The sequence below is a fragment of the Hemicordylus capensis genome, chromosome 1 (genome assembly GCF_027244095.1).
Source record: "Hemicordylus capensis ecotype Gifberg chromosome 1, rHemCap1.1.pri, whole genome shotgun sequence".
Taxonomy (NCBI): Eukaryota; Metazoa; Chordata; class Lepidosauria; order Squamata; family Cordylidae; genus Hemicordylus; species Hemicordylus capensis.
The window spans coordinates 376,718,446-376,862,624 of record NC_069657.1 but is presented as its reverse complement, the minus strand read 5'-3'; the positions used below and the strand labels follow the sequence as shown (position 1 = coordinate 376,862,624).

Here is a 144,179-nt window from a genome sequence, read left to right as displayed (position 1 = left end):
TACATATTCATCCCGCCTAGCGGAGCAGCTTTGCCGCCGATTCCAGTGAAAACTATTTGCCCTGTGCCAAGTGGAACAGCTCCTCTGCTGCCTCCAAACCCCCATTTTAAGCATGAATGTCGGCCCATACTGAGCCACAGAATGAGGATGTGGACCCCCCACCCCACCCCTACCCTGAAGCATATAGAAGCTGAATGGGTTGAACGTATGCCACGTTATGAGATTAACTCAATATGAGGCAGGCAAGCCCTAGACCTGCTATCCTAAACACTGAATATCAAATATGGGGCCATGCATAAATGCAGGGCCATTTATTATTATGCCTTTGACTACCAAGCAGCTATTTGTACTCTGCTCTCCTCTGTGGTGGACAATTCCTGCAAATCATGCTTTGTATCCACCTTCTATAATATGAAAATTTTCTCCATCAAAATATATGCAGTTGCATCTTTGTGTGCTGAAATTTGCATATGGAACAGATAAATATATGTGTATATGCATGACTGGCAAAGCAGGGATACGCATAAAATAAGGGTAGTTGTATTTTTTAAAAAGCTCTTGGCTTCATTGTTAACTTAGTACCCTTGAGAGCTAATATAGTGTACAGGGATGTGCACAAACAGTGCATTCTCTGGGGCAGCATAGGGGTGACTTTAAGCGAGTAGGTAAGGTGCTCCTTAACTGTTCGCCCCCTCCCCCCCACTTCCCTCCTGCCAGAACTCGAATTTGAAAGAGACATGAAGGGTTGCAGCATTGCTTCCTGCAGCCCCGATCAGTACCGGTACTCTTAATGAAACTGCCCCGGGGTGATTGGTGAACACCCCTAAATCTATGTTTGGGTTTGCGTGGGGAAATTAGCTCAGAAAGGACAGTTTCACGTCAGATTTAATTTGTGCAAAGTTATGGACTCATGAAATGATTGGACTGAGACAAGGATTTAAGTTTCAAAATCAAAAGAGAGTATTTATTGGAGAGAGGGGTACAGCGGAAAGAAATGTGTGGTTAAAGCAATAATACTATAAAAATATATTTTAAATGAGGCATTTTAGCTTGAAGTCCTAATTGTATAAGTTCCCAGGCAGGTGAGAGAAAGAGGCGGCTTAGAGAGGGAGGCGGTTGGATTTAAGAAAGGGGAATAGAGATAGAATTGGGTCCAGCGAGGGGCAAATGTTCATATAACCTGATCTGGATGAAGGGATCTCAAAGTTCCTAGAACCACTGAGGGAGCTCATTCCTCTAGGACAGCTTGGGCAAAGGTGGGTGCAAGAAGGTTGGAGGGGTTAGTTGAGAGAGATGAATCCATAAGCATACTTCCTCCACAGAACCAGCTCCCTATGTTAGCAAGGAAGACTGGGCAGATCAGGCTGGGCAAGAAAGCCAATCTAGAGGGATGGCATGAAGTACTGAACACAGCCTGGCGAGAACTTGCATTTTGGGCGGTATAAAAATGTGATAAATAAATAATAAACAAATAAAATGACAATAAATTGCCCAAGCAGCAGCTGGTAACTCCAAGATGGTACACAAAGAGCATGAAGAGAGCACACTGGATCATGTAATTGGGATTCAGGGCACTAGATAAAACATATCCTTGGGGCACATTCCAAGTGACATTTTTTGTTGGATGTGTGTGTTGGGTGGAACTGGCAAGGATTCATTTGTTGCTGATCTCTCTTCCTGCGTGCAACAATGTGGGAACTGCCAAGGTATGCCAAGGCTTTTGCCATGAAAACAGAGTGCATAGACATGAGAAGAAGAAATCTGCATAGATGGAAGGTCCAGTAATCTAATTGGTACTTTTAATGGATGCATCTCTTAGGTTTTTATCACTGACTCAACCTCTTTTGTGAGGGGGGAGATTTACCTCCACACGCCTTATCTGTTTTCTTCCTGTTGAGCTAATTGGTGCATTAGCTGGCCATTATCCTTTGTGAAAGGAGAGGATGGTGAGGAGGTTCACTCTGAAGGCAGAGTGGCCTTGGCCGAGAACTAATCTGCTTTGAGTTAACTTCTGGGGTGTACTTAGAGTATCCCAGGATAGGGAGGGCATGCATCTGCTCCCCTTTCCAACTTGCCTGTTTGGAGCCAAATCTAGGGGTGACTGGCCCACTGTCACTAAGTGACCTGTCTCCATGTGCCATAAATCGAGAGCTCATGATATTGTGAGGCTCCTGAGCATATCCAGAGTGAGATCTACACAAACGTGAGGGCTCCTGGGAGCTAACAAAAAAGCATTGCTAGTGACAGCATGCACATGGCTGGGGCACACATGCTGGCCATTTGCATGGTCAACATACACACAAATGGCCAGTGGGCATGCACCCCAGCCATGTGCATACCAGCACCAATTGGGGCTGCAGGAAGGAACTTTAGCCCCACGTGTCTTTTTCAAACTCGAATACTGGCAGGGGAAAAGAGGTGGAAAGGGGGCAAACAGGTAAGGAGCACCTTACCTGTTTTTTAAAGGCAGCTCCACACTGCCCATCAAGTTGGCTCGAACACCAGCATTTAAACAGGTCCATCACTCCAGAAAGGGAGCACAGTTCTTGCACATCCCTAATAGCGTAGTGGGCAGGGGCGGCCCTTTCACGAGGCAAGGTGAGGCATTCACCTCAGGCAGCAGATTATCAGGGTGCCAAGATGCCCACTGCCATTGCCACTGGAGGAACTCTTCAGGACCGCCCTCTGACCCTGCAAGTTTTGCAAGGGGTGCTTCTCTTCACACTTCTTGAAAAGCTTGCAAACAGCATGAGAAGAAAGAGTTGCCAACAACTTTGCTTCCTCCCTGGCCCCTGTACCACTTTCAAAGCTTTCAAACATCAGTTTTAAAGCGGGCTGGACCCCAACAGGGAAAATTTATGTGAAATGCTTTGACTATTATAAATTACTGTACAAATGTTAAACATGATCATTTTTTTTTACTATATCCTCCAAAGGATCTAGAACCTCACTTGAATGCAGTAATTTGCTTATTTTAGATAAGTAAATAATTAAAAATAATTTACTTATTTTAGATAAATAGAGTAGTCAACTGTCTGAAGTTAATCAGACTCTGGCTGCATTCGCATGTAATGCAGAACCACAGGTCCAATGGACCCACGTTTCCGCTCCCCTCTCTCTCCGCTCTCCTACCGTCATGGAGTCAGCAAGATTGCAGAAAGGAGGAGGAATGTGCTGCGTGGGCTTCTTTCTTGACTGAAGGACAGCCCTGGCAGCCAATCACAGTCAGAGTGAGGGAGGAGCTTCCTCCTTCAACTCCAGTTGCCAAAGAGTGAGACTGCAGTGCTGCATTTGGACATAACATTGGCAGCACTGCAAAACCAGGCAGGGAAGCTTACTTCAAACCAGGGAGGGAAACCTCAAGTCCATTTTTCATCTATAGTGCAATTGCATGCATTTAGACAATCAGAAATTTCAACTGGAGGCCCCTTCAACTCCAGTTTCATGTGACGTGCAAATGTGGCCTCTGTCTTTGGGGTAGTCAGTTGTCTGAAAAATTTACAGTTGATGAATAATCTGGCTTTCTACATTAATTCAACAGCTATAGTTAGATAAATATGCCTATTAATAAAAAGTAAGATTGTTTATGGAGATATTGGCTAATATGATATGCAGCCTGCTGGTTTTGGGAGGAGGGTGTGAGTCCTCAAGGGCCTTCAGCATCTTTGAGCAGCAAACTGGGCACTGTTTTTCATATTTATACAACCGTAAAAGCCTTTTGGAGGGAGGAGAGGGATGTGAAAATGCCTCCCACTACTTGCCCAGTTCTCTGCACAAAGAAGCCTTCAGCACAGGAACTCTGAAGACTCCTTCAGCCTGTCACTAAAGGGCTGCAGATCATGTCAGCCACTGAAGAAATGTTAAAGTAACTTTAAAATGCAGTAAACAAAACCTACCCCTTATTGTTAGATGTTTTCTCAGAAGTAAAACCCACTGAGTTCAATTGGGCTTATTCCCAAATAAATATGCATAGGAATGCAGCCTACATTTAATGGCTGACATACTGCACCATGTTACATGTGCCTTGCAATGTAATGCTTGTGCAGTTGCACTATATGCAATCAGAGGTGCACTTACCCCTTGATTTCAGGCCCGAAGTCCAGGGCCTTGACATACCCTGGGGGCCCCCAAATCCTCTTTAGTCTGTGCTGGGTGGTGTGGTTTGTTCCATCAAGAACCTATGTGTTTAAAATGATGCTTAACTTGCTGTGGGGGGGCGGGCTCCAAAGGCCTTTAGGTCCAGGCACCAAAATCACATAGGTGCACCTCTGTATGCAATAGTTGCACAAATGCAGCTGCGCAATTGATAGCTGTGATTTCTGATGGCCGCCGATTGTGCAGCCACATGGCACAATTCCTGGATTCAGTGTAACAGAGCACTTGCGCAACTGTGTGAACTTTATGTTGCAAGCTGCATGTAATGTAGGCCAATATTTTCTTTTTCATTTCCAATTAGAATAGCATTCCGGGGTGTGGGGGGAGGTCCAGAAACTAAGCAAATATGCTTTGGGCTCTTACTCCTACTAATTAAAATGTGTCCTCACAAATTAAAATTGACCACCTCTTGTTGAGTTTTATTGTATACTACTAGCCCTGCTGGATGGGGTTGCACATCCCCATTTGCACCATTAGCCACATTTTAGAAATGCAGTGGGGATCAGATGAGCATCACACTGCGCATTTGCATCAGCTGCACATGCAGATCTCCCTTGCTGGACCAGGATCTTTATATTTTGTATATACCCATGCACTCTAGACACAATGGAATATATTTATCCTTGGGCGGTGGGGGGTGGGGGGAATCACTACAAAGATTAATTGCCAAAAAAAAACCCCACCTCCAACACATGAAAGGTTCCCTCTGGTATTGTGGCCCTGCACTGCATTCTGGCAAAATAATAAGCATGAACATTCAGAAACAATGCATGCTTTGGAGAAAAGTGTGGTGGCAGCAAAAGGGAGGTTGGTAAATATTGCAGACCAATTATTCAAATACCCCATTCACAGTTCGTTATTAAAGCCAGACTAAATTAGCAGGTCACCTCCCCACTCAAGTCATGTCTGTTTACTCTCAGTAATGACAAACCATAGGCAACTGTCTGCTAGGACTCTGGCAACGCTGGCACACGCATCCCAGACAAGCAGAATGTTGTGGGAAACAGAGATGGAAGCATCTTGATATATGAGAAACAATTGTCATGGGAATTGTTGTTTCTCAATGCAACAGCTATAATAAATAGTTGCCATATGCTAAGCACAGATGCCTCTTTGAAAAACCTCTCGGTGACAGCACAGCCCATGTTCTTTGGAGTCTGGGGCCTTTTATCAAGCGATTGGCTCATTGCAATCTGAGCTAGCGCCCCCCAAGGAAAGGTATCACACACTCTTGAAAAGGCTTCCGCTACAGAGGAGTCAGTAGCACCTTTGTCTTGTAATATTCTGTGGGTTTTGTGGGGGAATCTGAAACCTAAGCCCTTCAACAAGGTAAGGGACGTTGTATTACCTTGTCAAGAAAATGACCTCGGCTCTCTGACTGTTTCTTAAACTATTCTGAGAGAATGATAGTAGGAGAAACCCGCTCTGGACTGCCTACTCTTTTGAATGCTGCATGTTGCCCACAAATTTGTGGGGTGGGGGGCTTTGTGTGCACTTTCAGAACAAAGTAACAAACCTGCATTCTGTTTCAAAACGTGGAGGATGGACTAGCGAAGGAAAGGGAGAGGCAGAAAAAAGACCACGGGGCTATTCTGATGATCAGCAAAAATCGGGCTAGCAGAGGCTAGCCCGATTTTTGCTGATCGTCAGAACCACCAGGCTCTCAGCCGAGCCCAGTGGCTCTGGAGTGGCTAACCCAGTCTGGAACCCCTGGTAAAAAGCAGGTTTGTGGAGCGAGCGCTTTGCAAACCTGCTTTTTACAATCGTGAGTAGCCACGCTGCACCTTCGCGCTGCGCCTACTCACTAGTAGACTCCTGGCTCGGGGGTCTCCCCAGTATGCCCTGCGTGCTCGCATAGGGCATAATGGGGCTTGTGGGGGCCGATGTGGGCGGCCAATCGTGTGGGCAGCCGATCCGGCTGCCCAGGGCTCCCTCTCCACTCGTGAGCAGGGAGAGCGGGCTTAGCCCACTCACCCCACTCACCCGAAGAAACCAGGTCTCACAGATCACGAGACCTGGCTCCATGTGTATTTGGGTTCTGTGAATGGTCTGGAAGCACTCAGCATTGTAGCAGTGTTGAAGCTAAGGAAATACTGAACTCAGGAATAGAGCACATAATTTGCATGTGGGGTTATGAATGACTACGGCCTGAGGCTTTGGTAAACCGCTTCCATCAGAGCATGAAACACTGAATGGACCAATAGTCAAGCTCAGGAGAAGGCAGCTTCATACGCTGACATGATCATTGCATGGATGGAAATCCTAGTGAGCCCCATGTAAGCTGCCTTGAGCTTTGAAAAAGGAAGAGTGGGATGTAAGACTATCAAATAATTAAAAATAATACTTGCAGCTTAATCTCAAGTCCCTCTGTCCAACAGGAGTTAGTAAGTCTATTTAGGCTGGGTTCTCACAATCGTTTTTCAACCCTGGTCAAGCTGCCCCAATTAACCAATATTTAACCAGGATAAATAATGTTTATCTATCCTGGATAAATGCTGGTTAACTGAAGCGGTTTGACCAAGGTTGCCCCGAAATTCTGGGTTCTCACAATCAGCTCCACAGGGCTCACTAATTCTGATTAACCTTTTAACCATGATTGCTGTGACTGTAAGAACCTGGCCTTAGAAATCCAACTTTTGTTTGCTGGAGATAATGAAATCACTGCTTCAGGGGCAAATTGCTGCTTCATGAGGGACAATTTTTGGCAGGAAAATAGGCCATGGGGAGTGAACCTTCCCCTGCCTGTGTGTCCCAACTCCAATGAAGTTTGATCCCTCCCCTGTGTGGCTGTTTTTGACCACCCCCACCCCCCGCAAAGGAGACACTTATAGCTGGAAGCAGACTTCTGCAGCGCATGTTTGTGTGCACATGTAGTTTGGTCCTCAAACAATGGCCACGCAAGCTTCATGACAAACTGCATTTGAAACTGAGGAGAGCTTTAAAGGAGTTTGTGATATACAGGTGAAACTCAGAAAATTAGAATATCGTGCAAAAGTCCATTAATTTCAGTAATGCAAATTAAAAGGTGAAACTGATATATGAGACAGACGCATTACATGCAAAGCGAGATAAGTCAAGCCTTAATTTCTTATAATTGTGATGATCATGGCGTACAGCTCATGAAAACCCCAAACCCACAATCCCAGAAAATTAGAATATTACATGGAACCAAGAAGACAAGGATTGTAGAACAGAACAATATCGGACCTCTGAAAAGTATACAGTGTACTGTGCTTGATTGGCCAGCAAACTCGCCTGACCTGACCCCATAGAGAATCTATGGGGCATTGCCAAGAGAAGGATGAGAGACATGAGACCAAACAATGCAGAATTTCTGAAGGCCGCTAATGAAGCATCCTGGTCTTCCATAACACCTCATCAGTGCTACAGGCTGATAGCATCCATGCCACGCCGCATTGAGGCAGTAATTGCTGCAAAAGGGGCCCAAACCAAGTACTGAATACATATGCATGCTTATACTTTTCAGAGGTCTGATATTGTTCTATTCTACAATCCTTGTCTTCTTGGTTCCATGTAATATTCTAATTTTCTGGGATTGTGGATTTGGGGTTTTCATGAGCTGTACGCCATGATCATCACAATTATAACAAATTAAGGCTTGACTTATCTCGCTTTGCATGTAATGCGTCTGTCTCATATATCAGTTTCACCTTTTAATTTGCATTACTGAAATTAATGGACTTTTGCACGATATTCTATTTTTCCAAGTTTTACCTGTAGAATCATGCAATGTCAGAGTTGGAAGGAACCTTAGAGGTCTTCTTCTAGTCCAACCCCCTGCTCAATGCGGGAATCTTCTACGTGGCATAGTGGTTTCATGTGTTCCAAAAAGAAGAAGAAATGGAAGTTCCCAATGTGTAGATGTTTAAGTGCACCTGAAGTACCTTTTTGAATCTCATTCAGTATGTTTTGGTCTCCACGTAAGTTCCTGCTATTGTGCACAGGTCTGCAATGGCAGTTGGTTAGGGGAAAAACACCTGTGCTGCCATGATCCTAGGAACTGCTACCAGATAAATCTGTAATTGTCCACTTCATGCACCATGTCAGTCTGTGCTTGTGGGAAGCCAGGGCTGCTCGTAGGGAGACAAAAAACTGTAATGTGAACTGACCCTAAACAGACAGGGGCCATTGGAAGCAATCCCATTTAGACATTCTCCACTTAAATTTATGGAAACCATGTGGAATTTCTGTAACGTTCTTGTGTCATTCCCATTCGTGTTAATAGAGCCTGCACAGGAAACTGTCATGGATTGTTCACTTTGGCTGTCATGATGCGCAGTGTCATGGAGGTGTAACGCTGCTCTGTGGGGCTGTTGTGAACTTCAAAGGAAGCTTTGGGGATGCTCAGAAGGGCCAGTTGCACAACCAGTATTTCCATCAGTTTCCCCGTTCAGGGCAATGGGAGGCCTATTCAAACATTATATTAAAGGATGTTCTACTTCATGGAGTGTCTGAAAGCACATTGGAAGTCTCGCCCCAATACTCACCTTCCCCCTCATGCCACTCATGGTTCTAGCAGTTTTCATCTGAAGAGGGGCATCCCAGCCTTTCAATCACAGAAATGCCTGCCATCCTGGTCACAGCATTTACTTCTTCAGATGACCGCTGCTGGAACCATGAGTGGCAGGAGGAGGTGAGTGACGGGGTGGGCCAGGAATTCCACTGCGCTTCTACACAAGGTGACTGGTCAGCTCCTGGGGCTGTGTGTGTGTGTGTGCTAGGTGTGGTGTTTTTGGTTAATCCATTCCTTGATCCAGGCCAGCTTTTGAGTGGCGCTTTAGTTACTTGTATTCCATTCCTGGAATAGAGGCGGGTTCATAACTCTGTACATAATATCCATTTCAATAAACTATTAATATTCCCGATTCTGTGCCACTGCCTTGTCCTTGCATAGCACAATTGTTTCCTCTGGATTCTCCACTAGGCAGGGCAGGTAATGATGGGTGAAACTATGGCAGGGGCAGAGCCACCACTGAGCAAACAGGTTCAAAGAACCTGGGCTGCCGCCAATCAGGAGCTTTGCCTGGTGCGCCAGCCACACCCCCAGCGTCTGCTGTCAGACCCGGGGGGGTGGGGTGAGCAGCTTCCTTGCAAACATGGCCGTGTTCCTCGTTTGAGAGCAAATACTGGCCAGCACTATGTTTGCAGCATGGCCGAGAGGTGCTCTCCCTGCCTTTAAAGGGTGAACGCAGTGCTGGCTGGAATATGCTCCCAAGCGGGGGGCATGGCCCCATTTGCGAGGGAAGCTGCTCTCCCCTGGGTCCATCTGATGCGGGGGTGGGTGGGTGGGGTTTCACAAGCAAATGGGGCCGCATGCCCCGTTTTGGAGCAAATGCGAGCCAGCGCCACGTTCACAGCATGGCCAGGAATGTTCTCCCTGCCTTTAAAGGCAGGGAGATCTGCTCCTGGCCACTGTGTGAATGCAGCACTGGCCAGTATTTGCTCTGACCCCATTTGTGAGTGAAGCCATGCCCCCTGCATCTGCATCTGAATGCAGGGGGCACCGGCTAATGAAACACGGGCCGCCCGGCTGGCTTCCTCCACCACAGAGCCACGGGTATGAGGCAAAGATCATTGTGAGCACAGCTGAAGGTGGAGCTGATTGTAGACAGACTTAGAGGCAGAGCCAATTGTGGGTGGAGCTGGAGTGGGTGTGCTAATTGTGGGTGGGCCCACTAATTGCGGGTGGGGCTAGGACTAGGTGGGTCCACTAGCAATATCTGCTGAAGCCAACTTGTTTTTGTTTTCTCCCCATCTTCCTCCTGAACAAAAACATTAAGCACTGCAGTACAATTACTTCTGTGACTAAAATGAATTGTGTTGTGTACAGCTGTTCAGAAGGCTTGTGTGCTGTCGCTCATGGTTCTGTGGTGGTAGAAAAGGTGTGGCCTCCACCACCTCTAATGACCACCCCAATCCTCCAGTGACTCCTCTTCTCATTGTATGGAAAGAAAAGTAAAGACAGTTCAGCAATGCAGTATAATTACTTCTGTAAAGCATAATTATTCTTTTATCCAGTAAAGAGTTATCCTTTTACGTAACGTTTCAACAGGACTCCCATTACCTGGAGTGGGGAAACTTGCAGACAGACTTGCAGCTTGTACAACTGCCTTCCTGAGTGGCCCCAGCGCTCCCTTTGAAGTTTGCAAGAGTCCTCCAGTGCAGCGTTATACAGCAGGGGCATAACTACAATAGGGCAAGGGGAGACAGTTGTCTGAGGGCCCACTGCCTTGGGTGGGCCCCCCCACTGAGGCAAGTCATACGACTGACTCCCCCAGCTGTGCACCTGCCGGGCTTCCTTCAGTTGTATTCATCCTCCAAAACTGATGTGAGTGTTAAGACCTGGAGCTACAGGAACAGCATGTCTTTCTCTAGTACCATTAAATGACTTGCATCGTCCACAATTTACAATATCTTTTTAAAAATAATTTAGGATGATGTTCTGTTGTGGCACATAGGCTATCTATCTATCTATCTATCTATCTATCTATCTATCTATCTATCTATTTTACTATGCTTTTTGTTACCACTATTCTATCTATCTATCTAGATCTATCGATCTATAAATTTTACAATGCTTTTTGTTACCACTATTCAGCCTCATTTCAGATTTCTTTACGTCATGAGCTGAGCTTCAGTGGGCTGGGGGGGGGGGGATTTTAAAATCTTGACTCTGGGCCCACTCCAACCTTGCTGCGCCCCTGTTATACAGTCACCTAATGGCACAGCATCTACAGCAGCGTCTACAGCAGTGATATAGGGAGATGCTGAAAGGCATCATCTCATACTGCATGGGAGTTGGCAATGGTAAACTCCTCCTGCTCTAATCTACCAAAGACAACCACAGGGCTCTCTGGTCGTCAGGAGCCGACACTGACTCGACGGCACAACATCTTGTCAGCCATTGTCGGTTAACTTGAATTCAAGAACTGCCTCAATACATGACAAGTTTGGCAACTTTAAGATTTCAGTAGCAATGCTGCTTCTACTTTGAGCAGTACATGTACATGATACCCCATTTAGGGAGCCTCAAAATCAGAGTGCAGAAATTTGACATGCACAGGAATTTCATTCCCGAGCGCAACTGCATGGGAATGAAAACATATAGTAGCTCAAGTTAGGAATTATGCCAAAAAAACTAGAGCTAAGAGTTCTACTGCTGTGAAAGGAGCCCTAAAGGTCTCCAACAACAATTGCCCAAGAACTTTCCTTCACACTTCTCTTTTCAAGGAAGCAATAGAGGCACAGCTCGGCTAAAAAATAACAAAGATCTTGAAGCTAAAATGCAGTCAGGACCACTAAGGGAGAAATTAATTAGATTTCTGCCTCAAGTCTTTCTTTTTCAGTGTAGAAATGACTGCACATTTTTAGTGCATATGTATGTATGTGTAATATCAAGCACATGGCCCATATAGATTTGCAGGAGAGAGCTCTCTGTCATGCAGCTAAACAATTTGTGTGCATTGTTCCAGGTAAGTCTGGAATAATTTAGTGCTGATGGAGCTCACATCAGGATAATGGCAAAGCATCTGTGCAGGAGATGAGTTATGAATAGAGTTCTCCCCCTCCCCACTGCTTCTCTTTGGAATTGACCAGATGGCACTGAATGGCCAATCGTTTTTTGAAAGAAAGAAAAAATTCCCTCGGATAGGCTCCATCTAGTTCCATTCTCACCCTAATCATGTTTGAGTGTGTGTGTGTGTGTGTGTGTGTGTGTGTGCTTTTAAAAAATCTAAATCTAAGGCTAACCCCTTTCAATGTTTTATCAGGAGCTATTTTGCCCAGTTTATTAGTTGTTGAGCAGACCTCTGAAATTAAAATGGCTCTAATCTGACTGACAAATACTTCCACTAACATCTTTGGAATGTTCATGACTTCAGGATCAAAGCCACAATGCATTCTGATTAGAAGTTTTAATAAGAATAACTCTTTTAATAGGCATTATTATTATATCACACTCATGCACAATCCAGTGGCAAAATGGGTCTTCAAATCTTAGGAGGTTCTCAGCTTGGGTAAACCAGCAGAGTCCCACACATGTCCATACACATGTAAGAGTTTCTCCCAGGGATGAAGATGATGATAATGATGCTGATGTGATCTTAGGACACTGACCACACAAATGTTTACCCAAAGGTAAACAAAATGGCTGTGATCCAGACCTCCTATTGGTAGCCAGAACAGACAGTGGTCCACACAAATAACCCCTGCTAATTGGACAAAGGAACATCTTCTAGAGCAGGGATTCTCAACATTGGGTCCCCAGAGGTTATTGTACTTCAGCTCCCATAAACCTCAACCAAAGGCCACTGGGGCTCGGGATTATGGGAGTTGAAGTCTAATCACCTCTGGGGCCCCAACATTAAGAATCCCTGTTCTAGAGTATAGGAGGCACCTCTTACATTTTGCAGGGAGAGAACAACTGTCCTAGTATAGCCTCCCTTCCAGTGACTGCTGCTTGCATTTCTTTCTAGATTGTGAGGCCTTTTGGGACAGGCAACCATCTATTCATTAATTTTGTTATGAAAACTACTTTGAATATTTTTAAATGAAAAGTGGTATAAGATATTCTAAATGACAGAAACTATAATGCATATGGGCTGCCTTGCCCTACTGTTCCCCAGCAATGGAAGAACTCTGTGTGTCATAGGCACCAATGGGCGGTCTGGCTCACAGCCATCTTGTTTACCTTTCGGCTCATAGCAGAATCCTGAAAGCAACATGCAAATAATGTTAATTACAGACACCAGATGACACAATTTAAATGTGGCTCTCTAGATCATTATGTATTTCTGATGTAGTCCTTGGTGCTGAACAATTGTCTGTTGCTCCTGCATCAGGAAGTAGTGAGCAAATCTCTGTCCCCCTGTAATGAATGGTAATATTCTTACAGACTTCATAAAAGCCCACATTTGTTCTCAAACATATAATCACTAATAAGCATGCATTGATTGTGGGGAAAATCCCAAATAGCCCAATTATTGCATTTAAACAGATTTGCTAGAAACAGGCAGCAAATTGAAATACAAACCAATAATCTTCTTGCAGATTCATCATTAATTGTACAGAAACCCTCCAGTGCACATTTAGTTTATGTTCATATAAAACGACCTCTCTGATAAGTAAATCAGGTGACGGGTCTTTGACCTTCTATCTAAGCCAAACAGAAAATGGCCTATCAAGTTGGAAATAGAAACAAATCAAAGAGGTAGCAATACAGGCTAATTTGCAGACCGTACAAAATAACAATTATGGCCCACAATGGCCATTTTCTAAGTAGTGGCATGGTTTTTGAGCTTATTTGAAGGCCACAATGTGAGAAGGGCTTTCACTGGTCCAGGGAAGGAGCCACTATAGAACAAAAGGGGACAGATGTACCTGGGCCACAGAGACCTGGGGGACACCGGGGCACCCCCTTCACCCCATATCTCAACACCCAACCAGTGAACAAAGCTCTCGCTGGATGTGAGAGGGAGACAGGTGGTGCTTCCGGGCCTATTGTTGGCCATGCCCTCTGCATCAATGTCAGAAGCATGTCGACACAGGGAGTGTGGCCGGCATTGAGCCCAGAAGCAAGGAGAAGGCTTTGTTTGCTGGTTGGGTGCCCTTTCCTCTCCCTCTCTGAAGTGAGGGAGAGAGAAGAGCACCCAACCAGTAACAAAGCACTTAATTCGCCCGCTGAGAAAGCTGCAGGAAGCATAGGTAAGCAGATGGAGTGGGATACTAGTGATCTTACAGGGAAATGTGTTGATCTATTATCAGCCCAAAGCTGAATTTTACTTTTGGCCCTGTTTACACATTCATGCTCACTACAGTGCCTAGGTGTTTCTTTATTAAAGAGAAACCACTTGCTCTGTAATCATGCACAGACATCTCTTAGTGCTCTGTTCATTCCCCTCAATTCTGTGGTATGACTACTGTAACCCAATATAACTGATCATTTGTTAAAAGCTTGGCTACGTGATCACTGACCCTTGCATTCTCATTTGTAGCCTTTGGACATCAACCCCTTACTACTGCAAGGGTTAGCCGTTTATATACTGTTTCAGCTGTCCTGCCATAGGTGTCAATTCTAGCTGGGCATCCCACAGTGCCCACACAGAGTGTGGTGGGGAGTTCTAGCACTAGCAGCAAATGGTTTCTCCTTAATGGAGGTGGGGGAAGAGTAGGAATAAAATTGAGCTCCTAATGTGTGAACATTGGATGAGAAGCCAGCAAAGCCATTCAGGAAGAATGTGGAGGGTGGGGGAGAAGAAGCCAGGAGGAGAGAGCTCAGTATAGAGTGGTGGCAGGAAAGATCACCAGAGCAGATGAGGTCACACAAAGGGCCTCAGAAGGGAAAGGGGAAAGGATTGTGAACAGAGCTGTGAGGAGAACTAGCAGAATGTAAATGGGAAGTATCTTCTAGCTGGGTCTGGGCAATCACCTGGGTCAATAGGCAAGGCCCATTCATCAAGAGATGCCTCTCTTTCCCCCTTGTTGCCTGATTGAAGCAACTGAGAAGTACCATACAATCCATATTTGCTTTTAAGAACCATTTTTGGTGTCACCGGGAGTGATAGACATAGGGAAAGTGACTCTTCTTGTTCTCACAACTCTCAGGTGCAGACAGAAAATTGCCATGAGGCACTAGCAAGTAACCTAGTAAGCTTTTCTTGCTGTTTGTTTAGATTGTAAACCACCCTGAGATTTAATACTGGGTGGTATATACATACATACGATAAACAAACAAATAACCAAGAATGATAAAACTAGATTAAAAGGGTGAGATGGCAAACATCTCAACTGAATCAAGCATCCCAAAGACATTGTTATCATAATGCATTATTTAGAAAGTGTTGGAAGTAATTACTTAATCTAGAATATCGAGAACGATGCAATAAACAGCTTCTCAGAGCAGAATGACATGTGATGGTGATGGGTCCAGGTCTTCACATTGGAGTTGCTCCAAAATGGAGCTGGCAATTCTGACTGAAGCTGTTCCTGGCAATTTTTGTTGTCCCTTCGCACTGCAATATCAAGCCATTCAAATCTGCAGAATTGTTTCCAGTTTTCACCTGGTGACTGATATCAGTTTCTGGACAATTCTGAAGGAGTGACCACTCTTTTGAAAAACCAAGGCCACAGAAAGGTCAGGACAAAACAATCTTGGGGCCTTCCTCCTGCTGCACCCCGTCCACATGCTGTCACTAAGAATCAGTAGACTGGGGGCTCTCAGTCTTGTGGGTTCCAGGGACAGTTCGCCTCCTTTGCCCCCATTCTTTGCATCCCTGTGCAAATCCCCTATAAATTGGAAGATATGGGGTGGGGATTCTAAGCAGCTGGTGAGATGAGATTGTTGAGCTTTTTTCTTTCCTGCTGCTTCCCTTCCCATTCTCCCAGCCACATTTCTTCAAGCTGGGGTCCAAGGTCAGAAATGGGTCTAACTGGAGGGGGGGAAATGATTCAGGCAAGAAGAAGCAGCCTGCAGAGGGAAAGTGGTGGACAGGAAAAAAATTAGCACTCCTGTCCTGCCTGCCACATGAATTCATTCCCACATCCCCTGCTTTACAGGTGTCTTGCAGTTTGAGGAGACAGATGTGCCACTATCACATATTCTACCATCACATGCTTGTTTAAAAGACCCAATTCAAACCTGGGAAGATTAATGTTAAATCAAGATTAAAAGTTGTAAAACTGATTTTAGAGAAGCGTTCTATCTGGCATAAAGGTTTGGGGTAATTTGCACAGTGTCCTAAGTGAACAGAGATAATTCAAGAATAAATTTGATTTTAATTTCCTAATTGTTCCTACAGCTTTTGGAATTTCTTGTGGATATTCTTTATGTAAATTAAAAGGATTTCTAGAACAAATTAACTGCACATAAATGAGCTTTCAGAGTAATTGGTATGGTTTACTTCATTTGGCCATAGATTCACTTGATGACCTTGGACAAGCTATGACTGCTATGTCATTTTTGTTTAAGTTATGCTGGTTTGCGTAGGTTTTCCATGAGAAAAAAAAATGAGATAAGGTCATCATGTACTTTGTACACTAGAAAGTGTGTTATTAATAAGGCATAAAAAATCAAACCCAGTTACATCCTCCAGTGAATCAAGTCAATCCAATAAATACATTTGCAATTCAGGGTTGTTTTCCCTCAGTTGAGCCTTGTACTAAAAAACTGACCCAGCTCTGAATAAAAAAGAGAAGTCCAGAACCTGTGAGCAGCAATGACTACATGCAGGCTGCTACCTGATGGATGGATGGTGGGCTGTAGGCAGTGGTGTCCCAGGATGACCTTGTGCTGAGGCAGTGCATCAAATGATGCCCCTCCCTTTTGCCAAATGCTGCTCCCGCTCCCTTTTTTCAAGTGGCAGCAATACTAATAGCAATAGCAATAGCTGCCACTTGATTTTGTGTGGATGTCTGTGTGTTTCTGCACACCCTCACCTCTGCTGCAGTCTCTTTCTCTTCTGTGGCAGCAATAGTTGCCAGCACTGCATAACACTCAGCATGCCCTCCTCCATGTCTATAGAATATCCACAGTACTCTAATGCCATGTCCTCATTTTCTCTTCTTCTTCCTCCCCCTACCCATTCTCGAAGGAAGAGGCAGTGGCAACAAAAGCAAAGAGGAGAAGGAGGAGGGGAGGAGCAGCTCTCCTCCAAGTGCTGGCCATGCCCAGTTGCGTGGGAGGCAGCAGAGGGAGGCAGGGGAGGTGTTGCCCACTGAGGCCTCAAAAATGTGTTGCTTGAGGTAACTGCCTCACCTTGCCTCACAGAAGTAAGACTATTCACATTGTATACACATTGTACACAGCTTTTATTGTACACATTTACAGTTTATCTATGCATATATTCATTTTAAAAGCCAACTGGTAACTAGACAGCTTGAAAATGTAGAGTACCTATCATGCATACTTTGTACTCTCGTTGAACAGCTATTACATATGTTAATGTACAAATCAGCACTCATGTACACAGTACATAGATTGTATGCATCTGAAAGTAATATGTGAAAAGAGTTCCCATTGGCTCTGATCCATTTAGGGAAAAGAAACAGGTGCCATCTGTTTTGTAATGTACTGGGGATGGAGGAGAAGCCCCAAGAAAATGAATGTTGGACTTTCCCCTTGCCTTTTGTATGAGTGCACTGAAATCCAGAAGGGTCATCTCTGTGTGGAAACCTATTTCCATGGACGAAATGCCTTTGCTTAATCAGGACAAAAGAATATTTTCCAATACAACGGATGCACTAAATCCCAGGTGCCAATAGCAATGTCCTGCGACTACTAGGAAACACCTTGCCCCTTATTTTAAGAAACCGCAATTTGCAGTAGGCCTTCCAAACATGTAACTTCAATTCTTACCCTAATCACAATTTTCATCTGGGATCTGGAAGTGGTGGTGTAACATACACCACTCCTTCCCTTTGCTGCCATTCCTAAGCAGGGGATAAAAGTGAAACCCGAGCAGAAAATGTTTGTGGTGCCACTAGCAATCAAGGGTTCCGTTGCCACAGTAACTGGAACACTTCATCAGCTCAGCTAACAGATGGCCAGTGAGCAACAGGCAGCATATGTTCCAATAAGCACTGACATCAGCACAGATGGAGGGTGGGCAGGAGGCTGGCCCTGAAACATAACCTGACATTTCCTTCTCACTTGGTGCTGCATTGTTATAGCTCACACAGGAAGATTAGCAGGGAAAAGTGAATAGCATTAGGGAATCTGCTCAAGAACCAATTACTAACACTTCAGTGCAGTTTTAGATTTTTACTTAACCAGAGTGCAACATTGTTAACAACATTCAGCTGCACAAAAGGAAATGCAGTGGGTTTTAACGACAAGGGCTTTATTTTCATCACAGGCAGGTTTTCCCAAGAACACTAATTAACAGGGATTGCCAAGTCCTAGGTGTCCTGATCTCTCCAGCTTTATTGATTACTCTTTTAAAACATTTTATTTGAATAAATATTGCAATTTCCTGGCGCTATATATATATACTTAAAAAAAAAAAACAGCTACACTTACGGAAATCAGAGATTGGGAGTACTGTAGTTTTTTTCTTTCTTTCTTGATAGTAATATAATTTTGATTGTGACAGGTTGGGGTAACTTGGGTTCCAGTTTCTAAACAGCATACACAAAAAGTTCTCATCATGAATCCATCATCACTGTTGTTGTCATCGTTTTAAGAGAAGGGGATCCAGAAACCTGCTCAGGATTTTTAAGAGAAGCCCCAAATATTCTGCAAAGATATAAATCATAATTCTGGATTTCAAAATGTTAGATTTGCATGCAGGGCAGAAGACATGAGCTATTCATCTTCTAGCATAAATAAAATTATATAAACCTGAAACTCAAACCTTAACCTACAGCATAACACTCACACTCATACTCCAGCAGTACATGTACCATGATACTGATGTTCAGGGAGACACCAATTCAAATGGGAGAGAAATTCTGGCAGCTCTTAACACTTTAGATTTTCATATGCTGTCTTCTATAATTCAAAATCACCACTGAATTACAGAGCAGGTTGCTAACCAGACTGGCACACTTCCCCTCCCAACACAGTCGTAGATAGCCAAGCAAAATTTGTACGAAGAAGAATGAAAATATTCACACATGGCTGATGTGCTATAATAGGTATGTGGTGCCTTTCTCCCAATGATGCGTGGGAGATTTTCACAGGCGCTTCTGTCTAATGCTAATGAGATTTGTATCTCCATCCATCTTCTGTATGTCAGAGGAGAACAGACCTAAGGCGCTTTCACACAGCCTAGTAATGGGCCAATGTGAGGCCACCTTGGGGTGAATGCATTAATCCCATGGCTTAGATAGCAGCTCGGCCATTAGATATGGAGGAGCACTCTGGAGTCACTGCTCATACCTGCCAACCGCACAATTCACATCTGAATCCACAGTTACTAAATAAAACACCAAACAGACCTGGCAGTGTTTGGCTGATGATGCTGACAATCTAAAATGGCTAGCCAAACTGTGATGGTTTAAATGGGGAATGAAAATCTGGTCTTGCAAAAGTGTGTCTTTTTAGAAAGAGACTCATGAAGTGTTTCAGCAGAAGCACCTGCCTTACATATTCATAAAGGCAACACACTCAAAGGAGAAGAATATTAGAAGGCCGGGGAAGCTCCTCCTGGTCAGAGTGGGTTCTGTTGCATTCACGAGAAAAGCCAACCAGGGGCAAGGAAAACATCTTACACCTCGTCTCCTCCTATTATTAGGGATGTGCATGGACCGCGGAGGTGTGGTCTGATGCCGGGGTGTGTGTGTGTGTTTCACTCTAATGGTGGTGGTGGGGTTGTACTTACCCCTCCCGCCCCTTTTCCGCCTCCAGCATTCCATTTTTTAGTGAAATTTTCGGGGCGGCAGCGTTCCTCCCTGCTGCCCCTGCCCCCTTGCTGACTGGTAAAAGCGGAAGTAACTTCCATGCATGCGCCTGCCGCTGATGCGCGCCATGCAGCGCACACACGCAATGTATGACGTGTGTGGTGCACGCGCGCGTCAGTGGCGGGTGCATGTGCAGAAGTTACTTCCACTTTTACCAGTCAACAAGGGGGCAGGGGCGACAGGGAGGAACGCTGCTGCCCCGAAAATTTCACCCCAAAAAATGGAACACCGAAGGGGGGAAAGCGATGGGAGCAGAAAGTACAACCCCTCTCACCCTTAAAGCGAGATACACACACCCCAGCGTCGAACCGCCGGACCAGGACACTTGTGAACCGGTTCGCAGGCCTCTAACATGGTCTGCGGACCAGTTCGTGCACACCCCTACCTATTATAGAAGACATTCCATTTGTTAGCTTGGGGAGAACAACTGTGAAAACCAAAGTGATATCCCCCCCTCGCCCCCCCCCCTCTGAAATTTTCAATTTTGTAAAGAACTCAGGTTTTCTGAGGTTTTGCAAAAATTACCAGTGGTTTGGAAGCAGGCTTCCCTCTAAGGTGCTCCCCGCGCAGCCATTTCTGACAGGCGCACAGTCTCTGCTGCGCCTGTCACCACCGCCCAACTGCCTGGCGGGAAGAAGGATGGGTGGTGGCTCCCTCCCTCCCCCCCACCCGCCGCCCCGGCAGCCAAGAGACACTGGAGGTGGGGTTAAAAAAGGTTTAAAATGACATCATGGGCTTGGGACATTGTATTCTAACTATGCAGGCACACCCCTGGAGTTCTCAGAGGCCACTGAGCTGGGCAGTCAGGCTCAGTGACTGCTCCCACTCTGGCCACTGCCACCATGGGGGGGGGTGCCTGCTCACCTCACCCCCTACCTCCAGCTGCACACATGGCAGCTAGAATATCAGTGGTTTGGCCTCATGGTGGCGGAGAGGGCTCATGGTGGTGGTGGCCTCGTGGGGGAATGGGGGGCCTCGCAGCAAGGCAGTCCAGGCACCCAGGTTGCCCAGGTGCACCACTGCTGCTGCTTTGTCAACAACTAGTGTTATCACAGATGCAATGGCTTTCTGGGACCAATGGAACTTGTATGAATTTAGTAGGGGTGGCTAATTGGGTAATATCTGGTCAGAGGATATATCTGGTCTATTCCTTGGTATCAGCCCAACTTTGTTGTAATGTGATCCATGAAGTGGAACATTACTTTCCAATATTTACTTGGGAAACAATGGATGCCAGATGATGCCAGGCTGAAGTGAGACACCAATATTTGGAGTGGTCCTGAGAGGGGGCGATTGGGGAGGGGGGCGTATAGTAAACACTGCGTATGATTCCTTTTACAGATATTTGACTAGAGCACATGTGTTAGTGGATTCTCCTCCGTCTACTATAATTCTGCTAAGAGATAAATCTCACCAGGTTATAGAAGCTTCACAGAGATGTATTTATCATGTTACTATCAACAGATCAGCATTGAATATAACACAATTTGAACCCCACTGTGCCCAATGGGCACTGCCAATGTATGAGGCATGGCAAAGAACCTGAAGTGCTCAATTCCTTACAGAAACCCTCTTAAGATGCGTAGGGACATGGACTGGAGTATTAAATGCCATAGATGTGGAAGCTATGGATAAGAAGATTGCATCATTAAGACATCATGTAGGGACCATGACTCGCATAACAGGAAAGCAGATCCTCCAAGAAGCTGCTGTGCTTCATCAAGATGAAGGAGCCCTTCATCAAGGAGCCCCTGGTGGCGCAGTGGTAAAACTGCTGCCCTGTAACCAGAAGGTTACAAGTTCGATTCTGACCAGGGGCTCAAGGTTGACTCAGCCTTCCATCCTTCCGAGGTCGGTAAAATGAGTACCCAGAATGTTGGGGGCAATATGCTAAATCATTGTAAACCGCTTAGAGAGCTTCAGCTATAAAGTGGTATATAAATGTAAGTGCTATTGCTATAAGTGCTAAGATATACAGATGGTAGTAGAATACTTCAATCTGACCACATACCTAGCTAAATTCACTCAGCAAGTGTTGAATAATAACTACTATGACTCGATGTACTGTTATGCAACTAGAAAATTTAATGAAGTTTGAGCAAGACCTACATGATTGGCAAAAAGGGGGAGATGCGCAAATGGAAGCATCTTGCAAGACCCAGCTATCAACTGGAAATGGCTAAAAGTTACTAGGTTTATAAGAAGTTATCCCTTGAAACTGATTTCTGTTGCAGTGGTAATTAAGGGAGAGGAGCAGACCGCTTACACATATATCCTGCTTCCTAAAATAGTCAATAAATAATTATGGATACCCCACTTTAATTCCCGACTGACCACTGAACAGTCATTTATTATGACTACACAATGTGATCAATGGGACTTTGACAAATGGCTATGCCCCACGCACACTACTCCTTTTGAACCTTGTGCTTACAATTTCAGTAGTGCTACATGTGTATGGGCACAGCTGAATACAGATGCCCCTAGAATAGTTGATAATGGACCAGGATGCATATGTGTGTTCTCACTAGATGAGGTATCTTGGGAAGATGGCAATATCTTTCAACCTCCGGTGAGATGTCATTGTAATGTTTCCCAAATTTGTACCAGTACTGGATATTATATGGCAAACTTCTTTGAAACCAGAACTCTTGGTTGGGAAGCAGAGGAATGGAATTTCACACTTCCCCTAGGTCTTAATGTCACTTCAGTTGCTCAAACTTTGTGGTAAAGTGATGCAGTACAGGCCAATTGAAAAGATTAGCTATGCATGAAAAAGGGGCAATGCTGAAAATCCTAGAAACTGTTGGCCAATACAACCAGTCCCCTCATTTTTTTAGAAGCTTCGTCTTCTGAAGTTCAATGCATCTGTGTTGGACTTCCTTGGCAACGCTCCACTCGCATATAAGCTGAATTGGATCACTCTATGGTCACTGTTCCCCAGTGGTTCTACAACACTGACGTCTTGCACCAGGTCTTGGGCACCACTCAGGATGAAGTCCATGGTCACCTTCTCCCTGGTTGGTTCTGCAACCATTTGTCCTAAAGCACAGTCATTTAGCATATCTAGAAATTTGGCCTCTCTGTCAATACCCACATATAAATTTGCCCTATGTGGAGGTAAGGGGCCCCCTCGCTGCGAATGCTGCAGAGGGGCTATTGTGATGAAAGAGAAGGAGGCTGGATTGGGGGCTGGACATGGCAGCTGGCCAGGGTTCAGCCCCACTTATCCTTAGGTCTGTGAGCTGCCTCTTGCATGGAGATGCGAGAGGCGGTATGCTCCACTCCACAACGTTGTTGTTATTATTATTATTATTATTATTTCGATTTCTACACCACCCTTCCAAAAATAGCTCAGGGTGGTTTACAAAGAGAAACAATAAATAAATAAGATGGCTCCCTGTCCTCTTCAGGCAGCCCTTTCAGAATTCTGCTCCCGCCTGGCAAAGATTGATGGGGTACAAAAGCTGGTGGACACTGAGGTGAGTATCGGGGAAAGCGCCAGCCAGGAGGCTGTTGAGGAGGGAGGGGGTGAACACAGGAAGAAACACACTGGGGCAGCCCCTGGGCGAGGGAGCAGGGACAGAACTGGGGAGGAGGCCCATGACCAGCCTACTGGCGAAGGGAGGCATGATCAGCTCCTCATGCAGGCCCTTAGGGAGTTGAATGGGCACCTCAGTGCCATACGGGGAAGGAGCGGCAGGGAGCAACAGAGGCTTCGACCTAGTCAAGCAGGGTGGGGGCCCAGGGCCTGCAGGGTGGGGGCGGGTGACAAGACCCTTTCTCAGTAGCCCTGTCCTATTGGGGAGCTGGGGGCTTTCAACTCAAATCAGGTTTGGGGGGCATGGTGTACACTATGGGGGGCATGCCTGCCCCCCAATATGCCATGGGGGCCCAAAACACTGGGGTGGGGGGAGAGATCTGGGGCAGCTTCCTTTCCAAGGGAGGCTGCAATGTCTTTGCAGGTGCCTTGTGGCCAGGGCCCTTGGAGTGGATGTCTGGCTTGGCCTTGGCCTTCGGCCACCACCTGAGCGGAGGTCCCGCCGGGGACAGTGATGGCAGTAGCAGCATTGGGCCCCGCTGCACAAGTGGCAGGGCCTCTCCAGGCCAATGCAGGATCGTCGCAGGGCTTTCTGCCCGTCACAGCTTCCACCAGCGCCCCTGCTGCCCCGCAGGTGGAAGAAGGGGGTGGTCAGGCCAACACCCATGGGGTATCGCAGCCAGGCAGTGCAGGGGCGGCACCAGAAGGTGGGACACGCTCAAGGGCTGTGGATGCAAGATACGCCTGGAGCGGGAACTTTGGGGGTTCGGGGGATAGAGACAGGGAGGCTCAGTGGGGGTTAAGTGGGGGTCCTGGCAGTACCCCTTGGATGGGATAACTGGTCCTCAGTTTGCAATCCGTACATGGGATCATCTGCCCCTCTGGGCTGCCACTAGCAGCAGACCACTAAGGAGAAGATATGGCAGGGGGAGTATGTGGATGTGTTTTCACTGCTGTTTTGGGAACCAGAGCTGAAGCTGCTTGTGAAAGATGGGGTGCTCATCACAGTACCCAAGGAGTTGGAGCAGTTCAAGCACCCAAAATGTAGCACACCTGGGACAATTGGCTGTCAGGTTACATTATTTACATGGGGGTGGTTCTGCAGGCGCAGCCTTGGCGGGCGCCTTCACTCACCAAATACCTGGACATTATTCACAGGGTGTACAATTCATTTATGGGCCCCTCTGGGCTAATTTACGACCAACAATTTCATATGCATTGCAATATTAATGGGAACCTCCCCTGGGACAGGAAGGACCATGAACTCTGGTAGGACATCATGTCCCAAGACAGAGCCGCACCAGGGAAAAGAGCAGATAGTGGCCACATGCTGTCTGTAGGGCATGGCCGGCTGGGCAAGGGGTGAGGATCCCTGCCCAAGGAAGGAGTGGGGCAGGAATCCCCTAGGTTTGTTTGCTGGGACTTCAATGTCATCAAGTGTTTTTGTGACCCCTGCAGGTTTCCGCATGACTGTTCACGTTGTGAGGGAGGCCACCCAGGGGCAGCCTGCCCCAGGGTGGCTGGGGGTAGATTGTGGGGGTTGGGCAGTCTCAAGGGAAAGGAGTTTTGGGGAGTAGGCAGCCTGCTTCAAAGGGCCCCCATGCCAGTGTGGGTGGAGGCCCTCAATGAATATCTCAAGCATTACCTGGACCAAGAGAAGGCACAGTACATTCGGGAGGGTTTCCCCCTCGGCTTTTGCATTCCATTCGAAGGGGTCAGGGACGGGAGATTGGCTAGGAACTTACAGTCAATTACAGGGCTAGAAGAGGTGATGGAGGCCAAATTTGCCAAGGAGATTGAGTTAGGGAGGGTGTCTGGCCCATATGACAGCCCCCCCTTTCCCAACCTCCGGGTTTAGCCTTTGGGGGTAGTCCCAAAAAAGGCCCTGGGGGAGAATGACCCCAGAGACAATTCGGTTAATGATGCCATAGACCCTAGCCTGTGCTCAGTGAAGTACGCCTCTCTCGATGCAGCAGTGCATATGGTGAGGGGGTTGGGGCATGGTTCCCTCCGAGTAAAGTGTGACATCCAGTCTGCTTTCCGGCTGCTTCCAGTGCACCCTCTGGATTTTGATTTGTTGGGCTTTAAGTTCAGGGAGAAGTTTTACTTTGACAAGGTGTTACCCATGGGCTGTTCTGTTTCATGCGCAGCCTTCAAAGCCATCAGCACCTTCTTGCAATGGTACTTCACAAGGGAAATGGGGCACCAGCAGCTGTTGCATTTTCTGGATGACTTTTTTCTGGCCGGGAGCCCCACAGCGCTTCCATGCTGGCAGCCTCTTCAGAATTAATGGCAGCCCTCAGTATGCCGCTGGCACCCGAAAAGACAGAGGGGGCAGCGACCCACCTTCAATTCCTGGGTATTGAACTGGATACAGAAGCTAGCACCTCAAGGCTGTCAGGGACCAAGCTAGCTGAGCTTAAGGAAGCCATTAAGTGTGCCAAGGCAGCCAAAAAAGTCACACTGAGACAACTCCAATCGCTGGCAGGGCTCCTTAACTTTGCCTGCTGTGTGGTGGGGCCTGGGTGGGCCTTCTGCCGCAGAATTTAAGCATTGATAAAAGGGGTGTCACTCCCTCACCACCACATTCGGGTAACCACGGAGGTGAGAGGGGACCCGGGGGTGGGGGAGGCGTTCTTAGACAAGTACAATGGCAGGTCCTTCTGGAGGGGGGAAGTTGACTGGGAGGTTAGCATGCAGGTGCACTCTGATGTCTCGGGGGCACTGGGCTTTGGGCTATACAATTCATTTATGGGCCCCTCTGGGCTAATTTACGACCAACAATTTCATATGCATTGCAATATTAATGGGAACCTCCCCTGGGACAGGAAGGACCATGAACTCTGGTGTGACCCATCTTGGTGGCGGTGAAGTTATGGGGGCAGCAATTTGCTAACATTCACTAATTTGTCTCCTTTTGGTGTGACAATGAGGCAGTGGTACGCATTGTGAACTCACAGACTTCTAAATCCCCGAGAGTCATGGGGCTGGTGTGGCCTTTTGTGTTGGCATGCCTGGAGCTCAATGTGCTGTCCAGGGTCAAGCACATAAAGGGGTTCAGGAACGAGGTGGCGGATGCGCTTTTCCATTTCCAGTTTCACAGGTTCCGGGAATTGGCCCCAGGGGTGGATTTGGAGACCACCCCCCTGCCAGCAGGCATCTAGAGCCTTGGGAGGCTGAGGTGAATGATACGATAATGGCCTCCTTGGCCCTGTCCACATGAGCGCATGTTGCAGTTCCAGTGCTTCACAGGCGCAGAAGGTGGGAACCTTCTTTTGAGGTCAGTCTGGTGTTGCACTTCCTTGTCCATCTGAAGGAAAAAGGGCTTGCCAGCAGAACGCTCGGCCAGTGGGCGGCGGCTATAACTTTCTTTGCTAAGGCGGTGGGCCTGACTGACCCTTGTAAGGACTTCAGGATACAACAGGTGCTGAAGGGGTGGGCTAGGGTGACTGGGCACAGGCTGGACTGGAGGCTCCCCCTGGATCTGACATCACTTGGTGGCAGTGGGGGCAATGTGCACTGGGACTTATGAGGGAACCATGGTGGTTGTTGTTTTTTGCTTTAAATTTTTTTATTGATTTTAACAATATCTTGAACATCTCATTACATCCAATTAAACAAAAATTGACTTCCAACTCACCAATAAGCGCGAATCACTAACTATACAATTAACCCTTGCTATAATAATTCAAAACATATATCCTATATCTTACCAAACTCGATTTTAGTCTACTCAACCTGCTAATATTACTAAATTTCAAACCCTGTTGAAAAATCAATATTAGGAAAATAGTTCTTTAGGTACAGTAAGAATGATTTCCAATCTCCTGCCTGATTATGCAGGACACTGAAGGCATCAGGGCTCCCCTCCAGGGACTCTAGTGCCCATTCCTTCCGCATCGGGGCAGCCTCTGTGGCGGTGGCTGGCCCAGAGCAGGTCCAGAAGATCAGCCACTGGCGTTCATTGGCCTATAAGGTGTACTTAAGGGAAGGGCTGTTCCCAGGCGGGAGCAGTCAGGATGGCAGGGTTTGACCCCCCTCCCACTTTCTTCTTGCAGAAGCAGCTCCTGAGGTGTGGGCACCTCTGTGAGAATCGTGGGACACAGCATTCTGTACTGAGTGTCCAAGAACTTGGTGGATCGAAGCTTGGGCCTGGGGCACAAAGTAAAAATACATTGGGAAGGCAGGCAAGGCCTCCAGTGGGATGGGCTCATGCCCCTCCTGGGGGCACTGGGGGGTGGGGGCATATGCCCTGATCTCCTGGTGGTGCATGTGGGGGAGAATGACCTTGTCCATGCACCTGGCCTGGGTGTTTTGTCTTACTTGTCGTGGGACTTGGCGAAGTGGGCAAGGCTTTTCCCGGGCATCTCCATAGGTGTCAACAAAATGCTCCCGAGGCTTCACTGGGCAGGCACCAGGGAAAAAGCTAACAGGGAGATGCAGAGGATCCTGGTGTGTCATGGTGGTGGTTTCTTTATCCCGCAGAAAGGTTTTACCGTGGGGCAACCAGATTTCTTTAGGGGGAATGCCATGCACCTGACATCCGTTGGAGGCAGGCTTTATGTTGCTAACCTGCAGGCGGGCATCTGGGAGACGCTGGCAGCCCGGCTTCATGGTGGGATGGTGGGGGAGGGCCAGAGCTCACGGGTGCTCTCCCCACCCCACCCTGTCTGTGGCAGAGTAGCTGGATGGCAGGGGTAAACAGGGGGTAGTTCATAAGGGTAGAAGGCAAGAGGGACCAGGCTGCAATTGTGGATGCAGAAGAAGCTGGCCAATGGGCTTCGGTCAACCCCCAGCTGGGTGGCTGAAGGGGGGGAATTGACTGTGGCCCATACACCTGTCAGTCTGCTTCACCCGGTCCCAAGAAGGGGTGAGGCCTGCCTGACCCTGCTTAGTAACTGGCGGGTCAGTCCAGGGAAGTTAAAGCTGCCCTGACCCTGCCATCCAGCTACCTGCATGGAGTCTGTTTCAGATGCTGCTAATTTTAATAAAGTTGTGGCCGGGCGCTTGCCTTGCACCCAATTCCCAAAACTTCTGTGTGTTGCCTTTTCCTTCATTTCAACACAATTGAAGTCATCTATTATTACAGCTCTGTCTGACACATCTCTAATTTGCTTGTCCAATCACTCTCAGTGTTTTGATCCGGAGGGCAAAAGCTAACACATTTCCTTTGGGGCCTCGTATTGTCACCCATAATGTTTCTGAGGAGGACTTCAGTCATCCTAGGTTTTCTGGCTCATTGGATTCTATCTCTTCTTTAATATACAGTGCTACTCCACCCGCAATCCACCTCTCCCTATTCTTTCTGTAGAATTTGTATCCAGGGATAACAGTGTCCCACTGGTTCTAAATGTTCCACCAGGTTTCTATTATGCCCACTATATCTATGTTTCCATTAGTAACCAAGCACTCCAGCTTCCCCATCTTGTCTCAGAGGCTTCTGGAATTGGTATATAAACATCTGTACAGCAAGTCTGTTACCTGGCATTGGTGTGTGCTATCTCCCTTACTATCATTTGACCTTCTTGACCTTCATGTGTTTCTGTCTGCTCTATTCCTGGTTCTACCCTGTCCCCTTCTGGTTTATCTGAAAGGTTTATCTGAAAGGTCGCACCTTAGGGGATTTTGTTTGCCAAACGAGATACCACCCAGTTCCTGCTGGCAATCCCCCAGGTGTCATTTTAAAAGCTGCTCTGTGACTTTTTTGATGTTAAGCACCATCAGTCTGCTTCCATCTTGGTTCAAGTGGAGCCCATCCTTTTTGTACCAGCTTCACTTGCCCCAAAATGTATCCCAGTGCCTAACAAATCTAAATCCCTCCTCCCAGCACCACCATCTCATCCACGCATTGAACTTCACCTATCTTGCTGGCTCTGCACATAGAATAGGTAGCACTTCAGAGAACGCTACCCTGGGAGTCCTGGACTTCGATCTGCTACCTAGCAGCCTAAATTTGGCTTCCAGGACCTCCTTTCCTCATCACTGTCAGTAAAAACATGCACCATGACAACTGACTCCTCCCCAGCATTTTGCACCAGAGAAGCAACTCACTGTGCAGTCTACATGCAGGTCACAAACCCATTTCTCTATACCCCTAATGACTGAATCACCAACAACTAGGAGGCCTCCAACCCCTGGAGGAGCATCGTCTTTGAGAGGATATAGGCACATCACCCAAGGAAGGAGTCCATTCTAACATTCCTCTCTTCCTCAGACTGATGTCCTCCTTCCCTGAAACCTCCATTCTCCATGACAGCAGAGGAACTGTCAGCCTGGGAATGGGATGCCTCTATCACATCCTTGAGGGTCTCATCCACAAACATGCCTCTCTGAGCTTGTCCAGGTCAGCCAACTTTGTTTACTTGAAAGCTAGGTCTTAGCTGCAGTTTCCAGTTAATTAAAGATTTTAAGCTGTGCCTTCCAAGAAAAATAAAAAATAAAGATTTTAAGCACTGCCTAACAAAAGTGGGGTAGTACTCACTTTCTTGTGCTGGATGTCTTCATGATAAAGGGGGACCATTTGAGCATCTATCGCACGCTTCCCCACTAAATTCTACACAAAACTCTGATATCTGGTAACAAACTCCTGTTTTCAAAGCTCCGAGTAGCAAAGTTCCCCTGGTCTGATCCTTGTCTTCTCAAAAGCAGCTTCCAAACTGAGCCTCATCAGGAATGTGGCCCCTCTCACAAGCTGTGTGACTCACCTGCAGCTAATCTCCACCCACCATCTCTCTATGCACAACTGAAACTGAAACTACCCTCTCAAAAACAAATCCTTAGCCAGCCAGAAACCAAACCCTAGTAAAGTCTAGCCCAAACAAACTCACTTTGTCCTTTCCTCCTTGTTTTCTTGTTGATTTATTTATTTTCTTGTTTGCTTGCTTCTTTAGGAAAGAAAACAAAAGTTTGCTGTCTTTCCTATTCTGAGCCTTGTCATCTCAAAAACTGCTTCCAAACTCTCAACCATAGTGCCACCTATGGGGTGGCCAAGAAGACAGGAGCTGCTGCATTGCCACAGGCAGCTTATTCGTTGCCCATACAATGCATTGTGGGATACTGGATGATTTCCTCCTCCAGATCCCTTCAGCAGAGATCTTGACCACGCTGATGGTGTGGGCACACAGCACAGTGGAATGCTCGAGACCCTTTGCTCATGTGGGGAAGGTAGGTATACTCCTGCCTTCCCCCCCACCCCCACCCTTCCCTAGCCCCAGGGATTTTGGTTATGTGAATGACCTTTATGTATTATTCAAATTGGCCCTGTGTGCCTGTGGAATATTATGTGAACTGGCCCAGCTTTAAGGGTATAGTTTTGCCTTTGTGATTTAGTCCTACTTCATTTACCTGTTATATTTGCTGGCACTGTTGTTATGGGTTCCCCCCTCCCTTTTTATTGTTGGTTGGAATGCCATATATATATATGGCATGTGTGTGTGTGTGTGTGTGTGTGTGTGTGTGTGTGTGTGTATCTTTTTAGCCTATTTGCCCCTAATCAGAGGACACGGCCAAACATTGAAAACTGGTTGTCTTCCAATTAGAGAGGCTCAGACAGTTATTTGCATGGTGTGGAGAGGCCTGCCATGATATACCATGGGAGAACTCCTGGTAAAAAACACACTGCTGAAGATCTGGCACTGTAAAGAACTGTTCTGAGCTGCTGCAAACATAACAGAACTAACTCTGCCCATGCAGTGCAAAGAGCACATTTTGCTTTGCCTTGAAGTCTTTTACAAGCATTGCAGGTGCCTGAAAACAGCAGGGGCAACAGCTCCCCCCATCCCCACTGTAGTTGTAGGGCTAAGAGACTGAATGCTTTGTAATGAAGGTATATTGTAACATTTCTCACCAGGTGGCACTTTGTTAGCAACAATTAGATCCTGATTGATCTTTGAAGGGCTAATTCTTACATGTTTTGCAAGGGTCCTAGAAGGAGCAAGTGTTGAGTGGGAGCACTTTAAGAGTATTAGTGTGTGTGTGTGTGGAGGGGGGGAGAATAGAGCCTCAAGATATTTGCAATACAATGACCCTGTCTCCTTTGCACCCCCTTAGCAAGCATTAGTTAGCACAGTAATTTGCTCTTACTCCTGTTATTATCCCCTCGGGCACTAATGGTCACTTTATTAATTAGTTGAAAATTGTATTCTAGGTCAAATGGCAGCTTTGTTCCTCCATTGTTGCAAATTGCTACTGGTAGGCCCCATAAGTGGGTGCCTTACTGCAAAATGGGAATGATCCTTTGCTTTTCAAGATAAAGGCCGTGGACCAGCTGCGCTTTCCAGGATCACAGAAGGGATTTCAGAATTTCTAAGCACAGCCTTCCCTAAGACTGGTTTTCAAGCAGTCACAGTCATTTTGTTGGTACGATTCCTAACCACGGTCTGATCATATTATTGTACATGCTGATTTTTCACAAAGCAAGCTTTTCTCAGATGTATGGCTTTCCCCTACTCCTTTATAACTGGGGCTGGGTTTGAAAAATGACACAAAATTGCATGCCTCTTCAAGGCACTGATGTAAGTTCACGAATGGCATTGGCGCTGTATGTGTTCCTTCACATCAGTTTCCACATGCATGCAGACACAAATTGCTGTAGCACGTCTTATTTGCTCTCCAAGCTTGGTCTTTTAACAAAACCACTCCTACCACACAGTTTGAGCTCACCATATTAACATACCTCTTTGTGGCTTTGTTTGAAAGCATCCACATAGCAACTGCACAGACTTTATTATTCCACTTTCAAATGGAGGTACAATATCCATTCAGATATTCAGGCTTGCGGTCATGCCCTGTGCATGGTGGGGGCTCAGGTTAGGTGTCCATAGTGCATGCACCGAAGACCAGATAAATGGTCCCATATGTACAAATGTGTGCTGTTTTTCCCCTGTTAATCAACAAGACTTCTGGTTTCAAATAACAAGTCTTTTACAGATAGTTTTGCTCAACATGGAAGGCCATAGAAAAAGAATTCTTTTCAGACAGTAAGTGATATATAGGGCAGGGTAGGACATAATGCAGCAACTACGTATGGAAGAACTGCTGGTTGCTGCTGGGTGCATGATCCCACTTTCTGCTGCTGTTCTTGTGACGTTTGAAGTGGACAATGTTGGGCAGAGTACGTCAGGTTGCTTACCAGTAACTAGGGTTCTTCTTAGTGGTCATCTGTGCTCTTACATGAATGGGTTTGGCACCTGAGCAGAGACCTCTTCGGAGTTTCTCCAAGCTCAAAACCCCTCCAGTTTAGTTAGGTGGCAGCAACTCCCCCTCTGTGATATGGCATGTCCCTTTGGTCCCCTGCTCAGTCTCTGAGGCCAGCAGAGAAGAAATGAAGAGGGGAGGATGGGTGTGTGTGTAAGAGCACAGATGACCACTAGAAGAACCCAAGTTGCAGGTAAGCAACCTGATGTTCTTCGACGTGGTCTCTGTGCTTTACATGAATGAGAGCATAGCAAGCTGCACCCAGTGCATTTCTTACCTGGTGGTGGGAATCTCAGGTGAAGAGGGACTGCAAGACAACCGTGCAGAAGGCAGCATCCTTACGAGAGCACACATCCAAAACATAATGGTGCATGAAAGAGTTTGGAGTCGCCCAAGTAGCTGCCTGGCAGGTAACAATCAGGTGAACAACATGATCAAAGGCAGTGGAGGCGGCAACTGCTCTGGTTGAATGGGCTTTAGGAGTGACAGGTAAGTCCTTCTTGGCAATTTGGTAACAGAGTTCAATGGTGCTGACTATCCATTTGGAGAGAGATTGAGTGGAAACCTGTTTCCCCTTGTTAGGACCAGAATGTGCAACGAACAGAGATTGCGAAGGACGCCAAGGGGTGGTACGGTGTACATAGAAGGCCAAGGCTCTTTGGACATCTAGGGAATTATGACAAGGTTGTACAGAGTCCTTAGAATTTGGAAAAAAGACCGGCAAGGTAAGTGGCTGGGACTGGTGAAAGGAAGAAACAAGCTTAGGTAAAAAGGAAATATCTGATCTTAGGACTACTTTCTCCTTCTGAAAAATGAGGTAAGGGTCATCTAAAGGCCCTAAGTTCACTTACTCACCTCGCAGAAGTGATGGCGACTAGGAAGGCCACTTTAGATGACAAATTGTCCAGTGATGCCAAAGCCATCAGTTCAAAGGGGGATCCCATGAGGCAGGGAAATACAAAGGGAGAGATCCCAGGCAGGTGCCATGAAAGGTGTATCAAGGTGAAGGTGAGCTAGTCCTTTCAAGAAGCGTTTAAGGACTGGGTGATGGAACCAGGTGGGAGAGTTTGGCGGTGAGTGCGCTACAATGGCTGCCAGGTGTACCCACTAGGAAGACAACTTTAATCCCTGTCCCTTAAAGGCAAGAAGGTAAGAGCAAATATATGTGAGGGAGAAATTAGATGGGGAGACTTTCTTTTCTTCAAGGAAGTGTTTGAAGCGAGTCCATTTAGCAGAATAAGATTTTACAGTAGAGGGTTTTCTGGCTGCAGAGAGAACTCTTAGGAGGGGTGGGGGAAGGAGGGTGAAGCAGCCATGCTGTAAGGCATAGGTGACAGACATCTGGGTGTTGCAGCCTGCCAGAGTGCTGTGTGAGGAGACGTGGGGAGGCAGGAAGAGGGAGATGGATACTCTTGGACAGAAGTAGTAGATGGGGAAAACCAGGGGTGCCTGGGCCACTAAGGTGCAAGATGGTTGATCTCGTTGGATCTTCATTAGTATCAGTGGGAGCAAGGGTATTGGTGGAAACAGGTAGGCCCTGAGTCTGGTCCAAGAAAGGGCAAACGTATTGCTGAGAGAGTGTCAGCCATCACCTGATTGGGAGCAATACCTGGTGTAGTGGGCATTTTCCTGAGAGGTGAAAAGGTCTATTTCTGGAAGACACCATCATTGGAAGAGGGAGCCACTCTGGGAAGAGCAGAAGGTTCCAAGTTCCCTCCCTGGCATTTCCAAGATAGAGCTGAGAGAGATTGCTGCCTGCAACTTTGGAGAAGCCGTTGCCAGTCTGTGAAGACAATACTGAGCTAGATAGACCAATGATCTGACTCAGTATATGGCAGCTTCCTATGTTCCTGTGTTCCAGATGTACTCCCCTCCCAGCTTCTGAGGTGTCTGTGGTGAGAGTATGGCGTGGTGCTGGCAGGTGGAAGGGTGTTGTGACAGTCAGGTTGGGGAGACAAGCCCGCCAGAGGACAAAATGCCTGATGGAGTCCAGAAGGTAAAGCCAACAGGCCTGTGAGTCCAGATGCGGGTGGAAGTTGCATAGGAACCAGTGATGAAGGACTCGGGAGTGTAGACAGGCATGTGGTAGGACATGAGTTGTAGATGCCATGTAACCCAATGGTTGTTGGACAGTTCTGGTGCAGTGGCGGGAGGCGGAAGTGACCGTATAGGCGAGATGAAGGATAGCCTGAATTCTGCAGTCTGGAAGGAACACCTGGGCCCGGATGGAGTGAAACAGGACACGCAGGAACTCTATGCAGTGAGTTGGTTGAAGTTTGGATTTTTTGTAATGTATTTGGAGGCCCAAAGTACTGAGGAGCGGGATGGTTGTGCCCAGTTGTTCCAAGGCCTATTTTGGCATCCACGCAATCAGCAGCCAGTCATCAAGGTATGAAAAGGAATCTCCTGTTGTTGAAGGTACACCACGATCGGGGCCATACATTTTGTGAAGACCCTTGGGGCAGAGGCAAGCCTGAAGGGTAGAGCCTTGAACTGGTACGTGTTGTACGTCTATGGAGAAGTGGAGAAATAGGCGATGTTGAGGCCAGATAGTGATATGGTAATAGGCATCTCTGAGAACTAGAGACATGAACCATGTGTTTCTCTGCAGGAAGGATAAAATAGTGGGAATGGTGACCATATGGGACCATTTGTAGGTGATAGAGCAGTTGAGGTTGTGAAGATCCAGGATGGGACAGAGGCTTCCATCTGGTTTGGGAACTGTGAAGTATTGGGAGTGGAACCCCTGTAAGGTGGGGTTGCAGACTAGTTCTATGGCCTGTTTGTTGAGTAATGAGGCTACCTCTGCTAGAAGGGTGGGTGTAGCCCTGATAGCAACAGAAAGGTTGTAAGGGGGAATAGTAGAAAATTCTAGAAAATAGTAGAAAATTCCAATTCTTATAATTGTGAGGACCCACAAATCTGACATAATGTCTTCCCAGGCCTGGAGAAAGAGTGACAATCGGGTTTCCTACCCGTGGCAGAGAGAAGAGTCATTGCTTCTTGGAGAAGGAGGCAGAAAGTTTTGGTCTGGTGGGTTGAGAACATTGAGGAAACTGACTGCATTTGTTGTAGGATGGGTAACAGTTGGAGCAAAATGGTTGGTTACTTTGAGAAGGTTGTGGTACATGTGGGTTGGTTACAGTTTCATCTGACCGGCCTATATTGTCTTGGCATAGGGCCCTGATAGCTCATGGAACAGGTCGTATTGCGCAGCTTTTGGACGTTTTGTACAGTTTTTTTCAGTCTTTTCTCCTAAAAGTAGTGTACCATCAAATGGTAGGTCCTCTGTATGGGCACCAGCATCATAGGCCAGGCCTGAAGAACACAGCCACGCATGGCGTCTAATGGCCACCGATGTCGCCATGACCTTAGAAGCACACTCAGCAGAATTCCTAGAATATAACTCCTGTTTGACTAACTGTGCAGCTTCCCGAAGAATGACTTTAGCAGGTTCTTTTTTATCTTGTGGGAGATGATCGAAAAAGGGGGCAATGCGTTCCCAGAGGAAATGGTTGTATTAGGCATTATAAGCCTGATAGTTGGCCACCTTAAGGTAAAGTGCTGACATGGAGTAGAGGCGTCTGCCAAAGGAGTCCAATTTCTTCCCTTCTTTGTCAGGAGGGGTAGAGGATGAGCGGGGTCTGGATTTGGAGAGTGAGGACTTGACTACCACCGAGTTCGGGGTAGGGTGATGTTGTAGAAATTCTCCTTGTTCCGGATCTTCGGTGTGAACTCTATAAAAGGTTTCCAGTCACCTAGTAGGCTGGGGGAAAGAAGTAGGTTTCTTCCAGCTCAACTTGGCAATTTCTAAAAGGGCACTGTTCAGTGATTTCTTGTTCCAAAGGTATGGATTTTGAAGAAGGAGGTTTGGAAGGAACCTGAGACGGTTATGTGGGCTGAGGTGGAAAGGTAGGCCTGGAAGTAGGAGGTCTGGTGGGATGAGTTGGCGGTCTGGTAGGAGAGCGGTCTCTATAGGATCTTGTAGGGTACCACTGATCCAGCTGGGGGTGGAAGCAATGCCTAGGGTACTGATCTGCACAGAGTAAGGTGTAACACCCAAGACTCTGTTGCTGTCTATAGGATGGGCGGCTTTCCCATTCCTCATAGTACAGCTGTATGTATTTAGGTTGTTGAGGGAAAGGGTGGCTAGATAAAAGTCTAGGGTGGTCCATAACTGGATTATATTGAGGGCGTAGTCCTTCCAGTTCAGACTGGAACTCCTCAAATTCAGTAGGTGTAACCTTCTCATAAGGTTGATCAAATTGGTATTCCTCAAGGTTGAGAGTATCTTCTGAATCATAAGGAATTTCTTCCTTCTCAGCTTCTGAGGGGTAATATTGACCTTCGGATTCATAGCCTGCTTCTTCCCTGAATTTGAGGGGAGTATCTTCCTTGACTTCAACAGAGTGCTCGGATTCAAGCTCAGGCTGCTCTCCTGTTGGATTTGAGGGAAGAAGCGCAGAGGTACTGGATTCAAGGTGCTCGGATTCAAGGGAAGGATTCGAGCATTCGTTGTTTTTTCTTTGGAACAGAAACAGAAATAGCCACAGCTGTTTTTGTGCTTGTTCAGTCTGTGTGATAGTCTTAGACAGTTGAGAATCACCCATAGGGCATGAATTGATTTCTTCTTCTTCTTTTGTAGAGTAAGAAGAGTGCCTGTGGAACTCTAGGGCTGCAAATAAGTACTGAGCCTACAGTAGTGCGAAGGCTACAGTAGGTACTGAGCCATTCAATCCCAGAAGTGGGATATTTTGAGCTGTAGGCTCTGTAAGAAAAACTGCCTTGGGCTCAGGGGCGTAGCAACGTTGGAGTGGGCCCGGCAACAAGATTCTAAAATGGGCTCCCCTGCTCACCGAAGCTCAGCTCATGAAGTAAATAAATCTTAAATGAGGCTGAATAGTGGTAACAAAAAGCACAGTTCTTTGTGTGTGTGTATAAAAACCTATGTGCCACAAGAACATCATACTAAATTATTTTTTTAAAGGTTTTGTAAATTGTGGATGATGCAAGTCATTTAATGGTACTCAAGAAAGACATGCTGTTCTGGTAGCTCCAGGTCTTAACACATCCATTTCGGAGGATGAATACAACTGAAGGAAGCCTGAGTGGGTGCGCAGCTGGAGGAGTCAGTCATGTGACTTGCCTCTGGGGGCCCCCGCAAGGCAGTGGGCCCCCAGACAACTGTCTCCCCTTGCCCTGTTATAGTTATGCCCCTGCTTGGGCTGTGAGCCCGAAGTAATCTCTGTCTCCTTAGAGGCAGATTGCATTGTTGTAGGCAAGGGCACAGAATGGGATGATTTGAGGGCTTGATCCCACAGCCAAGCTCTAAGGTGCAAAGTTCTGTTCTTGCAGGCATGTTTAGAAAAAGCTGCGCAAAAGGAGAAAGCCTGAATGTTTTGTATCTTGCTGAGGCAGTAAAGGCAACGACTGTGCCCATTGGTGGAGGGGATTTTTGCCCTACAACAGACACAAAGTTTAATAAACTTTGCTGGCAATAATCAGAAAATGAATTCCAAACAAACAATTCCCTGCCCGAAGGCAAGGAGGGGAAGGTGGGGGAAAGGGCCAGGTGCAAAGCCCCTTCATGTAAAGCACAGAGAGAGACCACGTTGAAGAATGTTGGTTACCAACCTCAGCCCAACATATGAAACCAGCATTTGAAGTTGGCTTGATGAAGTCAAGCTGAGGTTGGTAATTGACATTCTCCACCCAACACCTTCAGCTTCAGATGTCATGAAGAAGGCAGCATTAGCAGGAGCACATACCCAGTTGTAACCAGCAGTTCTTAGCGGTATTTAGTTTCGTTCATTAAATCTTAACCCTCTTGAGACTTAATAGTCTCAGAAATATCATAGTTTTATTTTATTTTATTACATTTGTATCCTGTTCTTTCTCCAAGGAGCCCAGAGCAGTATACATTGACAACCCTATGAGGTAGGTTAGGCTGAGATACAAATGACTGCCCAGAGTCACCCAATGAGTTTCATGGCTGAATGGGGATTTGAATTCAGGTCTCCCTTGTCCTAGTCCAACACACAACTCTCTAATCACTATACCATGCTGGCTCAATAGTTTGTTAAAGTGGTTCATGAAAAATGGACTACTAAGCACTTAAAGGACTGGGGGGTGGGATCTCAGGGGCCTTGTTGCTATTGACTGTATAGCTTTACTGAAACTTAAATAAAACATTTATCCCCCTCCCCCCCCCCCCAAGAGAACAACTTGGCTCTGATGCTACTTCGGTGTATATATAGACAGTTATTGTCCTTGTGAACTCTTCTCAGTTTCATGAGCTCAGGGGGAAATCTTTTCCTTCTTGGACTCAATACAACTTAACTTATTAATGATGATAAAATGTTTTTTCATTCGTTGTTTTATTTGATGTTAGAAAAAGACATTTAAATTATTATTCTTATAATCCAAATTATAATCAAATTGGATCTTATCAGAATAATATTGCAAAGTATATGTATATGGCCAAACACATTTTTAAAAAGTCTTTAAAGACACATCTGTTCACCCAGGCTTTTAATTGATACTGTTTTGATTGTTTTTAATGTTGTTTTAGAATATTGTTCTAAAAATATTAAATTGTTGTCATGTTTTAAACTTTTTGGTTTTGTTTTTAATTAATGTTTTACTGTTGTTTTTATCTTGTTGTAAACCACCCAGAGACTTGAGTTTTGGTCGGTATAAAAATATGTTAAATAAAATAAATAAATCATTTCCTGCCAGGTTTATTCTCTTATCCAACTAAAGAATTAAAACCATAATATCACAGGAGGAAAGTTTTGGTTGGAATGGTTATTCTAGCAGTGAGTAAATTAATTCCAACTCTCATCATATTTTTTTATCTTCTCCATGTCTTTTCTCCCTTCATGGAACCTAACCAGATGGGTAAATGTAATCATGTACAAGTTATTCCACATTCTGTCCAGCTGTTCTCTTACCTCAAGCTTTAAGCCATTTTCCATGTTTGCACTCTCTCTATTTTTCCTGTAATTAATAGATTTGTGACAATTTAATGATCTTTCCCTTTCACCAAATCCTCCATATAGTCTAGTGAAAGGTGTATTTGTGCAATAGTTAATAATGAGGAGATTATGTACGTAATAGTTTTAGTAATGTCTTTTCAATATATCTGCACTTTCTCACAGCTCTATCACATGTGCATATAATTTGTGTGGGTTTGATGACAATGCCAATGTATATCTGATACTCTATTATTACACTTACTAAATTACTAAAGTTTAAAATGGCTCTCTCTTAAACTAGTTGAAACTGAATATCTTTTAAAATACAAAACTACTTTCCCACTTATCTTCTGTCTCCATTCCATTGTCCCTTTTCTTCTACCCTTTAACCTTTGGATTTCCCTTTCCCCATCCAGATCTGCCTGAATCCAAATATAATGCCCACATACTGAGAAAGAGTTGCATCTCCCTTCTGCACCCATGTGGAGGGAAGGAGTGATTTTCAATTATTCCCTTTCCCTCTGCAGCTGCCTGTGTCTTCCAAAAACATGTCCTTGAGGGTTGAGTGACCCACAAGGACATTTTTTGAGAAGCGTTGGCAGCTGCAGATGAAAGGGTAGGATCACAAAGGGGAGGATCCAATCCCTTCTATGCACACACAGATGCATTCCCCATGCAGAGCTCTTACTCAGTATTGCAGGAAATAAATCTTGGAGAATGAAGATTAGCCAATAATTTCAAAATAAGTAAAATTTCTGTTTACAGCATAAGAAGCGCCTTGGAAATACTGAAAAAAAATGAGATCTGTTACCTCCTATTGATTGACAGATTTATATTGTATAATTTTACCATTCTTAAACATAACGTTGAACTTATAATAACTAGATCTCCTCCATCACTGTATATTACCAATGTAAATTTAAATGCTCATTAAAATAGACTTGATTTAATGGGAACATTTTTGAAGAGAGAACTCATTTCATTTTATTCCAATTAAATATCCATGCCCTAAGTAATGTATGTCTTTCAATACAAGACAGCCACCTTTTCCTTTTGTATCAGAGTAAGTCTTCAAAACATATCCCTGGGCTGTGTTGCTCTTGCATCTCCAATCTGGAATTTAATAACAAATCATTCTGCAATTGCAACAACTTGTGAAACCAAGTAACAGGTCATCCCACTATCCCATATTCATGGATGTAATAATCCACATGGGACCTTTGATCTTTTTGGTTATTAATACTTTCTAATCTTGTGTATCAAGAACATAGACTGAGAACACAGAAAAAGGAAATCTCGGTAACAGCCTCATTTTGGGTAGCTGACATCCTCACTAAATTACTCAATGGAAGTCCCACTGAAATTATTAGGAATTCTCCTAATAATTTCAATTGGATTTCTGTTGAGTAATTTAATCAGGATGTCGGCCACTGATCTTATCCTACTACTTGGTGATAATGCAAGTTTTGCCCATGTTTATTTATCATATACTGTATATATATTTAAAAATCACTGGAGTACCATTCAGAGAATGTAAATTCAATACAATATTATTTGACAATTTTATACCTCAATATGTTGTTGATTTCCTCTGTCAGACACGACAAAAAGTAGATATTTAATTACAGGTTTGAACTTGATAGCTCAGATTTAGCTTCACTTAATTTATAACCAGAGACTGATTCGTTTTTCTTAATGACATTCTAAAACTTGTTTGGGATTAAGAGGATTTAATAGGAATTAACAGAATAACCCAATGTAGGTGTTATGTTCTTTGCATATTAATTTGCTTTGATGATCTCCTATTGATATCTGGTTATTGTTTAATGTTGCAGTGGCGAAGATTTCAATGGAAGTCTAATATTTCAGTGAATTGTATAAGAGACTGGGGACAGCCATATCTTGACCTTGTCTTCAAAATTGTTCTCCCTTCTGATAATTGATTTGTATTTTTTATTATGGTCTCTTATAAAGAGACACCCAATGCAGAGGTGTGGCCAATAGAGACATTGGCCAACATCCAGAATAGCTTTGCCCTTCTGCAATTCTGTTCCACTAGCACACAGGGACATTGCACAATTATATTGCTCAAAGAAAGGAAGTTTGTGCCAGACTAATGCTTGTGCTAGCAAATGCTGACACGCTGCGTAGCATGTTGACAACAAGTTGCAGTATACCTTGCACTACTTTGTACGTATTAGGTTAAACACCTTGCTGACATCCTGATATATTGACGAAGGCCCGTGTCTATTTTTTATTTTAAAAATATTATTTTATTTAACACAAAAATACAATCCAGTTATAACTAAGAAAACAAGGGTAAGGGAATACATCTTCATTAAATTTTGAGTTTGAAAGAGTAATGATTAAAAGCCATTGCTGTACAAATTTGTTTTCCTCTTCATTCATTTCTGATCTAACATAAGCTAATTTTGCAAGTAGTGTGATATTTCAAAACAAAAACTGAAGATGGGCTCTTCCCCACTACCTCTCCGCTACCTTCTTTGGAGAAACAGTAGGAGAGAGCAAAGCAAACTGTTGCCCAGCTGTTGGGCCCCCTCATCCTCAAGGGGCTGGGGACATTTGTTTCCCTGCACCTTGTTCAATTATAGCTACATCCCTGAGTCTATTAACAAGGAGGGATGTGGAGATTTCCATAACACGAAATAGACTTGCCACTCATAACAAACAAACAAAACCTTCCCTATTGCACTGGTTCTTTATCAAAGAACTAAACTAGGGTCTTGAAGGGATCCTTCATTCCCTGCAAGATCAAGGACTTTGGAGACCAAGCAATGGAACAAACAGTATTGCACAGATGGATCTTCCTAAGAAAGGAACCAGACTAAGATATCTATTGGATGAGATGGATGTCAGAAAGCTTGGTTGAGATCAGGTCTGTGAAGGCAGTTCAAGTAATTTACTTGAGAGGTGAGGCAGAAAAGAGTGATTTACAAGGAGGTGGTGGCATGTTGCAGGGAGACACCTAGAAATAGTCTAGATGATGTGGAAAGTATTTCCATTGAAATCATTTTTGCAACTTTACAGTAAAGATGACCTTTCATCTGTAACATATTCATCTGTAACATTAAGCATACTTGCAACTGTGCAAAAAAAGTTTGTGTGTGCTAGATGATGTTATCTGATATAATCACACACATTTGTGCAGTATCTGAATATGGTGGTTGCTTGTTTTAGATAGTGGTGGAAACCTGGGAGTAATTTCCAAACCTGTTACTATATTTGCTCACGCATGTGTACACAACCCACACAAGGATCTATGCTTCTAGGACAAATTGGGGAAATTAGCTCAAAAAACCAAATTTGCCAAGTGTGTATAACAAACGGACCACACTCTAGATATAGGCAAATACCAGCATTAGGATACCCCAGATGAGCAAAAAAGAGGCGGTTTTTGAAACAAAGAAATAGAGCGTAATAAAGCAAGAGAATTCAGGAGCTGCCAGTGGACTTGTAGCCAGGAAGTACTAATGCAGAGGTGTTGTTTGTCAGCCCTCCACATGGATAAACAACTGGAATATGCATGGAGTGCGCAGTCCCTGTTAGGGAAGTCACATTGTTGAACAGAAAAGCCTGTGCCCCTGAGCCTTCTATCCTCATAGTGCAGAGGAGGGAGAAAAGAGGCTAATGGAGAATGCGGTGGAGCAGGGGCCTGGAGGAGGAAGTGTGAGACTCCTGGGAGTATCAGTCTACCAATCAGAGAAGGCCAGAGCAGAGGGGGAGACAATGAGATGGAGAATAAAGAGGTAGACCCTTTCTCATTATCTCTAGTTCTAATGCCCCTAGTGTTTACTGGGACAGAAGGTGCAAACAGACAATGCAACTGGAGCTGTGTCTCCAACACAGTATATACTGCCATAGTCTGCATGATCTTGGTATCCTTAGCATAGACTGGTCTGATGCAGTTGCCACCCACTCTAGTGGTTTCATGTACAGTCCCCACATGCAGGCTCCAGGATCCATAGGAATACTGCCTAACTTCAAGCCAGCCTGTGTGTGCTCCCAAGGTTGTCAAAGGAGTGGGGGATTAGTATAAACCAGCTCACTGTGGTGACGTCTACACATTCAGTGAGAAGATCCATAACATTACAGCCATGTACGAAATGCCAGAAATCATTCTTTTAAAAGGAAAATAAAATGCTGCTACATATTGTGATAAACTAATTTGTGGACAAGTGTGGTAAAGAATATGCAATAATACTGTTTGGTGACTTGAGAATTAGCACTTAAAGGAGGGATCATTGGTAGGGATGTGCACAGAACGGAACACAAAATCCCTGGAAAATTCTGTTGGAACAACCCCTTTCGACTTGGAACATTCAGAGTGCCATTTTGGACTCTAAAACGACACACTTCTGTCCTCTGTGCACCCGCAGCAGTGATTTGTGTGGTCAGCAGCACCGCCACACAAATGGCTGCTACGCGTGCACAGAGGCCAGAAGAGTGCCATTTTGGAGTCTAAAATGGTGCTCAGAATGTTTTGAGTGTTCTGAGTAAGAATGGGATTGTTCCATTCCAAGCTTGGAACTGGCCCTTCATTTGAATGGTGTTATGTTCTGAAGGGTGTTCTGTTCAGAACAGTTGAAACGGCTGGTTTGTGATTGGAACATTCTGACCACAAACTGTTCTGCACATCCCTAGTCATTGGCCTCCTGATGTAACTTGGGAAGAAGCTGCTGCTTAGGGTTTTGTAAGATATTTGTTGTAGTGATTGCCGTCAGTGGCCACAGTTGTTGTCATACTCAAAAACAGACAGCTTGGGTTTCTTTGCAAGAGACCATTCTCTGTCCTTTCAGAAACTAGAGAGCTATCTAAAAGACAGATTTGTGTATAGTCTGGAGTTCTAGGCTGGATATGATAGAAACCAGTGCTAGCTCCAGGCTGTGGTGAGCTCCGAGCAAGCTCTTCCATTGGCTTTCACCACAATGGTACCCCACCTCTGACAGTGGCTGCCCCCCTTGTGCATGGTTACTGGACAGCAGATAGCAGGGACAAAGAAGAAAGCAACAAAGAAATAACATATTGATCCTGAGCATTGCAAGGATTGTTTAAAAGCCAGGAAGCTATGAACAAATGTAATTGATGCACACAATAAACAACATAACTACACTTTTTCATGGAAAATGTATGCCACAGGAAAATAGGAGTAATATGGGACAATCTGAAATATTTAATAAACCACAGAAAAAAGAAAAAGGAAAGGAGATAAGAAAATGAATCAGTGGGTGATAGAGCCATCAAGAGAGTCAAAACTGCATTTAAACACAAATGAATATTAAATGTACTTAGAATATAAATGCAACCAGCTGAGTCTCTGGTCACAAAGTCCTTGAGCAAAAAGAATTTTAATCAGATAAAATTAAGTACCCCTTAGTTAGCCTGAGTTCAATCTACTATGTTCAATACGGTTTTTAATTACTAGTCGGAGGGCTGTGGGCCACCAGCCTCAAAGGCAGGATGCCTCTGAGTACCTGTTGCAGGGGAGTAACAGCAGGAGAGAGGGCATGCCCTCAACTCCTGCCCGTGGCTTCCAGCGGCATCTGGTGGGCCACTGTGAGAAACAGGATGCTGGACTAGATGGGCCTTGGGCCTGATCCAGCAGGGCTGTTCTTATGTTCTTAATTGTTTTTAAAGGTCTACTCTTACATAAATATGAACTTATTTAAGGGCCACACGTTAAGTTTACATTTTGGTGTTGGGGTACAATTATCCAGGAAATGTTTCCTGCACAAGCTCCACTAAAATGGAATTGAGCGAGAGCACACTCACAGTATGCCAGAAGAAAGGTAACTGTGGGCAACAATATATTGGAGCTCTTTTGATTATTGAGCATCGCTAAGTGGCATGCATCCAAGATGCTCGTGTGTGTGTGTGTGTGTTGTTACAAAAGCCATGGCTATTTCTTGTGAGATTTGGCAGAAATAATGACAGGTTACAGGTTGCTTACTTGTAACTTTGGTTCTTCTAGTGGTCATGTCTTTTAACACAAATGGACACACACGGAGGTTGGGGAATTGTCAGTTACCCTCGTCTCAAAAGCTACTAATATCGTACTGAAGGAGTCTCACATGCCTATGGCTCCAGAAGGACCTGTTGAGCCTGATCATTCAGCTTCAAGACAAGAAGAGGAATCTGAGGAAGAGGAAGCGTACTCTCCACATTCAAACCTGACTTCATTGGGGTCTTCTCCAAAGTATCCCCTTGCTGACTCAAAACCAATTTTGCCATATAAGGATCGAAAACTATATTCAGACACTCCAGAATGGCCTCAGCACTAGTTGTTAATCTGGACCAGCAGAAGAAGGTTGAGCTAGACCCTTTCTTTGGGCTCATTGATGCCTGAGTCCAGCATCTTTACCTTTGAACATGGCCCTTCTGGACATCATGAAGAGCTACTGGAAGAAATCCTCATCACTGCTCAAGCCTACTAGACATCTGGACAAATTCTATAGGGTTCAGATAAAGGAGGACTCTTCTGCCTTTTTGCAAAGACACCCTATTCATAATTCTATTGTTGTCAAAGCCACACTAACGAAAACCAGAAGAAGGTCTATGGTTAATCTGGGCAACAAAGGCAAGGAATTGGATATATTTGGTAGGTGCCTATATTTGGCAGCTGCAATACATTTGAAAATTGCAAACTATCAGGCATACAATGACCATTACAATAATTTCCTCCAGGAGAGGGTTACAGCATTTATTGAACAGCTGCCTTCTGATAAGAAAGATCCAGCGAGAGGCTTGTACATCCAAATTTTATTTATTTAAAGGAGAAAACCAGTAACAGGATAAGCATGGAACAAGAATAAGTAAAAGGTCACAGGATGAATAGGTCAAGGTAAAAGATATAAAGGAAAGGCTTTTAGAGAATAGAAAAAGGCTGTCTCTGGAGCTGACACAGGGCTAAAAAAAATGGAGTGGGGTTCTTCCCAGGCTCTTAAAGCATTCTTAGCTAATTTGCATTGACCTGCCTCTGGAGCACGTGGGAAGGATAACCCACACAAGATATCCTCATCCAGCAGCAGGGAAACTAGACTGTTGTGCTGCTGAGCAACTTCCAAGTTGTTAAGAGGTTTCCAGTCTCCCCTAACTTCACAGATGATTTCTAAAGTTGCAAATGTATGTGCACTTACTTGGGAGAGCACCCCTTTGAACTGGCCAGCATGACAAGGCAGTTCTCGTGTAGGGACCCACAAGGGCTCCTGTGCAATGTAAAAGGCAGCCCCACTGGCATAAAGGCTGGGCTGCTGCAGAGTGACTTTAAACCATTCTGGGCAGCAGTGTAGCACTCCTGGAAGCAATGGAAGGAGTGCTGTGCCTGGAAGCGGTTTAGAGTAATTCCACAGCAGCCCTGTTGTTGCTACACTGTCGGGGCTGTCTTTTAAGTTCCGCAGCAGCCCCAGCGGGTTCCCGCCATTGACAGAGGGGGGACCGCCATGTTGGCCAGCAAGACTTACTTCTGAGTAAGTAAGTAATAAGTTTATTGTTGTGACTTCAGGTCATTACACAGCATAACATAAAGGAAGAAATACAACATATGATCTATCTAATATGTCGCCTGACTCCGAAGGCTCTAGGCAGTTCACAACCATGGGTACAATAAAAACACAATAAAACAAACTATTAAAACAATGAGTTAAAATCATTTAAAACATTCAAAAATTACTATAAGCCAGGCTAAAAAAATGTGTCGTAAGGGCTCTTTTAGAGGATGACAAAGATGTTAAGCCACGGATATCAATAGGGAGAGCATGCAACAGCCCAAAAGCAACTACAGAGAAGCCCTGCTCCCGAGTTGCCACCAGATGAGCTGGCAGCATCTGGAGATGGAACACTCTTGATGACCTTAATGTGCGGCGGGGATCATACAGAAGAAGGGTCTGTCTCAGGTAACCTGGTCCTAAACTGTTTAGGGCTTTAAAGGTAACTAGCTGGGCTGGGCGCTGAGCATCTGTGCCTCTAGTTCCCCCCGCCGCTGCCGTTTTCTTCCCCGCCTACCTGCCACCATTTTCTTCTCCCACTCTCTGCCACTTTCTTCCCTCCCCTGCTGCCGTTTTGTTTCCCGCCTCACCTCCGCTTTCCTCTCCCCCTACCAGCAGCTTGCTCGCGAACTCCCACGAGAGCTGCCACGCATGGGATTAGTGAAGGGTATAACTTAGAGAAATATATACATATATAGAGAGAGATTATTAACAGTTTGTATTTTGCCCAGAAACCTATTGGCAACCAATGCAATTGTTTTAAAACAGCCATAATGTGGTCTGGAGATCAGTCAAGAAACCCTGGAAATCAATCTAGCAGCCCTACGCAGAGCAAATTGCAATAGTCAAGCCTCCAGATCTCAACCCCATACAACATCTGAGCTATCATCTTGCCCAGGAATATTTTAAGTGCAGGGACTATGAACTGCCCTCCTTTGGAGTAGAAAAACTTCAGAATAGCCCCCACTGTACATTGGGCAGTTGCTAAAACAGTGGCTAGGTGTGTCTTCCATGCAAAGGATTTATGATGTCCAGATATTTGAAGGAGGAGCACTGCTCTATTTGTTGGGTGTTAATTGACCACCTATGTTTGGTGTTGCTACTACCAAAGACTGCTACTTTGGTTTTATCATGATTTATCCTGTTTTTATCTTTCACAATAATCTGCCAGTCTGGCCATCATTCTTCTAAAGCCAATCTTGGCGCAAGAGATTAGTGCCATGTCATCAGCATACATTAAAATTGAGATTTTACGCCCACTGAGTGAAGAGGAGGAGGAAAAATTGCGATTCCATGGCCAATACAATATCATTAACATAAAAATAAAAAGGGGACAACTAAGCAGCCCTGTTTAACACCTCTCTCCAATGAAATAGGACCTGAGAAAGACCCTTGTTGGTCCACTCTCACCCTAGCCTTGATATCAGAGTGCAATTCAATTATTAGCCTAAGAAGACACCTATCAATGTCCAGTCTCTCAAGTTTCTCCCATAATCAGGACCTGTCAATCAAAACAAAGGCAGAGGTAAGATCAACAAATGTGAAATAGAGTATTTTTGAGTAAGCCTGCATAGTATCTGGCTGCAAGTGTTGCCCCAGAGGTTTTTTAGGAGGAAGTTCTCAGGCCATTTCATTCTTAAACCTCTGACACACAATGGCAACAAGCATCCAAGAAATTCCTCCGTCAGAGTGAGCCTAGTAGTGTCCTGAGGGACAGCACCATAACTTATTGGCCAGAAACAATAGCTTTGTTGCAGTTTATCTCATCACTGGGAGTCTCTCTCTCTCCTCCCCTCCCCACTAATTTATATACATGTTTATCTCTGGCTTGCTTTTTTATTGTGTGGAATACACACCAAAATTTGCATAGGCATCTAGAGATTTTCCAAAGGGCAATTTACTCCTGCTTCACTACACATAGAGTAGGGAGGAGAGGAATGTACAGCAACTTCAATACAGCCAAGTATCATTCATACAGCCAATGGCTTTTTTCATGAGGTTTCATGATGATTGGCCCTTAATACATAAAGCAAGCATGTTTTAAAAGTTGCACTTTAGGACAGTGTTGAAAATGGCCATGCAGAGGCCATGACTCTGGCATTTTTTGCTATGCCATATGGAGAGCGGATAAAGCAAGAGGTGGAGGTGTGGCTACCTGCCTGAGAGTGACTTTGGGGAATGTCAGCTCCACCTGCCACGCCTCTTAATTCCTAGCTGGGCAGACTTGTTTCCTGTGCCCTGCAGTCAACTTCCAGTCAATATAACTTTAAAAAATATTTCCTCAGTGCTCTCACACACTGCCAGTAGTGTACTAGAATAATGGACAGGCACACTGCACAGGCAACAAAATCCATAGCAGCTTTCACGCTCTGTACTGTACTCAGAAGCCTGTATAGCATTGGCTATAATCTGGAAAAATAGTTAAAACTTTTAGAACACCGGAAGATAAAACGGCAGTGGAAATACAAAAGGCCATTCACAGCCTCTTTCTACAGTTCTAGCAATCCACCCCCAATCACAGCCACAACTGTTCTCTGAGTGTCCCCCACTCCCGCTCTTCTTCTTTTTGGGTTGGCGAGGTAGTCCTGCACTCCCTCACTATTGCAAAAGGAAAAAAACAAGTCAGAAGTCTTTTTGAAGTAGCACAAGAGCACCTTCTCAAACCAAGCAATACAGCCATCTATGGCGAAAAGAGATGGGGGGAAATTCAGAGTGAGGTAATGGCTGGGCAGAGAGCTCTAAAATTTGGCATGTAGGTAGTGGAGAATGGCAGGACTCTGTGTCACTTCAAGTACATCAGGCAATCTCATTGACGTTTAAAGATTTTTTTAAAAAATAAGCTGAAATTGCACTAAGATCTGAGAACTGTGGCAAAAAAGAGCTTCACATCTGAGAATCACTGATTTTTTAAAAAAATTATTAAAACTCAAAAGCTGGATCAGCTTTTGATTTTGAATTATTTTTAATATACACACAGTCCTCCACTACCTGTGCACCAATTTTCTGAGCTCTCTGCCCAGCCATTGCTGCATTCTGGATTTTTTCCTCTTAGACAGTTGTATTTTTTGTTTGAGAAAGTGTTCTTGCACAATTGTGATACTTCAAAAGGATTTTTGATTTATTTTGTTCCTTTTGCAATAGTGGGGGCGCACAAGCGCACACACACAAAGAGCGGGAACTACCAGAGAAATATGCATGGAATCTGGTGCCGCCCCTTCCCAGTGAGAGCCCCTAAGCTGAAGCAGTGCTTAATGACAGCATTTGGAATATGGAACATCCAGTTGTGCTCTAATACAGATGTACATGTGCAAGAGCATTGGGAGGAAAAAAATATGAAATTTGTTTTTAAAAATAACTGAAAAACATGCTTGCGCACAAACTTATTTCTTGCCTACCTGGGCCAGGTGAATGCACCAATAGGAAACAGGAGGTGGGGCACACCCGCCTCCTCAGCAACTGTATTGGCCAGAAATGGGTAGGATGGACGGAGAAAAGGTTTTTATTGTAAACCACATAAGTTTTGGGCGGTATAAAAATGTTTTAATAAATAAATAAATAAATAAAATAAAAGCCTGCTGTACAAACAAGCTAAGGTTTGAAAAACTAACAAACTGCAATCAACTGCAACATTGAAAGCAGCAATGTGAATGGCTCAGATTTACTCCAATTTATACTTGTTTACACTTATACATGCTTATTTCTCTCTCACACTTAAAGACACGATTCTATTAAGATGCAGGATCAACCAATGTGTATTTGCATTACTCACTAGCACAGCCTTTCTCTAATAATAATAATAATTATTATTTATTTAACATATTTTTATACCGCCCAAAACTTAGGTCTCTGGGCGGTTTACAACAAAATAAAAACAGAAAGTAAAACATTAGTTAAAACAAAAACAAAAAGTTTGAAATATTATAACAATTTAAAATTTTTAAAACAATATTTTGAAATAGCATTAAAACAATATTAATGAAAAGCCTGGGTGAACAGATGCTTTTTCAAAAATACTTAAAAATTTACTTAAATTTTACTTTAAAAATATTTTTAAAAAGCTGTCAGAGACGAGGAGGCTCTTATTTAACTAGGGAGCGCATTCCAAAGCCTCGGGGCAGCAGCAGAGAAGGCCTGTCCCTGAGTGGCCACCAGACGAGCTGGTGGCAAATGCAGATGGACCTCTCCAGATGATCTCAGTGGATGGTGGGGTTCATGATGAAGATGTTCCCTTAAATACTCAGGGCTCAAGCTGTTTAGGGCTTTATAACCAAGACCTTGTATTTTGCCCGGAAACATTTTGGCAGCCAGTGTAGCTCCTTCAATACAGGAGTTATATGGTTTCTCCAAGATGACCCAGAGACCAACCTGGCTGCTGTATTCTGGACCAACTGTAGTTTCCAGACTACATACAAGGGCAGCCCCACATAGAGCGCATTGCAGTAATCCAGTCTGGAGGTTACCAGCAGATGTACCACTGTTTTGAGGTCATTCATCTCAAGAAACGGACACAGCTGGCGTATCAGCTGAAGCTGATAGAAGGCACTTCTGGCCACCACCTCAACCTGGGAGACCAGGGAGAGGTTGAGATCCAGAAGCACCCCTAGACTGTGTACTTGTTCCTTCTGGGGAAGTGTGACCCCATCCAGAACAGGCACATCAAAATCGTCTCTCGAGTTCCGACCCCGCACAACGAGTACCTCTGTCTTATCTGGATTCAATCTCAGTTTTTTATCCCTCATCCAGCCCATCACCGACTCCAGGCAGGCATTTAGGGAGGTTATGCCCTCTCCCAATGATGCTGACATGGAGAAATAGATTTGGGTGTCATCAGCATACTGAGAGCACCCTGCACCAAATCTCCTGATGATCTCTCCTAGTGGTTTCATGTAGATGTTAAACAACATCGGAGACAATATGGAGCCCTGAGGCACACCATACAAAAGTTCAGATTTTGAAGAACAGCAGTCTCCAAGGGACACCATCTGGAACCTGCCCGAGAGGTAAGAGTGGAACCACTACAAAGCAGTGCCTCCCACCCCCACCCCCCTGAGAAGCTCCAGGAGGATACTATGGTCGATAGTATCGAAAGCCGCTGGGAGGTCCAAAAGGACCAACAGAGTCACACTTCCTCTGTCCATTCCCAATTGGAGACCATTCATCAGGCCGACCAAGGCAGTCTCCACCCCATAGCCAGCCCAAAAGCCAATTTGAAATGGGTCAAGATATGATTTATTTATTTATTAAAATAAACCTCCCACTCCAAAGACTCTGAGCGGTGTACAAAAACATGTATCTCTAAGACTGTCTGAAGCTGGGAGGCCACCACCCTCTCAATTAACTTGCCCAGACATGGAAGGTTGGAGACAGGCCTGTAGTTGCTCAACTCTGAGAGATCCAAGGTAGGCTTCTTCAGAAGCAGTCTATTAATTGCCTCCTTAAGACAAGGAGGCATCCTACCTTCCCTCAGAGATGCATTTATAATCTCTACCAGGCCTTCTACAACCCCCCTCCCCCGCCGCCAGATAATATAAGCCATGTTGGGCAAGGGTCAAGAGAACAGGTGGTGGGCCGCACTGTTCCAATCAGCTTGTCCACATCTTCAGGAGTCACAAACTGGAACTGAACCAACCGAATCACACAAGAGGAGTTGCTGGACACTTCCACATCAGACACTGAAGTAATTGTGGAGATGGAGTCTAAGTTGGCCCGAATACGAGAGATTTCCCCCACAAAGAATTCATTAAACACATCAGAGGGTAATCGATGGTTCCAGATTCTGATTCAAGGGAGGAGGGCCACATACTAGCCCTCTCACAACCCTGAACAACTCTGCTGGACGTGAACTTGTGGATACAATACGGGCAGAATAGAATTGCTTCTTTGCCACACGTATCACCTGAGCATAGGTCTTCAAATGAGCTCTATGTTGCGATCTGTTGGATTCAAGCCGAGTCTTTCTCCACTTGCGCTCCAGTCATCTACCTCGCATCCATTTGACACTCACTAAAATATAGGAAACCTGGAATGCTTATCTCCTCTCTTATATAAAAGCTTTTAGACCAGAAATAAATTTCCCACAGAATCAGATTTCATGTATGGTTATGTTAGACTTTAATAATTTGATTCTTTCTATTTTTACTCATTCACTGCTAATAAAATAGATTTCTTATCACAAAAGCACAACGGTAGAATAAGACTGGAAATGATAAAGATCGTTTTCTTCCAGTTTATATTTGCCAAGACATTACCTTGCAGTATAATGAGTTCATATTTGCATCTGTTGGATTTTGTTGCTTTCTGACCAAGGTCATTTTCAAATTGAATGTTGTGCTCTTGCAGTCCATCCTTTTGTGTCATCCAGAAAAGTGCTGAGCATACTCTCTGCTACTTCTCTAGTGAAAATAGTGAATGATCCCTGAACACCAGTCATCTCTTCCTTGGACTAACTAATTAGTCAAATTGGTTGCTGATTTCCAATCAAATTTGTACTTGCCTTAAAGAAGCATCTTCTAATCCATAATTCTGCAATGTAATAGCATTGCATCTCTCATTTCCAAGCGTTTTATTGAGCCTCATCATGCTTTCCACAATATAAAACAGAAAACTAATTTTGATGATTAATCCGTCACATATTTTCAGAATATCTTTGCTCAAACTCTTTCTATTCAGTTCCACTCAGGAGAAGCATCATCTGTGTGCCATCTAAAAATGCAAATAAACCATGATGAGTGAGCAATCCATCAACATATATACACAGAAGAAAAACTTTGAAATAACAGTGTGGTTATCTTCATATATAATTATCTTAGATATACCCGTTGCTAATTCCATGTTTGGCAGCTCTCATGAGAGTTTGCGAGCGAGGGGAAGGGAGAAGAAAGCGACGGCGGTGGGAAACATAAGGTCAACGGACAGGCCAGTGAACGGGAAAGCAGGTGGGCAAGGAGAGAAGGCGGCGGTGGGGGGAAAGAAATTGAAAGTGGCGGTGGGGGGAAGAGAAAGCAGCAGTGATGGTGGGGAGAGGCAGCGGCGGCGGCTGGGGGGGAGGCAGCAGCGGTGGCCGGTGGGGGGAGAAAGCAGCAGCTGGGGGTGGGTGGGGAGAAAGCAGCAGTGGCGGGGGGGGGAGAAAGCAGCAGTGGCGGGGGGGAGAAAGCAGCAGTGGCGGGGGGGGAGAAAGCAGCAGTGGCGGCAGGGGGAGAAAGCAGCGGCAAGGGGGGGAAGCAGCAGCGGCCAGCCAGAGAGAAAAAAACATTGAAGCGGGGGGGGAAGGCTGAGAACAAGGAAGAATCAGAGGTGCAGATGCTCTGTACTCAGGCTAGCAAGTACAAATAAAATACGCTATCTGGATTCATTTCAATCTGCTTTATGCCTAGAAACTGCCTTGACCACCCAGATGGATGACTTATGCCGGGAGAAAGCCACTGCAGCCAGTGAGTGCCACTCACTGGTGAGCACCACTCGGGGGTGGGGCAGTGAGGGCAGGAAAATATCACTTTAAATGGCAGCAAAATTACCCTCCTCTGGTACCCATAATGCTCTGCGGGGTGGAGGCACCCAATCCAGCATTCCATGCGGAAGCTGTCCCACCCGTTGTTCAGTTAGCCTCCGCACATGCCAAGTCAAGTGCCTCTGCCCCACACAGCATTCCAGGTACCAGCGGTGGGTAAGTTTGCCACCGATTAAAGTGGTATTTCCTTACCCTCACTGCCCCTACCTCAAGCAGTGCTCACCAGCTGCTACTGGGAGAAGGACAAGGGGAGTATAATCCTGTTTATTTGTAAACTGCCTTGGGAATTCATATTTGGAAGGTGGTAGGGGAATCTCCTAAATACGGAGACGTCTCAGTGGCTTCTGATATCGTTGACCATGATATCCTTCTGGACAGGTTCTCTGAGCTGGGGTTTGAAGACATACAGTTTTGGTGCTTTTGCTCTCACTTGGAGTGCCAGTTCTAGAAGGTGGTGCTGGGGATTACAACTTAGCCTGTGACCAATATGAAGACACCCAGTTCTATTTCTCTTCTTAATCTGGTGAGGCAACAGAAGAGCTGGTGCAGTGTCTGGAGTTCGCAATGGGCAATAGGCTGAGGCTCAATCACAACATGACAGAGTCCTGTGGGAAGGTGGTTCAACTGATGGTGTTCAGCCTGTTTTGGATGGGGTTCTACTTCTCCTAAGGGATCTGATTTACAGTTTAGGGGCATTCCTAAAACTAGGTTTGCTATCAGAGACCCAAGTAACCTCTGTGGCATGGAGTGTCCTTAATCAACCGAGGCTGCTGACTCTCCTGGACTGTATTTACATATTACTGTACAAATACAGCTAAAATCCAAAAATATTTTGGATTTGTGAGCTTTTAATTAAACAATTAACTTATACTGCAATATTATGCATGTTTACTCAGAAGTAAGTCCCACTAAGTTCAATGGAACTTACTAGTAAGTGGCCCACATTCTCTATAGCTTTAAGAGGGTGGGGCAAGACACCAGCTGCCTTGCAGTGTTGCTTTGGAGCGCAGTGTGCAGGAAGGGGAATCAGGAAGAAATTTTCATTTCGATCCTCTCCCTGTAAAATCCCTATTAGATGCAAGGAATATGTCCCTCAGAGCTGCATGTACCTCAGGGACATATTCCAGGCAGTGAACAGTGCTTTTGCAGGGAGGAGAGAGAAGTGAAAATCGCTTCCCAATTCTCCTTCTAATGTGCTCGATGGAGTAAAACTGCCACACGGCTAGTGTCTTGGCTCCCTGTGAGGGCGGAGTGCAAAGCTGTGGAAAACAGCTGTAGGCCAGTGTGTTTAAGACTCAGCCTCAACTTCTACCACTCCCAAGTAGTTTCTAAATTTGTTATTTACCGAGGAGCACGTTGGAATCTCTGTCCCCTGTGAGGGTGGTATCCTGATCTGTATCCTGGACCTGAGGAAAACAGATTATTATTTTTTAATGTCCAGAGACCCAGAAAAACCAATCTCCTACTAATATTTTAGAAATTATCCATTTCTTTTTAAAAAAATAATGGCTGACATTCTGACTAACGATGTGTGCGAGTTTCTACCGATGGTATGCAGCACTAGCCTCTGCACTTTCAAAGCATGGGCACTCTTGCACAAGAGTGTGACTTTTTTTGGCACTCTCCTCATGCCCCGGAAGCAGTCTGTTCGGTGGACACATGACCCTGATGTGTTTCCGCTGTAACATAACACTTCTGGAGTGCAGGAAGAGCACCAAAATTACCACACTCCTACACAAGAGTGCCTGTGCTTTGGAAGCACTGGGACTAATGTTGCTTGAACACTATAGAAGCACACATGCCGCATTAGTCAAGATGTCAGTCAGTGTTTCCATTTCAGAAAAAAACTACGAATCCTTGCCATTCCTGTTTCACATGTATCCCCATATGGTTTGTCACAAGTCATATCATCACGAAACAGGGCTAGAACGGCAATAGTAAAATGGGGCATAGAAAGGAAGTGTATGGACTTTATTGTTAACATCAGAAATAGAGGGCCATCTGATTCATGGCCTGATGAAAAAATGTTTACATTTAGGTACCCACAGAGAGAGAGAGAAACATGGCACAACACCATACAGTAAAGCTAATGCCTTAAACAAATAATCTATTCCAATGCCCCTTGTGGAGCAACATTCTCTACATTTTAGTGTTTGGTGGGAAATGTTTTATCTGGTACCTCCTTCCTTCCATTCTTCAACTATGCATATTTTATACAGAAGGACCTTGATATTCGCGGCAGTTCCATTCCTGGCTGCAACCGCAGATATGGAAACCACGAATATCGAGAGGCATTGGGGGCTATGGGACCATGGGGGTTAGCCTAAAATTGCTGGAAATCGACCAAATTTGGGGGGGGAACATGGAGGGAAGCTCCTCACCATGCTTTGCTACTCCCCCAAGTCATGCTGTGCCCTCCAATCAGCCAAAAATTGCTGGGTTTTTTTGTTTTTAAACAGAGCTATTTTTAGGCTTGGAGAAACAAAATGGTGGCTGGAAATGACCTCTACAGTCATTTCCTGCCACCCCCGACCTGTGGATACACGAGGTCAATTTGTCTCCCCCCCCCACACACACACCACTTATGCCAAGGTCATATATCTTTTCCCTGACCATGGATACATAAATCTGTGGATTATCCAATGAATCCACAGATAATGAGGTTTCCCTGTATTATAAATGACTGTGAAAAATTTTGTTGATTAATTATCAGTCTTTAGAAGGATTTAACTACAGCAATGGTAGTTAGGAAGTTTCATTTATTATTGGTCACATTTGTATTCTACCATTTCTTCAACATGTTCAGGCATATTTGGCATATATGGAGTTGCCTCCATTTTACTTCCACAACGCTGTGGGCTGTGAGATCGTCTGGAAGATAAGCTGAGACTTGCCATGGCATCCTAGTGAGCTTCATACAAGCATCATAACAAAACATTTAGTTTTCAGCAACATGTTTTGTGGGTTTCTATTTATGCCAGTGCAGTTTAATAGGTACACATATCTCTCACACATCTTAAACACTTTTGCCCCTTGTAACCAAAAGTAATATAATCAACTACAAAAGGCTTAAGAACAGCTCCAGTTCCAGCTAAGATTTTCATTGGTGGGGAAATGGCTTGACTAGCAAGCCAGAGGTTGCCGGTTTGAATCCCCGCTGGTATGTTTCCCAAACTATCGGAAACACCTATATCGGGCAGCAGCGATATAGGAAGATGCTGAAAGGCATAATCTCATACTGCAATAGAGGAGGCAACGGTAAATCTCTTCTATATTCTACCAAATGACAACCACAGGGCTCTATGGTCACCAGGAGTAGACACCGACTCGGCGGCACACTTTACCTCTACCTTTACCTTACCTTGTAAGGTAAGTATTGAAATGTGCACTTCCAATAAGCTGTGAAGTCCAACACCACAACTGAGTGAAAAATAGGGAGCAGTCAATTCACACCTTTGCTGTAATCATTTGTCTGAAGACATGCATTCTGAACTGCTGCCTCAAAATGATGTGATGGGAATGTGTGAAAAGAGAAGAATGGAGAAACTACTAGATATTGTTTTAATAAAAACAGATAATTCCAATGAATTGGGAGAAGAGGCAGAATGAAAGGGATAAAGAAACTATAATCACAGTGTTTTGGATTTTTATTTAGTCACAAATGGAGGCATGAATTATCTACCATATATGGGCTGGGTGTTGTTGTTTTTTTGCATGTCCTCCTGGAAGCACCACTGCTGTGAGAGAGTTGGTAGTGCCTGCTGTCAAGCTACAGGAAACCCACCCAGCAGATTGCCTGCCTCACACTCACACCTTTTCTCCTTCTTCAAGCTGGATCACTGGGCTGCTGAGCCCCTGAGCTGACTAGAATGCAGAGTCCAACACTGAAGTCACTATCTTCAAGTGCTCCTAACATGGGAGCACCCAACCTTGCTCTGCAGTGCCTTGGATATTCCTGGATTCCTGGGTCTTTGGGCCACTTTCTGTGTGGGACAGGATTTGTCCTGTGCTTGATTGCCTGAAAGCCCCCTAGACTTCTGAAGAGGAAACCCCAGAGAGATTCCTGAAAGGAAACCCTAGATAGAAACCTTTGAAGCTGGGTTATTACTAGGCTTGAGCCCAAAACATTTCAGAGGCTATTATAGAGGCTTCCGAAACGTTTCGGTTACCGGGGCCATTTCGGTGTTCTGGAGGCGGTGGGGGTGTTCCCTTAAGGGAGGGGGAGGGTGCACTCACCCCTCCCGCCGCATTTCCCCTGCTGGCGCTGGCGGAACAGTTCCGGGCTCATCTCTAGTTATTCCATACATGGGCTTGCTGTGGCCTGACATTCGGGATGTGATTGAACCAGCATTTGGATGGTTCGGTGGTGGGGGAGGGTTACCTTGAAGGAGCAGGGAGGGTGCCCATTGCCCGCCGCATTTTCCCCCGCCGGCACTGTCACCAAAACCGCTGGTGTGGGGCTGCTGCGTACCTCCTTGCAGCCCTAGTCAGCGTTGCCCTGGAAGTGGTTGGTGCACATACACCAGTGGTTTTGGCAACAGTGCCGGCGGGGGAAATGTGGTGGTGGGAACGGGCACACTCCCTGCTCCTTCAAGGCAACCCCCCACCACCAAACCGTCCAAACGCCAGAGCTCCAAACCAGTTCGTGCACATCCCTACCTGACATGCATTGCCACAGACTTTGGTGTCAAGCAGATACCCCTCTGTCTAAACCTTCTCCAGGGTTGGGAAGTCTTTCAGTGTTGCCTTTCTTTGTCCTCCATTGGCAAAACTTTTGCGAGGAGCCCCAATTTTTTCCTGGGAACAGGAAGACTTAATTTGGTGTTGCGCTCAAAGCAGCAGTTACATATAGGTAGGAAACCACTTCTTCTTCTCTCTCTCTCTCTCTCTCACTCCCCATCCCCATTCCAAATGCCTGCTAGCCACTAGGCTATTAGAGCCTTCACTCCACCACCACTCCTTGAGGGGATTCTCAGGACTGGGCAAAAGCGAGCTAAGAGAGCCTAGCCCGCTTTTGCCCAATCGTTTGCTGCCACAGGAGCTGCGTGGCTCCCGGCAGCAAACCCTCCTAATTCCCCCTCTCCTTAGACGAGGTTAGCATTTCGATTGTGTGTTGCCGCGGCGTGGCTCCGCACCACGGCAACACATGAGGAGACCCCTGCCGGGAGTCTGAAACAAGCCTCCCAGCCCTGAGGGTCTCTCCGGGATGCCCCACGCACTCACGCAAGGCATCCTGGAACTTCCGGGGGGCCCTGATCCCCACAGCACCTGCCAGTTCTGTGACAGAGCCGGCAGTTGTGTGGGCGGCTGATCCAGCCACCCAGGGCTGCTTTCCTGCTTGTTTGCGGGGAGAGCGGGCTAAGCCCGCTCTCCCCACAAACCCCTTCCTGGCGAGTCTCACTAATCGTGTGAGACCTGCCTCCTTATCAAGGCCCTAGGAGATGCCTTCACTTGTGCTAGTCAAGGTTTCCAACTACTGTACCATCATTTGCATTCTGCTTTTGTTGTATCAAAATGTTTTGGGGTTTTTTATTTCAAAAGCTTTGTCTCTGAGTCTGGGGTATCCTAGCATTGACATTTGCCTATGTCCAGACTGTGATCCTTTTGTTATGCACACTTGTAGGTTTGGTGTTTGAGCTGATTCCCCTCAGTCTAAAAGCATAGAGACACATGTGGGTAGTGTAGCCGTGTGCAAGCAAATGTGGTAGCAGCACTATTGATTTCCTTCCTGTAGAGTGGGCACCTCTGAATTCCTAGCTAGCTGTCTGACTCCATCACTCCTTCCATACAGAGGAGGTGAACAAAGTGCCCTAACACAGGGCTCCCAGGAAGGTAGGAAGCAGCAGCTCAGCTTTCTCTCTCTTCCAAGAAGAGTTTGGCCTGGTTCTGTACTCTGTTCTGTCAAACATTTTCTAAATTATCCAAGAACTGGCTGCATACAGAGATAAAGTAACTGGTTAGAGAGGTGGTTTGAAATGGCAAAGCCAACTTTTCTTGTTTCAGCTGATAAATTATCAGATGCTCAAAGCTTGATGTTTACAAGAAGGCTAATATAGGGCTGCCAGACTGTGGCTGAGATGGAGGAAAATTACAGGCGATTAAGTGTGATGTTTTAATTGTCTCATTGAAACACTGAATAAAACTCATGCTTGAAAGAGGAAAGCCTTTATTGCAATTGTAAGCTCACTTTCAAGTATGGCCAAGAACCATTAAATAAAGATCCTGCACAAAAGCTCAATCATGCTTTAATGAATTGGGGAACAAATTAGAATCTGAAACCACAAGTCATCAAAAGACACACTAGTGAAATTCCTTAACAATTGGAGACCAAGCCAGTGTAGAAGGCTTCTGCTTAAACAGGAAAACCTGATATGTGTCTGTGATAGAGATTTAGAATAGATGGTCATATTGTACTGTGAAGTGATTATCTATTTCTGCTATTATTTTGACTGGCATTTGTGCATATTTATGATAAACCAACTTCTCATTTACCCTTGCATTTCACTGTATAAAGCCAAAGTCAAAATCAAGTCCTTAATACATAATTTTCCTTTAAAAACAAGCACGGTGAAATAATGTTGTAAGTGGGGGGCGGCTCGTAGATGAGGCAACGGCCTCAAGTGGCACCTCCATGATGGGCAATGAGTGTGGACATCTCCCTCCTCCCACCACTGCCAAGTTATCACCTCACCTGCCTGCTGCTCCTGACTGCTCTGCTGCCCTTCCCCATCACCATGCAGATGGGTTTTAAACTTCAAGTTCGGCAGCAAGGGTGGAAAGAAGGGAGATCCATCCTCCCTTGCAAGCAAACTTGAAGTAAAAAAACCCATTCTTGTGGTGATGTGGGGGGTGGGCAGCAAGGGGTCACAAGGGAGCCAGCACTGCCCCCCTGACACTGCTGCAGGGTCAGAGTGGTCGGTGAGCCTCACCTTCGGTGGTTCTGGAACGACCACTGGTTGTAAGGAAGTCATTTCAGAAATGCAAGCAATTACTTATCTACAAAATATGTTCTTTTTACCTGGAGGCTGAGCTCTAGAAGTATGAGTAGGTGACTGAGGGCGTCTCCTGAAACCTCCCCTATTCTGAGGATGATATGCACGCGACTGATTTCTGCTTGTGTTCTGAAAGTGAGAACCTCCTCTTCTTTCTTGTCTCTCTGAAAAAGAATGTATTCCACTGGTACTGATAACATACTATCAAAAAAGTAAACCAAAGTTTTTATTTCCCTGTTGGTCCACAGTAACTGGAGATACATACAGACATTATTTTGAATTTTCTGCCAGTAAAAGTGTAGCTATTCTGTTTTGAGCAATGAAAAAACACTGAGGCATCTAACCACCACAATAGAGGTGTTTGGGTTTTTTTAAGTGCAGAAGCAATGAACATCGTGGCCCTTGTGGATATGCTTACAGCAGGTTCACATCTAGTGAGTCTTCCATACAGATATCAGTTATTTGTAGGAAATAATATATAATATGTATGAACTGAGTGAAGAACATGGTGCGTCTACTTTTACACTGGAACTGCTAATCAAGGATTCCCATGTCCATGCAGGGTACTTGCAATTTATGACATGGATTTTTCTTTAAAAAATCACTGAGAACATGGTCCTAGTTCAATTTTGTTTCTTGTGGCAACATGCAATTTACACAACAACTATATTACATCAGCTTCCCCACAAATCTTAATTGTGAAAATTTCTATGAAGGACAAGCTTTTGTTCTGTATTTTTTAAACCAGTCATTTCTGTCTGCAGTTGCTGCTTTGGCAAAGTACTCGGAGAACATTTTACTCCCATGAAAGGTGACAGATATTGTCAATGCAACGGATTTACTGAAAGAACTAACATGATGCCTACCTGTCATAAAGCAAATCTCTCGTCGTCTGCTCTGTATTGTTCTATCTTTTGCTGAGCATGCTTTGCAAATAAGGGACATCAGATTCTGAAACTTTGCAAGCCAAGATTCCTGCAGATGAAAAATAATTATAACAGTGGCAAGTTTTCTTTTTAAAACAAGCATGGAAATGCCTAGGTTAGACTCAATTCACACTTCACATCAAACCATGGTGTGACTTAAACCATAGTTTAGAATCTAAGCTATGGTTTAAACTGCTCATGTGCAGACAAACCATGGTTTATAGCTGCTTTCATTTACCATCTGCTTAATATTCCTGTTTCTACAAAATGGGGGCCTCAGAAGGTAGAGCAATTGCTATAACTATTGATTGTCAATCCAGACATCATGTCAAAGCAATTAGCCTAAACAATGCTTAGCAATGCCACTTCAAACCATGCTTTCTGATTCTTGTTTGCAGGCTGATTGCAAAGCACTGTTTGTCAATTCAACCATCACCTCAAGCCATAATTAAGCTTCTTAATGGCTGAACTGAACCTTAGTCTGAATGAAAAGAAAAGAGTCTTGTGACATCTTAAAAGTCATCTAATTAATTAGCATCAGTGTATGTAAAGACCAAGTAACAGAAGAAAGCAAAATGGATGACAAAACAGACGGTGGAAATTGCCAAGAAGAGGAGAGAAGCCAAAGTCAAGAAAGATAAAGACCTCAGGAAGGAACTTAATAGGGAATTTCAGAAAGCTGTTAGAAGAGACAAGGAGCAGTACTACAATGACATCTGTGAAGACCTTGAGGATGGAAATAGACACGGAAAAACAAGAAAGGTTTTCCAAAAGATCTCTGAACTCAGAGGGAGGTTCCAACTTCAAATTGGTATGTCAAGGGATGCTAAAGGACATATAGTAACTGATTCAGAGAAGATCAAACAGATGGAAGGAATATATTGAAAATCTGTACAGCAGGGACATCAGCATCCAACACCATACTCTAGAAGATATTCCCTACTTGCAAGAACATCTAGTGCGGGAAGATGAAATCAGATCAGCACTCCAGTAATTACCAAGTTGGAAGGCTACAGGAATTGATGGAATAGTTACAGAAATCTGGCAGGCAACGGAAGAAGAATCAGTCAAGTCTCTAACCAAACTATGCCAGCAAATTTGGAGAATGACACAGTGGCCAACAGATTGGAAGAGGTCAGCCTACATACCCATACCAAAGAAAGGAGACCTAATAGACTGAACAAACCATAGCACAATATCCTTAATTTCACATGCTAGCAAAATAATGCTCAGGATCATCCAACGCAGATTGGAAAGGGAAAGGGAAATGCTGGAAGTTCAAGCTGGTTTCAGAAAAAGCCAAGGAACAAGAGACATCATTGCTGATGCACACTGGATAATTGAGAAAGCCAAAGAATACCAGAAAGAAGTCAATATGTGCTTTATTGACTACAGAAAAGCCTTCTATTGCATCAACCATGTCAAGTTGTGGAATATCCTTAGGAAAATGTGCATCTCAGAAGATCTCATTGTTCTCATGAGAAACCTATACACAGGACAGGAAGCCACAGTCCAGGTGGAACATGGTGAAACAGACTGGTTCCCAATCGGCAAAGGAGTAAGACAAGCCTGTATATTTTCTCCTCCTTTATTCCATTTATATACTGAACATATACTGAGAGAAGCTGGATTGGAAGAAGATGAGCATGGTTTTAAAGTTATTATTATTATTATTTATTTAATTTCTATAATGCCCTTCCAAAAATGGCTCAGGGCAGTATACACAGAGAAATAATAAATAAATAAGATGGATCCCTATTCTCAAAGGGCTCACAAACTAAAAAGAAACATGAGATAGACACCAGCAACAGTCACTGGAGGTACTGTGCTGGGGGTGGACAGGGCCAGTTACTCTCCCCCTGCTAAATAAAGAGAATCGCCACATTAAAAGGTGCCTCTTTGCCAAGTTAGCGGGGCAAACTTGGAGGAACAAACATCAATAATCTGTGCTATGCTGATGACACTACTCTGATAGGTGAGAATGTGGATGATCTGCAGGCTCTAGTAATGAAAGTCAAGGAGTACAGTGAAAAAATGGGACTACAACTAAATGTAAAGAAGACTAAACGAATGACAATGTGTACAGCAACCAGCCTTAGACTTAATAATGAAGACAATGAAGTGGTGGATAGCTTTTGCCTTTTAGGATTGACTGTCAACAGTAAAAGATTCAGCAGTCAAGAAATATGCCACAGACTAGCACTTGGTAGGGTCGCAATGAAGGCCTTGGAAAGGATATTTAGATGCTGTGATGTGTCTACACCTACAAAGATTAGAATAGTTCGGACAATGGTTTTTCCTGTGACACTCTATGGATGCAAAAGCTGGACTTCAAAGAAAAAAGATAGAAAAGATATTGACGCTTTTGAACTTTGGTGTTGGAGAAGACTTTTGAGGATACCATGGGCAGCCAGGAAAACAAACAAATGGATCATAGAACAAATCCATCCAGAATTTTCACTCATGGCACAAATGACCAGATTCAAACTATCATACTTCGGACACATTATGCAAAGATCCAGCTCCCTTGAGAAGTCCATAATGCTGGGAAAAGTTGAAGGAAAGAGAAGAGGATGACCAGCAGCAAGGTGTATGGACTTGATTATGAAAGCAATAAATGCACCACTGAGAGACCTTAAAGGCCAGGTTGAAGACAGATCATCCTGGAGAGAATCTATCTATGTGGTCGCTAAGAGTCGACACCGACTTGATGGCACTTAATCAATCAGTCAATCAATCAATCAATGTGATTGAAAGCAAGTACAATATTTTTTGCTTATGCTTACATTGTGCTTTTCATCTCCTGGCTTTGCAAGCCACTTCATTTGCAACATGGGTGTGCAAATGGGGTGCTTCCACACTAAGATACTGTAGTGTTGCTGAGGTTCCACACTCCTTCACATGACCTAACGCCGCCACTGTGGAGGTCTACAGGCAAGGCAGGAGCTCGCCTGCTTTCCTCGTCAGACAAGCGTCATCTTCTTTGCCTTTGCTGTGCTGCGTGCCGATATGAACACGGTGTGGTGAAGGCAAAAGCTGGGAGCAGGAGGACTTCCCCCTGCCGCATCCCAGAGTGTCTCGCACCACGAACACAGAAGCTGCACTCATTAGAGCAGCCACCATGCTCGACACAGCCACTCTTCACCCCAGCTCGCTGCTGGAAATGGTGGAGGGCTGGGTGGTAGTAGTTTTACCTGAGGGCAAATTGTGAAGATGATTGCCTACAGAGGTAAATGAACCACAGGTTCGTTTTAACTCAGTAAAATGCTAAGTAAGCAAACAGGGCTAACTGCTTCTGGAGCAGCCAGCAGTGGAGGGCTCCTGGCGCTCTAGATGACACGAGCCACCTGGGTTACCCAAGGCAGCCCGTGTCATGAGAATAGCACTCATTGTTTTTCTGTAGTGAACTGGAAGTGGAATTAAAATTGACATTCCACATAGCATTTTATTATCCAGCAATGTCTCTTTCCATGGCCAAGATGCATCAATGATATTTAGAACTCAGAAAAATGTTCTATTCAGCAAAGTTGTCCTCAAGTACTAACTAAATGCCTCCTCTTTGCAGGTTCAGCTGATTTTATTTCTTCTCTACTTAGCAGAGCTGGGAGATTGGTGCTGAATAGCATCAAATTTATCCTTGCTTTAAAAAAATATCTTTGATAAATACCCCAGTGCTTTAAAAAAGTTCCAGTGGAATGCACTGTAATACCAATGCACCTATGACATCACATCACTCATAAATGTTTACTTCTGGTCAGGACTGCTGTGCTCTTCTTCCTCCCCAAAGACTGTGGGCCAACAGTGCCCTTCCCACAGTGCTCTCCTCCCTCCCCAAAGACAAACCCATTATAGTTCGTGCAGACCCATGAGAGGAGTAGGTCCCAACATTAGCTCACATGCACAGCAACACAAGTGGGAAAGAGTTAGCACAAGCAGTTCTCGGAGCTGCTGCAATCCTTTGAGCCTGACAAAAAAGTGTTGCTGAGAGTTGAGGTAGTTCAGCAATGACATGGGCTATTTCATGAGTGGCTCTGCATGGGGAGGGGGAAGAGTCTGGAACCCTGCAAAGCTCCACTAGCAGAAGGCATCCTTCACCTGGTTTCGGGGCCCTCCATCCTCACCTCTGCAGCCACCCATGATGTGACCCTTGTAATCAATTTTTGGTGGGCTCAGGGGACTGAAGCAGTGTAGGGAGTTGCTTGTCTTCTGCTGGCATTGCTGTGATTGTGAGCCCTTGTCTATAGATTAAGTAAAAAGGATACATTTGGCTAGGCAAAGGCACTTGAAAGAAATAACTTTTCTGGTTTTTCATATCAAGACAAAAATAAAATTTCAGCACAAGAGCTCCGAAACGCCTAAAAGTCTCTGTATTACTACTAATTTTAACAGAATTTAGCAGCAAATTAAGACGAAAAGCTACTGCAATTCTTGTTGTTGTAATGGTGCTTCAAATATCAAGAAGATGACTAAATCTGTACTTCTATTTAGCAATTGCAGCACTGGAAACAATAATAACTAAGAACTATTTTAAATTTTACAATGTGGTTTTTTGCTGCAGCACAATGAGAGAAAGTGTGGGTGATTGTGCATTGTGTAAAACCACTGAAGATATTTTTATTTATTTTATGTATCAGAAAAGCAGCTCAGTGTTCTGGAAAGGAAGTGTATTTTCTAAAACTGGCCTATGTACTTACATTGCCTTCCAAGAGCTCATGTAAAGAGCATCCTCTGTGAGTCTGCTGGTATTTTTCTTGAAAAAGTTTCCCATCAAATAGATGCCATGGCATTAAATCAACCATTCTTAAGGGGAAGCCACAGGCACTGTTGGCCTTAATTAACACAGACAGACCACGAATGAAGAGAGAACCAAGCTGTACTGCTCTTGAATCAACCTGGGCAACCTGTTCAAATAAATAAATAAATAAATACACAGATGAACCATTGTTTGTGCTTAGCATGATTCCAGTATGTTAGGGATTGGAGAAAATTCTATATTTTTTTTTCCTATTGTCACAGAAATTCTTCTCTATGTCAGACAGTCATGTCTTCTATGGAAGTTAATGGCATCTATGGAAGTGAATACTGCAGCGACCTCATAGTCCCAAAACTGAGCTGGAAGAAAAAATGGATCAGAAATGTGGTAATTAGACTTGTTGATACCTTCTATCTTGCAGGGATCTGTTGGCTACCAACATTGCCACACCCTAGATAGGAAAAATCCATCTAGATTGTGAATCCTTTTGGGACAGGGAATCATTTTCTTATATGTAATGTTGAAAATATATTTTTGTTGAAAAGCAATATATAAATATTTGTAATACATAATATTCATCATCACCTAATTCCCACAGAGGTGAGAATAAGTACGGTTGGACTACATCACACAAATACAAAATGAAAAGGCCAATGGAGAGAAAGAGAAAAAAATGGATGGAATTCTGTGGATGCCAAGCTAGCCAGGCCTGTGATCATACATTTTGTGGTGGGGGAGGATCTACGGACATGTTCAAGGGTAGTGGCGACAAAACAAGTTTTATCAATACAAAAAACAGTTTTTAAAAAACGCTAAATATAGTTAATCTAATAATGTTTTAATAATGATTGTATTAAATACTTTTAATAAAATAAATTTTAAATTTAACATTTTTAATGCCTGTGTTTGTCATTTATCCCAGTACTTTATTAAAATATACATATATAGTACTTAAACACTTGGTCTCCAGGTAGTGTACAAACAAATACAATATAATCACAATTTAACTTTAAATAGAGTTATTTTTTAACCAATTAAACACAATCAAATGCTTGGATAAACAAATATGTTTTCAAGGCCTTCCTGAGACAAGAAAGTCAAGCCCTGCCTCTTGGCAGAGAGTGCATTCCAAAGCTCAGGAGCGGCTATTGAAAAGGCCCAACTCTGAGTTTGCACCTGCTTAGCTGTCGGTATCTGTAGATGGACATCTTCAGGTGATCTTAGTTAGTGGCGGAATCTGTACAGAAGGAGATATTATCTTAAATATCCTAAACCTATGCTGTTTAGGGCTTTATAGTTGATTACTACAACTTTGTAATTTGCCAGGAACTTACTGGCAGTCAGGACAGAAGCAGGTTTACTCGTTACTGAGCACCTGGGCAGAATAATGCCAGCATGTGCTTTCTTTGTATCTCCATAAAGTATAAACTTGTTCTTTTAAAATAAGAACTGGAAATGCACAAAGAAAGCCTGGATTATCATGCGGTTCTCATAGCTCACACCGCTCCCCGCCAACCTCATGGCTACAGCCCTGCTGTTTGTTTATAGTACCAAACATCTGCAACACCAAGATGACACTCAGTGTGTGGCTGCCTGATTGGGAAGGAAGCTATGCCAGCTGTGGTGGCTTCCCAGGAAGGCATAATAAGAAACCAAATAACTGGAGAAGAAGAACGCTGCTGCTGGTGGAGTCATCCTACCACCTATACACAAGCTGCTTTGGCCTGAATGCTTTCCAGTGATGCCTAGCCAAGTCAAAACTCGCTGCCCATGGTAATACAAGAGTAAGAACATGGTTCCACCTGGCAGCTCTTGCTGTGAGGTGTGTGCATGTTGTCTTTGATGGATGACTTTATTACGAATGACAGACAGTCTCATTAATTTTAGGTGCCACTCCAGCAGTGCAGATACCATTGAAGTGATGCTTCAACTAGAGTCCACTTCATCAGATGTATGACATGATTAAACTGAATAAGCAAGCGCTAGTGTATGAAAGTTTATACTTCCATGTATGTGTTAATCTTCAAGGTGCCATAAGCCTCTTATTTTTTCTGCAACTTCCAGAGCTGCTGTTCTGTGTTTATTTAATTTTTATCCCACAGTTTGACAACAGTTATCAGGGAGGTTAATTCAAGCAGTCAAACAAACCAATATAATAAAATAAAAACAATCCAAAAACGTACGTATTAAAACAGCCAAATGAAAGCAGGAAAAAAATATTGTGTCTTCATATGCTTTCAGCTTTTCTTGAATGAGTTTTCTTTTTATTGGCCAGAAGAATAAACTTCTTCTTAGTTTAGAATTAATTAATAATATTTATTAGAATAAATATTCTAGAATAACTTAGAACAGGGATTCTCAACATTGGGTCATCAGATGTTATTGGACTTCAACTCCCATAATCCCCAACCAAAGGCCACTGGGGCTGGTGATTATGGGAGCTGAAATCCAATAACATCTGGGGACCCAAAGTTGAGAATCCCTGACTTAGAATAACAGAGTTGGATTGTGCCTATCTAATCTAACCCCCTGCTTGCTGCAGAACTTGTGTACGCGTGCGTGCGTGCGCACACACACACGTTACCTTTCTAACCTCACGTTGTACCATCCAATAAAACAGGGCCAATGGTATAGGTTTCTGTGGAACTTGGGACTTGAGAGCCTGCCAAGTTACAACAACTGAACTTAAACACTGGCAGATTTCCTAAACTAATTTGTTATAGATTAATTTGAGTTTAATATGGAACTGTTTAATCATATCCCATACTGCAATTGCATGCCCTCTCCATTTCCAGTGTACCATACTCTAGAGATAGTCACAAGATCTTTTCCTAGTTGGTGAAGATACTGTACAACTAGGACAGCCTGGAGTCTCTCTTTCACAATAGGCTTCATCCCTTCTTGCTAATATTCCCTTGGGTTACATCTGCCCACAACCAGGTGACTGACCCCAAATGTCAAACTGTGCTTCAGAGACACAGAAGTATTCTCAAACAACACTGAAATACCATATCCATGTCTTCTACATTTTCAAGTATTTCCTCTTGTTGGAAATTGTAAGCTAAGATTCTCAGGCTTCTACTCAGGTCAGCAGGATGCCTTGCCTCTACTCCCTGACTGCATGCATATTAGTGTCTTGCTTGTAGAAATCATAAAACAGAATGGCAACAAATTATTGTGTGAAAAATGGCACAGACCCACCTAGGAGGACCAAACACAAGTGTGATAGTTTATAGATAAGGAGCTGGCTGGATTTATTAGAAAGATTCATCATCTATACAACACTTCTGGACATTAGGTTTAGGCAAGAATATGGTGACAGTGTCAATTCTAAATTTTGGTACTCCATTCATTAAAATGGTAAATTTTGGGGTGCCATTCATCTGCTTTTAGCAGCTTGGTTACGTAAGGCCAAAATAACAGAGGAATTATTTCACTTTATGCATTACTAGCCCAGGACCTAATGTTTAAACCCTTACTTCTTCCTGGTATCTCTCTTTTTACCAAAAATACCACCAGTAGTAATTGTGGGAAACTACAGCATATCCATGAATCTTAGTTAAAATACAACTTCAGCAAGGTGGAAATTTTAGTTGGCATCAATTAGCTTCACACAGGAGACTATGGAAACAATAACAGCTTTGCCCATCTTTCGTGGTTGTTCAGAATGCAAAATGCCATTTATTTTGAAAACACACTTAATATGCATCCTGGGGAAAAAAGACTGAAGCTTAAGCTAAGCCCTTCCTGCTTAGTCAAGGTAGGAGCAAAGATAGTCTGGCTGAAAAGAGGGAGGGTCTTACCAACTACGCATCTGTTGGAAGACAAAACAAGAATAACCAGTTCTTAAATGACTCTAATGCCTCACAGTAAATATTTAACTGTAAACAGCTCAGCAGTTTGGGGTTTATATGCCCAGAAAGGTTTATTTGCTGTGCTTCACAGGCAGATTTGTGTAAAGTGATACTTCTGTTGAACAAAACTGATATTTACTGTAAGCCAAGACTCTGGAGTGAACCTAAACAGAGATCGCAATATCACTTTACATTTCTGTGTCCTCCTGAAAAGAATCCGAAAATCAAAACAGAGCAAGGAACTCACTACAAATACAGCCGTATTTATTAATCAAACCCAAAGCAGTTAAATTCACTTCTAGAGTTCAAAGGGATTCACTTTGGGGGCACAGCCACTAAGCAATTTCTTGTGCTCCTGTTTTAGGCAGTGAGCAATGAGCAGAACACAGAGGGGTGTGTGAGAAATAGATCAGGAAAAGATGGGTACCTTTTCCTGGTGGGGCAGGAGGAGGAAGCAAACCATTTAGGTTGCACAGCCAGCCATGTGGAGCAGCTGATGCCCAGTGTGGGTCAAAAACATCCCGCCCATATGCACTGTAGATATACTAAACCATGCTGTTTACACATTAGAGCTGTGCGGACTGGTCTTTAGGGCAATTCCCTGTTTATTGCTTGTTCCTGGATTGCATACCCAAGTACAAAATGGGGGGAAATATACTCCATGGTGGGAGCTAGCACAGAGGCCAGGAACTTAGCTGTAAATTAGAAAGCCTCTGGTTCAAATCTCGCTTCTGCCATGAACACACTAAGTGGCCTTAGGAAAGTAAGTCACCCTTTCACCTCTCTGCTAGATGAGGCTTATAACAATACTGTATTCACCCAAATCGAAAAGACACTGATTTTAAGACAATCCCTTTTAAATGTAGAGATTAAGTACAGGTAATACCTGCATTTATTCAAAAGGAACAGGACTCTAAATTTAAGATGACTTCCTGATTTCTAATATCAAAAATCTTGGAAAAAACCTCGTCTTGGATTCAGGTAAATGCAGTACTGACCTTGCATACAGGGCAGGATATGTCGAGGTTAGAAACCTGCCAGGGCTGATGTGCAAGACGAAAGGCAACCTCGATGGTGTCGTGCAATGCAGCTGCTGGGGAACAACTTAAAACCGTTTCTGGAACATCATGCAGTGCTATTTCCATTATTTCCAATGGAAGGATGCAACATGACTGTCCAGAAGTGGTTACAAATCATTCCGCAGCAGCCCCATTGTGCTCACTATTAGGGCTGCCTTTCAAATTGTGCAGCAGCCCTGGGAAGCCCCTAATGTCAACGCAGAGCTTCCCATATTCATGTTGGCCAGAGTTATTGAAAGGAATGCTGAAATAAAGCAGGGCAAATCTTTTGAACACTCTCAACTGCTATATTCGAAAGTTCAGGGCTGTATAAACATTTGATAAACAAATAAATAAATAAATTAAGGTATATTGCGATTATTAAGCTCATTCACACATATAATTAAGTATATTTTTAGAAGCTCAGAAGTGGCAGCTCAGTGTATTCCCGACAGCCACATTTTAGAAGATCTGCCTCGAATATTACATATGCACACCCTTTACACGTAATGGGGTATGCATGCATTTTGTAATTGCGTACGCATACCCAAAGATAAAAGGCAAAATGAAAACTGGTACTTCAACTCCTTGATTCCTGATCACAAAAATATTCGGTATACTGTAGAGTTTTCTTAGTGACACAATGAATATACATTGTAAAGCACTTTTATGGTGAAACTGAAGAAGGCAGGTGTTTGCTGGTGCAGAGTACAGCTGATCAAAGATAATATATTAGTTACAGAATGAATACACATCTGTACTTGTAGAAATATTATGCACAAAATCTGTTCTCTATCTGTATGTAAAATGACAGAGGAAATGCTACTCCATATCAAATTCAATATTCATAAAACACTTATACAAACTCTCATAAATACCTCGAGGAAGCTGGCCATCTGTTCAGATATGACACACCTAGAAGCCTTACCCAATAAGGGCAATTTTATTATTTTATACTTCATAATACCTTGCTCTTAATGAACATGATGTTGGTTTTTTGATAAAAGAAGCATTGTAAATGGGGATGGAGAGGTTAGAGTGTGCAACATTGTTATACTGAATTGGTAAAGTATCCTTTAGGTTTTACACTTTGAAGTCTCTCTAATGAATCACTCAAGTCAGAAAGTGTGCTTAAAATGTATTATATAAATAAATTTAAATAAACATTTAAAATATAGACACATGAGATGTAAAAATACATGGAAGAATAAGTTAAACTAGCTTAACCTGCGCAGAGCATCTGCATGCTAGTACTTGATTGCTCCCCTGCCACAGCCCAGCTCACCTCAGAGATCAGCCCACCCTCACCTGAGCTGCACTCCTGCTCCTCCTCCTCCATCCTGTTGCTTCCATCCCCCTCACCTCTCTTGGTCGTGGCTACAGCATTGCTGGTGCCTATGGACAAAGCTGCAGCCTCCTATCCCCAGCCAGAGACCTCCCTACCCAAGCCCCACTCCTGCTCCTTCCTACAGGAGGAGCGGCAGCAGCGATTGATCAGGCCCTTCCTTGCTGCTTCCACTGCCATAGCTGCTCGTTCCCCTCAGGTCACTGACAGGACCAGGCCCATCCCTTGCCTGCCTGCCTGCCTCCCTCTGACAATGATCTTGGTAGCCCCAAACAGCAGCAGTGGTTGCCTGGACCCTTCCTTGCTGCCAGTGCTGCCATGGCCACTCATGCCCCTCAGGCTGCTGACGGGCTCAGGCCTATCCCTCGCCCTTCCTTCTGTCTCTCTGCACAATCCCATATATATTCTGGATAAGGCTGCTGCTGTTCTCCTTTGGCTCTTCTTCTGCTTGTGCGACATTGCACAGCAGCACAAACTGTTTAGAGGTTGGTACTGTCTCAGCTTATGCTAGCAAACCACTAATCCAGATCCTGCTCATTACTTGGAAAAGAAATAACCAGGGAAAGGTTAAGGGATAGCTTCACTGCTTTAGTGCTGACCAGGGGCACTTGCACGGTACACTTCTATAAGGAAACTGTAATATACCCAATAGGACAGAAGCAGGCTTGTTGACAGTGCAGATGTGGTGTGCAAATTGTTTCAGCAGGTAGTTTTGCATCAAAGAGGTACATGTAGACCTACTGATATTCTGGAAGGAAAGGCTGAGCAAAGATGTTCTTCAGTGTTGCTGCCTTTTACCAGTAAGGTGAACATTACTGATTAACCAGAAGCTTCAAATTCAGCACAGTCTACTACTGTACATATTACTGCAGCCCTGTGACTTCAAGCCTTCGCTGCCTTTGCTTTACATTCACGCTCAGATGACTGACATCAGAATGAGCCACAGATAGTCTTGGTTCTCCTCCACTTCACCACCTGCCTACTTCTTGAAAGCATAGGCAGATGTGAAAACGTGCATTCCTGTTCTTGCGTAACAAAGGGCATGCAGACAGGTGTGGAGGAGGGAAGGGGCAAAAGCAGATAACAGGCAGGTGCGCGTGCCACAGCTTGCTTAATGCAGGCTCCCTTCTCCTATGCCTCACCCAGTCTAGGCAGCCTCTGCCACTTAAGAGTCTCCTCTTAAACAGGACAGAACTCTTAGTTGAAAGGTTAACCAGATAAGCGCTATCTTCTCTGTCCATACACTTTTTACAATCTTTTTTTCACACTAGCCTGAAGCAAGAGTATTTCTCAGAATTTTTATTACAAGCAGACATTGTTTTCAGACTTAGCTGTTGTATGCAAATCAGTTTGCATCAGAAGTTAACATTTCTAGTCTGCTATTGCTAGTTTATCTTCATGTCTTTTAGTATGGCCTCTGATGATCTTATTTCCCATACTGTCTCCATAGGGTTCCACTCCCTCCTCAAACCCCAGTCCTCTCATTTTAAATACTAACATGCCTAACAATATCTAATGCAATCCTTTTTCTAGCATTCTTTTGGAAACATCCCTTTCAGTTCTTAAAAAAAAACAAAAGGCTGGAATCGAAAGAGATGCTTATCCAAGGGCTCACACACATCAATCATCTTTTTATTCATTCATTCATTTGTTAACTGCAGCTCTTGTGCCATATCAGAAACTGCTTCCAAAACTTTGAGATTCCAAAGCAATTTGTGTATAGCAAGCAAAGGTTGTGTGTGTGTGTGTGTGTGTGTGCGCGCGCGCGCATTCAGGGAGAGCTTTGTTTGAGATTAAAAAAACAAAAAACAAAACCACAAATCCCCCAAAACAACTATGGAACTGGAAGCAGAGTTCTTTAGATCCTGACCACAGAATTCCAAATACTGCTGCTGCTATTCATAATGAAATGCAAACATGAGATATTCATAGCAGTAATGGAGACAGAAATTTTGGGAAAGAACAAGAGGTCAAACCAATACTCCAAGTTTATGCTCCAAGGATACTCTGAAGAACAAATACAGCTCCATTCAGGATCCAGATAATGCTTTATATAGATCTATATAAATAGATATATTTGACTATTTAATCATTTATTCCGCTTCCAAGATCCACCTATTCAAATGATTTGCAATTTTTTGTCAAAGGCATGGGGGTGAGGGAAGGATAAAGAAAGAAACCTGAGATTGTCAAGGCCAAATACTATGCTAGATACTACATTCTGCACTTCAATGATCATTTTGGATTTACCTATATTTGAGGGCAATTATCTATATCTATATCCTATATATAATTATTTATATTTGAGTGTAATTCAGAGACAGTCACGTTTAAGTCCTAGCATAACCAATGTGAAATTAAGTACACAGTTAAGCATTCAAGTCAATTTTCATGGGATTTAGAATCATCTGACTTTTTTATGGTTTATGTTCACATTTAGGCAGCAACACCTATTTTCCATTTGTAGGGAGTTATTTTATGAGACATGTTTATGGCCATTTTCTGCTTTTGTTTTTCCTTCACCCATTTAGACTTCAGAAAAAGGTACAATCAACAAGAAATGCTGTATGTTTATTTTCTCATGTAGGGAACTTTCCAACAGCCATTTTGAACTTTTATTTTTAATACTGTAATTAATTCAGTGGTTTCTTGGAATTGGTCACAAACATTGCACTGACCAATCATGATACATGCCATTAAATGAGTCAAAGGCCATTTTTGTTCTGGTATGTACAGACCAGATTATCCTTTTCTTTCCTTCTTGTGCTAGCTTGCTAGGAAGAGAGAAGCAGGACAGAACTAAGAAGTCCTGAGCTTCATGATACTTTTATCTCTTATTTTAAGGCAGGTTATTTGTTTTTTAAAACATAAATATTATAGAATTAACAACGCTGTGTACGATGCTCCTTGCACTTCACACAGAAGCACATTTGTCATGTTTCTGGGCACCAGCTGGGATGTGATGAACTTCTACATGCTGGGTAGGCATCAGCACACACCCCTCCCCAACACGCCCCCCCCCCACCCGCATAAGCAGGGATTAGAGTGGAATGATGGTGACTTTTGTTTATTTTTACCCCAGCAGTACGTGGCATGTACATGGTGTTATGGAAGTCCACTTTTTGGACTCTGTGGATACCCCTTCATGAGGTGCCTGGCATGGAGGACCAGTATTTAGAAGTCCAGAAGAGACACATGCAAATGCTGCAAGAAAGAGAACGGAAAAGTTATGTCTGTAAGGAACCATGCACCCTTTCAGGGTCATGCAGCGGGAACCCTGACACTCTAAAACTGACTTTCCGTAAAGTTATTTTTTGCCCTTCTGAGAATGAGAGATCAGAATCTCCATTGCCTGTCTGCTTCGGTGACACATTTGATTATATTCCTTCCTGCATGCCTCCCTATGACATAAAGTCATCCAGACATCTCCTTCAGGATCGCTCAATCCTAAGAGTCAGCAATAGACCATTCTCATAAGTATCACTTGCTGCTTCACCCATTTCCTGTATAGCTCTGGAATTAGCATTTTCCCTGCCTTTCACCACCTTTTTGCCTTTTGTCCTGCCACCAGATAGGCAGGAACTCTCTGGAATTCTCCAGAGCACCTGTTTTAGCCCTATAAAGAGGTTTCATTTGGCCCCTCTCTCTCTTGCCTTCTGGACCCCACTCCCCTGTTTTGACTTTACACCGCACCTGGACAGGTAATTTAGGAGGTGCACTGGCCCTTCCTTCCCATGCCTCTGGGAGCTTACTATTTTTCTCCTCCAAGACCCCCTTCCTATCTCAGGTATTAATGAAGGTATGTATGTATGGTGGTTTAGGTTTAGACCATTAGGATAGGAACCGGAATTTGTTTCCCATTCAAGTCTATTTTTTAAACCAATATGTTGGGGAAGGTGGGCCCCGGCCCCTTCCACCAGTGAGGAGGGTGATCAACTCCACCCCAGAATAAAAAGGTGATCCCCATAGGGAGGGACTCCTGACTGAGTGGTTCACCCAAAGAATGCAAGGACTTGCTAATAAAGCAAGTTGAAGTAAAGTAGATGTTTTAGTAGAATTTTATTGTTTTTAATTTTAAATTATATATTGAATCTTTTGGAGTTTTTGTTATTGTAAACTGCCTAGAGACTTCGATAGTAGGCATTATATAAATATGTTAAAATAAATAAACTACCAGGAGAAAGTTACCATCTACGCAGGGGTGCCAGCCTCTTAAGAATTAAGGTTCATCTACCTTCTTGGAAGTTTTTGGCACCAGATGGCCTTCTTCCCTTCCCATGGTGGGGGTGGGGGGCAGGTCAGGAGGTATACTTTGGTCTTTAACTGCAGCTCATGATAAGAGAAGTCCAAAAAAGAAAAAGTGGCCATCTTGCAAGACTTTTTATCAATAATGTCTTGACAGACTTCTAATTTTGCCAAGATTGTCTTGACACTTTTATAAGTGCATAGATGCTTTTGTGAAGTATGCCTTAGGCCCTTTTCCAATTGACCACTCACTCATGAGAGTACAATCCATGGTAAAGTGTATGCCTGGCTATTGGGCTTTTACCACCCAGCCAAGCTGATTTCAAGCAAATTTTCATGCCAAGGCTCCTGAGCAATATCACTTTTAATCCCAGCGACCACCACAGACCCCTTCAGATTCAGCCCATTATGAGCTTTTAAAGTCAAGAACTAGATTCCAGTCCTCTGTTCTTCAGACAGTGCTCACCTGGCTAGCCAGGACCCACCCAAAGTCTCAAGTTACCAATCAAGTAACCAATCCCAGAATTTCCCGGGTTTGCTAATTTGCATTTGCCACACTCAGGTAAAGAGACCCATTTGGACCCCTTGGAGTTCGAGAGTTTGAGAAACTAGGGAGAAATCACAAGTGAGGTCTATCTTTTAACCAGAATAGGGGAGCCCAGGGAACGGGATCTCAAATTCAGATGGGTTTTCACAAGCTCATGAGAGGACTAATCCACTGGAGAAACAGGGAATCACCTGCATAAGTGACTTCCCTAATGGATCACCCTCTCATGAGAGTATAGGTCCCAGGCATGAAAGCCTGACTGGGCCTGCGAAACAGTTGGAGCTCCCAGCATTTTGACCAAGGTCTAACAATTCAACACCATCCTCAGCCATGGTGAGTCCTTTCACCTCCGTCCCAGAATCCCTCAAAACCTTTGTTTGCATAGATCCAGAATGCTTTGCAAGTTTAAATTTACATAACCCCGCCTTCGAGAAGCCAAACTGCAGCCCTCCCATAGGACAGAATGAAGCCGGTTCTCCCCGACCTTTCCTGGTTTAAGTGTCAGTGTTTCTACAGAGTGGTTAAAACCCAGAAACCGCCCCCCTCCCGTTCTTCCCCTCTGTTTTATATTGCTATTAGAGAATCTACACTTCACCTAACACCAGTGAGTCTACACTCACATCCTATTTGAGAATCCACACTTAGTCCATAGTTATTTATAGTCATTTATTAGTTGTATGTTAATCACAGAGGTTACATTTAAACACGAGTTCTATCTAACATGTACAACAGTATGTGGGAATGCCCCACATGTTTTCTATCTCTGTTTCATTTTATGAATTTAACAAAACATATTATTTGACCCCTTCTGGATCTGCTATTGTCTCCAAGAAAAACTGCCTGCTTTATAACTGCACCCTTCAATGGCTGAGAGGCAGTCACCTCAGTTCTCCCCCTCGTATGGTACCCCAAGAGTGATACTAAGCATCAATAGCAAAAACAGGGAAAAATTATTCCCTTCATTTCATTCAGATAAAACTGCTTCAGAGCAATTCAAACATATATAAAAGCTCTCGTAAACATGCCTATAAAATATGTCAACATTTCATGTTCATGCTGTATTTGCTTTATGTCTTCAAGGCAGACACAAAGCCAGGCACTCAAAAGGTTCTAAACATGCAATCCTGTGCCATGTGCATTATTTTTCTACAAAAAGAAACATTTTATTTTAGTTAAGAGCCACACTGATTTAATTACAGTGTTTGTTTTCTCTCTTACACTATGCAGATGTAATGCTAATTCTGCACAGCACTAAAATTCTCTGGTTAATTCAGCAGACTTGAAAGCCAAAAAAACAAAAGGTTGTTTCTTAAGCTGTGGGGGAACAAGGCAGGTACAAACAGGACACAAAGGGCAGACAGAGCATGCTTGGAATTCCATTGTAAATGCGACAGCGAACAATGGGAAATGGCACAGACACAGGACTCGCAAGTGGCTCATTTACCATGCTTATCATGAGAGATGAAGTATTTAAAACAGTGCTAATGTCTGTTCAAAGCAACTCAACATTCCATAAGGCGGTTGGGAAAGAAGCCTCACCTAGTTCCAAAACTTCCTCCCCCTATATGTAACTTATTCCAGAAGCTGCTAAACACACCGCCAAAAACACACTACCACAAAATAAAATCACAAGCCTAGGGTAAAGGTTAAATAATTATGGTACAGCCTGTTTAAACCACAATGAAAACTGCATCATCATATCTTATACACATTCCTTGTAAATCAACTCTTGTTACAGCAAACTGATCTTCCACTCAAGACCAAGAATGTAGCATACAATGTTCTTCAGACAGATTGATGTTGACCACTGCCAGCACAAAGTGATGCAGAAAAGTGCACATCATGATGTGCTAGATTTACTATTCCTTTAATATAAGGGTTCAAAAGTCCATGCAGAGAGATTATCTCCATATTGGAAAATGATAACTTATGAAGCAGTGCACGGATTTGCTCAGGAAGTATACAGGGCAGGATTTCAATTAGCTTGTCTAAAGACAAGAGGGGGTGGAGTTTGAATAATCCAAACACAAGGATGCCAATTCAGGAGTTCAAGGTGTAGGCTGTGGTCACTTGGCTAGAAATCATTTGCCATTCCCCTCCCGCCCCCCCACCCAGTAAGAGTGTGTTGGAGTAAAATGGAAATTCTACCCTTTGTTGACCAAAATGACAGTGGTAGAGGGCTTCCCTCCTGATGGTTGTCACAAATCATCACAGACAACAATCTGCAGTTGCTAGATGGGAATGCTATGCCAAAGCTATGAAGGGTCAGGGAAGAGACTGTGCTTCCCCTAACCTGGCGGTAGTCTATCCTCCCCCGCTCGATCTCCTTCGGAGAATTGAAAGCCAGATCTTCCGTCTAGTATGGCACATAGCGTCCTTCCCTTTGGCCCGTGCGGTAGCATTTAAGGAGGTTGAGCGGGGAGGCCTAGCCCTACCTGCCCTGCAACCCTATTTTGTAACTGAATTCATGTCCTACAATTTTGGAAACTGGATTTTCATGAATGTCCATGATATGTCCAACCTCCTGCAAAAAAACTGGGTCTCGCTTTTCGCTCTGCGTTGGCACAAGTCAGCATGGGGCATAGCATGGTGGGGGAAAGGATCTTTCAATGGTAATATCACACAAGTATTAAAAAGAGAACACCCGGACTACTTGAGAGATTTGTTATTCACACTTAAAAAATGGAAGGTTGAACCGGATCTATTTAAAGGATCCTCCTCAATTAAGCAGCTAAGGAAAACAATTTATGGAGAGATTCTAGAAGTGGGTTTCTTAAAACCTGATTTAGAACGTAAATGCTACAAACACCGCACTTCACAGTACTTGTTGCAACCCGATCACCCTATCGCTCTCTTTAAAGAGAAAAAAGTCCCTTTCCATTTATGGGAAACAAGGTGGCGCTTATACCATAAAGTACTACCACTTTTAATGTGGCTAAGCCATGTCTCCCAGAGGACCAGCAAGAGTGCCCTAAAATCACCTGCAAACAGAAAGCTAGTGAGCTAGGCAAAACATTCAGGGAAACCCACTCACATTTCTTAAAAGAGTGTGTGGTAGCCAAAAGAGTGTGGCAGGGAGTAAGCAAGCTGTTAGAGTGGCCTGATTTGGAAAAACAGACTTGGGAAGAACTAACCTCGGGTTTGAGCAATAGAACCTCCTTTCGAGGTCCCAGAAAGAAACCTTCAAGGAAACGGGACAGAACGGGTGCCCCCATACTAGGGAATTGGAACGTTCCCCTTCTCGTAATCAGGTTAGTAAACTTGTATGTCATTTATGCAATGCTCGTGCATAGGAATAGGGAGGGAAGACGCGACCAAGAGGTTCACGCAGATGAGACAGTAAATCTCTTCTGGAAAAGTTTGTATGGTTATGTGCAAAAAGACAAGAGTATCTCTTCTAAACAGCAATGGGACAAATGTGGAAATGGACGTCGGACGTAACCCCCCCGATTACCTGATGTGCCTTGTAATCCCCCACCCCCGAGTTACAGTACTACCTGCATATACTTCATAGCTTGTGTGTTTCCAAATCCTTGTGTGTAAATCTTTGTAGATATATCATGTACAAACAACCACTTTGTATATAATTGTGCTTTGGCAACGTACTGTATGCTTTGGTAGTTTGTTGGTTCAATAAAAAAATCTCATCCTATTAAAAAATAAATAAATCTTGTCCTAACAACTTGCCGTGACTCCTTAAGTAGGCCGTTGTAAGCTCACTGAGGACCAGGGAGGAAGAAACTTGTTTGAACAGGTAACTGAGCTTTCAAAACCTGACTCCAGTACTCTACACAGATGATTGTCCTTTCATCCCTCCATTTAATACTATAGGCAAGACTTCAGCACAACTGACAAAATTTTAAGAGGGTAGGTAGGGAAACAATGGCCACGTCAGAGAGCTGTCATGGTACCCAAATCTGGATGCCAGAGCCAGAGGAACACAGGCAGGTAGGTAATAATAAAGCAATGGAAGGAAGGAGTTTGAATTATGTCCCGGCTCAGCTGACAAAGTACAATTACACCTGGGTGGCAGAAATAGCTAATAGGAAAGTGAGGGATGCAGTGTGAGCTGCTACTCTCAGTCTTTGGGACCTGACAAATTGAAGAACCCCAAGTAAAATAAATCAGGATAATCAAATAACACATTGACCCTCAAACCTAATATCCTGAGTAATTACTGAGTGAGAGAAAAGGTCAAAGAGAAATCCATCCCTTGTTCATCTTGGGGTTACCACTGGCATTACGTTAGTCGATGAGTCATGTCTCTACCTGCAAGTCTGCAAGCTGAGCGGCTGACTTCCCCTCCAGGCACAGAGTCTGAGCTATAAAGGCATTCAAGTCTTCCAGAGAGAGGCTGTCCACCTAAGAGAGAATTTTTGAAAAAGAAACTTAGCTCAGAGCAACAACAACAAAAAAAAAATCATGCTTTTCTCCATTATCTAAATTCCTTGTTATAGAAATGTCCATCTTGCACCATGGCCTCATTCATGAACATTAGTTTAATACTCAATTGACAAAAAGAGGGCTTTCACAACTCTAGCTCTTTGCCCTATTTCCACTCCCTTTGCCATTCCCTCCACTCTTTCATCTCATTGTTCCTTTATGGTTTATAATGAGCTGTCCCAAATATCCACAATGCTCACTGTTCCCCCATAATGATGAATTCTTTCCTTCATATACTACATTTTACATATACGTACAGGATTTGCACTTTTCCTTGAAAGAGCTCAAACTTAGTATTGTGATCCACAAACTACTGCTGCATCTTTGCTAATAAATTTTTCAGCTGTACTTAGTATGAGAACGGTATGGAGCATTCTTCTCATTCAAGACATAATACAACAATGTCTCATATGGAACATTCCACATAATGTGGAAACATACTGTATGGGGTTCATGCAATTCGACCAGATTTTTAGCAGTTTCTGGTGACAGTGGAGAGATGGTATGTTGCTTCCTTCTTGTTATTTTCTTTAATCACTAGAGGTGCTACTTCTGATCAATAGTACATCAAATGTTACTTCTGCTCAAATGTACTGTAGTTATTACACAGATGGTTGCTTCCTTGCTCTTTGTTAATCAGGACTGTTGTTGCATGTAATGAAGTTCTAAAGTCTGAAGGGTAGGGAAGAAGAGGGGTGATACCTTTTTTAAAAAATACCTTAGTGTTTTGGCTAAATTAATGGAAACACAGATAGAAAGCTGAAGCAACTTAAGCAGTCAGATTCAACTGAAAGGTACAAAGATAGGAACAAAGATTCATGCAAGAGCAATTTTCCTTAGTTGCCTCTTTTACTGCAGGCAATGGCGATTTATATAGTTTGAAAACTGCTTTGACTGATATCTGTAGGGTTGTGTTTTTTTAAAAAGTTATCCTTCATTTAAAATATTTAAAACATTCTTTTAAAAACAAAACTCAGGCCTTATATGCACTACTGAATTTGTGCCAGGGTTCAATCTTGAATGATAACATAACATAACACAGGATGCACTGGGGCCAGGGAGTTTTGTCCTCAGCTCCCGAAAAGACCAACAGCCTGAGACAACGTTTTATTAATCTGTTATTTGTTTCTTTTAATATTGTAAATCACTTTGGGTGCCTTTGTCAAAGCAGAAAGGTGGTATAAAATGTAGTAAGTAAGTATGTAAGTACGTAAGTAAATAAATAAATGATCTGAAGTAGGAATAAAGTGGCCTTGGGAAGGTGCAGAGTGCATTTTTCTTACTATGAGTAATTAAGGAGAGACCTCACATTATGATCACACATTCCTACAAAACTCTAGATGCTTTCCTAATACAAGAACATCTGACAAAATAGACAATCATGTATAAATGGACTATAAGCAACATGACCCAACAGTGTGCTAGATAAATTCAAAGTAAGCTGCTGAACAGACAAGAACTAAATTTGAAAAAATATTTATTAGCAGTTTACTCCTTATTCCACTCCTCAGGTGCAAGAAAGCCAACTCTGCAATAATTGTTCTTCTGTCCCTTTCACCCATGTCTCATCTCCATTTAAAAAAAAAAAAGTTTAAAAAAATTATTAGTATTCTTGGTTGGATTTTGGACAAAAATCCAACATCAGAGCCTATAAAATACTTTGTCTGTATTCCTGACTGCTTTATGATGTAAAGATACAACTTGTGAAATGGTAGAAGTGGAGGTGAAGAAAAAATCAAATTAGGGGCAGGGCGCGGGGGAGGAGAAGAACATGATTGCCATAATTTGTTATATGGGCAGTATAGAAATGTAATGAATAAATACTATAATCCAAAATTACACAGGATTCCAATAGACATAAGAACTCTGTGCAAGTTACGACTGCCCCATAATTTTGAATTATTGGGGAAGATTCCATGCATGCATCATTCTGGAGATATTACTGTTATTAGAGAATATAAGGCATCCTCTGCTTAAACAGAATACCATAATGTGCACTGGCTGCTCTGTCTTCAAATGTCACTTGGGCCACTGGATCATGCCTTATGATCATTCATGGCCATGATCCAAAAAACAGTGGAAATAATTCCAGGCCCTCAACAGAGATTTTCAAATAACAGCCCCACCAAATGGCAAGCTACTTTTAAAACTCAGGAGAGTTTCACCTAAGTCACTTTCTGGATTCTGACTCAGATCTTGCAATAATACAAGAGTATAAAGGGGGAAAGCTCAGCTAGTATTTTTCATGTTCTTTATTAGGAAACCTAAAATCAATTTCCGTAGTAGTTTGCATATAAACATGATTTACAAAGGGGAAAAAGAATCTAGAGATTTCTAAAGAGATTTTTTTAAAAAAATCTATACAGCTCCCTTGCAGATATAAGAGATAGTTGTAAAGTTAGATATGAGACATAAGAGATAGTTAGAAGAGCTATAAGAGATAGTTGATCGAAGAGATACATAATAGATATAAGAAACAGTTGTTATAATATATTATCTAAGAGATATAAGAGATAGATGTAAGAAAAAGCTGAAAAATTTCTTTACTTGCAGCATGAGGTACAGCAACAAAACACAGACAGAAGCAACAGGAGCTTCCAGAGCTTGGAGTTCTTCCTCTATGTCTTGGACTTGAAAGCATGCCAGAAATGTGCAATGCCGTCGCTGTTCAGCCTCCGGCCCCCTACTGAGCCAGAGTGTCCTCAAGCTGGGCGTGCCACCTACAAAAGAAGTCCACTATTTTAATCATTGTAGAGGTAAAGTATGACAAGCTTTGCCTATTGGTCTTCAACAGGAAACAACTGCTCACCATGTTAAGTTTACAATAACTAAAACACAAATATCTATCAGACTCGGTGATAGATTGTAAACGACTTGCTCGGGCCAACTTCTCACGTTTCCATGGGAAAACTGCATGTTACGGTGGCACAGGATTACAGGAATCAAGATATGTGCCATTTATAAAGGGTTTGCACATTAAGGCTTAATCTAACAGCATGTTTAACAAAGGCTAAGGTGACTGGAGGCCTGGCCCTTCTATAAATATTTTAGACTGCAATCTAAACACTACATAGGCATGCTCAAAGGGCCCAGGTAAATCTCTCCTATTCCACCATCTTACCTCTGTGCTTGATGTGCCACTGTTGCAACGGACATGCTGCAACTCAGCAGGCCAGTCTCTTTAAATGGAGGCCTCTATGACCTTCACTTGACAGCATCTCGCAATCTACACTTTGCCAGGCTTCTGCCTGTGGCTCTGCTCCTGCCAAGTACAGAACTGTGACATTGCAGGGAAGGAGACTAATATGGTTCCTTATGAGAGATGGCTCTAGACCCCACTAGAGCAGGGTACAGGACTAAACCCTAAACCTTGATATACATTTTTAAAATGTAACTGAACACAAAAGAGGCATGTTCGTCCTTGTGCCCCACATTTTAAGATCTTCAGACCATGACAAGTTCTATGTGCTCTCAGGAGCTCTACATACACTTAGGTCCTCGTTCATTTCAAAAGAAGTAGCTGATCCATGTATATAAAGGAATGTGCTTGGGTATCAATGACTTCCTCTTAAATACAGAAGCACATGTGTGTATGTAGAGGGACTCTCCATATGTGCACTCCTGCATGTATCAGACACTGATGATGCATCCTATGTTGCTATGTATTCCAGGAGCCACTGCTCTTAATTTCAGAGCCTAAGGCAGCTTCCAAGTGTGCATATGGAAAGAAGGGAAGCCAGGGTTTGTTACTTCATTCTCCAAGTAGTGAGTGTTAAAGCATGCAAATCCATAATGCATCCAAAAACATACCATTTTGTGTGTTTCATTTCTAGACTTCGCCTTTATCCCCTCATCTTTGCCCTAAACAAACACCGTGCATGCGTAAAGATCTCCGTAGTCATGTACATGTGACAGTGTGAATGACATTACATGCGTTCCGTGCAAAAGTGAACCTGAGTATAAGCTCCCTCAAATGCAGGGTACAGAATACACCACTCTACATGTGTTGAACATGTGAATGACTGTACAAGCATACAGATCTGTACATGTCGAATGTGTGTACAGATTATATATGTACTGAACATAAACATGTGACTTTAGGGTGGAGTATATCTTCATGCCAGTGACCAATTCAGAAATATCTGCTTGCTGCTTACATTTCCAGTACTCAGCAATGGTCAAAATGAGTAATACAAAGCAGGAGTGGAAAAGCAAATATCTAATAAGCTATAGAAAGAAACTAACTGCTATACTGTACCATTATTTTGACTGTGTTTCCAATAAACAAAGGTGCCAGTTGTCAAAACACTAGATTAAGCTGCATTTGGTAACACACACACACACACACACACACACACACACACACACACACACACCTCAAAAATTCCAAAAAGAAGTTGCATTCTTAGTGTGGGCCACTTGGTTACTATAAATGATTTTGGTATTGAAGTGTTAAACAGCAGGTGAAATATATGTTTGTTTGTTTAGAAAACAAGACCAAATAATTAACCAAATGGTACTTTTGCCCAGAGAGACAAAACAGAAAATATTTTGTCCCATCACCCTCAAGAAGGTTTTCATCCATAAATTCTCAGTGTGTCCTCTTTTAACAGTTGTAAAAAGAGAAAGAATAACTTGCACTCTTGGCAGCAAAGTATTAGTTACTTAAAGAAAAAAACATAAACGTAGTCATTTGATAAGCTGTTAGCTTACCAAATGACTATGTTGTGTGTGTTTTTTTTTACTTTTTGTAAGGAGCAAGTCTTTAGGACTGTTGGAATTATTACTAAAAAGAAAGAATTATTAGTGCAAGTCCTATTGTGCTAGAAAAGAACTAGCTTATATTTATGGAGAATCAAAATGGACCCTCTCAGCAAATCCTCCATATGACAAGTCCTGAAAGTTCTCATTGCCATTATACTGTCTTATGCAAAGTCCTAAAATAGTTGGGAATTGCTATCTCTGATAAACAGTAGATTACAAATGAGGAGAAGAATAGAATCTATCCATCCAAGTATGAATTCTCAGAATTTTTAATTTTAGGTTGGCAAATAATTATTCTAAATATCTGAACACTGATGTTCTTCAAAAGGTTTTTAAACAGTGAAGGTATGAGAAAAGGATTCAGTTTCAGTAAATATAACTTCTAAAGATTAGAGTTCCACATTTGGGAAATGATTTTTATTTCACATGAAGTGGGGCTGACATTTTGACTAAATTACTGGAAGTCTAAATGAAACTAATTAGTCCTTTAAAGTAACTCCTAAGAAGTACTATTGAGTAACTTAGTCTGGTAATTTAGTCAGCCACTTCTCAAAGCTGTGAGAAGACGTTCAATTTTTCATAAATTAGAGGTACTTCCATTTCAAAATTACTAACTTAAAAAAAAATCTTTCTGAAAGAGCATGTTTTAGTACGTTTTAGTATGAAAACAAAATATTAAAGACAAACTGGAAAAAATGGCTGACATCCTAAATAAAGCAGCGACAGTGCATCAGGAAGGCATGCCCATGCTGCAGAAGAAAGGGCAATTTTCGCTGATCTCTGCTTCTCTTGGATATCCCCTCCACTCTCCAAAAATATGTTCCTGAAGGCTGCACGGACTGTCAGGGATATATTTGCAGAGGGCATTTCCAGGTGCAATTTAGATCAGCTAAAATTGCCACCCCACCTTGTGCTTTCATAGTGTGGAGTTAAGAAAGCTCTCCACAGCATGAGTGCATATTCCCACCCTGCTGCCACTGCTTTAGTCAGGATGTCAGCCGCCTAGAAGAGCACCACAAAGACTCAAATGTAATCATGTAATACCTTCACTGATAGCTCTAAAGCTGACATACATTTAAAGAGGTTCAGACAGTCAAAGCTGGGTAAAATATTATTGTCTCTAAGCAAAGCCTTAATTCATCTTTTATGTTTTGCAGCAGCGGCATTCTCTCTCCTTATGTAGAGAGAGCCTGCTCACTGTACCGAATAAGGAGCTGCTGCTGTGTTGGGGCCCTGGAGAGGAACAGGGCTCACTGGGCTACCAGATGGCCCTAAGAGGGTGTGGCTATGTTGGACTGCACATGTCATGGCAGTGGCTTGCCCAGTGTGGTGGTAGCTTGAAGGAAGAGGGTTCTCCATAGCATGCTATCTATTCACAAGAGGGGGAGAGCTGGATTGCAGCTTACAGACCACTACACTGTAAAAAACAAATAACCATTTTGAAAGCAGTCTATCTTTGCATTCCCTCGTATATTGAATTTCAATTGCCCAAGTTGAAGTTTCAAAACTGAAGTATTTGTTACCAATATCTGCACTGATTCAAATGAAGGTGGGGGGGAGTATTTCATTAGCCTACTTTCCTTAAGGAAAGTAAGCTCATGAGATCACTCGGCATTGTGTGTGTGTTTGTGTGTGTTAGGGATGTGCATGGAACCACAGCGGGGAGGCTCAATGGTGGCGCGGGTGCTGTTTTAAGATGGGGGAAAGTGCACTTACCCCTCCCACAGCTTTCCCCCCACCGGCGTTCGTTTTATTCCAAGCCCATTGGGGCGGCAGCATACCTCCCTGCCGCCCTGTTGCCCCCTTTGTCTGGATATGACCGGAAGTCTCCGATGTGGCTGTGCGCGGTACACCCTCCCCCGCTCTTAAAGATAGACACCCCCCGCTGTCGAATCAGTTCGGAGGCCCATAAAGGGCCTCCGAACCGGTTCCGTGCACATCCTGTGTGTGTGTGCAAGCATGCCCCCATCAACTTCGCAATGCCTGGACCAATATGAACCAAATTGGGTACAGCTGTAGTGAGTGACACATAGGGACACCTCAATGGTGTCACTTCTAATGAGGTCATCCACCCTGATTCAAGATAGTAGATGCGTGAACTTCTGAAGTGCAAGAGGGCTAACTTGTGAACTGCCTAACTGTTTTGAACCAAATTTGCTACAGCTTTAGAGACACACAGAAACAACTGAATGGCATAGTTTATGATGTTGTCATCCACCCTGATTCAAGATAGCAGACACATGAATATTTAAGTTGCAAGTGGGCTAACTTGTGGACCGCCTAACCTATTTGAACCAAATTTGCTACAGGTGTGAAGATGGTAATTATTAATTAAGGTTATAGTGAAAGGACAGTAAGCAGATTAGTTCTTACTAGAACAACTTGTTTTATTGTGGTAAAAATATCACTAACTGGTAAAAGATCTGGGTAGGCAAAGAACAGAGTCATGAGTCTATGCATCAGCAACAAACCATTTACTTCAGTGGAACAAGATTTCATCCATATATTTGTTCCCTTTAAGACAAAGGGGGAAATGTACAAAAGAAAGAAATGGGCACACATTTATACATGTTCCAAAACTGGTCTTTAACCAAGCAAACAAAATGGTAAATGCTTGTATCTATCAATACAGTATTTGTTTTACTAGTTTGGCTTTGACTGAAGTACAATAACTTTTTAGCAAAGCATTTTAAGATTTAAAAGTGACACACTGCCAAGCGCCTTATTTGGTGAGCTACAGATTCAGACTGTGGAAAATAAAAGTTTCATGAGAGAATTTAAGGCATACAAATATGGACTGCAGATTTTTTAGAAAAAAATGTTTGTTTTGGAACCATTTACTAACAAATTCTACAAGTCCTCCCCTCCTCCTTCATCATTCTGCACGGAAATAGAATAGAACAGTCTTTCATTACTGAATTAGTACCAATATGGTTGAGGGGGTATTTATAAAGTCTTGTTTCCAGGGCATTTTTGGCAGAAATTCCTCATATACAGTTCAAAGATCACCTTTTAAAAGCAAATTCAGAGAGTGACACAATTCAGCGTCATTGCATCAGCCCAAGAAAGGAACAGCTCCTTATGATATGCAATATTCCTCCATCTAATGCTGTGCTTATACTGTTGGCAGGCGAGAAGCATTTTACAAAATTATTGTACCCTTTCACCATGTTTGACCTCCCTCCAGACTCAGTGCAAAAACCTACCACAGTTACACATGCAATTGTACCCACCTGCAGAACAGATAAAACACAGGTCCATTGGGTATTAGTACACAACTAACATGCAACTGACCCAGCAATACACACTAGTATGATCACAAGCTCAGCTTTTCAAGTACTCTGCTCTCAGCCACATTATTTACCTAGAGCAGGGCTGCATGACTTTGACCCTCCTGCAGACACTGGACTGCAACTTCCATCACCACTAACTATTAGCCACTGTGACTGAGGATGATGGGAGTTGTAGTCCAACAACAGCTAGAGGCAGAAGCGCTCTTACACCTGGACTTTGGGGTTGAAGTCCAGGGCTTCCACACCCCCTGGAGATGTTCCAGAAGGTGGTGCTGAACAACAGCTACTCAACCACATGGGAATTATCCTATAGGATGTTTCAAGTTTCAGTCTTGTTCCCTTTGATTTTACAATTTACATGAAACTACTGGGAGAGGTCTGGAGGCTTGGCATGAAGAGTCAGACAGAAGCTGATGACAGTCAGCTCTACTTCTTCTTTTCAGCAAATATACAGGTGAAACTCGGAAAATTAGAATATCGTGCAAAAGTCCATTAATTTCAGTAATGCAAATTAAAAGGTGAAACTGATATATGAGACAGACGCATTACATGCAAAGTGAGATAAGTCAAGCCTTAATTTGTTATAATTGTGATGATCATGGCATACAGCTCATGAAAACCCCAAACCCACAATCCCAGAAAATTAGAATATTACTTAGAAGCAAGAAGACAAGGATTGTAGAATAGAACAATATCGGACCTCTGAAAAGTATAAGCATGCATATGTATTCAGTACTTGGTTTGGGCCCCTTTTGCAGCAATTACTGTCTCAATGCGGCGTGGCATGGATGCTATCAGCCTGTGGCACTGATGAGGTGTTATGGAAGACCAGGATGCTTCATTAGCGGCCTTCAGCAATTCTGCATTGTTTGGTCTCATGTCTCTCATCCTTCTCTTGGCAATGCCCCATAGATTCTCTATGGGGTCAGGTCAGGCGAGTTTGCTGGCCAATCAAGCACAGTACACTGTATACTTTTCAGAGGTCCGATATTGTTCTATTCTACAATCCTTGTCTTCTTGGTTCCATGTAATATTCTAATTTTCTGGGATTGTGGATTTGGGGTTTTCATGAGCTGTACACCATGATCATCACAATTATAACAAATTAAGGCTTGACTTATCTTGCTTTGCATGTAATGCGTCTGTCTCATATATCAGTTTCACCTTTTAATTTGCATTACTGAAATTAATGGACTTTTGCACGATATTCTAATTTTCCGAGTTTCACCTGTAGATGAGGTGGTGTAAGTCCTGAGAAGAGCTTTTTCAGGGATGGCATCCTTGCTGCAGAACTGCGTCCCAGAGTGGCCAAATAGGCCCACGTAGTTTTGGTCTTCAGAAGGTCAGTGAAGACCATCATATTCCACAGGCACATAGGAACTGGTTTTAAGTTCTGTCTCAATCTTTTTTTGAAGTTTTATTTGGAAATTTTGTTGGCTGCCACAGATGTTTTAATATTTTAGTACTGCTCTTTTTTAACATGTGGGATTTCAATGGCAGATATGTGTTATTTATCAGTGCTGCAAGCCTCCCTAAGGAGCTTTTAAGCCATACTGTGTCCCTACAGAGTAGCAAATTTGGTTCAAATCGGTTAAGTGGTTCACAAGTTAGCCCACTTGCACTTCAAAAGTTCATGCGTCTGCCATCTTGGATCAGGATGTATGACATCATCACAAACTATGTCATTGAGGTGTCCCTGTGTGTCCCTACAACTGTACCTGATTTGGTTCATATTGGTCCAGGCGTTGCGAAGTTGATAGCAGGGGACACACAGATGGACACACGGACACACACACACACACACACACACACACAAAGCCGGGTGATCTCATAAGCCTACGGGAAAGGCTAAAAATAAATATATTCACACGTTGACTTTTCAAAGTTATTTGGCTCTCCCAAGCAACCAAAAAGCCTCAAAAATATCAACATGATATGTTTTTAAAAATAGATATGGTAAAATGAGTTCAAGTTTCAATATAATATTAGGTCTAATTCTACCTGGAAGTTCTTTAGGATGCACCAGGTCCGGTTGGTTTAGAGAATTCCCAGCATACACAAACCACTCCTTTACCACAGGATACTTTCCATGGACATCTAAAAATTGGAACAAGGAACTAAATGTGAGAACCATCATTTTACAACTAGAAGTTTTAAACTTTTAAATACAAGACAAATACAGATCTATGAGGTTACACCATTGGTCCATCTAGCAAGGGCCAGGTCCTGGTCTGAGAAGGTCCTCAGTAAAGTGCCCTCTGTGGCCTCCCTCAGTTGGCAAAGGAGGGCTCACTTTGGCATTGTATGTTTCCTTTCCACCATCATAAGCAGTGGTGGCAGCAGCAAAGCTATCCTCTGCGCCCACTGTGGGCTCACTCTGCTGGAATACAAAAGAGTCACCTACTTTATCACTGCTTCTGCCATCTGGAAATAGAGACTTTCCTCCAGAGACCCTCCATCATTGCAAGAGTCTCTGTAGGCATCCTTCAATTTGTGGATGGGACAGCACTCCTCCAGGAACCACTGAGTTTATGCAGGGGTCCCTGGAGGCAACCTCCCATTTTCAGATAGGACACTCTCTCAGTCAAGAGAATTGCTCTGGGGTGGAGCAGCATAGAGGTGGACATATCAGAGGTTGGTCCTATTGGATGTAGGATGGTCCTACATCTATGTAGATGTAGGTTGGTCCTACATCTAGCTCTCGGCCAAGAGAATTGCTCTCCTGGCAAAGCACAGAAGTGGACACTGCAGGGATCGGCCCTCTGACTCCCGTCCTACATATAGTTCAGTATTGTCTGCATTGACTAACTGCAGCGCTCCAGGGTTTGAGATGGAGGACGTTCCCCTCCTTACCTGGGAAGATGCCAAGGATTGAACCTGGAACCTTATGAATGCAAAGCATGTGCTCTACCACTCAGCTATGAGTCCTAGATATCCTGTACACCTAGGGACAAGTTATCTGAACTCATACATTCAAATAGTTTAGAAATGGAGAGGAAAGTAGCTAACACCCTGATCCTACAAATTTGCCCAGCTGTGATATGACACAACAGAGTACTATGATCTGACTTAACTACAGCAGCATTCTGGGCAAATCTATCTTGATATGGTGCAGGGAAACAGAAACAAGTCACTTAGTAACTTCATCTGTAACTGTAACTTGTGTATTTTTGGACCAGACTTGGTCATAGCTGAAAAAGCCTTAGACTAACGAATAGCTGAGTTGTCTCCAGCCCTGTCTTCGTCTCACTTCTTCATATCTAACAACTTTGACCTCATGAAGCCACCTCTGGGGCTGAGGGAATGGGTATTTTCCCAAAGGCTGACACCAGGCCCTCAACGACAGTAGCAGCAGAGCTCCCAGCCATTTTAAAACACTGCTCTGAGGATTTACCATCTGCACTCAAAGCTGTGAATAAGGAAAGCTCTGGAGGAAAGAGAAGGCAGGATCAGGAAGCAGTGTGCTCCAGGAGACAGCCCTGCTCCTTTGACCAACAGATATCTTTGGCTTCATGAGATCATTTCGGGGGCAGGGTTGTTTCCCTGGAGACCAACCCATGGGCAAGTTGCCCATTAGGGACACCATGAGAGTGAGGGTGCCCTGCCCTTTCAACTTTTAGATGGAAACCATTCTGGGAAAAGGAAAGAAAGAAAAGCAAGAACAGAAACTGAAGTATGTATCAGTAATACTCTCACTAAGAAGATCCAAGTTTTGCAGAAGAACAAGACATGTTTTCACAGTGTTGTTACCAACATTGTAAATGACCCTGGAATTTAAGGACAAAGGGCAGTGTATAAAAGCAAAGAATAAAATAAGTATCTACATCATAGCCTATATTACATAATGCTTTGCGTGACACCACGATGCTACATTTTAATGCACATTGTTTATATTTATGCACTTTATTTTAATGCACATTAAATGCAATGCCTCTTGTCTCACTGCTTTCAAAACCCTTCCTGAGATCCACCTTTCTGTGAAGCCTTTGGCACAGCATCTTCCACACCATCCCCTACTGTCACTAAACTCAAGAAAGTGTCATAGGAACATTTGCATATTCTTTCCTTCCCTCCATTTCCCTCCCTTTCCTCTGTTGTTTTCCTTGTGTTCATAGCCAGATTGTAAACCAGTCAGGGCAGAGAGCTGTCCTCTCATTCTTTGTAAAGTACTATGTACAAAGATGGCACTATGTACATGGATTAATTATCCAAATTAATAATAACAACAGCAACTACAACAATGATTTTTCTATAGATCACGTTTAACAACAGCTAGGTTTATTTATTTATTTTTATCCAAAGTCAGAACATAAAAGACAAGATCCTATAAAAGAGCAGATTTCAACTAAAAGATTTCAAACAATTGCTTTAAACGAAATTTCATCATGTGTGTAATAACCTTTCCAGTACAGTACAGAAGACTCACATATGTTCAAGATTTCTAGAGACTTATGTTTTAAGGAGAAAAGAATAACACATTAGAAAGTCTAAATTTAGTTGTAGGAATCTAATCATATTTCCACATTTCAGCAACCAGCATCTTTGCTGTTAATAAGCTAGGGCAAGATCCATAATCCTGCTGCACTGGCATGAACCTCTTGTCACAGGCAGCCACTCTGGCTAACTCCAGGCATAATGTGGGAGTAGTCACAACCACTCCCAGCAAGCAGGACGGGAACAGAGGCCTCTGATTCTGGCCTGGGAGCTATGACAGCTGATTTGAACAATCACTGCAGCATCCTTTGAATCCAGTTCCCCGGTATATCTGCAGTTTTGCAAGGCTCTCGGCACAGCACATCATCAGGATTGTGGATTAAATATTAACCCTCTTTGAGCACTAACATTATCTAGCATTTATGAATAAGGTGCCACCAAGATATTCTCTTAAAACGACTTACTGAGAGGCTTCATACACAGTTTCTGGAATGAATTCAAATTCCTTTTCCTTAATACAATATTCACTGCAATACCCTTGCATCACTATTCCATCTGTATGAAGTCCCAAGGCATGGTCTGAAGACACATGTTGCATCAGGCTTGGCTTGGGTCTGCTCTGTGATTGGACTGCTCAAGAACCCCTAAATAAGCTGCCCTGAGTTCCGTGAAAGAAAGGCACAATACAATGTAATAAGTACATAAAGTATTCCCAGACTGGAATCTGCATTTACAGGGGGACTAGGGGGACTTGAAGCCCTTCTGCTTTCCCATGCTGCAGCAACGCTATTTGCTCCCCATCTGAATCAGCAATGTGTCTGCTGCAGAAGGGGTGGGGGAAGACCCTCCTCCTCTGCTCCAAATGGGCTAGCTATATGTCGAAGCTGAGCATACTCCTCCCGGCAGCCTGGCTGACAGGCTTCAGAAAATCAGCACTAAATACTCCCATTGGAATTATCAGGGCAAGTAAACTTGTCCCATTAATTTCAATAAGACTGTTTATCAGTAACTTAGTATGGATGTGACTGTAGTAGCCTGTCTTCCTAAGTGTAATGTTTAAATTTGTATATTTTATGTATATACATGTGTACACATACACACTTACCTCTTACAGTTATGAGATGGGTTACTCCTGTCACTGGCTGACATCCAGACTAAGTTACCATCTCATGGTTTTCACATCTCATTGTGTATTTGTGTAGGTATCAATTTTTTCCTACATTCATGTGCAAAACAATTCCCTGCTAACTGAGCAAAGAGGCACCTTTTTGAAAAGGTGATTCTCTTTACTGAGCAGGGGGGAGAGCAACTTGCCCTATCCAGCCCCAGCACAGTTTCCCTCCAGTGGCTGTTGCTAGTGTCTAACTTACATTTCTTTTTAAATTGTGAGCCCTTTGGGGGGACAGGGATCCATCTTTACTTATTTTTATTTCTCTATGTAAACCAGTGGCGGAGCCTGACTGCCAGTGGCCCGTGTGCGGCCGCGGAGGCGGCCCTGCTCACCCCACCCCCTGCGTCTGCCACGCCCCCACGTCTGATGTCAGATGTGGGGTGTGTGGTCTGGCTCCTGAACAGAGCCCCGCAGCTCCATTTGGGAGTTGGGAGGGAGCGAGTCAGGCCAGCGCAGCACTGGCTGTTTAACTCCCAGAGGGGCCGCGCGTCCCCTTCGACTCAGGCTGGCGCTGCGTTTGTGGCGTGGCCCGGAGTGGCTCTTTCCTGCAGGGAAGAGCCGCTCTGGGCCGCGCCGCAAATGCAGCACCAGCCATTTAACTCCCAAAGGGGCCACACGGCCCTTTGGGAGTTAGACTTCTGCTGACGCTGCATTTGCAGTGCAGCGCAGCCAGGAGCAGCTCTTCCCTGCCTTAAAGGCAGGGAAGAGCCGCTCCTGGCTACGCTGCGAACGCAGCGGCCCTTTAACTCCCGAAAGGGGGCCGTGCAGCCCCCACTTGGGAGCTAAACCAGCACCCCCACATCTGTCATCAGACGTGGGGGGCGTGTCGGGGCCGCGAAGTGCGGCCCCTGATTGGGTGCGGCCCGGGTTCTTTGAACTCGTTGGCCCAATGGTGGCTCCGCCCCTGATGTAAGCCGCTTTGAGAACTTTTGTTGAAAAAATGGTATAGAAATATTAGTTGTTGTACTACAAAATTGCTCTTTTAAAAGTGATGCATGCTTTAAGAGGACTCAATCAGAACATCAGGTGCCTGTTATCCATTACTAAAATTGACAGCTTATATAAATAATATTATTTACACAGTGTTACAAAGAACAACCACCAGCTGAATGTATATTGCTCCACAGCTGTCAACATGTAACCACACAACAGGAAATGCAAAGGGATTACAAACCACTAATTTAACGTTCTTCTGAACAAATAAAGTAAAAGGCTCTCCTGCTAAGGCTAAAGTGAAATGATATGCTACACTAATCACACACATATCATTTACTACCACACTGAAATGCCCGTTGCTTATTCAAGAGACATTCATATGCTGACTAAAAATGAATAAAAATCCTTTAAACATCTTAGTTCCTAGGGGACCAGGAAGCAAACAATTAAAAAAATATATAGGTTCCATTTGAATGATCAAAATGTAACACTGATAATACCGAAAACAAAAACAAAGTCACACCTCACTGTGTTCTCCTGCTTTATTGAAAATTAAAGTGCAGCAGGGGGAGATTTCCTTAAGGTTCCAGTAATCAGGGATGCAAACCAACAGAACACATAATAAAACAAAACCCAGCCTGGCTGGGGGTGGGGGGCTGCTTTCAGGCCAGGTGCCAGAAAAGCCATGACAAGGCCTGTTCTCAGTTTTCATTGTTTAGCAACATTCCAGGTTTGGTTTGGTGAAATATGGAAGAGCAGAGACTAGGGCTGTTCTCACGACTGTAAATATGGTGAGAGGAACAAGCACCCAGCTTTGTTTCAGTCCCCTCTGAACTCACTCTTCATCTTCTATATGAGATCCAAAATCTCATGCTTCTATGTCACACCATGGATATTTGAACTGCACAAAACTCAAAATGAACAAGCTCATGATGAAAAACTGCTATGAATAAAGGTTTTGAAGTGGTGACTATAGAAGAAGAATGGAACATGAAGGAGAAGGTGGAAACTGAGGAAGCTGGATGTTGGTTCTGGATGGGCAGCCAATGTAGAGGTAAGAAATGAAGCTTAGGCAGATCACCTGGGTGAGTAGGAAATGCCCACACATGGTGTAGCCAAAGCCAATACAGGAAAACAACTTATTATGGAACGTCACACTATAACTGAGAAGAGACATTTCTGTTATGAAATACATGCATATACAGTGGTCCCTCGACTTACGAACTACTCGACATCTGTAGTTTTCGACTTACGAACGACAAAAATGACCGGAAGTCGTTGCCGGTTTAGATGCGGCTTCCTCGACTTACGAATTTTTAGATGCGGTTTCCTCAACTTACGAATGTTTCCAGACCTCCGTGGGTGCGCTTTTTGACTTACGAAAATTTCGACCTACGAACGTGCGTTCGGAACGGATTAACTTCGTAAGTCGAGGGACCACTGTATTTGCACTATGCTCACTGCCCATATGATATATCTGTATGCTCTTTGGGGGCAGTTAGGCGGAGCCAGATCTTGTGCATATTTGCTCGGAAGTAATCTCTATGTCCAACAGGCCTTACTCCCAGGTAAATGTGCACTGAACAACAGCCTTTGTAAGCTGTACTGCAGTGTATAAAGCCTTTGTTTGTTGTACTGCATCTTCCCTCCTAGTGTTTAGTGTAAAGGGAAATATTACAGACTGAAAAAGGTGCAGAAGACGGCAACCAAGATGATCAGGAGCCTAGAGCACCTTCCATATAAGGCAAGGCTACAACACCTGGGGCCTTTTAGTTTAGAAAAAAGAAGACTGCGGTGAGATATTATAGAGGTCTATAAAATCATGCATGGTATGGAGAGAGTGGATAGTGAGAAATTCTTCTCCCTCTCCCATAACACTAGAACCAGGGGTCATCCCATGAAATTGATTGTCAGGAAATCTAGAACCAACAAACGGAAGTACTTTTTCACACAACGCATAATCAACTTGAGGAATTCTCTGACAGAAGATGTGGTGACAGCCAACAACCTGGATGGCTTTAAGAGGGGTTTGGATAACTTCATGGAGGAGAGGTCTATCAAGGGCTACTAGTCGGAGGGCTATAGGCCACCTCCAGCCTCAGAGGCAGGATGCCTCTGAATACCAGTTTCAGGGGAGTAACAGCAGGAGAGAGGGCATGTCCTCAACTCCTGCCTGTAGGCTTCCAGTAGCATCTGGTGGGCCACTGTGTGAAACAGGATACTGGACTAGATGGGTCTTGGGCCTGATCCAGCAGGGCTGGTCTTATGTTCTTATGTCACCTCACACTTGGGCAGGAACATTTCTCAAAGTAAGAACAGTAACAACAGAAGCTGGGACATTAGAAACCAAAAACAAAACCTTGTAGAAGATTAAAGGGGGAAAATGCTTTGAAAACTTAAAAAGCCTATGAATCAATCATTTCATTCAAAGCTCTGTGCTGACTGTTTTGGTTTCTGTGCTGTACTGTTTTGGTTACATTAAGTTTTGCCTCCTGTTATATTTCTAACACAAAATTCTTGCTCAAGCACTGTTATTAAGTAATTTCGTTTATATCTGAATAAGAAAGGAGGTAACACTTTGGAGGCAATCTTTGGAGGCAACTCCCCGGAGTTGCTCTGCTGTGATGCCTTTAATGGGTTCTTTGTGAATAAGCTCTCCTGTATTCGGGCCGACTTGGACTCCACTATTTCTGCAAGGTCTATGGAGGAGGTGTCCAGCAATCCCTCTTGCAGTATTAGATTGGATCAGTTTCAATCTGTGACTCCTGAGGATGTGGACAAGCTGCTTGGGGCGGTGCGGCCTACCACCTGTTCTCTGGATCCTTGCCCGACTTGGCTGCTTTTCTCTAGCAGGGAGATTGTTGGAGATGGCCTAGTTAACATCATAAATGCATCGCTGAGGGAGGGTAGGGTACCCCTGTGTCTGAAGGAGGCAATGGTTAGACCACTATTAAAGAAGCCTTCCCTGGACCCCTTAGCAATGGACAGCTACAGGCCAATCTCCAATCTCCCTTGGTTGGGCAAGGTGATTGAGAGGGTGGTGGCCAACCAGCTTCAGGCAGTCTTGGAGGAAACTGATTATCTAGACCCATTTCAAACTGGCTTTAGAGCTGGCTATGGGGTTGAGACAGCCTTGGTCGGCCTGATAGATGACCTTTACCGGGGAACTGACAGAGGGAGTGTGAATCTGCTGGTTCTTCTGGATCTCTCGGCAGCGTTCAATACCATCGACCATGGTATCCTTCTGGATCGCCTGGGGGAGTTGGGGATAGGGGGCACTGCCTTGCAGTGGTTCCGTTCCTATCTCTCAGGTAGATTCCAGATGGTGGAGCTTGGTAACAGTTGCTCCTCAAAACAGGAGCTGTTATATGGAGTCCCCCAGGGCTCCAATCTGTCACCAATGCTTTTTAACATCTACATGAAACCGCTGGGTGAGGTCATCGGGAGGTTTGGTGCTGGGTGTTATCAGTATGCTGATGACATCCAAATCTACTTCTCCTTTTCATCTTCAGGAAATGGCACTCATTCTCTAAATGCCTGCCTACGGGCAGTAATGGGCTGGATGAGGGATAACAAGTTGAAGGTGAATCCAAGCAAGACGGAGGTGCTCATTGTGGGGGCTCAGAATCTGAGGGGTGAGTTAGATCTCCCTGTGCTGGATGGGGTTACACTCCCCCAGAAGGAGCAGGTGCGCAGCTTGGGAGTATTCCTGGACCCAGGCCTCACCCTGGTATCTCAGGTGGAGGCCATGGCCAGGAGTGCTTTCTATCAGCTTTGGCTGATTTGACAGCTGTGCCCATTCCTTGAAGAGGATGACCTCAAAACAGTGGTGCATCAGCTGGTAACCTCCCAGCTTGACTATTGCAATGCGCTCTACGTGGGGCTGCCTTTGTGCGTAGTCCGGAAACTTCAGTTAGTTCAAAATGCGGCAGCCAGACTGGTCTCTGGGGTAACCCAGAGAGACCATATTATGCCTGTCTTGAAACAATTACACTGGCTGCCGATATGTTTCCGGGCAAAATACAAAGTGCTGGTTATTACCTTTAAAGCCCTGAACAGCTTGGGTCCAAGATATCTTAGAGAGCACCTTCTTTACATAATCCCCACTGCACGTTAGGGTCATCTGAGGAGGTCCGTCTCCAGTTACCACCGGTTCGTGTGGTGACGATGCAGAGGCAGGCCTTCTCTGTGGCTGCTCCCGGGCTGTGGAATGCACTCCCAGCAGATATTCATAATCTTAATTCCGTACTGACCTTCAAGAGAGCCCTAAAAACCCATCTGTTTGGCCTGGCCTTTTAGAGTTTTAATTAGTTTTAATTGTTTTAACGCTAACCTGATTTTCAGGGTTTTAATTGTTGACATAGTTTAATTGTTTTTTAAGATGTTTTTAATTGGTGTTAATATTTATATCTGTTTTAATTGTTATTGGTTTTAATGGTTTATGTTTTTAATTGTAAACTGCCCTGAGCCTTTTCAGAAGGGCGGTATAAAAATCGAATAAATAAATAATAAAAAATAATAATTAATAAATAAATAAAATCTTCCAGCCTATCACGAACTAGTATTCAATCTTTGGGAAACAAAAACATATTTATGTTAAAACAACAAAATATTGCTATGCGTTTTTTAAACCTATAAGGCTAGTCTAAACAGAACCATTTTGCTCTGCCTTCTGATCATTCACAGCTTTCAGGAGTATTTTATTATGATAATTAAAAAACAACAATAACCTCCTTTAAAAGTTCAAAAATACAATAGCATGCAAGTGCACACCATTCCTATTTTAATGTTTTCTAATGGTGGTCTTCTTACTAATTATATGTGGATTGCTCGCAGATGTTAGCTGCACAAACTTGGATGTAGAGATTTTATAATTCACAAATATCTTTTGGAAAGCCTGTAAATAAAAAGCCTGGTCCAATCAGTGCTCTTTGCCCCAAGTATACGTGACTTCAAATGTTACACAGTAAATTCCAACACAACCCTTACCTTTTGCAGACTCCAACAGGACAGAATAGATATGTTCACGAACAGGGCGATAGACAAGTGCCTGTCCAGGGAGTTCTGTATCATTTTCATCTTCCAAAGTGTTGCTGCATTCAATTTCTCCACAACTTAGGACTTCATATACTGAACAGCTTTCAGCTCTCACATGTTGGTCTTTAGCTATCTGTTCTCAGGAGTTCAAAGATATTATTTGTTTTGGTTGATGTCAGGTATTATTCAACAGCCCATTCTCTTTCTACACAGTTGGGAGGCCAATGACAATCTCACAGAAAAGGAAAAAGACATAGAGGCGATTTTCACGATCGCCCAAAAGTGGGCTAAGAGAGCCTAGCCTGCTTTTGGGCGATCGTGTGCTGCAACGGGAGCTGCATGGCTCCCGGCAGCTAGCCGCCCTAAATACCCCTCCCTTTAGCCGAAGTTAACGGAGCGGAGTTAACCCGTCTTTTTGCTTGTGTGTTGCCGCGGTGCGTGGTGACACATGAACAGACCCCTTACCAGGCTCGGGGGTCTCTCCCAGATTCCCCGTGCACCTGTGCGGGGCACCCTGGAATTTCTGAGGGCCGCGCAACCCCTGATCCCCACAGCCCCCGCTGGCTCCATGAGAGAGCCAGCAGTTGTGTGAGCAGCCAATCCGGCCGCCCAGGGCTGCCTTCTTATGGTCTGTGGAAATCCGCAAATCCCCTTATGGCTCCTCTCCCTGATCATGAGGCTCACCTCATACAATCCTACCTCCAAATACAAGGTGGTTTGAGGGAATATAAGGCATGATGATAATATGGACATTATATACAGTGGCTGACATGCCCCAGAGCATAAGGTGGGCAGTTCAGAACTGCTCTCACTGCTGTGGGGCTCTAACACACACACACCATGGTGCTGTGCAAGAGGGCTGTTCCAGTACAACTCATGCGATTGCAGGTTGCACGCCACTCACACTAGGAATAAGCAAGTAGCATGCAACCTGTAATTGAGAGTAAGAGTATGTTGTGCTGGAACAGCCCTCTTGTGCAGCACTGTGGGTGGGTGTATTAGAGCCCTGTCTGTGTTACACTGCAGGACATGGCAGCCAATGAGCTGTATCCCAACCAGTACTTCTGCAAGCAGAAGATGTTCCAGTCACACAAGGGGGTAGAGATTATTTTTGCTGAACCCCCTTCCCTCTACAGCTCCCTGTGCCCTCCCCTAAAATATGTCCCTGAGGGTTGGGGGCCCCTCAGGAGCACATTTTTGCGGGACATGGGTTGCAGAAGGAAGGCAGAGCAACAATGACTCCTCCCTTCTTGCCTGCAATCTCTCACAGATATAGATATATGTCTCACTTGATATATATATATATATAGAGAGAGAGAGAGAGAGAGAGAGAGAGAGAAATCTGGTCAATTTAACCCAGCATTCTCTTTCCCACAAACAATAAATTTGTTGCCAAGACGCCTTCAAGAAGATGAAAAACAGGGCCTTTTATTTTTATTTAAAATATTTATACTCTGCCCCTCCAGTACACTGTTGCTCGAAGTGGCTCACAAAATCAAGTAAAGCAGATACACTATAAAAACAATATAAAATTAATAACAAGTCTCAGTTACAACCAAATTTAAAATTACACATTAAAAAGTTAAAGCCCACCAGAATAAAGCTAAAATATTAAAACACCTCTCTAAATTGATGGGTCTTCAACACTTTCTTTAAAACCCTGAGGAAGGGAGCATGGTGGAGCTCTTCTAGGAGGGCTTGTAGGCAATTGTGCTCTACTGCTGTTGCTTTCCAGCAATGGGTATTCAGCGGCATCTGGCCTCTGAACCTGGAGGCTCCATATTACCATCACCACTAACAGCTATATATGAACTACCATGAACACTGATTACCTGAAAGATCTCCTGATCTGGACACAAGGGCACATCTTGTTTGACTGATTCTGCCAATGATTGTACGAAGTCACAAGGAAGCCACGGAGACTGCTGCCCAGGCAGAAGATAAGACTCTATTCCTCTGCAAAGGACAAATTTGTCTGATCCCATAGGAAGCCTTTCTGCCAAAGCTACCAAACTATTATATGAACGAGGAATCACTGAAATATAGTTTGCTACAGCCAGAATTGTGCTAGTCCTTCTATCGTTGCCCCATCTTTTACCATAATATGAAGCTAGGCATTGATTCCGAAAACCTTCCATAATGTTTGCAGGAATGATATCTGTGCCAAGAAGACAGGCAAAAAGTGGGAGGTCAACTACACGGAGGCCCAGTCTGCAGCAAAGATTCTGTCTTGAGAACATAACTGTTTCCATCTTGTGCAGGCAGAGCTTACTAATTGAAAAATAGGGAACAGTGTCATAAATCAAGTAATCTGTATCTTCTCCCAAAATTCCCATACACTGGTTTTGTAGTCCATAAGAAGCCACTTCATAGTCTGCCTCTTGCAACGAACTTATTGTCTCTTGCCCAAGGGTCTTCAAGGCAAAGCGTGTAAAAGTAGACAACCCACTTGGAATAAAGAACATTTCTCTCCCAGGTTGTTGTTTATTAATCTTGATGAACTCGAAAACCCTGGCTATCTCTTTGTTATTTTGCAATCTGCGTTTGATCCATGCATCTCTTTTTTTCTGCTCTACCACGCCATCAAAATAAAACACAAGTTTGATACCAGCTGCTGTAAAGGTATTTATAAAACCTTCTAGGTTAGAAAGATATTCTCGCCACTGGCCACCACAGACCCAGGATTCTGGTGTGTACCATGTACGGAGGCAAGACATGGCATCAACCACAATAACAGGAATGGATCCAGGAAAATTGCTGCAGTGGTTTTCTGCCATTTCTTTCAGATTTACTACTGTACACACCCCTGGACAGGCATTGGTCACAAACCACAGCAAGCCTTTAACACCCATATCTGAGCTCTATATAAAATTCAGTTCCTTCAGCAATCTAAAAGGAAAAAGGAAATAGACTAATTATTCTGAGAACCACTGCAATAAGGAACACCATCTCAGTGTTCTGCTAAACTAAAAACACATTCCTTAGCACTTTCCAACCTATGTATAAAGGCCTTTCCACAAAGTCAAGTCTTTCTGCATTAAGAGCACATTTGTTATTTATTTGTACAACAAAAGACATTCAGATTTGGGAATGGTAACCTCACCGTTTCAAGAACACTGTATTTTGGGGGCACTGTACATTATAACTGGGGACATGTAATGCCTGCCTCATATGGTGCAAACTGCAACAAGAAATGGGTTTGCATGAGATCACGGTTGGATATAGGTTGTGATAGAATCAAGTAATGAGTGACCAAAGTCATCCATCTTTCCCACTCAATGAATTATATTCTGTTATTTGGTCAAACATGACATGACAACTTTAAAAAGGGCTTTCAAAAGATATCTGGATATTGTGGCTTCCTGCTGCACAACTTGTTCATAGTGGAATTTTATTCTTCTATTGCTGCAGCTACAGGAACATGAGATTGCATCTGGCTGCTTAGCTTGGCATGCTGTCTTGCAAGGTCCAAATTTAGTCTCATAAGAGACATGCTGTCTCCTTCTCAAGACTGTTGTGGGTGCATGGGGTTATTTAGGGCAGAACAGCATAGCGCTGGGAAGGAGAAGGACATAGCCAGAGGGGTGGTCTGGGCTCCTGAGGAGAAGTGCGGCTGAGAGATTAAGGTCCTGAAGGAGAATCTGGGTGACTTTAGACCCCTTCTCCTCCTTTCTGAGGCACTTGGGGAGGGAAGCGAGCAGGCAGTCATGGGGGGTCCATGATGTACTGGACTCCAGCCCATGTGGGCCCAGAATATACCATATGATTCAGGGGTGCACAACTCAAATGCCTTGGTGGGCCAGAACCATCCATGACTTAGTGCATGGGGGCCGAAGTCAATTTTCAGCACATTAATTATTACATTAAAATTATTTAAAATATTAAAGTCATTTTAGTTACTTGTTGATCTCCCCCATTAAGGGACCCACAATTTTTAACAAAGGATATTGGACAGAAAATAGGCCTAAACCCTGCCGAGTCAGTAGGGAACCTGGAGTGCATGCCGACCCCAAATAAATGTGCTTTCCTCTCCCTAAATCACTGTCACTTTCTGGTTGCAATCCTAGCCATGCTTTGGGAGTAAGCTTCACTGGGTATACTGTGGGGCGCATTTCTGAGTAAACATGCATAGGATGGCACTGGCAGTTTCCAGCTCCTATGATATTGCAGGATATTCCTACCTGGGGGTCAGTAAAAAAGTTCCTGTGATCCGGATCTGGCCCCCAGGCCTTAAGTTGTAAAGGTAAAGTGTGTTGTTGAGTCGGTGTCGACTCCTGGCAACCACAGAGCCCTGTGGTTTTTCTTTGGTAAAATACTGGAGGGGTTTACAAGCCTATCAATAGGCTCAAGAGAGATTAAATAATCTATTCTATATGTGAGAACTTTCAAAAGGCAGGTTCTCCTATAGTTCAGTGTTACCAAAAATTTAAATACTACGAAGACCAGGAGAGCAAATTTCCAAATACGTATGCAAAATCAGAGTAATTAATAGCTGAGCTAACTGCTATTTAAAAAGCAACTCCAAATTTTAAAAAATGAGTTTCCTATTAAAACAAAAGACAACAGTTTTGATTCTGAATGATCCAATACTTCCCCCCTTGTTTTATGTTACTGAAAAGAAATGTCCCTCATTTCTAACACAAATAGTGAAGAAATTCATTGCACATTTTAATTAGGTTGCTTTATATTTCACACTGCTGATTTCTTACATTTTGAATTACAAACTACCCCTGAAGTGTTACATTCAGTATGCTTTATTCAGAAAAGGTGATTAAGGATTGTCAATTTGCCACTTTAAAAGTTGCCTATGGGTTTAGTTCCTAGTTCAACTGAATATTCTTGTCCTTTGTGTATAATTTACAAGTTCATTTTCATTGTAGTGCAAAATTATAGTGTTTTAAAGCAATCTAGAACTAAACAAAGTGATTTTTCAAAGCTTTCCTGAATGCAATTTCTAGACACACAGTTATATCTGACAGATACATTGGTTTCTTTCCAACTGTATGAACTAGTCCAAATTACTCATTTCTTTTTTAAATCAAGAATGGCTAACTGGCAGTCCAGGGCTGGATGCAGACCTTGAGCAACTTTATCTAGCCCCAGGTGGCTCCATTAAATGTTTATATTGGGCTGGTTCAGACATCACACAGAACCTCAGTTAGAGCCAGGCTCCACACACTGCCCATGATCCTTGGGAATGTACGCACGCTCCCTCTCCCCTTCCTGTGTGTCTACTTCCTATCTAGGTTAAAATAAGCCAAGGTTAGTTGTGTCATCCAAATCCACAAATCTGAGTTTATTCTCCTCTACTTGCTTTAAATAACCCAAGATCTGTAACTTACTTCAAACCTTGAGTACAGCTCTCGGGTTATCTGAAGCAAATAGGTTAATCCAAAATAGATGGGTTTTGACTACACAACCAATCTCGTCTTGTTTTAACCTAGATAGGAAGTAGATGCTCATGCAAGAATGAGAGAGCACATTCCCAAAGCTCAGGGATGTTGTACAGAGCACGGCTCTAACCAAGTTCTGTGTGACATCTGAACCAGCCCATTGATTACATTTGTATTCCAGTTTTCCTTCAATCAGCTTCAATTAAAAAATTTCTCTCACAACTACCCTCTGAAATGTAGCAAAAAATATTGGCCACTTTCACTTATAAGAAATTATTCTTCAAATATATGTGAAAGAGAACTATCCCATGCTTAAGGTTAAGATCTCTCCTTAGGTTTTGCGCCCAAAGTCCCAATTATGACTGAATGCATGCATTCTGGAACTGTGAAGTCCTTACTACAAAGTGACTTTACGACCTGGGCTTTGAAATACTGGCTAGGCAAAACACATTACTGGCCCTGGACTACTGTCGGGAGAGTAGACCAGCAAATGAGAAGTTGGCCATCTTTGCTTTAAATAACTCCCAAGAGAGTTTGCAACATGTGGACCCCTAAATGGAGCAAGTGTTATCATTCAGATGCTGATGTGTGCATGACACAGCATCTTATGTACAGCACTTCTGGCATGCAATACAATTCACAGACTTTATTATCTACAGGTGGAAATATGCAAAATAATTTTGCTTTTTAAAATGAAAGCTAAATGGCAAATGCAGGGCTGTGCTATGATTGCAAGGATGCCTCATCTGGTGCCTCTTAACACTCTATCCACTGATCCACACTGCCTCTCAAAAAGAAAACCTAGGGAATAAGTAATCCCTATCAGAATTGCCATTATTAGTTCCTGCCATTTACCACCTCCATAATTCCAATATCTCCTTTAACAGGCTTTCCTCTGGGTAGTATTAGAAGAATCTCCCAATCCACTTCCAGCTCACCTGCCCCTTTCTCCTTATATTCCAGGAAAGGGGAGGCTTAGATCTGTCATACATTGCCACAGGGTTTCTTATAAAAAATGTAACCTCAATGGGAAGTGAACACTTCCACAATTTCCCTATTTGTCAACACTCTAGAATCACTTCTATACAATAACTACTTCTTAAAACTGTGGCAATGCAAACTCCTGATATTGCTGCTGCCCCATCATTGCCTAACCAAGCCATGGCTAGAACCAGACAGGCAAAGGGAAAGAGACACAAGGGCTTGCAGTCCATTCATTATTTTTATGGTTTGTTCATAGTTTGGACGTTTTGTCCATAATAGGTAGCAAAATTATGGATGGTGCTTTTGTGCATATTTCTCTTAAGAAACAAAATCCTAGTAGACAGCATTAATTCACATGAATCATAGTCCATGCATTTGTCACTTGGATAGACTGAACTGAAAGATACATTGCATGCCAGTATGGCGCATGACTATTAAATTCATGACATTTCAATGCCAGATGGGGTAATCTCAGCACAACACAACACTTGCAAGAAAATGCTGAGTCTGTCTTCTCTGGAGCTCTTGCGCAATGCACCAGTTTAGTGAGGGGCAGGAACTATGAGTCCCTTGGCGCCTTCTTCTGGTGGTGAAATCGCCTGATTAGAAAGCGGCTTCCTACCCACTGTTGTTCCCCACCAGAAGCCAAAATTCCCACCAGAGGCCTAGAAATTGCCTATTTGTCTTTGAAATTCCCTGCATGAATTCCTTTTTTGCCCTTGAAATTCCCTGGAGAAATTAAAAATTATATATGTGATAGACAGGAAATTGATCAGTTATTTCATATATAATATTATATATAATTTTTACACAGCAAAAGGCTAATGAAACTGTACTCTTATGCTTTGTAGTTTTAGCATGTTTTCGGTGTCTCTTTCCCCACATTTTATTATATTACATGCTCTGCACGGCGCTACAGTATTGCTTTCTCCCCCAACCACCCTTTAAACTGAGACAGTTCCAATCACTCCTTTCTAAACTTCTTAACAAATGGTTTTCTTTTTTATTCTTTCTTCAGTTCTCTTCGAATTAGTCTTGCTTGGGGGGCAGGGGCGGAGAAGGACCTTCATTTCCAGAATTTGTATCCTCCATTCTTTGTACTACAAAAGAAAATTCACCAGACACTAAAGAAAAAATTTGTTATGCTGATAAATATTCTCATGTGAGGTAGTTGCTTATTACGTGCACTTATTCCTATTCAACTCAGAGGCACGATGCCTCTCAATCCAGTCTCAGGGGAGCAACAGCAGGAGAGAGGGCATGCACATACCTCTTGCCTGTGGGCTCCCCAGAGGCATCTGGTGGGCCAATGTGTGAAACAGGATGCTGGACTAGATGGGCCTTGGGCCTGATCCAGCAGGGCTGTTCTTATGTTCTTAACTCCTTCTGGCTATTCCCTTCGTAAAAAGGCTATAGACTCCCTTCGTTATACGTACGATGTAGTCTACTCGCCCAAATGCAGAACAAACCATATACATACTAGGGATGTGCACGGAACCAGTTTGAAAGACTGGAGGTTCAGCTGGTTTAAAGGTGTGTGTGTGTGTGGGGGGGTAACTTTAAGGACTGGGGAGAGTGCTCTTCCCCCCTACACTGCATTTCCCCCACCGGCACTGTTTTCAAAAATAGTCCTGCCAGGGCGGCAGCATACCTCCTTGCTGCCCTGGTACACTGAGGACCAGAAGTGGCCACGGCACGTGAACAGGGGCATAACGAGGCTGGAGTGGGCCCAGAGACAAAATTTTAAAATGGGCCCCTCGCTGATACACACACACTCACTTCACGTGTGACTTGCCTCTGTGGGGCCCCTCGAGGCGTGGGGGCCCACAGGCAGCCGCCTCCCCTTGCCTAATGGTAGTTACGCCCCTGCATGTGAATATGACGCGACGTGCAAGCAACCATGACATGCATGTGCACATTGCAATGTGCACATCTGCAGCGGCCACTTCCAGTCCGTGACACAAGGGGTGACAAGGAGGTACACTGCTGCCCCAGCAGGACTGCTTTTGAGAACAGCGCCCGGGGAGGGGGGGAGAGCACTCTCCTCAGTACTTAAAGTTATCCCCTACCTTCAAACCGGCAGTTGCTGGTTCTGTGCACATCCTTAATACATACATGGAAATGCAGTCATAAGATCTTTACTCACACCTCAGGCGTTTGGAACTGAAAGTGAAAGTAGTGAAACCGCAACAGGAAAATAAACTTTATCTAAAATTCCCTACATCACCTGAATTTTTCTCTGCACTTCACCACTTTTTAGGTAGGATACCCTTTCCCCTGATTTTTGACGCTAGAACCCCCTGCATTTGGGAAAAATCCCTGCAGAGAATATCACTGTTCCTACCATGTTGGACTTTGAAGCAGCAAGATAGAAAAAGCATTGACACTTTTGAACTTTGGTGCTGGGGAAGACTTTTGAGGCTACCATGGACAGCCAGAAAAACAAACAAATGGATCATAGAACAAATCCATCCAGAATTTTCACTAGAGGCACAAATGACCAGGCTCAAACCATCATACTTTGGACATATTATGCGAAGATCCAGCTCCCTTGAGAAGTCCATAATGCTGAGAAAAGTTGAAGGAAAGAGAAGGTGGATGGACTCGATTACAACAGTAATGAATGCACCACTGAGAGACCTTAAAGGCCAAGCTGAAGACAGATCATCCTGGAGAGAATCTGTCTATGTTGTCGCTAAGAGTTGACACCGACTTGACGGCACTTAATCAATCAATTAACCAATCAGCTCGCTTTTGCTTCCTCCACGAGGCACGGGAGAGGTAAGGGCAGGGGTGGACAAACAACCTACGGGCGGGGACGGTGAGGCTGCTCTGGGTTTTGGCCTGGCCTTAGGCGCCAATGCTAGTGACTGTCCGCTTTAGGGGAAATGCAAAACCTAGACGATATTAGAACCTGCCGCCGACTCCACCCTTTTACGCGCTAACAAACCAACTACCTGACTAAGCGGCCTCTTCAGTTTCCCTTCGCACACCGACCCCAACGGCTACAGTACTTGTGGTTCCCTAGCAAAACTTCCGGTTCCCATTCATAGAGTCCACTTACAGGGCAAGAGTGGAGGAAATTCCTAAGAATGAATGTAAAGCCTCAAATAAAGCAAGCTTAGCTTTTGTGGCAATGCTTTGAAATAGCCATTTCCTTTGTGCAGAAAAAGTCAAAAGAAGCTAAACAAGGATGGCAAATTGACATATATATTATATTATTGCATTATTATGGATGGGCATGGACTAATGTTTCAGTCTGCTGCATCAAAAACAACAGTCTTACAGCAACTTAAATAGTAGCAAATGTATTCAGCATAAGCTTTCGTGAACTACAGCCCATCAGATACACAAAGTGTAGTTCTCAGTGGTCCAAAACATTTTGCTGCCTGAGGGGAAGGCAGCTAAGCCTCTCCTCCACCCCACCCATCTGCAGGTGGGTGCTAAGGTAAGGTCAGGCCTTACTCCTAGAGAGGAAAAGATGAAAGAGTCATGCCAACCCAAGCATGGTGAGAAGGAGGAAATGAACAGCATGCCTACCTCAGTGGGGTGAAGAAGGGTGGTGGCAGCAGAAAAGCCCGTGGAGTGGCGGCAGGGGGCCAGCACTTGCTGCCTCTTGTCTTGTGCCCCTCCTCGCTCTGCCTCATGGAAAGACCAGACTGCCCATGGTGCAGTGTGCATGTGTAAACACGTGCACACAAGCGCAGGTTCTTGTTGGAGTCTCCCTTTGAAGTTGACTTGAAAGATCATGACTTTCAGGTCAGCCTCAATAGAGTGTTCTGGTATATTGAAATAATCTCCCACTGGTTTCTGGATATTGGCATTTTTAATGTAAGATTTGAGTCCATTTTTTTTCTTTTGCGTAGCGACTAATCTGTTCCTGTGCATAGAGGGCAAAGGGGCATTGATGGTAGGTGATAGCATATATCACAGTGGAGGATAAACAAGCAAATGAGTCTGTAGTGGTTTACCTAATGTTCTTAGGTCCTGTGTAATGTTGTCTGAGTGGGTATGGGATCAGAGCTGGCATCTGATCTGGTCCCTGTCTTTGTGTCTCTGTCATATAGCTTGTTGTTGTTATTATTATTTACATTTTGTATCCCGCTCTTCCTCCAAGGAGCCCAGAGCAGTGTACTACATACTTAAGTTTCTCCTCACAACAATCCTGTGAAGTAGGTTAGGCTGAGAGAGAGAAGTGACTGGCCTAGAGTCACCTAGCAAGTATCCTGGCTGAATGGAGATTTGAACTCGGGTCCTAGGAACTCCGGTCCTAGTCCAGCACTCTAACCACTACACCATGCTGGCTACATGATTGGGGTACAGGTTTATTTAAAATATTTATATCCTGCCCTCCAGTGCAATACTGCTTGGGATGGCTCACAAAACTAGTAAAACAATAACATGACAATGTTGGAGGGCTTTTTGCAAGCTGGCCCTACCTGGTCTGTGGAATTAGTGGCTTTAGTCCTTTGACCCCATCTTTACATTTTGACACTTCCTGTATCTGATGAAGAGCAGTCTACAGCTTATGCTGATATGAATGGTCTTTAAGGTGCTGCAAAACTCTTTTATTGAATGCAGGTACCCCTATGGAAGTTTAAAAGCTGTCTTTAAAGGACAGCCAGAAGTGCTACAGATTTAACCTTCTGCTTCATCATCTCACCAACAACCTTTTTTTCTGAGTTCTCTTCCAACGCTTAGTGAGGGAAGTGAACTCACCCAGTGAACTTTTAGGAGTAAAAGCACTGCAGTGAAAGCACTGCAATGAAAGTGAGTCTCTAATTCTGTCCTGTTTTATTTAAAGTTCTACATTCTCCTATGTACTTCTATACCTCTTGACCCTCATATGGAGGATTCAAATCAGAACCGGACGTTAGGTCTGTGTGGAACTCTTTGTTTATATCTCTTTGTGAAGACGACGACCGGGGTGGAGAGGGGCATGTTGGGATTGCGCATGCGCCATCTGCCTTGCAAGCATGTTGAAGGCGTTTGCAGCCCTTTTATCTCTATGGTTCCTCCCAGACCAAGAAAGAGCTGGCGTCGATCACGTGACTTTCTCCCCAGCTGCCGGAGGGTCTTTCTACGCGACCTGCCCGTCCGCAGAAAATAGGGACCGAGATAAGGTAAACAAGCGGTGGAAGATAAGAGATTCGCAGAGAGGAATACACTGGCTACACTAGCATACGCACTACACGAACACACGAGATTTCTAGTTTGAACATTAAGCCTCCTCCCCTGACAGCAAGCTCGTTTGCTAATATGCATGGTAATAGTACACACACACAAAATGTACTTCCTTCACATACCTGTAAAAAACCTTCAGTTTCTGTTAAAACCCTGCTCAGCTATACGCTGGTGCTTTGCCCAAAAATCTCTCATCTATTGTTTAGTATCTCTGGTCTCTCCTAGTGGTGAGTGGCTCCTATTAAAAAAGATTGTTTTTTTCCTCTTATTCTGTATGCAGATTCAGTACATTACCTTCCGACGGAAAATACTTCTCTGTGTTTTCACTCCTCCTTAAAAGGAGCATTGCCTACAATTGAACTTCCCTAACTCCAACCGCCGCCCCCCCGCCCCGTAATTAATGTTAATTCCAGATATCAGATCTTTCTCTTTTCTCCTTTCTTTTGAAAGACAACCTCAATTTTTTTTGTATAAAAATGTCTGCTGCATGTATATTATCCACTAAGCCTGGGTAACATTAAAATTTGTACGATTTTAGAGATTTATTTTATAAGATGTGTTTAAATGTGCCCCCCCTTTCCAACAAAAACTCCTATTTTAGCTTTTTTTTATTGGGGTTCTTTTCTGTGTCCCTTTCTTAGAGCTGGACTTTAAAAGATGGTTTCCTAGCAGCAGAATGCAGAAGGCCCATTCATATTACAATGGGCAGAGAGGAAAGAAAGAGGCTGGTTTGTTTAAACTGCTTCTGTCTTCATTCACAGCCTGATATCCATGGGCATTGTGCCGGCTACAATGGAACTAAAGGACATATTGTGGCCGAAAACAAATCAAAACAGAAGAAGCGATGATCAGAGAAAAGAGTCGTGCAACAAAATTGTCCCCAAAATCGAAGTCTTACATCTGAGATTTATGTTACCTTTTGGCTGCTTGGCCTATTGACCAGTGTTTCTAATAACCACTAGAGTTTAATAAACAAAGCCTCACATGGGAACTTTCCTGGCCATTTGCAAAAGGCAAAAAAAGGTGCAGCCAGGGCGGTGTTTTGTTTCTTTGCCATTGTCCTCTTAGCCTTGCAGGAGTTTTGCATGGGAGGGCATCAGTAGCTTCTCTTGAAAGGTTTCCTTTAGTACTAGATCACATTTAATGTGAGGTTTAAAACATAACCTGTTTTGCCCATGAAAGTCTCCCCTCTCTTTTTTAAACACACACACACACACACACACACACACACACACACACACACACACTTCATTTGAGAGACGAGCTTCTCTCTGAAGTTGTCTGATGATCAGTTAACCTACTTCAATCCGATAGGCAACAGGTGGAAGCTTGAATAACTTCACATATTTTTCCAGGGGGGAAGGGGGCACAATGGGGAGCCAATTGGAGGATTAGATCAGATGTTATTGCCAGTGAAAAAATTAAACAGAGCAGTGCTCTGGGGAACACAGATTAATATATTTAGTGACTTTGCGTACACAAAGGCTTACCATTGTAGCCACGTATGAATGCCTGTGAATAGGATGGAACATATGCAGCCTGTCACCGCAGGTGCCCACATCTGTTCTTCTCCAGGCAGATGCTCACAAGAAAAAAGGGGGAGCCTGCTCCAAATGCAGGGGATCTGCCTCACCCCCCCAAACTCTTCTTTTCATAATCAACTTCTGCAAAGCACTTGCTTTAGATTTTAAAAAACACACAAGTAGGGATGAAGAACATGTTTAATGAAATAGTGTATTTGAGGCTGGGGCAAACTATGGGGAAGAAAAAACAAAAGACAGACTGCAGAAAACAAATAGCAAAAAAGGTGGCTTTTTCTAAGACTTCAGCCCTTATCACATTTCTTTTAAAAGTAATCCACTGGACATCATGGGACTCGCTTTCAAGTAAATTAGGATTGGGTGTGTTTGGAACTACCAGTCAAATCCAAGACATTAAGGGAGGGGATGTGAAAAGATAGACTGATAATATAATATTCAGTACACTTTACTATGTTCCTGTGTAACAAGATGACTGTTGATATAATAGCAGTAATACAATGAGCATAATGTATAATTACATTTTTAATTGGCTTTTATTTATTTATTTGTAATAATTTTATGCCACCTGATATGTACATCTCTAGGCAGTGTACAAAATATAAAACACAATATTAAAAGGATTAAAACAGATTAGAATTCCACAAAACACAATAAAAACAATCTCATAAAACAGGTTATTAAAATTGATTCAATTTAAAAGCCTGTAAAAATAGGTGTGTCTTGAGGGTCTTCCTGAAAACAAACAGAGAAGGAGATACTCTTATTTCAACAGGAAGCATAGTCCAAAACCCCAGGGCAGCCACAGAGAAAGCCCAATCTTGAGTTGCCACCAAACGAGCTGGCAGCAACCATAACCGGACCTCTCCAGAAGATCGTAATAGGCAGGAGGGTTCATGACAGAGAGGGCACTCTCTTAAATATCCTGGACCCAAACCATTAAGGACTTTATAGGTAATAACCAGCTCTTTGTATTTCGCCCGAAAACATATTGGCAGCCAGTACAGTTCTTTTAAAATTAGTGTTATGTGGTCCCTTCGGAATGTCCCAGGCATCAGTCTGGCTTCCGTATTCTGTACTAATTGCAGTTTCTGGACTATGTACAAAGACAGTCCAATGTAGATTGCATTACAGTAGTCAAACCTGGACGCTATCAGCATATGTTGTAAGGTTATTTACCTCCAGAAATGGACATAACTGACATATGAGTCAAAGCTGACAAAAAGTGCTCCTAGCCGCTGCCTCAGCCTGAGGAATCAGAGAGTGTTTGAGATCCAGGAGCATTCCCAACCTACGTACCTGATCTTTCAGGGCAAGTGTAACCCCATCCAGAAAAGACAAAACTAAACCATCTCTTGGGGTCCCGACTCCCTACAGTCAGTACCTCTGTCTTATTTGGATTCAGCTTCAGTTTGTTATCCCTCATCCAGCCCATTACCGCCTCCAGGCAGGTGTTTCGGGAAGGTATGCCATTTCCTGATGAGGCTGTCATGGAGAAATAGATCTGGGTGTCATCAGCATATTGATAACACCCTGCACCAAACCTCCGGATGATCTCTCCCAGCGGTTTCATGTAGATGTTAAAGAGCACTGGAGACAGCATGGAGCCTTGTGAAACTCAACACTTTAGTTCTTGCTTTCCAGAGCAGCAGTCTCCAAACGACACCATCTAGAATCTACCAGAGAAGTAGGAACAGAACCACTGTAAAACAGTGCCACCCAATCCTACCCACCTCAGGCAACCCAGAAGGACAGCAAAGTCACACTCACTCTGTTGATAGCCAATTGGAGATCATCCAAGGCAGTTTCAGCCCCATAGCCTACTCGAAACCTGGTTTGAAATCAGTCTAGATAATCTGTATCATCCAAAACTGCCTGGATCTGAGAGGCTACCACCCGCTCAATCACCTTGCCCAACCATGCAAGATTAGAAATGGGTCTGTGATTAGATAACTGAGGAATCCAATGCAGATTTCTTCAAATAAGGTCTAATAATAGCCTCCTTAAGACAAGGAGGCATCCTGCCCTCCCTCAGAGAAGCATTTACAATATTTACCAGACCCTCTCTGATCATATTATTACCAGATGAGATAAGCAAAGTTGGGCAAGGGTTAAGAGAACAAGTTGTAAGATGCACAATCTGAAGCAGTTTGGCCACTTCCTCAGGAGTCACAAACTAAAAGTGATCCAATCTAATCCTATAAGAGGAATTCCTGGACACCTCCACAATAGACTCTGCAGTAAATGTAGAATCCAGCTTGGCCCGAATATGAGAGATTTTATGAGCAAAAAATCATTAAAGATGTTGCAGTGAATGACTGATGGTGCCACATTTAAATTCAAGGGGGAGGGGTACATACTAGCCCCCTCATGCTCTAGACAACTTCGCTGGACGTCCTACCTTTATCAGATGGTGATCCAGCCATGACAATAGAGAGATCAGGAGTCCCCACCCATGGAACTCCACCTTGATCAGAGCAAAAGACCAATTTGAGTGTGTGACCCGCATCATTTGTAGGTCCAGAAACCAATTGAGATAGACCCATAGTCATCATGGCCGCTATGAACTCCTGAGCCGCTCCTCACAACCCGATCCTGAAGTGAACATTGAAGTCCCCCCGCCACCAACCTGGGCTACTCAAATGCCAACTCTGCAGCCAGGTCCATCAGCTCAATTAGGGACTTCGTTGGGCAGTGAAGTGATCAGTACACCGACAGAAGTCCCAGTCTATCCTTGGTCCCTAGACTTAGGTAAAGTTGTGTTGTCGAGTCGGTGTCGACTCCTGGCGACCCATAGCCATGTGGGTTTCTTCGGTAGAATACAGGAGGGTTTACCATTGCCATCTCCCATGCAATATGAGATGATGCCTTTCAGCATCTTCCTGTATTGCTGCTGCCCGACATAGGTGTTTCCCATAATCTGAGAAACATACCAGCGGGGATTCAAACAAGCAACCTCTTACTTCCTAGGCAAGTTACTTCTCTGCTGTGCCATTAGGTGGCTTAGACTTAGGTGTACACATTCAGTATAGGCCAGGGTTTCTTAACCTTGGGCCCCCAGATGTTGATGGACAACAACTCCCATCATCCACAGTCAGGGCTGGGGATGATGGGAGTTATAGTCCATCAACATCTGGGGGCCCAAGGTTAAGAAACTATGATATAGGCCAATTCCCTGACAGGGATTCTGGTAAGGGAGATGGTATTCTTGTAAACCACAGCCATCCCAGCTCCCTGCCCATATCCTTTCACCTCCTCCACCACCATTTTTCATACAAATTTGATATACGATGAATATTGATATACCACTTTTCAACAAAAGTTCCCAAAGTGGTGTCTTGTAGGGATGTGCACAGAACCGGCTTGCCTGGTTCAGTTCGAGTCCGGACCGGACTCGAACCTGACCGGGCCAGTTCGGTCCGGCACCCCTTTGAACCCCCTCCCCAGTTTGATTTGGTCCGGGGGGGGGTTCTCAATTTTTTTAAAAAAATTACCATATCCCCTACAGGGGAGTTACTTGGGGCAGATGGGGGAGGGATCCTGCAGAGATTCCCGCTCCCCCCACCGGCCTCCGTTATCACCCCCAGCGGCCTGTTCAGCTGGTTTTTCGGCCCATTCGGGCCTTCGAACTGACCCTGGGCCCCTGAGGGAGGGGGGCCCACCAGCTGGGTGACAAGATCTTGTTCTTTGCGCTTCCTCTTGCACCTCTCTAAAAAATAAGGCAGGAGGGACAGGGGCCTATCTGCATATTTTTGCCCCAGGGTCTGGTCGACTCCAATCTTGCTATGCCGCTTTATGGCTGAAAAGCAAGGACAGAGTGGCCTATGTGTCTGGAACTGCCCTGAGTCAGGCATTTACAACCAGCTCCAGGACCAGGTCCTTGCACAAATTAAGGATACAGTTCTCCTGTGCACATTAACTTGGAAGCAGTGGCGGCTGGTGTTTCCTGGGACTGCTGGGTGGGTGGGGCGAGGTCGGGAAGGTGATGGGTGGAGCCATAGGTAGTGAGACGTGGAGCCAATTGTGGACAGCTGAGGAGGTGGAGCCAGGACCAGGTGGGTACTTTAGCAATAACTGGCAAAGAAAGTGTAGATTTGATCCCCTAACAAGTAGGATCAAAATACAAACACACACACACACAAGCACACAAATCTCAGTTGATCACCAGCAGAGAAATATGGAAAACATCAGTTGCTTTATAGTGCTTAACAGGACTACAGTAATTTATAGATTTGTATCTAACATGCCAGGGTCAAAACACAAGCACGCACACACACAGACAAAGAACTATACAAGTCACAAGTAAATCACAGACTAGCTACAAAAGGGTGCTTCTGTGGAGAGTAAATGCATTCTGAAGTCACCAGGGCAACATTGTCTGTCTCATTATTTCAAATTCTACTACTAATAAATAACAACAAAGAACTCTGAGCCAAAGTGGTACAGTGGAGATAATCAGGAGAGCTGGTCTTGTGGAATTGCAAGCATGAATTGTTCCCTTTGCTAAGCAGGGTCTGCCCTGGTTGCATTTGGATGGGAGACTACATGTGAGCACTGTAAGATATTCCCCTTAGGGGATGGGGCCACTCTGGGAAGAGCATCTGCATACTTGCATGCAGAAGGTTCCAAGTTTCCTCCCTGACATCTCCAAGATACGGCTGAGAGACACTTCTGCCTGCAACCCCCGCTAACTGGGCAAAGAGGCACCTTTTTAATGTGGTGATTCTCTTTATTTAGCAGGGGGAGAGTAACTGGCCCTCTACACCCCCAGCACAGTACCTCCAGTGACTGATGCTGATGTCTATCTTATGTTTCTTTTTAGATTGTGAGCCCTTCGGGGACAGGGAACCATCTTATTTATTTGTTATTTCTCTGTGTAAACCGCCCTGAGCCGTTTTTGGAAGGGCAGTATAGGAATCGAATAAACAATAATAAATAATAACCTTGGAGAAGCCGCTGCCAATTTGTGTAGACAATACTGAGCTAGATGGACCAATGGTCTGACTTGGTATATGGCAGCTGGCTATGTTCCTATGCTGGACTAAACTGGGGAAATCCAAGTTCAAATCCCCATTCAGCCATGAAACTCACTGGGTGGCTCTGGGACAGTCACTTACCTCTCAGCATAACCTTCCTCATAAAGCTGTTGGGAGGATAGATGTGCACAGCGCAGGTCTTAAGAACATAAGAACAGCCCTGCTGGATTATGCCCAAGGGCCATCCAGTCCAGCATCCTATTTCACACAGTGGCCCACCAGATGCCTCTGAGGAGCCAATAGGCAAGAGGTATGTGCATGCCCTCTCTCCTGCTGTTGCTCCCCTGCAACTGGTATTGAGAGGCATCGTGCCTCTGAGGCTGGAGATGGCTCAGAGCCACCAAACTAGTAGCCATTGATAGAACTGTCACCTGTCCATTCATCTGTCTAAACCCCTTTTAAAGCCATCCAAGCTCATGGCCAGCACCACATCCCATGGCAAGGAATTCCATAGATTAATTATGCGCTGTATGAAAAAGTACTTCCATGTTGGTCCTAAATTTTCCAACCTTCAGTTTCATGGGATGACCCTTGGTTCTAGTGTTGTGAGAGAGGGAGAAACATTTCTCGCTGTCTTCCCTTTCCACTCTTGCATAATTTTATACACTTAGATCATGTCTCCCCTTAGTTGCCTCTTTTTCAAGGTAAAGAGCCCCAGATGCTATGGCCGCACCATAGATTTGTATAAGGGTATTATAATATTAGCATTTTTATTTTCAATCCCCTTCCTAATGATTATAATTATAATCATTTGTATAAGAGTATTATTTGTATAAGGGTATTATAACATTAGCATTTTTATTTTCAGTCCCCTTCCTAATGATTCCTAGCATGGAATTAGCATTTTCACAGCTGCCACACACTGAGATGACACTTTCAATGAGCTGTCCACCACGACCCCAAGATCTCTCTCTTGGTCAGTCACCGACAGCTCAGATCCCATCAGCGTATATGTAAAGTTGGTGTTTTTTGCCCCAGTGTGCATCACTTGACACTTGCTTACACTGAACTGCATTTGCCATTTTGCCACCCACTCCCCCAGTTTGGAGAGATCTTTTTGGAGTTCCTCACAATCCGTTGTGGATTTCACTATCCTAAACAGTTTAGTGTCATTGCAAATTTGGCCACTTTGCAGGTCACCCCAACTTCTAGATCGTTTATGAACAAGTTAAAGAGCACTGGTCCCTCCCAGTACCAATCCCTGGGGGACCCCACTTCCCTCCACTGAGAAAACTCTCTATTTATTCCTACTCTCTGTTTCCTGCCCTTTAACCAGTTACCAATCCACACATGAGCCTGTCTCCTTATCCCATGACTGCTAAGTTTACTCAAGAGCCTTTGGTGGGGAACTTTATCAAAAGCTTTTTGGAAGTCCAAGTATACTATGTTAATTTTGTCCTTAAGTATGCTTTCCATCAATTTATCCAGCACCGAAGTTAAGCTGGCCAGCCTGTAATTTCCCAGGTCCTCACTAGATCCCTTTTTGCAAATCAGTCACATTGGCTACTTTCCAGCCCTCTGGCAAAGAGCCTGATTGTAGGGACAAGTTATAGATTTTTGTTAGGAGATCGGTAGGGATGTGCACAGAAACGCGGCCGGGCGGTCTGGACGCAGTGGGCTTGGCACTTTAAGGGCAGGGAGAGGGTACACTTACCCCTCCCGCTGGACCACCGCATTTCCCCCGCCGGCATCATTTATTTCCAAAAGCCTTTGGGGCGGCAGCATACCTCCCTGCTGCCCTATTAGCCTCATCAGCCGGAAGAACCAGGCGCACATGCGCCCGTTGCGTGTGTGCTCACACGCGTCTGCCATGCACACATGAGCAACGGGCACATGTGCACCCGGTACTTCCGGCCGATGGGGGCAGCAGGGAGGTATGCTGCTGCCCTGAAGGTTTTTGGAAATAAACAACGCCGGTGGGGGAAATGCGGCAGGAGGGGTAAGTGCACCCCCGACCCTTTAACTGCAAAGCCTGGGGACTTTGAACCGGCCCTGGCCTCCGAACCAGTTCATGCACATCCCTAAAAATCAGCAATTTCACATTTGAGTTCCTTCAGAATTCTTGGGTGGATGTCATCTGACCTCAAGAGCTTCTTGGAGGAAGCACAGGCTATACATGTAAAAGTAAATGAATCTATATAAGGCACAGGTAAAGCAGTGACCAGCTACAAATGGGGAGAACAAATACATTCTGACATTACGAGGGCAGCTCTGCCTACCTATTTCAAAAATGCATACATAAATAGTAGAGAAATAACCGGTTTTTCCACTGATGCTTGCTGTAGCTATGAACCATTTCCTGTTATTTAGACGGCCCTGTGGACCTTACTCCATGCCTGCTGAATAGTTGAGTGCCACTCTCTTGGGTCCCTTGGGTGCCCACCACTGCCTTTGGTGCCCACCACTTAGCCTGGGTGTCCATCCTAGCAAGCAACAGATGTTTTTTTTTTTTTTAATAGAGATCACTTCCTTAATCCTTGCCCAATGAACCATAACCGCCAGTGGACAAATTAATGTTACAGATACTGGCCACAAACCAGAGAAAAACCTGGTTAGCTCTCTGCATAGCAAAATGGTTTTTAAAAAAAAATTCTCTTCCAAATAGAATCCATTCCTTCCCTACATACACCACACCCACATAGAAAGCCACTTCTGTAAGTATTTGAAAAGCAGTTTGGACTCAGAAATCCATGCATATGCCCTAAAAGAACTTTCTGGCTTCTTATGCCAGTTTCTAATCTAATTAGTCCAGTCTTACAGTTTGCTGTTCCTTCCAATGTTTTATGGCATGTCATTTTGGGAAGAAGCCATAATGCTTTGCATACAGATCAGATCAGAGAGCAAGGGAAAGGAAGCTGAGATTGCCTTCCTCCCTTCTAAACAAACCTAAACAAAGAAGCCAGCAAGAGATCAGACTTACCAGTAGGGATGTGCACGAAACCAAGTGGGGGGAAGTTCAAAGGGGGGGTTGCACTTTGAGGGCGGCGGAGGGTGCACTTACCCCTTCCTCCACTTTCCCCCCGCCGATGCTCTGTTATCAGAGACTCCTTCAGGGCGGCAGCATCCCTCCCTCCCACCCAGTCCCCTCTTTGCCCGGAAGTAGCAGGAAGTACCTGGTGCACGTGTGCGTGCTGGGTGCATGTCTAGGAATGGTTAAATTGGTGAAATACTTCCCTGGCATAATACTAACATTGACTCTCCCCCTAACAAAATCCTTTGGTGCAAAACTCGAATCCCATTGGCGTTCTACTCCAATACTTGTCTAATAATCCTCTTGGCCTATTCATACTCTAAATATGACAAATAGGCAGGAAAGAACCCATAAGTCAAAATTTTAAAGGAAGTCCTGTGCACACTTACTTGGAAATAAGTCCTATTGAAGAAAGTGGGGCTTACTTCTGAGTCCTCTTGTACAGGGCTGGGCTTTAGATCCCACTAATTTTGGTGGGATTTACTCAAAGTCAGTAGTTAGGATCATAGTCTTAATATAATAATAATAATAATATGCTATATGTCTATTCCACCTCTCCTCTCAGGGCAATGCACAAGGTATCCCCCCACCCCAGCCCACCAAACAATTCTGTGAAGTAGTCAGGTTGAGAGATAGTGACTGGCTTAAAGTCACACAATGAGCTTCATGGCTGAATAGGGATTTGAATCCAGCTCTGCTCCTAGCCCAACATGCTCAACACTATGCCACATTTTATTTTTCAGAACCAGTGGTAAAACCAGATAAAAAATTGAGAGGGCACACATGGAACAAAGTGCAATTCTAGGTGGGCAAGCTGTATCTTACATGTTAGAAATGGAGGCAGATGAGAGCCAACTACTTTACTGAGGCAATGTACACACACCCCACATCCCAGAGTTGCGCTTCTTCAGAACTCTCTTCTGTTGAATATTTTCTCCACCAGAATTGCTAACATGCTCTAGAGATTTTGAAAACCTTTGAAGCAAAATTCCCCTCTGCATCAAAGAGTAGGCTTGCCCAGTAGTTAAACATTCTAAATATAATTCAGAATTGTGTCCTCATTACAGCTACCATGTCTTTCTGATCTGAATGGCTGCAGAATCAGGCCCCACAGTTTGTCACTGGTTAACACATACCATGAAGACATACCATTCTCTAGGCCATGAATGGCTGTTCTTTTGTTGTTCTAATCCTGTTCTCTTTGGCTTGCACACAACTCTGGTCTGTTTTGGCTTGTATCAAGGGTGGAAAAGTGTCATTCCAATATTGCTTTGCTCTGTGATAGCTAGCCATTCATAGCTGTGATACCTAGCAATCCGCAGTCAAGGAAAAATTAGTGGAAAATATAATTGTTTTATTTCAGATGGTGAACTGATGCATTTGGAAATTGTTATGAGTAACTTTTCTTAGGAAAGCTAAATGATACTAAAACCATCTGAGGATTTTTGTAGAGGTCTGGAAAATGGTTTTCTTTTAGTTAGATCTTTACATTCTGATTCTAAACAACTTACTTGGAAGTGAACCACACTGGTTTCAATGGACTTGCTGTCTACTGTAGGGACATGTTACATTTTAACATACACATATTTTTAAAAAATGACATATGAAACATCCATAAAGTGCTGGAGCATTTTCACATGATAGTAACATTGCCCCATAGTTTCTCAACACTCTTTGTGTAGATGTACTTACTATAGGAACCACCTAATGGTGCAGTGGGGAAATAACTTGACTAGCAAGCCAGAGGTTGCCAGTTCAAATCCCCGCTGGTATGTATATCATGCAACAGTGATATAGGAAGATGCTGAAAGGTATCATCTCATACTGCACAGGAGATGGTATTCTACTAAAGACAACCACAGGGCTCTGTGGTCACCAGGAGTAGACACCGACTCCACAGCACACTTTACTTAATATAGGACATAAAGCACAAGAGAGGATGATTTTACATTACCTTGCGAGCCTTGAGGAAAGGCAGCTGAAAATCTATCTCTATATCATCCATTCTAACCACTATAGCTTTAATAGTCACAACCGTGGGAAATGCAAAAAATAGAATCACAGAATTTTGGAGCTGGGTGATACCTTGAAGGTCTTCTAGTTCAACCCCCTGCTGAAAGCAGGAAACTTCTGCACCATACTTGACAGATGGCTGTCCAGCTTGTGTTTGAAAAACAGTACTTTCACCACATTATTTCATTAAAAAAATCCGTTAGTGCCATTAGTTTCCTGGAATTAAACTCAGCATAGGGTTTAGTTTATAACCAAGCATGACTCATGAATGGTTTATCACCTCCTGTACATATATTTCAAGGGGCCCATACTCAAGAAAGCTTAATGTGGGTATTCTTTAATAACAGTCACTTACTGCCTCCTCCCAACACACACACACTTTCTCCCCCATCAAGCATGGGGGGAGAAATTTTAGCCATTCAGTTTGTGAGTAGAATTTAGAGGTGATGGGAGGGTGGAGATTAAATGGTAACTAATCAAAATAAAGTAACATTGAGATGCCTCTTCGTTATTCTAGGTTAAGAAAGGAAGGAGGCCTGACTTCTGCCTGGAAGCCCCACCTTCTAATGCCAGGGGGAAGGTGGGAATATGGGGCTTAGCTATGGTGAACAAAATGTGCTCTGCACATCATGGAAGACCCATGCATTCTATGGAAACGACCAGGTCCCAGAGCTGAACTTTAGCTCATTCAGGTTGAGCTAAAGTTCAGGTTGTGTTTACACGTATTTATTGCTAGTACATCATGTCATGAATTGCCTTTCAGACTGCAAAGGGAGGCTTTTGTTTTTGACTCCTCACACCTTCTCCATCTCTTAAACTAGCCTAGGGGTCCCCAACCAGTGGGATGGGTGCCACTAGTGGTACAGTCCCAGGTGGTACTCAGTAGGGGCTCAGCTATATGCTGTACTGAGCTCTCTCCCTGCTCCTGTCTGCTGCCTCCACCACATATCTTCTGGAGACCTCCTCTGTCTCCACGTCTGGACATCTGGTCCCTGAGTCCTTGCAGAGCTCGGCCAATTGCAAACCCTGTCAGCATGCACAGCCAGCTTGCTATTGGTTGATAGTTGGCGGGCTGACTGGCTCGGCGGCCGAGTGGCCTGAAGCATACTACATGAGCTTGTGTGTATGTTTGTCACCACTGCTTTTCTTCAAGGCTCCTTGCTCTTCCTTGTCACTGTGTCATCCTCTGCCACCTCTTTCTTCCTTTTCTCCTCCTCCTCCTCCTCTGCGCATGCCTGCTTGCTGCCGCAACCACTCCTTTTCAAGCTTCCTTGCCTCTTTAAGGCTTTCTCATCCCTGCATCCTCTCTGCGCCCTCCGCTGCCAACTTCCTCCTTGTCTCCTCTCCCTCTGCCTTTGTTAAAAAGTGGTACAGTATATAAAAAATCATAAAATTAGTACTCTTTGATTGTGGGTGGGTGGAAGGTAATCCTGGTTGGGGGAGCATTTAGTAACTCCCTTGTTACAAGCCAATAATTAAATTGATTGTTGGCTGTGTTCTTTTATTAGGGTGGGAAAGAGGGGAGTCGCTGTCAGTCATCCTAACCGTACCATTAAGGGTGTGCTTGCGCACACACAAAATCTCCAAAGGGGTACTTGAGCGGAAGGTCTGCAGCAGAAGCGGGACACTTGTTAGAAAAGGCTGGGAACCCCTGAACTAGCCCATCAGGGAGAAGGCTTTAGTTTTATCTCTGATATGGTGGTTTAGTACATACAGGGGTGCTTAGTGTATGGGAGCACTGGGGGCGGGGGGGGGGGAGACAGGCAACTTTCCTCACACACCACAGATCTACAGGGCAGCAGCTTAAAGTGATGGCGTCACTTCATTCGACCTAATGTGTAGAGCAGTCATTATGCTCAGGCAAGAACTTGCCCCCCAGCCAGGCACAATCTTCAGTGAAGAAAATTCTTACGTGCCGCGGATTCTATATTTCTCCTAACTAGGGCGTGATGCGCGCGCATGTGGGAATCCGTCCTCCTAAACCCCGGCTCGTGTGTACTAGGCACCAAGGCCTGAGTGTCCACGAGTTCGTCCCGGCAAGAAACACCCGCTTTCCTTTGGCGTCCTCGCAAGCAATCTGCTGGGGGGCCAGGAGCCGTCCTGCTCTATTGTGCAGCCCTTCTGGGCGGGTCCGCTTCGTTTTGTATGGCCCGGAGGTATCTCTCTGTAATCCCTGCGGCCTAGCGCGGCTGGTTTGTTTGCTCTAACGACCCGGCAGATGTTCCCTGGGCAGACATCGGCACGCGACTGACCTCAGCCCCTTGCAAGAATATTCGACCAATAATCCTTTCTGGTTTGAGGAGAGGAGGGGAAAAAAGAAGAAGAAAGAGAGAAAAACGGGGGGGGGGAGAGAGAGCGAGAGAAGATATCTCCTTCCCTTGTTCCGGCAGCCGCCCTTTCCTATAACCCAACTAGTTCAAGCAACCTAAACAAATCGGAAGGCGAGAGATAAACAGGGGCCAAGAAAGAAATGGCTCTCTAACCAACGGACACCCATTCCCCCCCCCCCGCCCCGCTTTCGAGGTCTTTTCTCCTCGGTTTCCAATCAGCACAACACACGTAGGGGCCACGATCAGTTTTGCACAGGACAGGGCTGGGAAGAGCAGCTGGCTGCAGCAATCTGATCTGGAGACAAAGGAATGCCCCGTCGGTTCTGGGATCCCAGGTAAACACACAAGCTTTGTTATGAAAATGAGAGGCTAGGAGAGGGCCAGAACAGATGATTTGCGATTTGCAGGAAGGCGGGGCGCGAAGGGCGCGGGGCGGGGGGAAGCCTCCGAGCTGCTGCTTATCTATCATCTGGCTGCTCTGTGTGCCAGCTGAGCCACGCGACTGCCCTTTCTTATTCTAATCAGCACATGCCTTTGCAACTTTCGACAAACCTGCCTGCGAAACTCCTTAACTACTCCCCTTTATGTTGGGTTATCTTATGTTGTTTTTTAAATAGACACCGACTTTTCCCAACATGTGTGCGTTTGTGACGATGGCGGTGTACTACAGCATGAATGATGTGACTGTAAACCCCCACTTTCCCGACCGTCTCCTCTCCACCCCCGCCGCCCCGCCGTCTCTACTTTCCACCCACTTCATTTTTGTATATGTGTGAAAGGCTTGAGTTGCAATGGCACAAGTCTCAGGAGAGCAGGAGAGGAATCCTTTCCCACATTAATTCTCCCTGGCCCGCACATGCTAAGCAGAAGGAAGAAGAAAAGCAGCAGCAGCAGCAGCAGGAGGGGTGGGGGACGGGATGAACTGAAATGGGCCACCTCCGAAATGGCGGAGGGGTTCTCTAGGCACGCGAAATCGCGTTGTCATGTCACATACCTCATTGCAAGGTCATAATAACAGCAATTAATAATACGGATTGATATTCTATAGCACCTTGAGGCTATGCAGGGGTGCCTCTGCAGCCTATACTGTTTTGTAGCCTATACTATTTGCTTGGAAGCCCCACGGAGTTTGATGGAAGACTTCTCACGTAAGTGTCCCTAGGCTTGCCTGTGGCTGCAATCCTGTGCATAGTTATTTAGGAGGATTCACTCCTAGTAGGACTTAGATGGGCTTGAACAAGATTCCCTTCCGTGAGCAAAATACTCCCTGAATCCGCTGGTCTTCGCAACAGGGAGAGGCATCATTCTTATTCCTGTTTTGCAGGTGGGAAAACTGAGGCTGGGTGGCTTGCGCAGAGCCGAGACGCAAACCTTCGGAAAGGGCTTGGCCTGGGTGTATTCCAAACTCACACGCCTTTCCTGGGAACATTCCAGAAATACTTTTGCTTTCAGAGCAAGCAGGTGAAAAGGCATCACCTGATTGTGCAACCTCCCAGAATCCATTTTTACTGAATGAGCTCCTTCTCGAAATCACGTGATACGAATTAGAGTGGTCCCTCTCGACCCTGCCAGCCCATCTGGGTTATGAGGTCTGCAACTCTTTAGACACAGTCAGTTGTCAGTATGTAAGCCCCGCTGAACTTTCCAGGAGGCTCGCTAAGTTAGGGGACTGACTGCCAGAGTGGCTAAGTGTGGGTTCCTTCCTTCCTACCCTCCACGCTGCTAAAGTATGTTATGGGTGAAGAGGCAATTCGAATTTGCTGCTGGGGTTTTGACTATAGGGACCCAGCTGGAGGTTTCGGATGGTCACCTTGTGTGAGCTTGTTTAGGGCCAGCGGTTCTCTGCAGCACTGGATGCTGTCTTCACATTCCCAATTTTAACCAGGTTGAGAGAAGATCTATTCCTAATTTTAACCATGTTGAGAGAAGATCTATCTCTGCTTCAAATCGTTAGTCTTTTAGATGCCACAGGACTCTTTGTTGCATTTGCAGATTCACAGGGCCACGTCTCTAGGCCCAAGTCTTGGCCTCCCTTTCCTCCATAATCTAACAGAGGGGCATCAAACAAGGGTAGGGGTGTCCATGGAATCGTTCTTGGCAATTCCGTTCAAATTAGAGCCAAATCTGAATGGAACAGCCAGTACATGACCCATTCTCATTAGAAACAGCTGGCGGTTGGGTTGGTGGTCCAGCCAGACCCCTGGTCCGGCCAGTCTGACCCAGTCCAAGGAGCTAGGCTTGTACAGAGGGATCTGCAGAGGATTCCCCTGTACAAGCAAAGGGGATTCCTAGCTCTAAGGAGGCTCAAAGGGGAGGGCGAGGGCGAGAGGGCACCTTGCTGCCTGCAGCACAGAGAGGCCTCTCTCTCTAGCATGGGGAGGCCCTTGCTCCCTCCCAGCAGCACTGGTCATGGCGGCCCAGTTCTGGGGGCAGCTGCTTGGGGGGAGCGCTAGCTGGGCCTAGAGAGGCTGCCACCACCGTGGCCCCTGTGCCGGGGCGTAGCTAGGGGAGAGAGGCCCCGTGTTTGCCCCTGTCCCAGGTGGCCCCACAGAGTAAGGGAGATAATGAAGAAAAAAGGGAGGGATGGAGCTGGGTGGGGGGCAGGTCGGAGTGAGGGAGAATAATGAAGAAAATAGGGAGGTGTGGAGCTGGGGGCCCTCAAGTGCCGGGGGGGGCTGGATTATTTGAACCCATCCAATCAATTATAGCTACACCCCTGACCCATCCGTTCAATTATCGCTACATCCTTGCCCGCGCTACTGCCCATAAGGTGCCTTCTTGCCTGCCCCGGGCCACCCTTTGAAACCCCTTTTAGTTAGAGTTAGCAATCCCCCTTACTTGTGAAGGGGAATCTTCACTGGATTCCCCTTTACAAGCATAGGCTCTCGGACCAGCCAAACCGGGCCAACTGAACCTCACTCAGTTCAGTTCTCAGACTGGCCGCCTGTCTGGGGGCCGGTCTGGTCCTAGCTTGGACCGATCGAAGGGCTGGTTCTGCACACCCAGCCGAGCCCTCCCCAACAGGAAGTGCTTGGACCAGCAGCCAGCCTGCTTAAGGCGGGCGCCAATTTGGTGTTGGTCGCGTAAATACGTTGCTTGTTCAGCACAATCAGTCCGCAGCATGAGCTATATCCACCAAGCTCTCGATATCCTTTACACCCCATCCTCCTCAACCTGTTTATTTGGCAGTCAAGTCTCGTTCATGTCAGCAGAATTCACTTCCGAGTTCCAAGCAAATGGAAGGGCGACGAGAGCCTTCTTAGTCCAGAGGGTTCGCTGAGGTGGGTTCCGAGATGTTGTTGGACCGCAGTTCCCATCACCCCCAGCCACAAACCTTCGGCTGGGAATGATGGGAGAGTTGTAGTCTAACTGCATCTGGGGACGCAAGTGTGAGAACCAAAGTCTGTGTGACCAACGTGAAGTGACAAAAGTCTCCACTAAGAAAATTATGTGTAAACCCACCCCTTTACTTGGAAGTAACTCCCAGGCGAGCGGGGGGATCCCAGGTGAACGTCGTTAGGATTTCGGCAGCAGTGGACGATCCGGAGCCATTTCTTTCAAGGAGGAGTTGAAGGGTGTGTGTGGACTCTACTTTATATCAGCTGGAACATCAGCGCCCGAGTCGCCCGGTGATAGTAAGCAGCGCAAACTGCGAGCTATTAAACTGATCTGGAGAGCGACGCAGCCCACATGTAGAACGATCTCATTAAAGTATTAAGTTCTTCTCTTGTGTAGACATAACCATACAGGCGATCGCATCTGAATGCCTGCATCAGCTTGCATTGTACCCTCTCGCTTTACTTCGCTTAGAAAAATAACAAGCCTTTGGGGTGGTGAATAAGCAAAAGCCCTGATGGCAGCATGTTCCTATGCTTAATTCAAAACGCACCCTCCGAGTTGACTTTTCTCCTCCAGTGGCGATAGATCTGGAACACACACCAGCCACCCCAATTCTTGTCTGCCACGCCAAGTCGAATAGTTGGGGATCTCGTGCTAGATGGTCGTAGACTGCCGATCCTAAGCTACGGATTTAGAATAGAAACAAGCGCCATTGACAGCGCTTACTGCAAGTCAATGTATGTTTACTCGAAATCCCTTCAATGGGGCTTACGGCTAAGTAAGTTCAATGGGGGTTGTAGTTACTTACCCTTGCTAACCGGGCAAAGAGGCGAACGGTGGTCTCTTATTTAGCGATAATGAAAGTGGTGGTTTTGTTTGTTTGTTTACACTTGTATCCCGCTCTTCCTCCAAGGAGCTTAGAGCGATTACATGGTTATTTTTATCTTCTTCTTCTTCTTCTCTTATTATTTATCAGGGAGCAGGGGCCTAGCAAGACCCCCAAGGGCCAAGGGACAAAACCTGAGTTGGGGGCCTCCAATGTGTGCGCCCTACGTCTGACGTCAGACGCAAGTGATGGGGCAGCCCACATCTCCCCACCGCCACCACTCCTGCCCATCCGTCCTCTCTTGGCCTCCGGCTTCAGGCGGTAGGGGGTGATTGAGCAGGACAGTCAGTGGGCATGGTGGGCCTCTCCACTCTGAAGAGGTCACTTGGGAGGTCACGGGCATGCGTTGTCCATAGTCAAACTGTGCAGGCACACAATTTGGCAGGAATGGAGAAGCCCGCTGCCGCATCTGCTGACTGTCCCTCTCAATCACTCCCCCCCCCCACAGCTGGAGGCCAAGATAAGAAGTGGCAATGGGGACTGGGGCGGTGGCAGTGAGGGTGGGGACAGGACAGGATGGGATGATGGCAGGGTGGTCTCCTTGGGGCCTCCCTGACCCATTGGGACCAGGGAAATTTGTCCCTGCTTGTCCAATGGACGCTATGCACCTGTCAGGGAGAGAGCAACTGTCCCTCTTCCATCCAGTAGAGCGACTCTCCCAGAGGTTGCTGCTGGTGTCTCCCTTGATTTTCACTTTAGATTGTGAACTCCTTCGGGACAGGGTCATTTTCTCAGTCTTGTTCTTTTTTTCTTTTTTCATTCCTTCTGTTATGGAAAGTGGTTTAGGAACATAGGAAACTGCCATATACTGAGTCAGACCATTGGTCTATCTAGCTCAGTATTGTCTTCACAGACTGGCAATGGCTTCTCCAAGGTTGCAGGCAGGAATCTCTCTCAGCCCTATCTTGGAGATGCCAGAGAAGGAACTTGGAACCTTCTGCTCTTCACAGAGAGGCTCCATCCCCTGAGGGAAATATCCTACAGTGCTCACACTTCTAGTCTCCCATCCATATGCTACCAGGGCAGACCCTGCTTAGCTATGGGGACAAGTCATGCTTGCTACCACAAGACCAGCTCTCCTCTCCTAGTTTGTGGGTGTTTTATAATAACAATCAATATATTATTATTTATTATTATTATTATTATTTATTGCAGTTTTACTTGGAAATAAGACTTAAAGCAGGCAACAAGGCTTAGCTGGTCTTATGGTAGCAAGCATCACTTGTTCCCTTAGGTAAGCAGGGTCCTCCCTGTTTGCATATGAATGGGAGACTAGAAGTGTGAGCACTGTAAGATATTCCCCTTAGGGGATGGAGCCATTCTGGGAAGAGCAGAAGGTTCCAAGCTCCCTCCCTGGCTTCTCCAAGATAGGGCTGAGAGAGATTCCTGCATGCAATCTTGGAGAAGCCTGTCTGTGAAGAAGACAATACTGAGCTAGATAGACCAATGGTATGACTCAGTATATGACGACTTCCTACATTCTTAAAAAAACACCCTGTGGTTAACAATGCACTGGAATGAAACTCCTTGGTTCTTAAAAATAACCCCTGTGGTTAACAATGCACTGGAATGTAACTCCATGGGACGTGCTGTGACAGGGTTTTTCGGTCATACCAAGATGGTACATTTGGGTCCCAGAGCATGATCTAAGGGCACACGATAAATGCACTTTGCTGAAGCTAAGCAGGTTTTTGTGGGATCAGTGCCTGGGTGGAAGACCCATGCATGCCACATTTGGGGATAGGGCTGTAGCTCAGTGGTAGATCATCTACTTTGCATGCAGAAGGGGAGCTTCTGGCAGACCCTCTCAGAGGTCCAGAGAGACCCAGGACCACTTCTGGCTTTTGAGGCCCTTAGCCATAATAAAAGTAAAAAGACATATGAACACACAAGGTACCAAAAAGAGCAAGCGAAACATAGTCTGAATTTTTTTAAATTAAACTAATGTTTTATTAGCCTTTTTCTGTATCAAAAATTATGTCACTTCCTATGCTCTCAGGTGTGCAGCCAATAAACACAAGACATCATGAGATACAGCTCACTGGCAAGAGCTACCCTCACTCCCACCCCCAAGTACAGATGAATACCTGCAAAATCGTCCTATGGCCTGCCTCTCCTTGATGAAACTGTGCATATGACCCAGAGCTGACCCTGTTCATTCACCTCGGATAGACTCTTGTTGCCTTATGCCAAGCAGGAGCTCCTGTGTCCCAAACGGAGGGTGTGGGTGGAGCAAATCAATCTGATTTCAGTGATGTTTTCTTGTAGCACAGACTCAATGTGTAAAAGACATAAAACTAGATGAGAGAGAGAGAGAGCACTGTCTCTGGGCTATCTTCTTGTTGCAGAGGAACTTTATGAACCAAAATGGGGAGAATGGGAAGAGGTCACACAGTAGGAGGAGAAATGCTTCCTCTGCTGGGAAAGGAATAGGCAACAATTTGGGTGAGGCAGGCCCATCCCTCAGAATTCTGTACAACCCTCAAGCCTCTATCAGCTAATCATAACAGTGTCATGCCCCGCATAACAGGTTTAAGTAGCCTACTAATTTGCATCCCTTTTCCTGATGATTCTTGGACAATCTGAATGGTTAATATAGTGCCTTTTGAAGGGCCAACATCAAGGGATGACTTGCATATCGCAGAGATAGGAGCACAGACAGACCTCTCTCAGAACCTCAGAACCAATAATTTTCTGTCAGTCCACACACTCACCAGCCAGACATCAAGTGATCCGCCCATGCATGCAGTCCTGAGTAGTGGAAATCTCGGACTACTGTTAAATCGCTCTGGAGACATTAGACTTGTAGAACGCACTGCCACAAGATCTGGCCATGACCCCTTGCTTGGACTGTTGAGCCAAATGCGTGGAGAATAGCCCCACCACTGGCTATTAGCCATGCTAGCTAAATGAAGCCTCCATATCCAGAGGCAGTCTGTCTCCGAGTTTCAGATGCTAAGGTCAAAGTCAAGCAGCGCGAGAGAGCGGTTGTGTTGCCTGCCTGTTCTAGAGCTGTTGCCTTGTGAGCGGAAACATCTAAGCGGCCAAGATTGCAAAGAGGATGCTGAACCGAGTGAACTTTGCACTGGCCCAGCATGGCTCTTGGTATACACAAAGTTTGAAGTTGCGCAAAAGCCTTCTTCAGACAGGAGCCCTCAAAACCTCTGGGCTGCTGCCTGGAAGGAAGTCTTGTGCAACTCCAAAGCTTGCTGACTTTCCTCTGCTAAGACAACAGCTCACAACCCGATTTGATCCGAAACTCTTCCGAAGGATCCGCTTGTAAGCAGATGAAAACCAGACTTAGAAGCAGGATTCTTGAAGGGAAGCACGACTGCGGCGGCCCTTTTTGGCAGGGACCAGTTCTCCTTGTCTCCTGCTAATGTCTTCTCTCGGCTGCCTAATGAGCCCGACGTTGTACAGTAAATTTGCTGAGGAATCAAAAAGTATTTAAAAAGGGGTTGCTGCGTTGCCTTAATGAGCAAGGTAAGGATTTATTGCCTCTTCGGCTGCAGCGGTCTCTTCCCAAGCACCTCAAAAAAAAAAAAAAAATCGACCCAACATACTTTAACTTAAGCTGCCTTTGCATTTGAAGGGGGGCGGGGGAGGGAGAGAAATCCTCCTCCGGGACTGGATCTGGAAGTGTGAGAGAGAGGAGTATAGAGACACGCAGGAGCTGGGAGTGAAAAAACGCCATTTGGTTAGGAGCAGATGGCTGGCTAGGGGGCTGATCGCGTCTAAAGGCGTGTCATCCCCCTTCAGCTCGAATCCCTGAGGGCTCCCCTTGTCTTCAAAATCAATGAAAATTAAAGCGCAGAGAAAGGATGAATGGGCAGACCTCGAGTCCCTCCTTTGTTCGGCCCAGCTACTGGTGGGCAGGAGTTAAACTACAACAGCCTCCTATAGAAACACTTAAGTTAAACAGTCTCCCCGTTAGCCCAGCAGCGTTTGAAAGGAAGGAGGGGGGACACGCAAGGAAGGGATGTGGCGCTGGGGAGGGGGGGGGGCCAAGAGAAGAGGGAGGGGAGAGCCAAGAAAAGGAGCTTTCTGCTTGATTTCCCCAATACAGAATCGCGTGGCATAAATTAAGTTGGAGGAGAATAAGCGCTTTGGGCAGGATTCTGATGGATTTTACGACGCCTTTCAGTTCCGCTTTGCAGGCCTAATCGAGAAATCTGTGCCGCGTCAGTTTAACAAATCCTTGAGAGCGAAGGGAGGGTTGTTAAAAGATTTGGAAAGACTTTGTTTTTTTCGGGAGGGTGAGGGAATCCAGGGGAAGGGAAGGGTTTAAGCCCCTGCGCGTGTTAACTTTTGATGCCCGCTCTTTCCAAAACAGGAATGTCAGCTGAGCTGAGTGAACTTTCTCTCTTCAGGAAGCCTTTGCTTCCAAGCTCAGCCCAGAGTGGATCCTGCATTGAATTATTTCTTTTCCCCACTGTCCCGCCCGCTACGGGATCACGACGCCTTTCCTTGATCCAGGATCGGACCCCCCACCCTCTTCTCTCCCCACCTCCTCATCCATAATAATAGTAGCTGCTGCAAAGTCAGATGCTGGCAAACGCATTCGAAATGCCTACTGGAAGCTTCTCTTGCGCAAGACGAATTGAAATGAATGGGACGCCACTCAACGGCGGCGGGGTTCTTGCCAAAGCCCCATTCACGTCAGTGAAAATGGTGAAGGAGCGTTTTCTGATGCTTTGTCAACTCTCCAGCTCCACTGATAGGAGCTGGCAAGAGGATGCTTACGACACAAGATGGTGGTGGCTTGCTACGGAGTTCATGGTGCAGTTCATCTGTTGTCCTCCAAGGAAGTGCCTTAGGGAGATCAGAGCGTGTTCGGGGATGCACCCGCTACTGTCGGCTTGTCCCACCACGCCTGCCCCTCTAGGTTGCTGACCAAGAGAGATAACAGCTGAATAACCTCTGGGTAGATACAAGCTATCAGGAAACAAAAATCGCCTGGCTGACGTCCAAACTAAGTGACTCAATCTGACTGCCCAGGAGTTAGTCTAAAGGACGACTTAATTTCAGTAGGACTTCTGTACAATAATTTCATCAGGATGTCAGCCACTGTGTGTTACTGTAATTTTTATTTAGTGAGATGGTGGAGGGAAGGAGAAGCTGGGTGGATGATAGTTATCCCAGACCAAAGTGCATTATTTATCTGATGTTTATCCGACCAGACACATGATCCCTCCCCCCACATTTCAACCTCAAAACAACAATCCTGAGAAAATGAGAAATGAGAAAAAGTGTCTGGCCCAAGGTCATCCAATGAGCATCCTGGCTGAATGGGGCTTTGAACTCTGTTTCTCTGGTCCAAGTCCAACTACTACACCACCCTGGATACAACTCACTAAATCCATAATAAATTGTACAAACCACAATGTGTGTACATTCTGTGAAAACTCATCTCGGAAGGGTCACCATATTACTCCTGTATTGAAGGAGTTACACTGGCTGCCGGTATGTTTCTGGGCAAAATACAAAGTGCTGGTTATAACCTCTAAAGCCCTAAACAGCTTGGGCCCTGGGTACATAAGAGAAGGTCATCTTCGTTAGGTACCCCAGCATTCATTGAGATCATTAGGAGAGGTCTGTCTGCAGTTACCACCAACTCTTCTGGTGGCGCCTCAGGGAGGGCCTTCTCTTCTGCTGCCCCAGGCTTTGGAATGCCTCCCTAGTGAAATAAGAGCCTCCCCATCTCTGACAGCTTTTAAAAAGTCTTTAAAGACACACATGTTCACTCAGGTTTTAAATTAATGTTTTAATGGGTTTTAACATTGCAACCTGGTTTTCAGGGTTTTTAATCTGTTCTGATTGTTTAATTGTTGTTTTATGATGTTTTAATTGTTAATTATTGTTTACACTGTTTTATAATTTCTGTTTTAATTGTTGATTTATTTTAATGGTTTTATTTTAATGTAAACTGCCCTGAGCCTTTCTGGAAGAGCGGTATAAAAATGGAATGAATGAATGAATGAATGAATGCATTTCTACTGTCCTATAAAACCTCTGAATGTAAATGGGTGTCACAGCAGGATTTTTACCTGAGTGACTTGAGGGAAGAGGGGGCCTGTATTCTAAACCCTTTTGATTTTATTCAAGGGAGTACCAATCTCAATCTGAACATGCTATAGCATTTGATGTAATAGCCTATGACAAAATACAATAGTAACTTGTTTCATGAAAACAAGGTCCATTGCAATCACCTGGAAAATTTTCAGGACTTCATTTAGGAATACATTGTAAAAATATGAAGGCTACAATCCACAGAAGCTGAACTCAATTGGATTTAAGTTCTGAGTAAACATCAGGGTGCAGACAGAGGGAAAGTTGAGGAATTAATTTTTGTGTGTGTGGGGGGGAGGAAATGTACTTTTGTGGGCGTGAGAGATGGGTTATTGGGCTCAGTGGTGGAGAGTTCAGCAAAATGAGGGGGTGGAAACAAATGCTTAGTGGGGAATCTGCATCCCTGGTAAACATGCAAAGGATGCATGACTAATGGTTAAGTGTAACTGTGTTGTTTTGTCCATTATGAAGAATTCTGCCTAATGAAGAATTTCTGTGAATCTTAAAATCTGCCCATCCTTATATGCCCCACTTATTTATTGCATTCAGCTTTAATGCTTCAGCACCTGTGAACATATTTAACACCTGTATTCCCTTTTATTTTAGTATCTTCTCACTTTGTGAACTGGGGTTGGCCTCCAGTGTACCTCAGCCATGGGGAATCAAGGGTGGTGGGTGGCAACAGATGATGCTTGGAAGACTTCTGGTTCAGATTCTTGAAACTGATTGGTGACCTTGAGCCAGTCATTCCTCTCTCTCAGCCTAACTTACCTCCCAGGATTGTCGAGATGGTAAATTATAGGTCATAGACTTGCCTGGAAGTTCACAAGCAGAGACTGGCACCCCTTGTTCTTACCTTCATATTTTGCTTGTGAGTTCCCAAGAAACTCTGCTATCTCTCCTGCTAACTTTTCCCATGATCTTCCTAATGTTCACCCCAAACTGATCGCCTTGTAATGTTATGTTGTTGATCCATGTCCTCGCCACAGTTGTGGGTGAACCACTGCCCCCCTTATCCTTTCATTCTCTTGGGGGTGTTGTGCTCATGGGCATGATATTATTGTAATAGCAAGGAGTGGCTGTCTCTGAAATTCCAAAAAGCATCTGTTGGAATGCTGGACTAGATGGACCTTGCTCTAAGTTCCTCTTTTTTGGTAGGAGTTCCAGGAGTTCCAAGTAGGTTTGGTAGGTTGACTCTTGCATTTGGTGGGGTTACCTTTAAATAAAGGCAAAGTCACCTTAGGACAAGTTAGATCACTGATCCTTCTAGCCTACAATTGTCTTCTCTGATGGGCAGTGGCTCAAGCCGGTGATGTTCTCAGCCTTGCTCCCTGAATCTTTTAACTGGAGGTTCTAGGGGTTGAACCAGGGACCTTCTGCATGCTGAACTTAGGAGCAGCCAATGAGCCATGCCCCTTCTCTATGAACGGAATCAAATATTAGTCAGGATGGCCGAGGTGTGCTGGGCAGAGTGAGCCCCACCCAGTATGCCAGACTGGGAAGCCTCCAGCTTTGATGGCGCCCTAAACAGCCAGGAAGGATAGACTCCTCTTCAACGCACATTCAATTAGTGATTTTCTTCTAATTGGCCTTCACCAGCGATTGGACTTGAAGAAGTGCTTCAGAGTGCTTCCCCCCTTTCTCCTCCTCCCCCCACCCGCGCCTCCCGCATTGTAAGGTAATTTGTGATCAAGACATCTGTTTCAATGAAAGTCACATTTTCTCATGCAAAAGCACGTTCCCACCCAATAAAGTGGCCATAAAGAAGACTTTTGGTGGGCTATACCTACAGGGCGCTCATTGTGGCCAAATCCTCTCCCTTGCCCACCAGCTTAAGCTGCCCCCTGAAAGGATCTGTTGCAATTCAAATGACATTTACACAGACAGTTACACCTTGCATCCTAATGAGGGCTCAGGTTGGCCGCCTCTGTGCTTACAGAGGTATTTTGCAAAAAGCCCCCAAACAAATCTCCCTTCCCTGCCTCTTTGCACCCTCTCTTCCCCATCAACTCCAAATTAGTTACCTTCAAACTAAAACAACAGCAACAAACAAACCAAAACAACTTTTACTTTTCTTCTATCAGGAAGGAAGACTAATAGGACTTGGTCTAACAGTGGTAAACTCTTTCCCTAATTTTTTTTTTTTTAGACCAACACAAAAGCTCCACTGTCTGATGGATGTGTAAAAAATAATAATAAGGTGACGGTTGGCATAAAGTTTTCTTTTTCTTTTTTCTTTTTAGGTAGGGAGGGGAAGGAAGGCTGGAAGGGATTTCTTTAAAAATGTGTGCACATTGTTGTAGAGGCAGTAGCGTGCGCCGAGGGGAGCTCTTTCTCTCCTTTGTATTGTGCAGAGAGCAGGTGCTGTCTACATTACCATACAGCTGAGAGCACAAAGGGCCAACTGATTCAGGCCTCACATAATAACAAACTGCCTTAATGACAGCCACGCGAACGACACACACCAAACTCACTTTTTTTACTAAGCTTGAGGGTGGAAAAAGGCAGAGAGAAAGACAGAAACAGGAATGGTGATGATGATCATCCACATCATCGTCATAGTACAGGGAGGGGGAAAAATATCGAGACGCGCTCTGCTCAGGTTTACCAGTTCATCGAGAATTCATGGAAAGAGGGAAAAGGGGTGTGTGTGTGTGTGTCCTTTTTTTTTTTTTTTTGGTCTTTAAAAAGCAGGACTGTTTACCCAGCCAAGCTTCCCCCATCCCTCCCACTTTTCCCCCGCCTGGAACTTAACACATGGGTCTTTCCCGGATTGTTTGAGCATGAAAGTCTCGGGCGTGTGTTCCGCATAATGATCAGCAAAGGGAGCGCACAGATTCCGAAGAGTTCTTGAAACTTTGGGAAACTTTCCGATCCTCCACAATCTCTTTTAACCCTGTTCGCTCAAGATCCCTGAATACTTTTCTCCCATCTGCAGCCACGTTTGAAAAGCTCCTAACAGAACACCTATACCAATTCTGGTTTTCGTACGTGTCTGTCATCCTTTTTCTCCTTCTCTTTTTCCAGAGGAGCATTTATAAGACCTCAAAAATACTCTTTTGGCCCAACGTGTCAGGTTCAAAGTATTCGATTTCAATGGGTCGGAATGCTGATCTCGTTCCTGCCATCAACTAAAGGATATCCTTAGCGCTAGACAGTCATCCTGGCCAAAAGTATTCTCTCTCTCAAAGGTGTGTGTGAGAGAGAGAGAGCGAGCGAGAGGGAGAGAGACTCATTTAAAAGAGACACCTTCTAGATCTCGATTGTTTTTGTCTTGTGCGTAAGGTTTCCTGTGCCTATATGTTCAGATGGGAGTGGAAGGTTCGCGCGCGTGTGTTACCATCTCTTCAAAGCAGAAGGGGGAAGAATGTGTGCAAATGTGTGTTGGAAGGGTCTGTGGGGGAGATTGAGTCTTGCGGTTACCAAATTTGCAGGAATGTAAATGACCCCCCCCTTTTTTTTTTGTGAGAGCCGCAGGGGAGGGGAAGAGGAGGAGGGTTGCCCATTTTACAGCTCACTGACCATTTGGCGATCCATTGAGAGGAGGGCTTGGAAAAGTGGTTCCTTTGTGACCGCTCTAGCCAGATTGGGGGGCTGCTCATTTGCATCTCATTAGCCATGCAGGAGGCCGGCGAGATATAAGGCAGGCAGGCGCCCGACCGCAGGCAGATCCATAGCGCTACAGAGCGAGCGAGCGAGCAAAAAGGAAAAAAGGGGGGGAAATAAAGGAAAGGGGAAAAAAAAAAAAAGACCCAACAGCCACCCAGATCCAACGCGAAAGGAAAGATCACCTATACATAGAAAGGCAGAGCCGGGAAAACATACACATACACACGCACGCGCGCCATCCTTCGCTAACTCTTGAGGCGTTTAAAACACACACCCGAAACCAACCCCCGCGTTTCGTCTTCCTTTTCTGGGCTTGGATTTCTTCAAGAAAAGCACACCGATCGGGGCTCCTTGCAAGAAAGTGGCGACCAGCAACCCAGGAGGATCGGAAGAAGGCTGCGTGACAACCACCCGCTCCAGCTGCATAGCTAACCACCCGCACGCCAAAACCCCTCTCGCTCTCTTCGCCTGAAGCCACCGGGAATTATCTCCTCTTCGTCCCCTGAGGGATTTCCAGATCGTTGATTATTTTAATCTGCTTTGGGGGAAACCTTTTCTCCACCTCTGGGAATTAAGTGGCTTTTCTCTCCGGTTGGAGAAGCAGAGCGAAGCGCAAGGAAGCCGCAAAGAACTGTCGTTCGGACGAGAAAGCGAAGAGGAGGAGGCGGCGGCGGCGGCGGCGGAGGAGGAGGAGGAGGGGGAAAGTTGTTCTTTGAGTCTCCTCACCTTGAAAACAATCGCCTCCCAAAGAGCTGCCGGGCATCCAAAGGGCGTATCTAAAACCGCATCGGCAGAGAGGGAGTGCGAGGAGAGCCAGAGACTTGAAACTAAGGCATCCGCCTTCCCATTCCCCACCAGCCAGACCGGGCGAAGAGATTTCCCCTGCCCCGTCTTCTTGACAGACACTCCGTTTGTTTTTTGTTGCCTCTTCCTGAGGGAAGAGAAAGGAGAAGATCTTCACGACATCCCCTCAGAATGGGTGGCCAGTCTACACTGACTCTGGTGGTCTTTTGCGTGCTTCTGCTTCTCTGCAAGGTAAGCATCTGGGGTGTGTGTGTGTGTGTGTGTGTGCGCGCACACGTGTATACGGACGGACTGACAGGGCTCTCCCTAAATCGTCACTGTTGAAAGCTGGTGCGCCATTTGGGGAAAGTTCAAACTCGACCTCCTCTTCTGGGGATGATTGGGGGGAGGGAGCCTGATAAGATGTGTGTCCCTGCCCCGCTTGCCCGCTTCGGAGGCAGCGACCGAGAATCGTCTGCAAAGACACGCACACACATTCACACAGCCACACCAATAAGACGCGAGAGGAGCTTCTGGCTGCCCCAGTATTAGTGGAACTCTGGTACAGCGGGGAGCACGTGAGCTCCCAGGAGCAGTCGCCCCCTCTCGGAGGAGGGTCGTCGAGGGGCTCGGGTGGGGTGTCGGCGGGGGTTTCGGCTTCGTCCTGGACGGCTCAGCCCGGGGGGAGTTTGGCCGCCGTGTGTTCCACCCGGAAAGGGGCTCGAGAGAGTCGGCGGAGCCGGCCGGGGTAAGCAGCGGCAGGCAGCAATCCCGCGGAGAAATGGCTCCGCCCCTGCTCGCGATCCTCTGCCCGCCGCCGCGCGCGTTGCAAGTGGGCCGAGGTGGGATCTCCCCGCCCTCCCTGCTGCCGCCTCTGCTGCCCCAGGAGAGCTGCTGCTTCCTCTCACGGCGTCTCCTCCCTTTGCAGGTCCGGAGCTCCGGGGTCTTTGAGCTGAAGCTGCAGGAGTTTGTCAACAAGAAGGGGCTGCTGGGCAACCGCAACTGCTGCCGCGGAGGCCTCGGCGCTGCCCTGCCCAGTAGCGGCTCGGCGGCCGGGCTGCAGCAGTGTGACTGCAAGACCTTCTTCCGCGTGTGCCTCAAGCACTACCAAGCCAGCGTGTCCCCGGAGCCGCCTTGCACCTACGGCAGCGCCATCACTCCGGTGCTTGGCGCCAACTCCTTCAGCGTGCCTGACAACGCCGCCAGCAGCGATCCCTCCTTCAGCAACCCCATCCGCTTCCCCTTCGGCTTCACCTGGCCGGTAAGTCCGCCGGGGCCCAACGTGGTGGCTTGGGGCGGGCGGGGAAGCGAGCCAGACCAGGCAGGGGTGCAAGCGCTTCCGTGGGAATCAGTGGGACTTTCCCCGCAGATGAAAAGTAGATGTCGTGACTTGCACAATCAGTTAACACGGATTCCGGAGCTCTGTCGCATTTTTATCCCCTTGTGTTTTGCACTCGCAATTGGTATGATGCTCTTTGCCATGGGACTGGGTTATTTTGGAATCACTTCGCCAATCTAGCTCAGTTCTAACAAAGCAGAAATTCAGCTTGCCACTCTGTGTGCCAGATCGCACTTTTCGAATCCCACAGTAGAGAATTCCAGTTCACAATAATTAACATAGATCAGAGTCACTGCACCAGGCAAAGGCATGCTCCAGAAGATTTGTGGTGCTTGGGGGATGGACACCTTTCACTGGTCTTCTTAATCGCCAGTGTGTATTCAATAGGGTGGTCAAAGTATGGAATGGAGTAACTTTTTTAAAAAGTGAACCTTTTTGGAATAGGGAATCATTTCCCCCATTTCTCTGCTATGTAAACTGCTTTGTATACTTCTTGTGGAAAAGTGGCATAGAAATAGTCTAAATTAAGAAACAATATAATTGTAATGGTTTAAGAATGCACTTTTTGTCTGCATGGGGTGATGGGTACAGAACCAAGGATTGATATTTGTTC

At 44.5% G+C, this 144,179-nt stretch overlaps 2 protein-coding genes across 3 annotated transcripts in view; one reads left to right on the top strand and one right to left on the bottom strand.

The window, feature by feature from the left end:
- Positions 1–50,424: 50,424 nt before the first annotated feature.
- FAM120B (family with sequence similarity 120B) lies at positions 50,425–111,490 on the bottom strand. Of its 2 annotated transcripts, none has more exons than XM_053297736.1 (11): positions 111,427–111,490; positions 103,925–104,981; positions 102,045–102,225; positions 92,516–92,611; positions 85,005–85,177; positions 82,284–82,376; positions 66,907–67,113; positions 62,153–62,261; positions 61,313–61,450; positions 55,640–55,700; positions 50,425–53,489 (listed from the first exon to the last, which is right to left on the bottom strand). In XM_053297736.1, exons 2-11 carry the CDS (start codon positions 104,942–104,944, stop codon positions 53,453–53,455), a joined length of 2,115 nt encoding a protein of 704 aa, XP_053153711.1. In that variant the 5' UTR covers positions 104,945–104,981; positions 111,427–111,490; the 3' UTR covers positions 50,425–53,452. The 2 variants fall into 2 exon arrangements, with proteins under 2 accessions (XP_053153711.1, XP_053153721.1); XM_053297746.1 differs by lacking the exon at positions 111,427–111,490 and adding an exon at positions 110,990–111,117.
- Positions 111,491–141,382: 29,892 nt separating this feature from the next.
- The window catches only part of DLL1 (delta like canonical Notch ligand 1), a 15,800-nt gene continuing 13,003 nt past the window's right edge, over positions 141,383–144,179 (top strand). The window contains exons 1-2 of the mRNA XM_053297723.1: positions 141,383–142,479; positions 143,156–143,488. Coding sequence (XP_053153698.1) covers positions 142,420–142,479; positions 143,156–143,488 — 393 coding nt within the window. The 5' untranslated portion in view covers positions 141,383–142,419. The remainder of the gene's footprint in view (positions 142,480–143,155; positions 143,489–144,179) is intronic.

What these genes read in the sequence shown, in the direction of transcription:
- FAM120B (XM_053297736.1), bottom strand. Translation starts at nt 104,944, where the DNA reads ATGGGTGTTAAAGGCTTGCTGTGGTTTGTGACCAATGCCTGTCCAGGG. An exon ending in GCATCCTAAAGAACTTCCAG is followed by an intron (nt 85,178 to 92,515) that starts GTAGAATTAGAC and finishes CTTCTTTTGTAG; the next exon opens with GTGGCACGCCCAGCTTGAGG. An exon ending in ATGAGCTCTTGGAAGGCAAT is followed by an intron (nt 62,262 to 66,906) that starts GTAAGTACATAG and finishes TTTCATCTGCAG; the next exon opens with GAATCTTGGCTTGCAAAGTT.